This window comes from Anas acuta, chromosome 1 (genome assembly GCF_963932015.1).
Source record: "Anas acuta chromosome 1, bAnaAcu1.1, whole genome shotgun sequence".
NCBI classification, from domain to species: Eukaryota; Metazoa; Chordata; class Aves; order Anseriformes; family Anatidae; genus Anas; species Anas acuta.
Genome location: NC_088979.1, coordinates 98,398,069 through 98,542,247, shown reverse-complemented (window position 1 = coordinate 98,542,247; position 144,179 = coordinate 98,398,069). Strand labels below are relative to the sequence as shown.

Here is a 144,179-nt window from a genome sequence, read left to right as displayed (position 1 = left end):
AATAGTAGTGCCACAGCTAACTGTGTCAGAACCAAGAACTACTCAACAGAGCTAGCTTCCAACAAATGCAGAAAAATATTAAAAAAAAAAAAAAAAAAAAAAAAAAAAACACTACAAAAACTACATCCTAAAGACCTTATTTCCTGAAATCAAAACAGTTAAAAGAAAAATACATGAAAGTATATTTTAATCTTGGTGGATTTTTCATTAAAAAAAAAAAAAGACTATTCATATTAACTAGTGTAAAACCAATCACATGACAAAATAATATATTCTGTGCAAATATAATTTAAAGCACTACTTTATCTAGTACCACTGTATTAGAAAGTTGGATTCAAAAAATCAAAAGCTAGAACAGCAAAAGTACTCATCTTGGAAAGAGAAATCCTTGGCATAGTTCAACTACTTTAAAGTGACAGTCCTGAAAATCCTCACTTGATTACTACCTTTCACAGAAGCAGCTTAACCCAGTGCACATTAATGCTTCCCTATGGACCAGAAAGTGCAGTTTCCATGTGTGTGTACTTATCCCTGACTGCAATCCAAAAGCCAAGCACTCCATACCTTATGATTCCTAAAAACGCATCATGCACAGCAACACAATCAGGTACACTAGAAGATGCAGTTGCTACTTACCAATTTATTTTGTAATGTCAAATATCATCCAAGTGCTTAATGGTCAAAGCATTTGTGCAGAAAAAAAAGCATGTTCAGTTGGTCTTTAAAGACTTCCATCAGCCAGGAGAGTACTTTCGTCAGTGGGTAACAGACTGATGTTGCACAGGAATACATCCCACCCATCAGATCTGAATCTCTGCAGAGATCTCACCAAAAGTACAGCATTCTAGTTAAGGTTGCCCTAGGAGGAAGAACACTGCAGAAATTATACTTGCTCTTCTCCTCTCCTTGTGGTTCAAGAAATCTTTATTTCCCATACTAGGGCACAACACCAATAAAAGGAATAAAGGTTATTGCTCTAACTGCATTTCTAGGGAGACATCTGAATTTTAATTCCCCCTAGGCAAGGAGAGGAACTGAGCTGTAGTTTTTTACATTCTGCATTTATGCTCTATTCATCAGGCAATTATCCTACATGGGTTACAGCACCATCAGGCATACTTTGAAAGAGAAAAAGTGAACAAAACTGCTCACTGACTTCAAAGAAAGAAAAAGAGAATAGTTCTCAGAAATTCGAGAGAGTTTGATACACAAGCTTCATCTTAACACTGTAATCTTAAGAGACATGTAGGGTGGGATTTAAGAGCCATCCAATTTGCTTATGTGTCTGTGGCAGATGAGCAGCTGGATTTTTGTTGTCTGTTTGCTGAGGGTACTATTTAGGGTTTTGTGATGAAGTACTTTGCTCTTCCCCATGTACTTCAAAGACTGTCCAGGAATCTCAATGTTTTTAAGTACTTTAAGAGATCAGCCACCTAGGTGCCTAATTCACTTGTTGGTAATGGGTGTAGAGAAGTATCATGGACCTAGCACAAGTAACTCTAGGACACTTCAGTGTTTGAAGGACTATTACAATGATCACATTTCTTAAACCCTTGTCACATGGGAATTAGATATTTCTAGGAGTCTGAGAAGAACTGCCTTATCCTATTAAAAAAAAAAAAAAAAAGTGCTATGCTCATTTCTCCAGACTAAGTGGACTCCTCAGTGCTTATAGAACTTGCTGAATATTCTATATAGATATTCCAGACATGCCTTTGGTATTTTACTTTCTAAGGAGACATTACTCATTTTAATTTCAGAGAAACCATATAATGAAAATAAAAAGAACAGGAGGAAGCTTGTTTCCCAAGAGAAACAGAACAGGTGAAAACTTACTTTTCAGTGTGATTGAATAAATAAAATTGTTATATAATTGTCCAACTTAAAGCCTAGATGATTTTGTTATGTTTTCTAGTATTTGCACTAAAGTCCAATAAAATGAAAGTGTTACAAGCAGAGGCATAAAAATTATTCACAAATCAAAAACTATGCAAAAGAAGAAAAGAAATTATGCTGTTGGTGAAATATTTTGCTAAGACTATTTCTTTTATTTTTAAAAATACAGAACTAACATCATTCCTTAACAAGTGCCTTGAAACCAATACATTTCCAAGACAACTGAAAAAAAAGTCCTTTTAAGAAGCTGCTATTTTAGCTCTCTCTCTCTGATTTTGCTATATATTATTGCATGGTTCAGTGAAAGGTCTTCAGAAAACATAAAACCTCTGATCCAATATCCTTTTTTAAAACCTCCCTGTTGTATAAAATCAATATCTAAACCACAAAAGGTTCCAGAAATAAGCAAATAAACTAATGATAGCACTTCAGCTTTAATTAGCACTAAGTATTTTCCAAGCACTACTACTATTTATCATTGTTGACCTACAAGTACCCCCTTAAGTTCAGGAGTTTGCCTTGAATAGATTATGCAGAATCAGAGCCAAGAACAAAGGGTTTCATTCATTCTGCTGGACATCTCCAGCTATAACATACCATTTTTTTTAGGTCACACTAGTAAATTTTAATGTTTACTACACTAGGCCCTTGTCTTAAGCTGCAGATGATACATAAATTAGATGTCTTGTAATTGTAACTACTGTCAAGGGACAAAGTTGGTAAGCATTTTCAGGAACCTGGGAGGACAAACATATCAGTACAAGGTAAAATGGTTTATAAGGAAAATAGTCAGCCAGAAAAGCTAGGAGAGATGTGTTTCTCCCATATTATGACTTGGGTCTACTATGTATATGAGAACAAGCAGCAGTGGGTGAAAGAGAGTCAAAGAGTAGTTTGGTTTTCCACTCTTTTGCACCTTGATGTGAACAGATGGACCTGTTGGGTGCACAGGCAGTATTGTTGGTTCCACAGAGCTTTCAGGGCAGGGAGGCAAAAGCACAAGTCTGTGAAGCTGAAGGTATATGTGAACAGGCTTTAGGGAACAGCTGTATATGGGCACCTTATGTAATTCCTCAGATCATAACACTGTGACAGTATTATCAAACTGTTTTTTTTTTTAAAAAAAAAAAAAAAAAAAAAAAAAAAGCTGCCTTTATTTATCTGAGCTCTTGTGCTGAGCCAATGAATGTTTACAGCAAGGATGGGCCTGTCTGGAGATGCCATGTATGTACTGATGTACTGCTGTTTGTAGACCAGGTCTCAGGAACACTCACATGACTAATGGTTGCTATTTTAGGCCTTGACAAAAGATTTTCTTATGCCTAATATTTAGATCTGCCATGAGAGGTACTGACCAAATAATTAAAATTAAAAAAAAAAAAAAAAATTTAAATGCTGGTTAATAGTGGTTTGGAAACAATTAGTTTCCACAAACTTTTATTGAAAATATGGCAGGATTTTGACATGTCTCTGCCGTCTCTCCTGCTAGCCTACTTGTGAATCCAACCTTCTTATATCAACAGCTAAGGATACCAGACCCCAAGCATACCAGCCCAGGAGTTTTCAGCTCTGCTCTGTCATAAAGTCCTACCAGCACTGGGGACTCCAGTCTGAGCCAGGGTCTCAGATTTCCAGCTACTTCCCCTACAGCTGGAAGCCAGGCCATTTTTAAAGCCATAGGAAGATTTCTTACTTCTGCTGAGAACGCTTCCAGAAGTCAGAAACCTAACCATTCATCCTAGAAAAATCCAAAGATGCAGATTTTCAATGCTAAGATTTTCTTCAGCTCTATTCTTGCAAAGCAGATTCCAAACGCCATGGTGTCCTGAAGCACAACGTAAGCATTTTCAGCATATCACAATTTTCCCAGCACAAAAATGCTGAATTATTACTTGCTCTACTGGAAACTCACTTTCAGATCAGATCCATTTTGCAGTTGAAATGAGCACACATTTCCATAAATATACATCTTTCTTGTTCAGTTGGGGTAATGGGAGACCACTTACGGGTGGATATTCTGTGTCAAAAACAATAACATACTTTTTCTGAATACTTTTTCAAAAGAATTAACCCAAAGCTTTTCTATTAACATTAATGAACACTATCCACTTAAACACCCTGTAAAGAGAAGAGAGAATGGACACTATCAGTGCAAGAATAGTCAGCAAGCCTTGCAAATTGCAGAAACCCTGAGGGAAATTCGTGTTCTAAATGAGCCAGTGTGCTATTGAAAGTGACACATCAGGGAAACATATTCCTTTCCATTTAAATTATTGTCTTTCTTTAGGCTCTTATGTTGTTTATGATAGATTATATTTTGTTTGCCAGAGATTCTGTGTTCTCATTGTTAGCAAGTGTACATCTGCTGCTTCAGCACTCCAAGGTACTAGTTTCAATTAGCGTAATATTCTCATTAAATTAAGACGTTTATAATGTCTACCATGCAAATGCAACAGGGGAAGAACATAACATAGGTCAGTTTGAGTATCTCAGTTAAATCAGAGGTATGGTCTTATAAAACACAAACAAGTGCTTTTATTAGCAATAATTTTAGACATATCAAAGTCCTTTGTGCCTTTGGTTATAGCAGGGGCTAAGTACCCAGGGTACTATTGAATGTATCTATTCTGCCAAATATCGTACCAGTCTGCCATTAAGAAGGAGCTAACATTTTGAAATAAAGGCAGATCTTATCTTCCCAGTTTTGGAGATACTGGCATTTTTTGCAATTTTAATCTTGAACAGTGCTCTTGAGAAATCAAGAACAGTTATACCTTGCCCCATGTTTGGGTTTGTATTTATGGAATGTCTTTTTCTCCTATTTTATATCAGGCCTTTGTGAGTTGTTGAAATAATAGGCAGCCCCCAAATTGCCCACTAAAATCAGGTTTTAGTCTCCCAGCTGAGCTTAAAACCATTCATACTTGGCTTCTCCCACATTCCATTTCTCCCTTTTCTTTCTCCCTCATACCAACCACACAGCCTCAGACCCAAAGGATACCCTCACTAAACAACCAGGGCAATAAGGAACAACCACCTACTTGTAGCCCTGAACCTTTCCTCCAGATTCAATGACATTCAGCAAATAAGAAACACTGCTTATAAGTGAGCTATAGGTGAGCTCATTCTGTACAGATTGTTCTTGCAAGTTTGCATGCTAAAACTTGAAACACTGAATGGCTGCATTATAGAGGTGTCAAAACTCTTCATCCAATCTGGTCCCCCGATGTAGATGTTCCAAGTATCTCACTTACCTCTGCAAAGTGACATTGAATACACACACATGCACACATTTCAGAACAATGTCTTAAGCTGGGGTATAGTCACTTATCACAGTCTTTCCCTGTGGAAAACTTATTAAAATCTTTGGAGGAAAAAATCCTGAACTGATATATGCGCTAGTATCAATATCGGTAGTAATACTAGTACAGTCACTACAATTGTCAGTACACAGGGTGCATGTATCTTTACAGTTCACTAGGCTGTATAAGCAAAGAAACCTTACAGAGAAACTGCAAGCAAAGCTAAATTTAGGAAGAAAGCATTACCTGAAGTTTACATTTTATGCATTTTAAGCTGATATGGGTATGTTCAGAAAAAACATATCCAGTTTTCTGACTGACAGGACCACAGTAGTGGGGTCATATGCTTATTGCCTTCATGATGTTTATTTGCTTGTTTGCTTGTTTGTTTAATCTTTTTAAGCCAAAAGCATAAACAAATACATTTATTAATCATGTTGCATAACTGCTTTATATCATATAACCATCCCATGACCAGCTAAGAAATAGCTGACTTCAAGGTTGTTATTGTACTTGTTCGAGTATTCATGAGTGTTTTATCAATATGAGATGTTGATACTATTTTCATTTTTAGAACTCTAATATCATAACCTGAAAGACTCAGAGCAAAATTAATCTCCAGCATAGTGTTACTGAACTGATTGGAGTCACAGTAGGAAATAATTTTGTCCCTAATAATTTCTAAAGGCCGTTCATTATCTGATCTAATTTTTTAAACATCACTTAAAATGGTTTAAAAGAATAATTACTTTGAGTGGAAAATATCAATCATTTTAATTTACTACTTTATTCAAACTGACAATTTCAAATATTTGTTAAATGAAAAATTAACAAATCAGTTCCATTAAAGTCAAAATGAAAATAAACTTCTATTTATGGATTGCAAGCAACTCAGCAAATAATGCTGGACCTCAGCTTGAACATGGTTCATATAAAACTGGTTTCCCATGTAGTTAAACAAATTTGATGAGAACTTTAAACACTCAACAAAATCATGAGAATTGCCATTTACTGCATGTAATGATCAGTCCTTTTCTAGACTTCATAGTGGGTTATTCCAAAAATACCTTTTACCTCATAGGTACCACAAACCTTAATGTCCTTTTAAAACTATGGACTAAACCAAGAAAAAATACTTATGTTACATGAGAATTCAGTCTGAGCAACTAGTTCTCCACAGCCAAGTGTCTAAAAATGTTTTCATCTTTAGCTGGATTTTGTTAGAAAGAGTTTGACTTCCTTGCAGTCACCATGAAGTTGTTCTTATTGTCTCTCCTCATCTCTAAATAATACTAACTGCCTCTAAGTACCCTATTTGAAAGAAATAAATCTTTGTCACATAATGATCCTGTGATCAAAGATCTCTAAAAATCAGGGATCAGATCAAGAAGGAGGAATCTCTACAGATTTCTTTCTTGAGATTTAACCATGATGGATATTGAGCACCTTACACGCTCATCAGTGCCTAATATACTCAAGAGAATGTCTAGCCTGAGCCTATTATATCAGAGAAAATCAGGCCATTTACAGAGAAGACCCAAACCCTGCTGAGAATATACTGATTTTCTCTTCTTCTCCACCACTACTTCAGGAAAATTGTGATGAAGTTGCTGATCTGAACAATTTTCCTAAGACTGATAAGGACAGGAAGGATGAAGAGTGCCAGCATCACTACTGAAGAGATGTTAGATATTCTCATCCACAAATTACCTAAATTAAAGACCTTCTTCCAAAACACATTATCTGCAGAATTACAGAGAAGCAGCCTACACAATGGCTTCTAACACACCCTGGAGCTCCAGAACTGAAATGATTAAAGCTCATAAGCCAGTCCTGTAATGCATGTGAGAAGATATGAATCTTCTGTGGAACATGCACAACAGTACATTTTTATCAGTGGGTTACATGAAGCTCTTTAAGGACCATGCAAGGCCTGCAAGCTTTGTACAATATGGTTTCCTAGACTAAGCCTACTAACCAGTCTCACCTTAGCTGAGCTGGAGAAGGTTTCTTCAAAAATCAGGGAAAAGAAAACAGTACAAAATCTTTAAAGTACTTACTAGATGAAAGTAAATGTTCAGTCTGTAGCAATCAGCAATCAGACTCCTAAACCTGCAGCTTTGGTGAAACATGTCTAAAAGAGGATATATTTATTTCAGTAATTGTGTAATGGTAGACAGACAATGGCAAAAGAGTTGATTTTTTCAGGGAAGGTGATAAATTGTCTTCCAGAACCGGAAAATTTACAGGAAATTGCCACAGTTGCTTGAGATACTTGTCTGTACAGCTCAAAGTCTCATAAATGCATTCAGAACTTCAGTTTTGTGTTTAAACAGACTTTAAAACACTTCGTGTAGGGATATTAATGATGTTTGATATTTTTTAACTTAGATTAGTAATAGATACTCTCGAGCTCAAATTGATTGCAATGTAAAGGGACATCAGGTGGTTCTGTTTTGCTTTTTCACACTACATGGTCATAAATTCTCTTTATGGTCATAAGGTCTTATTTTTGATAATTTCTTCAGAGATTATCATAACAAACCATTTTGCTGACAAGTCATAACATATGTTACTTTCTTTTGAAATACATATGCAACGTAGATTCACACTGCATCCTCATTTTGAAGGAATGTATATTACCGTAAGAAAATGGCTAGTGTTCTCTTTTACAATCTACAATCTTTGATATCATTAATCTACAAATTTTACATTCCAACTGAATTCTGAAAATATTTCCATCTAGGATGAGAGAACGTCTAGTTACAAAATCCACTACCAACCATGCATGCTGTGTGTTTCAAAGAAATGGTAATATCATGTGCTATGTATGTGTTGCTTACTTTGAAGATTAACATCTCAGTGGTCCCTCTATCTTGAAGATTCTTTTACCATTAACAGAATCAAAGCAGCTTGGAAATTTCCATTGCTTTTTCAGAACTGTCAGCCAGAATCCCCTGATCTTAAAGGCCATTAGATGAGAATAGATTACTGAGCAAGAGACAGTCAGGATAATGTTCCCTGGCCTTTAAAGAGTCCAACATAAAAATCAGTGACAGATGCACTTTACAACTTTTTAGAGAATGAATCAGCCTACCTATTGCCTCAGGCCCATAGAGTAACAATGACTTACTGGTTTTCTTCATCACTCTTATGCCTTGTTATGGAGTCATGTAATTTACCACAACTTTCCAATCCTGAGTCTTGTTTTACAACCCACATAAACTCATTCCAAAGAGTCAGTCCAAGGCATAGATAAAATGGTTGAGTTTGCCTGTGACCTTGGAAGATCTAGGCAGATTTTGATGTTTGTTCTTTTCTTTTTACTGTTGTTGACTACAAAAAAAAAATTGAAAATGAATACTTTTAACATTATACATTGGAGTAAGTTATGTTTTGCACATCTTCAGTTTTTATTTCTCATTATTGGAGGAGCCTACGTACTTTTAAGGTGATGTGCATGGCAGTCCTGTTAAAAAAAAAAATAAAAAAATAAAAAAATAAAAATAAATTAATTAAAAAAAAAAATAAAAGGAAGAATGCCTCAATTTCAGGCAAGTAGACAACTGATATTTCTAAGCAACTAATTCAGTCAAACTCCACAGGAGTCTGAAAATGAGCATCTAAAATAACAATAGCATATGAGGCTCTTGAGGTAACATTTTCTTTATAATGTCATTGCCTTGTTCCCCTGTGAGCAGAAATAAAAAGAAAACAGTGCCACATTTTGAAAGATTTTATTATATTGCATTAGCGACTTTAATTTACTTTTTTTACTTAAATTGTTAATATTGATTTATATATATATACAATCCAGTACAAAAGTCACTTGTGGAAGGCTTTGTCCATAATTGGAATGACTTCCATATTGTACTAGAGAAGATGAATATTGATATCACTGCATTGCAAATGTACAAAGTAACAAAACATGTTGCTGTACAGCACAGAACTCTCATTGTTCACCAGTCTAACTCAGTTGGAACAGTGCCCGTTAGAACAGTCAGGTGATTTTCTTACTAGTAAATGGTATTTTTGCTGGGGCAACATCAGTCTACAAGGTCATGCTTTTCTTATATGTCACATCTGGACTGTGACATGAACAATTGTCTGCATGATTAATGTTAGCTTTACAGTATGTTATAGACAACACAACATAGTACACACAGAGTTATACGGAAACAGCCATTAAGCAACATTCTGGGATGCTCTTCACACTTTCTGAGGTGGTAATCATTGTCTACTTTAATTATAATATTTAAGTTTGATAGAGACGAATATCTGTATAGAAGCAAATGTTAAGGGAAGAGCATTACTGTCTATATAACTGTAAGTTAGCAAAAGGTAAATAAAACATCCCAAATTATTAGGTCTTTCTAGCATTACATACAATAGTAGCAAATTAGGTCATTATTAATGATTCCTACTGAACTTCAGGTACGCTTTTGCTATCTCCCAATTTATTATTGTTGAATTCAAGGGCTGTATCAGCTTTATTGTGCTACAGACACACTAAGTGTCACTGTCTCGTGTCTGACTGCCCTTCCCATCTGCTTTCTGCTGTGCTGCATGAATTTCCATGGGACACTCCAGCCACACCATGAGGGAAGACACCTTATAGCTAGCTCCCTCAAGAGTGTCCACACAGATACTGTCTGAATGATGACTCTGAACTAATGCTTAAAATGTAAAAAATGGTCACATCAGAACATTATATTTCAAATGAATCTAAGATTCAATGATACTAAGAAGGGTTTCAGGTTATGGAAGCTTTCAGCTTTTTGGACTATGGATTTTCATTTTAATTTGATGTACAGGGTTTTGTGGGACTGACAGTGGTAATGACAAAATCTTCACTGGTCAAGAAATTCATTCATTGGCCCAGCTGTACCCTTGACTAATAAATACAGTGACACCATTTCACTGTTGAAAAATGACTTTATACAGTGCCAAACATTTCCATACCAAACTGAAAAAAAATTATTTTATTCATTTAAATATGCTTTATGGATCTTGTAAACCATACACGATACAATGCAGGCTTCTTAATATTAGTTGTAAGATTTTGTTCCTCAGTAATCTGCTCTACCTGAAGAAGTATGTCAATACATGTAATGATTAATATCAAAAGTCTTTTTATTAGATAATTACTTTTCATCATATATCATACTTTTTATCATCATTGAGTTCAACTAATCACTCAAACCTATTTTCTGTTTTTTCAATGAAAGTTAAAAGGGCAAACTGGTTTATTATCAGTTACCCTGGTATTTATTGCTAACAAGAGAGACTGGAAAATTATGCATATAAAGAGGTGTTTTGATGAATATGTAGCATAAGCATTTTTACTGAAAAGTCCTAGATTTGCTTAGTGGAAAGTGAGACATAAAGCAACCTCATTCTTCTCATGAACAGTTTGCATTTGTTTCATGAAAAATATTTTGCAAGTTAGGCAGCAAAGGTAAAATAAATGAGTTGGAATCTAATATTTTGTTCTAACTGCAAAGATCCTTTAAAAAGATCATATTTCATTTACCTAACAAACAGGCTGATTTTCTTAATAGCTTGTCATGGAATCTTTTTTTGTCTTCTTTTTTTTTAAAAAAAAAAGAAAGGTCTGGCACAAACAGAAATGTAGATTCTATTACTCATCAGTACTTTTTTATAATGTGAACAGATTCTTAACTGCAACTAACCAAATGTATTTTTTCTTTGGAAAAATAAAAAGGAGATGATTTTTTTAAAAAATAACAATGCAAACTATTAGCTGAATTAGTTTGTCTTTTCAGCACAAACATTGCTTATTCAATTATAACAGTAATGGCATTTTGGCTGTGTTATAGCTAAGCAGTTGTAAATCTGGATCTGCCAGCCTATTTTTCCAGGGTAATACACTGGGAATCCTCAGTCAAGAGGATGTGTGTAGGCTAGACTGGCAGAGTGCAGCTCTGCCAGATTTCATTTGGAAAGAATATTAAGGATAAAGGGGGTGCCATGGGAACACAGTCACTAGTTGTGATAGGTTAAAGGCAGATCTACTTTCTCCTTCAATTTTTCTCCATTAGTAAGACACCACCATTGGCATTGCCTTAAGTTCCATAAAGTGATTGAATTTGGTTTCACTGGATATCTTAGTATTTTCACAAATATTTTCATCTGATTTATTAAGCAAAAGTGACAGGGAAAAAAAAATCTTGTATTTAACACAGAGGTCCCATGAGTCTAGACATGATTCTGAAGAGAAAGCAAGAACTGAGGATGTGCTGAATGGAGGTGTTATTCTGTAGTTCAGTATTTACTTCTCTACTTTCTGTCAAACATCAGCAAAAGACTGTAATCTTTCAAAAAAATAAACTCAAATAAATTATTTTAAATTCTTCACACACAAAAATATATATTGCAGTTCTGAACTCTTATCAAAGCATGACATGATAAAGCATGCATAGGGGAGGACCTTACAGAATAATGCCTGGTACATTATCCCATTCAATGATGGAAATAATTCCATTCTACAGTTAACGCTATGTAGTTTTTGTATGCATTTTGGGATTATGACTACACTGCAGGCAATAAAACTATATGCTATCTCTTTCTTCCTCCAAATGCTTAGTAAAACAACAAATGTTCACAAATATTTTTGTTTCTAATTGGATACCATCTAGGCCACCTACACAGAAAAACACAATTGCTGATGCCTGCAGCAACCACACTACATAAATAGCCCTGGGAGTTCAATCAAGAGTCAAATGGTACAGCAGGTTTAATAAATTCATAAAGATGAAATGGTCAATCCCCCAATTTCCAAACTGTTTATGCCTTTGAAACACTAGGATAGGATTAGGAATTGAGAGGGGAACAGAAAGGAGAAGGTCAATTTTTGCAGTTTCTTTTGCAGTTATCTTTGTAATGGCTTTAAAATATGTTAAATAAATGTAGTAATACAAATTATAGATGATTACACATGATACTCACAGTAAGTAATATGTAATTATTATAGAAAGTGAGTATAAAATAGATTTGAATGACACACAAAATATATTGCTGCAGTAAGAAAGTCCAGTACCATATAGTGAAATCAAAAGTCCTTTGATAGCATGATGTTGTTTGAACAGCTAAAATGGATTATGATTCCACTGGGTATGTGTGTACTTTAGCATCCCACATTGTATTAAAGAAAATAAAAAATCAGGAAGCAACTGCCATCAAGAAAAAATCTTCAAACAGTTTTTCTCTGCCGGTAAAATTGCTGCCTACATTTTCCACTTTACAGAGAAATATAAAGCTGTGCATTTGTATTAGATAGATTTTTTTCATGCTAAGAGATAACTAGATTGCTAGATAAATAGATATTAGTAGAAAAATGCACAAATATTCTATGCATACACATATGTCTGAGATACAATAAAGCTTCACAAAGACTACAGCATGAGGCATCCTAAGGTTTATAAATGTGAAAATTAAGACTTTCTGTTAAATTGGCATCCTTCACTGTTTGTCATGGCAAGTTTTGCTATCTGGAGGTATCTGCTGATTATCGTAGCACTTTAAAATCTCTCAGATCCCTTCTTGTTATAACTTCCTTATATGCTTCAAGTTAAAGCAATCACCTAATTTGCAATCTGAAAGGACTAGACTGAGCTAGTTCATACCATCTCAGAAATACAAACAAACTAGATTTTGCTAACCTTCCCAAAGGAGCAACAAAGAGGAGAGCAATAAAGGGGCAGGCAAATTGGCTAGGGAAAAGACAAAGACAAATATTTTACATTCATGATATACAGATCCTTCCTTATCTTTCCTTGAGGAATGCTTATAGAAAGGAGCCACCTCCTACCCAGCCAGCAGCAGAAACTACCACCTATGTAATCACTAAGTGGAAGTAGCTGTAGCTACTAGTAAGCTGTAGGTGTAGTAAGCCTTGCTTACTGGGTCTTCCCATATGTATGTGGACCAGCATGTTCACTTTGAGACTTTTTTCAGTTATACAAAATTTCATCAACTGTGGGCTTATTAAAAATAAAACAAAACAAACAAAAAAAATAATAATTAATGGCCAGATTTAAAAACAAATCATACAAGAGTTTTGCTACGAAGCATGGAAGTGTTGATTTTTCTCAGTGAAACATTTAAGATCCTTTTAAAAAAGGCAAATGGCAAATGTAATTTCCCCCTATTTATATTCTGGGAAATGACATAACCACGTAGCTATATTTCTTACAGAAATAAAATTGACGCCCAGCATGGGCATTTTCACCCAGAACATTTTAAGCCATGAAATCTTCTCAGAAACTGAAAACAGGATCTTAAAACAAAAAGGCCTTAAGTGCTGACCCTGCCTACACATACCACTTGCCAAAGAAAAAAAAAAAGAAAAAGAAAAAAAAAAAGAAAAAGATCGTTCTTCCTCTCACATTCGTATCTTGTGCTAAGGTACCATATTTGTGCATATAAAATGAGTTTTACCCACTGAGAATAAAAACCTCCTGTGAAATATGTCCTGGCAACTGCAGTTGAGACTGGTGCCCTTCGCATCCAAAGAAGTATCCATTAGGCATAAGCAGTGAGGCCCCACCAACTCCTTGGATACTACTTGCAATAGCACTTCCTTCCTTGCCTCTGTCACTCACCCTTGCAAAAGTCTCAAGTATTTTTTCCTCTGTTTTTTTCAGCAGTGTAATACATTCTCTTAAGCATGCCACCCTACAGTTTACCTTCTTGCTAATCCTCCTAACAGAAAAAACATCATCATATTTCCTCCTCTTCCACACGACCATGGTTTCCCTCCACCTCAGTTTTCATTCTTCTCTTCACCCTCAGCAATCTTTTTGTGCAGTCTTTAGCATACTGGACATACACTGTCCCTCCTGAAGGACCTCAGTCTCACAGTGAACAGGGGAGGAAAAAAGGAAGCATCCACAACTACAGAAAAAAGTCTGTTCAGCACATGGATCCCAGGATGGCTTGAGCTCAATCTACTCTGTGGGATATTGTATGTACACATGTATATACAAAAAACCTCTAAAGTAATTAGAGCAGGCTCAAGCAAGATGACTCACAAAACAAACTGCCAAACTATTAAACGTTGTTCTAAGTGCTTGGAAATTGATAATCCTCTAGGCTTATCATATGGTCAAATTAGAGCCCATTTCCTAGTGGCATTAAAAACTGGTGATCCCAAGAGATCCTCTTCCAAATTTCAACCCTTCTTCAAAGTGCAGAAGTACTGTATCTGTACTACATCTAGGTGAGACCCTGGTAGTGCTGCACCTGGCATACATTCCTTCAGTAGCACAGAAATTATACTACTCTCTCATTAACTTGGTTAAGGAACTGTTTGCATTTTTATTTTTTTCAGAATTTTAATGTGAAGAATAGATTGGGAGAATTTTGCCAGACCATTAGTAGATTTTAACATTATGAACTTGATCAAAGAAGAAAAAAATGATTTCCTAAACAGCTGAAAATATGATGGAAATACAATTTATTTTCTAAATAAGGAAACGATTATGGAGTTGAATGTTAAAAGTGGTTCATTCTTCCACTAATACAACACTTTAAATTTAATGTTGCTACTGCATTTACTCTGGATTCTAGCATGCATAATAAGAGACCTAAAACCTTTAAAGTGACTCGTTGTTGAACTGAATTGGCTTTTAAAACCATCAAAACCATGTAAATTGCAAAGCAGTACAAGAAAAGTAGGAAAAATAGAACCAAAATGCTGTGAAAAGAAAGCGGTGCGTGGTGCTCCTGCCATCTTGTGGCTTTTCTGCATACAGTCCTATGAGCATTAACTCATTCATTTCTATATTTAAACTCTTTATCAATTCTCCCACTGCCTACTCGTGGCACAAGTCCTGCCAATAACAATCATACAAACATGAACCATTCAGACAAGGCCTAACCACATGTTGAAATAAAACTATTGTGCTATGTACCACAAAAAAAAAATAAAAAATATCTAGAAAGAGAAAGATTTTGTTTGTTTGTTTGTAGACATATTTTACCCTCCTGTGAGCTCTGGCCATTTTTATACCCAGAGGAAAAAATAAATAAATAAATAAAATTATTAGATAGATAGATAGATACATGTATAATAAATATATGAACTTATTGGTATATAAGAGTATATTTAATATGTATTTCTCCCGCAAATGCATATATATACATATACATATATGCACACATAAAAAAAAGACACCATTTTAAATGTATGCATTTAAATATCCATCATTCTAAACTGGATCTGAAGATCTGAACAGACAAAGTACACAATCAGCTTTACTTATTTCACTTTCACCTCTTCCTAAGAGACTCAAGACACAGGATTTCTTCCCCCACAATTGCATCTTCCAGGAGCTACTGTATCAACTCAATCTGACCTGAACTTATACCATTCAGCTCAATTCAACAAACTGTCATGTTTCTGTTCAGATAGATTCAATTTGAAATGAAATATTAAGCTTCAGTTTTCCCAACTGTAAAGCAAAACATTGCAGCAGAATTGAAATTTAAGCACTGAAGGAATATAAGATTTCAGTTTTGAAGACTCCATTTTGTTCCATGCATTGTGATTTGCCATAGAAAGTCTTAACAGGTCTATTCAAAAGCAACTAGCCAATCAATGCGTAAGAACAGAAACTGTTGACTTTCTTCACTTCACCTTTGGATCCCAACCACAGAAACTCAATGCTTCTCTGTCTTGAGAACTTCAAGCCTGACAACAGATGATCAAGGCTTACAAAGTTCACTGACACCAGTGCCATAGTGCTTACACCCTCTCCCCAAAATTAGAAAAAGAAATTAGAAAGAGAGCAATGGGTGGTCAGGTTTTTGGGGCCCCAAGACAACCTCTTGAACAGAGTTTATGACATAGGATTTTAACACATTGTACTCTGCAAGGAAAGTTCATGCAATTTCTGCTGTAGAGGAGGAGTAAAGGACTTACCATTCCATTCTGGTCATATCTTATGACAACATATTAAATATGCTTAATTTTTATGTGGAGGGGCAAACACATAGAGCACTGCCTACACCACTCAGCTGTACCCCTGTCTCTTTCTGGTGTGTTAGGAAAACTAAATGTTGCAAACTATATTTGGAGAGAAAAGATTGAATCAACATCTTCAGGACAGTATAACTATTAATACCATCCAAGAAATGATAACATAGTAAAAAAATTTCAGATGTTTACTGGGGGAAAGGTGCTGCTGATTCACTGAGAATTGTTGGATGTCAAGTGTCCCAAGTAGTCAATTTCTTGTTCATAGCTAGTCTGAATGCTTAAGATGGAAACTGAGGAATCAGTTTAACTTGACTCTGCTTTGGAGTGCCCTACCATCAGTCAAACCAGCACTGGGACTGTACTGGCTTACCTGACAAAAAACACAGATCAGCAAATCCCACTGCACTGGCAGTGAAACAGAATGGCTGCCTGGGGCTGCAATTTTTTATAATTTTATAAAAAGCACTGTAAAGCAAATGGTGAATTGAAGGTGTGCTAACACAGAAAAAAAAAAAAAAAAAAAGTGTAGTATCTGTAGACTGCTTTGCACAACATGTGTTCACTGTGTCAATACCTAAACACACTGTGTGAATCACCTAGAGCTTTGTCGTGGACAGACAAGTACGTTCTGCAGATTTGTAATTCTCTGTACCCATAGATCACTGGATGTCAGTAAAAACAATACCGGTGAGTCTTAATTTAAAGGTTTGTATTTCTCAGGAAAATATTTTTTTTCGTTTTTATTTTCTTTCAGAATTATAGAGTTACATAGCGTAAGAGACCTCTGGAGGTCATCTAGTCTATTCCCCTGCTTAAAGCAGGGTGAACTTAGAGAAGGTTGCTTTCCTAATTTATTAACACCTCCAAGGATGAATATTTCACAGCCTCTTTAGCCCACTTACTCCAGTATTTTAATACCCTTATTGTTGCATGATGATCATCATCATCATCATCATCATCTAATTGGGATTTCCTGTGTTGCTGTTTGTGTCCTTTAGGTCTCATCCCTTCGCAGCGTGTGTTTACAGCCCACTCATTATCTCAACTACCTTCCACTGAGCTTTCTCCAGTATGTCCATGACTTCCTTGTACTGGAGAAGCTCAAGACAGGACACAGTAGTCCAGCACAAATGTTGAACAGAGGGAAATAATGATGATTATTTCCCTTAACCTGCTGACTACACTTTTGCTAACACAGCCTAGGATATGGCTGGCCATTTTCCTGCAGGTGCACACTGCTCATTCTTGTTCAACATGTTCATTCTTGTTCATTCTTGTTCAACCTGCACTCCTTTCATAACACTTCGGCCCCAGCCTGCTCCCCTGCATGGTGTTAGGGTGACCCAGTCTCGACATTTGCCTTTGCTATAACTCATGAGGACTTCCCGTCCATTTGCCCATCCTGACAAGGTCCCTCCTGGATAGCAGCTAGTTTTCTGTCTACCCTATAGTTTACTTATCCTTCACCAGTTTTGCTACAAGGATACTATTGCCTATCATTGTAGACACCATGTTTGGCATCCTGAATTTGTGAAATCAGAGTGTAAACAGCTTTTGTGCAGCCTTTCTGCCTCTGGAATATCAGTTCAGATAGGAATTGTATCTTGAATCTTGATTCTTAAAACAACTCTTGATACTTAAAACAATTCTTTGGATATGCAAAAGAAAAAGCAACAGATGAATTTCAGATGAAGGGTGCAGTTTTAATGGTAGTCACTGTTCAAAACTATGCATATGGGTAATATCAGATATGTTCAGATATTTAAAGAATAACTCACTTAAAACATTTGATATAAAATTGCAAGGTCAAGTGAAGGTGAGAGTTTTCAGGTGCTCTGAGAAAGACTGATAATGATTTTCCCACTATCAAGTCTGTTTCCAGTCACTCATTCACTCATCTTTCTGAAGATTTTTTCTAAATGTCTCCTCTTGGCCAGTTCAGAAATTTTTGCAGAAAATCTGAACAATTTCAAGTGTGAACTTGTTAAAAACAAATTAACTTCTTCTGTTATAAGAAAATAATAACCTTTTACCCTTATTTGAGTCAGTTTAGCATCCAACATGCTGGAGAAAAAAAAAAAAAAAAAAAAAAAAGGTTAAACATGGAATAAATGCATCCTACAGATAAGCTGGAATTGGATGAACTATGATAACTGAAAATTAAATAATTGAATAATACATTAGATCCAAGGCTCCAACACATTTTATTAGTATAAGACCAAACCTAATTATCAGAATGAAGTGTGGGTATATGTGCTTTCCGTACTGCAACAGCAAGTACCAGAATTACACCCATGCACCAGGATGTACCAAAACCAGAATCCCATGGAGCTGAGAATCATCCATACAAGACAAAGTCTGCCTCTGCCTCAGAGAACTAGCACCTAGGAACGAGGCAAAAGAAAGCAGAAAGAAATGTTAAACAATTTCTAACACTGATAATTGGGAAAAAAAATCCAAAATAAATAACATATTAAAACAGACTAGGTTCCCTATCAGAGAAACACATTTCCATGACCAGGTTTCTCTGACATTAGAGAATACATGTGAAACCCTACAGCAAAATAGAAGTTTTAATTCCACTTCAGTGCCAGTCCACACAGAGAATAAGTTCCTAAGAGTTCATTATCAGTTCCTTTTATCTCGAATGCCGGAACTATGAGTTATTGATTTAAAGATAGTAATCCTGCTGATAATTATGTATTGCTGTAGGGCCTAATTTCCTTTTTTCCTCTCTTTTTGTTTGGTGTTCTAAGACCTTGAAGATTATGCATAAATGTATATTTTTAAATGACTACGGTAAAATTAATCACACTAAAATTAAGTAATGTGAGGATTAAAGTAGTATCAGCCACCTAAATTCCACAATCCTTCTTGAGCATTGTAATAGTCTTAATTATATCACCACATGCTATAAGAACTTCTACTATTCTCAGTTCATAGTATGAATTGTCCCTGGGATAAATTCAGTGATTTGTACTGAAAGAAACACTTGTTCATAACACCTTTGTTTCATTTATCACTGACACTGGGAGGTGTAAACTGAAACAGGAGACAAGATGGTCTTCTGAGTAAGACAGGTGAAATCTATCCCACTAAATTACACTTTGTCCCTGCCCCTGTTACAGAGACTCTCATCAGCTAAGCAGAAAAGCTTTTAAAATATTTTCTCAGGTGACTACTGATTATGAGTTTCTCATTAAATGGTTGGTTTGAGATTCTGCTCTAGGGGTGAAAGATAAGAATTTGCAGGGGAAACTGAAGTTAGTAAATGCTATAACTTTATAACTAGTCTAAAAGTTGCTAATAGTAAGTGTTCTGATAAAAATTGAGCTCTAAATAACTTGAAGTGGGTATTGAAGACTGATAGGTATTTTATATCTAAGTAATTCTGTGCCTTAGTTTTCCCTCTGTAAAAAGAAACCAATATTTCTTGTATCTCTAAATTTGCAGTATTAAGCAAATAAATTGATTACTGTGGAATAATCAATGTTATATGAGTTAGTGTTCTGTCTTCAAGGACAGACAATTAGAGTAAACATTGTATTGATCCGTATGATTATATTAATATAATAAATAGCTTCTCATTGAGTAAGTATCAGTTGGGAACAATTGAAAATAAGCCAAATGAAAGTAAGCTCAATGACAATGAGCTTATTCTAAGGTAAGGTTGAACATCACAAAAAAATAATAATAATAACAATTTTGGCAATTCTTAAGCTTTAAAGACTTGATTTTGCAGGATAAATGTTTAGTATTTTTAGTATTTAAATTTTAACTGATCCTATTTGATCTAGTAAATCAAAAAAATACAGGAAAAAAAAAACTACTGCTTTTCAACAGTGAATACATTTATACTGCTGCGTAGCAATCAAACTGGAATTTGTTTTTTAGTTCAGCTCTTGAATAGGACAAAGTGATAATTATAGCTTATCAGTAACATTTGTTAACCATGAGAGTTCCAAATACATCACTTCATTTGATTTAGTTGGGTTTTTTGTTTTGTTTTGTCTTTTTTGTCATGAAAGGTTGTTTATTGCCTGATTGATGTCTGTAGTCTAACCCACTGATAAGAGTTATTAAAAGTATCAGAGTGTATGGCTTCATTTTCATGCTGTTATTGTGCATTTAAACAGACAAAAATAATCACTGTGAGATCCACGGATAATTGCACTAGATAAGTTACAAGTACAAACTTTTATTTACATGTCCGTGCCTATCTTAAGTAACAAGAAAACCTATAGCTTTGTGGTAAAGGGAACTGCTGTGCATCAATAACATTAGAAGTTGATTTTTTAGAAACTGAATTTCCATCAGCTTATTAAAAACTCAAAAGACTGCCAAGTTCAAAAATAGTCTTTCATATATCAGAACTATTTGTGGTATGCTTGTCTATGGCAAATTGACTTCAATCCAGCTAACCAAGCTTCCTTTTAGTGATACTTTACTTATGATTAAGCCCTTACTCACTTATTGTACAGACTGTTTAACATTTAAAATGAAATTTTATTAAAAAGGTTTCTTCTGTGGTTCAGCCACCTTTTTTCTTTTTTCAAATTACTAATTACTACAGGGGAAATCCTTCCTGCACTGATAACCGAACGTTAAAAAGAACAGTTGCAGACTAACCAGAAATATTCATCTCACTCCAAAGTTAATCTAGACCCATAATCCAAATAAAAACTTTCAGACCAAAGTATCAGGGGTTAAACTGCTAAATCTTGTGCTCGAATAAAATCGGTGTGTCTTCATGGCCACTTATTAGCAAACAGTAATTTTTAAAAGACTTCTGTAGGTAACTTGCCTGAAATTTTGGTTCCACTGATTGTAGACTGGCAAAATTATAAGAAACTGAATCAAAGATTTATGATTAAAAATGTGAGGCTTTTTTTCATAATAGGTAATCACTTATGTTGAACAAAACTGTCAACATAAAAGGTACTTTTGGATGGAGGTCCATCATTAAATTATGAAAAAGTATTTTTTTTTTTTTTTTTGCTTGAGGGATTGCTTAGTTAGAAAATTCATCAAAAATGGATCCATTTAAAACATATGAGGAAAGAACATAACATTGACTTTCAAAGGAAAGTTTCCTGAGTGAATTCTACATTGACAGCCAGTTGGTAAAGAGGAAGGGTAGGCCTGGAAAGAAAAGATACTGTGCAAGTCCCTGACATGAGGAGGAAGAAGATAAATCACAACATATGAAAAGAAGCATCCTAAGAGGGAGTGGCAAGTGATCCTTCACATCCAAGAAAGAAGGAGGTTCTGGTTTTTGGAAATTATGTTCTGCGCACAATCCTTTTACTGACCCATGGTTGATACTTCAGAACAAGACTTCCTTCTCTTTCAAAAACTTTAGTTGGAGCCCCACAGAACCATTCTTCTCTGGTGTATGTAGCACAGTGGTGAATACATGCATAGTGGTGAACAATGTAAAAGACCTTTCTGCTCAAGAAGTTTTAAAAGAAATTTAGCTAAATGTATTTCACAATTTCACAATTGCCAGTAATGCATATAAAGGGAAAACACTGGGGGTTTCAGGACAGGGGAAAAAAAAAAGGAAATCAGCAAAGGCTGATGAGTTTTCTAGAAAATCAAGGAAGGAAGACACTGAAGATGCACTATACTGAATGAAAGGGAAATAACTTGATATAGACTTTGCAGAGATCACTAGAAGAGATTTGATTACAGTGACATTGGTATAAAATGTGTTGACAGAAGCCAGAATATTTCACTGCCAATTGTAAATTTTTCTGACATTCAGTAGTGATAGCCTTATATGTTAATCCAAAGCTAACAACTAGTTGAATGTGTAGCTATCAGATCTGGTTGCTATTGTCCACGCTGTGTCCTATGTGATGCAATATACTTGTAAACCCCCAGTGGAAGCTTAGAGAGTTAATTTTGCAGATGCAAGAGAACTTGCTGTACCTCATTCAGCAAAGTATATTGATGAAGCATGGCTATAATTTGTGTGATATCCTTATCCACTGTTGCAAGAGAGAATACTCCAGCATTGCGGAAATCTAGAGCCAAGAAAGCCTATATTCCTACACTAAACTTAGTCATCTAGATAACTTCTACAGCCAGTATATAAAGCCATAGCCAGAAAGAACTAATTATTTCCATCTTAAAAAAGGTCAGTAAGAAAGTAAAGTTGAATCATCAACTAACTAATCTTTCTCTATTATTTACAGAAAAAGCCCATGTCAACAAAATATGTAAAATAATTCTTATGCAGAGCAACCAGTCATTTCTGTTAGGTAACCACACTTGGTAAAAAGTAAAAATAAAAAAATATGTGTTTCCTCATTGCAAGAAGTTTTTCATTCATCTGTTGTTTGCTGTTCCTCAGTGATCAGTATAATCTCCTTGAACATCGCTTCTACTGATGTATTGCATGGTTACATGGCATTTTATAATTTTATTCTTTCTCCAGTATCAAAAAATATCTGCCACTAATTATTTTAAGTGGATTGTAAATGAACAATTTGATACCAGATGTCAGATTTCTCTGGAGGCAGGGCTCTGGCAAGTGGCAGATGTGTTTTAATTCTGCACTTTTAAGTATTCCAAGATGATCAAAAACTCAATATACAAACATGAATGAGCAGTTTGGCACTAAAATGTTCCTAAAAATGTAAATATTCCCAATTTGTTTCTTTGATAAAGATTGATATAACTCTCTATGGAAATCCCTTGAAGATGTGATTTTTCCCTACCTTTTCTGTTATTTCCTCATTCTCTGAAGCAGAAAGATTAACCCTGCTTTTTATTTTATTTTTCTTCAGTTTATGTGAGTATTCAGTTTCTTTTCCAGTCAGGAGACTGAAAATGCAAACAAAAACTATAAAGAAGAAGAAAACAACTCGAGTAATAGTTTCCAGGACTGGAGGGGGAAGGGAACAACTAGGTATAACTAGGGTTGTTTTGTTGTGTTTTTTTTTTTTTTTAGAATTTCTGTTCTCACTTTCTCCGAGACTTTTTCAAAAAAGAAATATTGTATAAACATATTTTTTAATAGATGTTAGTGTTCATTACTTTACTTTCTGCACAAACAATATTTAAGGATTAAAACCACTATGCATATACTTCCAAGTTAAAGAAAGAAATGACTACACTGAAATTACAATATAACTCCATTGCTGAATTTGTGTTTTGCAGTTTTTGTTTTCCTCAGTAATTTAATGCATACCACTTTAAATTATAATTTAAGACTCTTCATCATATGTAACTTTTTTTTTTTTTTATCATAGCTCAAATAGTTTTTCACTTTTTTTGTACTACCAGGGGTATGCATAACAGAAGTGAAAAGTCTGATTAATACTACTATCGGGAGTGTGTGCTGATCTCTTATATCCAGAGAAGTTGTAGGTTATTTCCAAGCTGATGTCATTTGTAGAGAAAAAAAAAAAAAAAAAAAAAAAAAAAAAAATTAAATGCCTAACATGATAGGGAAATTTATAATCAAAATACATCTTCCCTGATAATGTTTTTATGCAGATTATCCTATCTGACCCTTTTTGCCCCTTTCATTCTGCAAAATACTTCAAGATTGCATTATGAAAGACATATAAAAATAGTACTTAAAGAGGTCTGTACTTTAATAGGTAAATCCGAATTATATTTGTGTACTGCCTATCTGAACAGAAATTATTATTTTCCTGACAGCCATCCACAATACTTATTTGAGCTATGAAATAATCACAGCCTTCACAGCTTGTTAAAGATCACAGAACAACTTTTTAATCATTTTTCACCATTTCTAGATGGGTGTCAACAAACAGGCAGAGTGGAGATGCTGACCTAAGGCCAAGGGCTCTCTGGAACAGCCAGGTCTCATCTCACCACCTCAGCCAGGAGCAGGGCAACCAGGGACACTCAGGCATCTTCTGCTCTGGACGCCAGGCATTTCCCCAGGGAAGTGGAGAACTGGAGCCTGGCCCTGCTGCGACCTTGCTGGGGCTGGGGCTCGTGGCCCCAGGGCTGGTGTGAGTTTCTGGGCCCTCAAGCAACTGGAGGAGCCCAAGTTGTGGGCAGGCCTGTCTGTGCCCACAGGGCTAAGCAGGAGTCTCCCCTCCCAGCAAAGTCTGTCCTCACATCTTGCAGAGGTCTGGGTTCAGCAGGGATCTGCTGTAGAGTGATTTAAGTGCTGTGGGAAGACAGGGAGGAATTTCAGCAGACATATACCAAGCCCAAGGATAGTAACTGGGAAAGGCACATGACATGAGAGATGTGGGGTGGGCAGGTGCAGCCACAGATGGGCAGTGAGCACAGGGTGGGTGTGATGGGGAAAGCAGACCCGTGCCACTGCGGATGAGTAGAGGAGACTGCGGAGAGATCAGTGTGCACACATGGCGCAGTGCCTCAGGAGGGTCTGTGGAGACGAGGCCCTGCACAGCCAGACACCAGACTCCCTGGGAGCAGCAGGAGCAGGGTGCCCATCTAAGGGACAGGAGTCGGGAGCTGGGGGGGAGATCCCCAGGCAAGGTCCAGGCACCTGAGTGAGGGAGCAAGACAGACTCACAAGCGGTAGCCAGGTCCAACTAAGAAGCCAGACCATATGGCAGCATTATGGCAATGAGGCAGGTCTGGAATCAACCCAGTGAGTTAATTTGCAGGTCACGGCCAACATCAGGTCCTGCAATTGCTGGGCAAGTCCCTGGTGGTGAGGCTGTGCCTGAGTGAAGCCAGGGCACCAGTCCACAGATTGAAGGCTCGATCAAAGGGATGTTAGAGAGAGGCAGGGCCAAGGTAGTACTCCGCCATGGCTCAGGAAGGCATGAAGGGCTGGGGCTGACCTTAGATGTCCTTGACACATGGATGTAGATGGAGACTGCAGGTGAGACTGGTCAGGGCCTTTACGGTTTATTAGTGCACTCAGCACCATCCCTGAATATGTGAATTGTGACTCAGAATGGATAGAGCTATGCCAGACTATGGTTTTGTATAGGTACAAAACTAAGTATTGGCATGACTGTCCCTACCTAGAGCACAATAGAAACATGGTTGTTCCTACCTGAAGAGGCATTCTCAGGAAGCACAAAAGACAGTTCTTAAATTAAAACATTATACTTCTCTAAGCAGTACATTCTGGTTTCTCTATAAAATACTGTATCACAGAAACCAGGAGAGAAATGGACTCTCTTTGAGTCCATTTACCTGCCTCAAAAGGCTGTAGCATTATACTTATACCATTTCTAACAGCTGTTTTTAAAAATCTTTGGTGATGTCCTTCCATAAGGCTTCTGCTTCGAAGCTATAAGGTTCATGCCTTCCTGGAAGATATCTGTTTTGTGCATGTGTTTGTGGTTGTTTTGTTGTTGTTTTTAACTCTTAATAGTTTACCCCAGTCTCTCTGACTTCAAAGTCTACTACTTCTTGTCTTGTGTGTCAAGGACATAGAGAACAGATTATTTCTTTCTTCTTTCTGTTAGTTTCATATATTTTTCAAGACTGTTACCAACTGATACCTCTGTCTTCTCTTCTGTTGACTAAATAACCCCAGGTCATTCAAGTATTCATCATAAATGACACGCTTTAATATGTGGACCACTTGCTGCTCATTTCTGGATTTTCTCCAATTGTTCTGTGTTCTTCGTGGCACGTGATGCCCAACATTGAAAGTATTACTCTGGTTAATAAATACATACACACTAAATGCTAAGTATATACTGAAAACACCAGAAAGTTTAGTTTCAGGACATAACTTTGCATTTGTCTTTTCTGTGTTTCACCCTTCTTTTCCAGATTGTTTCTCAAGTTTATCAGGAACACTTTGAATGAAGTACACTTTTAGTGTACATGGTGTCATCTGCAAGTTTAAGAGTCATATTCTCTATTCCTTCCTCATAGACACTAATAAAAATAGCAGGCTACTAAAACCCTTCTCAGTAGAGCCTTCTCTTCTGGTGATGAATGACTAATTAATAATCTGTGAGAACAGTTTTCCATCCACCTTTGTACCCACTCTATAACAGTTTAATCTAGACCATTTTTCTCCAATTTGCTTGTGACAATGTCATGTGAGAAAGTGTCAAAAGCATTACTTACGCCAGGATGTAATATCAAACCTTTCCGAGCACAAAGCCACATTCATCTTTGAGTGAAGGTACATGACACAATTTGTTCTTAATGAATCTATACAGGCCGTAGATTATCTCCTGTTTTCTTCTAGGTGTTTATAAATTATTTCAGTACTTGTTTCAGTATTTTGTGATAAGAAGAATCCCAGAGTCTTTTTCCCTCTCTTTGTGAAGTACTCACTGTCCTGCAGATTTTCAAATATTAACTGCTTTCTAAAAGTTTACAAAGGTAACTGTGAATGAGTTTGAGGTCATGTCAAGCTTGTTCTGTAAGTGTTTAGTGAGAAACTCCACTGAGCCAAGATGATTTGAAAGGTTAATGTTTTTTTAGTAACTCTCAGCCCCCATTCCCTCAAATGTATCTTATTTGTTTCTGGTATTAATTCTGCTGGCCTATTGAAAAACATCCCTCATTAGTCACTAAGGTCACCCATACCAAAGATAAGTCCTTGATCTAATCTCCACATTTGCCCAACCTCAAAGGATAGTTTAGTTGTGCATCTGAAACTCCCTGACCATAGACTCCACCAAACCTTGCTGGCACTGACCCAGGAGAAGGCACAAACCCTGCATCCACTGGTTCCATAAGCTTGGTCCCATAATCTACTTCTCTTTCCTGTAGCTAAATAGGTTAAACCTGTCTGTCATGCTTTTAGATATTTGTTGTCTAGCCAAAGTGTTTATTGGGAAGGGGGGTGAGGAATGAGGGAGGAGGGAGGGAATGAAAGAGAGAAAGAAAGAATGAAAGAAAAGAATAGTGTCTTTAACATCAGTAACTTAGGCAAAATATTTTATCCTAAATAAAAATCTCTTGAAAGTTAAGGACACAGTAAATATAATAGTTCTTCCATTCCCAGCAGAGGCAACCCATGCCTACCCATACTCTAGAGGAATTAAAGACTTCTCAAGACAAACTGAGGAACCTGATGCTTTCCTTCAGAACTGCTATAAGCTGAAACATCATTAATAAATTTTTGTCTCCAGTCTGAATACCTGACTTGAAACAAAGGCTGAGTCGAAATGAGCGCCTGGAATACCTTCCTGGGACAAACATCCCATTCACCAGTTTATTAGCTGTGTCTATCCTGACAGCTTCCACATGAAAAGCTACTCTATAGGCATTTCAGCTTCACTTCAGGATGAGACAGAAGGGTTTTTGAAGGAAAAGGAGACACCCAGAGAAAGCAGGAAACACAGTGTACTCTGGCATGCTGCAGTGCACTCCTGATCATCAGATTCTTCAGTCTGGTTTATCAATAGACTAGAATTGTAGCACATAACTGAGTGTTCATCTGCTTCTCAGATTCAGCCTTGCAATGCAATTTACTTTAGTCTGCTTCTAAGACATTTTCTTTATCTATACCTTTTAGAACTGATGTCCTAGCTCACTTAGACTTCTTGAACCAAAACTAAGCTTCATCAGTAGTTACAAAGGCTGTTTTAAACAACATTATTTTGATTTATTTCTGTTTCTCTCCTCCGTGTATCTTTTGTAGCATCCACACATGACTGTTGAATCTTAAAAATTCTTTAGAAACCAATTCTTCTGATGCCAAATCTCCAGAGCCAGCTTTGACAGTCTTACACAGTCACTAAAATGTTGATGGGAAAAGGTAGGAAATAATTCAAGGACCCTAGGGGGTAAGATCATATAGGATTTCATCATTTTTGTTTCTGATAAAAAGAGAGAGGTTGGGAATAAAAAGAAGAAAAAAAAATCAAGGGTGGAGATAAGGAAAACAATATTAAAGTAAGAAATAAGATTGCATCAAAGTGGTATCTCTGGACATGAAATCCAATAGGGAAGAATTATTCCTTGGCCTGAAAGATGAAAAAGCTGATGGAGGATGGAACAAATTGTACTGAAGGAAGAACTGGATTTCTTTCAAAACTGCACAGCAGCAAAAGAACAAAGACAAAGGAGTGGGCACTAAGAATTGAGCCAAGGCTCAGGATTAATGGAATGGTATCCTACACTGAGAGGAAAGCATGGAAATAAGAGAGAAAGGAGAAGGTGAAAGGATTGAAAAATTGCTCTGCAAAAAGAGATGATGTAAATGTTAACATGAGGATACTAAGAATGACAGAGTAGTTCTCCACATCCCAAGCTGAAGATTCTGAAAAGTTTGAAAGAAAAACAATATATAACATAAAAGAACACAAAGCTTTGACATGTTGGACAGATGTACAGACATAGGGATTATCCGGAATAAGAGTAGGAGCTGGAGGAGAGATTTAAGTTTTCAAAATGTTTCTCAACATTAAATAAAACCTGCATATTTTGAAATAAGAATGTTAGTGACACAATAAGATCAACTCCCCCCATCACCAAAAATAAGGCAAGGTCTGTGAAATAAGAGTCCATGTCAAGAGAACTGCAGAACAGTTGAAAGTGGATTTTTTTAATTTTCTTACTTTATGTGTGAGTGTATGTGGCAGTTGAGAGATAAATGTCATAGAAGATGGGCATTGTCACTCAAGAAAGAGAAGGAAACAAGTTGTGGATATATGTAAAGCAATGATTACAAAAAAGATTGGAGAAGTATATAGAAGCTGGGGAGCTAGATGAATGTCTAGGAAAATGAATGGTGATGATGGAGATAACTAAAAGGGGGGAATGAGCTGAGAGTGATATGCTCCAATCCATGAGGTAGAAGTAAAAGTGAGAGTGAGTATAATATGAAGGAGTAATTCCTGGAATAAAGGAATGGAGAAAAGGAAGGTCAGAAGAAACAAAATGATGTTAGGATAAGATGATGCTGGGAAAAGAGCAGAGATTTGTGTAATGAGAGAGTCAGAAGTAATTGCTTCTAGAATTTAGTCTTTGTCTTTGTACTGCACTAATAGGAATACATCACTCCCGTACACTGTGCACAGTGCAGAATCCCCACAGATTGGGGGCAGAGTGAGTATATCGGCAGACACACATTTAGGATGGTAAAGTCCTGATGGACTTTATAAATGGGCTGAGGTCAGAAATATTCTGAAATGCAGAAATTCACTCACAAGCACTCTTTTAGAATTACCCTTGTTCACTGGGAATCCCCATTCAATGTACAAAATCATCTGAGAATTGCCAGGATGAATCACAGCAATGGTCCAACCTGCCCTAGCCAATACCAGACATGTTAGGTTCCAGACATCTGGGGTGTAAGATCACTAAAAAATATGTTGCTCTTTAAGTCATAGACCTCATTTGCACTTATTTCTGTATGTGCTCAAGCTGAAAGTCCCCTCTGTGTAAGCCATTTTCCTTCATTCTAACTCTAAGACTGCAGTAAAAGCAAATATGTATCAAAGAAATAATGCATCTGTAATTGTTGCCTCTAGTCTGGTGGCAATCTTGTTTTAGTTTTTCTTTTTCATTTTAGTGGAAAAAGCATAAAGGTCACAAAAATTAACGTAAGCAAATGTCAAGAGATGAAATGGCAAAAAAATTACAAGGAACTAGTATGACCACTGAACTGTATTCTTATGCATCAAACAGTAAGACATCTCCACCCTGGGACACAAGAAACAGGTGGAATTATCAGGAAACTTAGTGGCATGTAAGTATCCAGAGAAAATAACAATTGCCTTATAAGTATCATCTTTTCTATCCACCTGTGATTTATTGGTTTTGAAATACCAAAAAGCAATTTGTTATGAATGTAGACCCAAAGAAGGAAATATTACCAAACCAAAACTGAGTCGCAAATGTCCTTTAGGCAATGGCATTTGTTGTGTATGCATTTCAAAGGATCTAAAAAATTGTTTCACTGCCTTCACAAGTGCACCACAGTGATCTTCTGAATCCTACAGAAATTCAGGCTCTGCTTCTGTAAGCAGGGATAGCTCACTGTACACCACATTAATTTCCTGAGTAATCCTGTTAGCTTTGTTGGAATTACTCTTTCGTTTGAAGTCAAGCAGTGTTATCAGCATTTCTATGATTAGCAAAAACAGTCTCCAAAACCCATAGAAGTACTTGTCAAAGAAAGAGGTCATTTAACAGGATTCTGCTAGGGAATGAAAGTGAGATGTAAGACTTAGACAACCTAACATCACATTGAGGAGTGCTCCACAAACATAGAATATTGGCGACATACCTGATATTCTACCTGGACACGTTCCTGGAATAAGATAATTTGAAGTATACTTGAGGAGTTAAAAATGAACTAATCAAAAATAGATAAATAAATAAAATTGTGAGAACCCACACAAGCAAATATTATTCTCACCATGCACAATGCTCCATAAAAAGTGATTAGATATACTCTTCTCTGACACATTAAACAGACTGGTTCCCACTTCCTCTGTGCATGGAACCATTCACACTTCTGTTCTGCCAAGAAATACTGAAGGTTTAGGTCTTTCATCATGTCTTACAATTTGACTGCATACAAAACTGCCCAGTGGGTAGTAAGACATATACTTTAAACAATGCTTTAGTTAAACCACTGTCAACACCCATGTGAATGCAACAGGGGGTAGATAGGGAGTTACACATGAAACCTGAAGACTGTAAAATACAAGTGTGACCTGACCATTTTATTATCCAAAAGACAATTTCTTAAATTAGACATTGCTCACGCCACAACACTGCAGTATGTATTTAGATCAGTATTGATTTGGAGGGTGTAAGTCAACATAATGAAATATGGTGGGCCTATGATCCCAGCTAAAACAAAGGGAAGGCATCACTTTGGGAGAGTGGAAGACGTGTTTAGGAGCTTGCTTCTCCCTTGTGGTTGGTAAGAACCCTGAGTAATTTCATTTGATTAAACGAAGTTTCAGGATGAAAGGTGTAAAAGTGAGAGAAGTTTTAGATTTTCCTTGTAATGTTCCCAAGAGATATATCAGACTCCACACCAATTACTTTAATAAGACTTTTGGCTTAAAATGACTGCAGGTCGCTGCAAAAATCAGATTCATTTCTTGAGAATAAACATGGAGAGGGGACATTTGTGTAAAACTCCACATGCCCGCAACTCAAAATAGCTCACCATTCTGAGACCTGTTTTTAAATTTTGAATAAAAAATATTACCTGAGTGTCAATTTTTTTTTGTGCGTTTTTTTTTTTTTTTTTTTTTTTTTTTTTTTTAAAGACAAATGAAATTGTCTACCTCAAACAGAGAAATCTGTTTCCAAATCACTCATCTATTTGTTGAGTCATTGGATAATAGTGAATAAGTTGCCAGCAAGAAAATAGGTTACTCCAGACTTTCAATTAAATTTAACAGTATATTTTCACAGTGCATCTGAGTAAGTGCATACAAATTGCATAGGTTCATATATGATATATATATCACTTTCTTATTAGAAGTAGTTGGGATTTTCTGTCTTCATACATTGGATCCAGCTTCCAGTGAAGTAAATTCACACTAAAACAAGTGGGTGTCTCCCATAGATACAACATTATCTACAACATATGTTAGACCAGCATTAACGAATTCAATAATTCTCTCCAGTGAAACCTTATTAATATTACATAATATTCAAATAAAATAAATAGTTCTTATTTCTATGATATATGCTGTATGGATGGACTTTAGTATTTAAAAAAAAAAAAAAAAAAGACATTAGTTAAGAATCATAGAATCATTAAGAGTCATCTTGGAAAAGACCTCTCATATCACTTGGTCTGATCATCTCCCTACCACCAATAATACGTACTAAACCACATCCCTAAGTACCACAAGATACCACAAGATATATTTGAATAAACTACATTTAAGAATCCATTTAACTAGCAAGTTAACAATTATTTGTTGTTAATACCATATTACATCCTGCAAGAACCTGTCTTCATACTCCAGCAGTGTAACATGTAGTTACATATTCCAGATGATACTACAGAATTTGCTTTTATTTATTTATACATTTTTATTTTTTTCTCAGCAACTCTGTTCCACCTGAAAACTCTGGAACACATATCCTGTTTTTAAAAATAATCAGTGGAAGCATGCTCATCACTCAGAAAGCTTTATCTCTGTATTTTTTAATTAAATATTACACTTGTGTTTGGCATTCAGCTGAGAAATTAATTTACCTAGTACTCCCAGGAAGAACTGACCTTAACAAATTTCCAGTAAAGTCATGATATAATTGACTGGAATGAAACATCTTTCATTTTCAATGAGCTCAGATACCAAATCCTCTCACTGTACCTAGCCCTGATTTGTCACCCCACTTCCCAGGGGTGAAATCCAAGTAAGGTAATTTTCTTTTTAATTAGTATTCTTCTTTTCCCTGTGCATGTCTCAGAAGATAGTCAGGATATAGTAGTCTTGCTTCATATTGCAAATGTCATAGTAACAACACTGTCCTGTTTCGAAAAATCTGACAAATCTAAGTGGCATTTCCTGTTTGAAAGAGAGGAGCAACAGAATTTTTTAGGAGCATGCAATGCTTGTGACATTCAAGTGAGGCAAATCCTTTCATGGCACAGCACATAGTGCCTACATATTGGGTAACTCTAGTCTACACTTCAGAACATTAAAAAAAATATTCCCTTTAAAATAAAACAAATGTGTTCATGGGGACATTCAAATAAAATATCATTTGATTCATGAATTAATTCAGTTCTCCTACAAGATCCTCACTGTTGCCATAACAGAAACATCTGGACAACCAAATTTTTCTTTTTCTGGTCAGGAAACTTGGGGTGTTGCCGAAGCTGATGGCTCTGGAGCATTCTTCAGGTGCCATCTTCCTTTGTTCGAATCCTAAACTGAAAAGTTTTGTCTTACCTATTTACCAGGAGGTAGGAATGCAATATTAGAGTAGGTTCTTAGATGCACATCTAAAAAAAAAAAAAAATATATATATATATATATATATTACATTTCTGCAATATTAATTTATTATTAAATATTTGTAGATATAGATATAGATATAGATATAGATATAGATATAGATATAGATATAGATATAGATATAGATATACATATACATATACATATACATATACATATACATATACATATACATATACATATACATAAATTGCGTATTTCTGAACTTGATTCCTTCCCTATCATCCCCTTTACTCTGTGGCTTTACTAGACTGGGGAGAGTGGACTAGCGAGGAGTAAATCCAGACTAACTTTAAACAGAGCTGATCATATGAATATGACATGCCTTTAAGAAGTCAAATACAGTCATCAAAGTTTGGACTGCTCCGTATAAATATTCACAGAAAGTTTTGATGTTTAGATCAAGATAAATTTCCTTGCATTGCACTCCATAAATAAGAAACTCACTGGTTAGCTATAGTTACTGCCTGCCAAGAGTTCTCTCTTGGCACCAGAAGATCCCCAGACCCATATTTACAGTCTTTGGCAAATACAGATCATTACAGGTACATTTAGTTTCAACCAATCATAAATAAAAGCACAAATTAATAAATGCTGTTTAATAGGTTTAATGAATGGATTTCAGATGTTTTCTCCTGAGACTTTTTTTTAATTGTGAAATCTTACAGTTATATTCAGATCATGTCACGGTAAATTGGCATACCTGTCTGCAACATCATATGTTAAAAATAAAGCCAAATAAAAAATGAAATTGCAATTTTATAAAATAAAATAAATACACAACCTAAATCTTTTTAGGATAACTCCACAAAACTTTCTAGATGTGTTTATGTTATTAATATTGCTAATCAGTACTGGGTCTCAATCAATACAGCTGTAGCACCTCCTGCTTGAGGCAGATACCAGGTTTAGTGCACTTCATTGTCCTTTTCCATTTAATCTTTGTCTTGTCCTGGGCCTATGAGTAGGATTCACCCAAAAAAAAAAAAAAAAAAAAAAAAAAAAAAAGTGTCTAGACTAAGTAGGCTTCAGATAAAAATATAGATAAGTGAGTAGACCTCAGCATCTGAGATAAAAGTATAGATTTTCTGTACAGTCGTGGAGATAGATATGTCTTCTAGGGTACCCATCATCTTCATCTAAAGTAGAAATCTAAAATAGGCCAGATTAGTTGTCTGAGTTGTCTCCAAAAATGTCTGTTACTTTCCACTGACCTTACAGAGAATCCAAGGTAATGAACACAGACACAGATGTGAAAGTCCATTTTACACAAGACGAGTCCTCTGCCAAAGGTCCAAATCTGCTTGCATTCAAGCCCAAAGGGACTTCAGTATTATCCTCCTCCCCATAGAAAAACCCAAGCCCATTAAAGCAAATGCCCCAGCAACAAATGGGTACTAGCAAATGTGTTCACTTGTATGTGCAGCAAGTCTCAAGCAAGGACTGACCTTTCGCATTTATCCAAACTTCCTCAATTTTAGTTTTCATATGTCATGTCCATACCTAGCACCTATTACCAGGATTTTCAAAAAAAACAGTAGCCTACGCTGCATATTCATTATTAGAAGTAGTTTTCTGGAAATCTTGTAGATAACCACCCACAGCTGCCAGGCAAAAAGTTACTATAAAAATGACTATCAATCACATAAAGCATAATACATGAAGTAAAATTACTTCACCAGTACACATAAGATAAAACCATCTACCTGTAGTATGAAATACAGAAGATAAAGGTTTGTGTATTTTGACATTGTGTTTTAGAACTCTTTTTTGAAAGTCTGTTTTTATCTAAGGTAAAGCATCGAAGTGCCCAGCTGACAAATGTTATGCATAAAATGTGATGCAATGTGATAAATGGTCTTCCTCTGAGAAAACGAGCATGCATCCTGATCCAGGAATTCAAATCTAAAACAAGAATGAGTGTGTAAGTTTATGAATAAGTGAAAGTACACAAAGCAAGGCATATGTAAACTTATCTTGTGTTATATGAATCATTCTTGACATACAACTATAACGGCAGCCTTCATTAGAAAGGGGAACAGCAAAAGCTTCTAAGAAATGAAGTAGGAATGCTTCCTAACGTTCAGTGGTTTGGCATTCTTTGCTAACACGATGAAGAAAGCATAAACAGAGCCCCCATTCATTTCGTGAGTCACTTTAAAAATTCAAAGTTTTGCATATGAAGCCATGGCACTTAGAGAAGAGACAAACATGTCTGGTGGGCATGAAAATAGCACATTTCTTGTTTTTAGTTGTGGGCTCTGCTATATAAGTGCTCGTCTTTCACAGGATGAAATTTCAGAGAAGTAGGTAATATTTGTACATGAAGGTTTTCATTTTCTGTCATGGTGTAGATATTTCCTATAGAAAGGAAGTCCTCATTGGAGTTGTAGGGACTCTGGAAGTGCATATGTTTGTGTGTGTGTACATAACCATACATATCTTCTTGAATCGGAAAGTAATTTACAAATCTACTGGTCCTCCATCTGACATTGTCTTTCCTGAAAATCATTAGTATATATGTTTAGTATTGTGGGAATTGCCTATACAGCACATAGTTGTCTGATGGCCTACTGCAAACACTGCATTGGGCAGGGAGGGAAAGGAGGAATGTATCTCTACACATGTACACACTCGTAACAATCTCCTTCAAAACCTCCAACAGCAAACTAAATTACATCTTGATAGTGAAAAATCCTAGAGGAAATGGGCTCCTATTTTCAACCAGCTTCCTCTTCCCAAGCTTCCTTCAGGTTGATGTGTTTTACCAGTACCAGTTTGTCTCATCTCCTGCAACTGTATCCCTTTTCATCTCATCAGTACTGCTTTGGAAGCAAAATTTTTAGAAAGATGGGTGTTTTGGTGTATGCTGACAAAAAAAGTGGAAAAATATGAATTGGTCTTTCAGCCTCCCAGATAAATTTAGTAGCTCAAGAATGCCTAAGACATTAAAGTGTCATTCCAAAATGGCTGCTTCCATTGAGGAACTTTGCTATTATTATTTTCAGTTGTGGAACATTGACTGATTATTCATAGCCATTTGTCTCTTTGTGAGCATCTAATACACAGCAACATAGTCATTTGGTGTTTTAAAGTAGTAGAATGGACTATTTCCCTCTTAAGTCTCACTTTGTGCTGAGCAGTCAACTACTACTGGCACTAAAGTGACAGGGCACTAAAGTGACAGGGAAATATTTTGGCTTGTACTAAATCTCTCTTGCTCTACATTGACATCTCTTCTTTTCACAGGACTGGAGAATACAGGGAAAGGAAGGACAAAAACAAGTTCAATTAAGTTGTGCTGTAGCCGCATTTCGCTGGGCAGATCATAGCACTGGTGTGTTGGGAAGTTAGGTGTTTTTCTTAACAAACTCAGACTCAGCAATCCTGCAATAGCATCAGACTTTCAGCTTTCACTTAGGGTAGCTTGCAAGCCCTCAGCACGGCACCCAAGCACACAAAAAACACGATCCTAAAATGCAGAACACATGAAGGAACAGGAAAACCTGCTTTGCCACTTCTAAATCAGTATTCTGATATTTTGCTTCTGACTCCAGCTCTTTGCACATGAAGACATTACCTCGAGCTGGTAAAGAATTCTGCACCATAGCGAAATTTTATGATGACCATAAACCTTACGGAAACATTTCTGTTTCACAAGACTTTCACCAAATAGCAAGCATCATTCTCCCTGATTTCCTGCCACCTCATTTCTCTTCTGGGAGCTGCATGCACTGAGGCCTGTGTCATCAGAGCACATCTCTCCCACTAGGACCACCTGAGAACTAAACTGCCCCAGATTAAAATAAGGCTTTAAAGATGCCTGAGCACAAACTCTGGCAGCTCTGGAGAGCAGAAGAACCTTGGTCACTGAGTTTTCATGTTCCCTGCTACTCAGAGACATAAAGGGCCTTTCTGGCTCCTGGGCTTTGAACTTGATCACAGGGAAGTGCCCTGAGGGACTTTCCAGCAACCCCTGTTTACCAGAGACACTCTGGAAACCCAACTCTCTGCCCAGAGCCTGCTGGCTGCTGGGAGAAGGGACCATCCCCAGCTACCAACTGGAGGATTAGACCAGACTGCCAACTGCATTGCACAGGCTGCTCTGTGAATCTCATCTTCAGCTTTGCTCTGCAGAGGGACGATTATGTGTTAGACACACTTAGACCCCTGATGAGTTAGCTTGAAAGCTCAATGGATCATTCACAGAATTGAGATCTGCATGGATACAGATGTACTCTGCTGCACTGTCACACTACTAGCCTGCTTATTAGGTATAATGCTATTTCCCTGTTCATGTGTTTGCTGTTGAGGCACGTTCTGGTTTGGGGTATTTTTCTTTGTCTTTCTCCAGTTCCAGAAATGTACTGGGAAAGAGATGGTCCAGATCCTACAGCTGACAGACACAAACATAATCTTATTATGTTATAACTACAGGGCTGGTTAAATGTGATGGTGTACTCCTTACCCGAGCAAAACCACAGGGTATCTGGTCTTCTGTGCTACTGTGTCCTTCTTTAAAAATAGTGCATTTTGTTTCAAATGCAGCTATAACTTTTTTCTTGGTGCAGGATCATACTGCTTACTGTTGAAAAAGACAGAAATTCCTTCTTCATTCCTCCTCCAACTGAGAAGAAATCAGTTGGGTCTGTGACTCAGAGTAAAACTGTTGGCCTCATTTAAGACCACAGCCTCTCCTTTGAAGGCTATGTTGGATGTGACTTGATAATGTGATTTTTAGGCACATAATTACTAGTTGGTTTCTCAAGGCAACCTGATGCTGGTAACATATGCTGTCACACCCTCAAGTCTTGCTTACTCTGACTCTCCTGTTGCCCTCTCCTGTCGCCACTTACAGAAAGTTGAGGGTAGGAACTAGGAGCCCTACATCTTCTCATGGCACTGAAACATCCTTCCTTGGCTGCCTTCCTTGCAGCCATGAGGTCAGAAACCTGAAAAATGGTAGAATCCTTTTTTTTTTTTTTTTTCCTCTAAAAAGTGAAATGGGAGTATACTTGTAGTTACAAGGGTATTGGTTAGTGAGATCTCAACCTGATGAGTTTCTGCTCCCAGCAACACCTGTGAGAGTGACGTTCTTCAGCCTCAAGTCCTTTCTCAGCGATCTATGACATCACTGAAACCATCCCTCTCCACTTCAGTTGTCTTATTTATGTGTTGCTTTTGTTTTACATAACTATTCATACTTTTATTGAGTGGAGAGTACTTTTAGTTAATAATAATTTTTATTTACTGTTGTTCAGTATATGCATTATGCATTAAATTATTAGTTACTGCTACTATTGTTATTCCTGCTGTTGTTATTAATAAACCTTATTGACATTTAAAGAGAAAAATTGTATAGCCATGTTTACAATATGTTTAACAGGTTTATATTTATAAAATTATTTGTCTTCCATTGGAACTGACCCAAATAAAAGAGTATAGAAGACATCTAAATATATACTTTTTTATTCAATCTCTCTCTCTCTCTCTGTGACGTAGAGACTTGTTATCATACAGCCCAGCAATCTTTCTTTTTCTTTTTCTTTTTCTTTATCTTTTTCTTTATCTTTTTCTTTTTCTTTTTCTTTTTCTTTTTCTTTTTCTTTTTCTTTTTCTTTTTCTTTTCTTTTAATCCCATGCTTCTGTAGTAACAACCAACGCTGTCATTAAGTGGATTCTGGGAAGGAAATATTCATCACTGAAAAAAGCACAAAATCCCATGTACTTTACAGAAACAAAGATCATTGATTGGACACTAACTTCTTCAGAAATTTCTGAACTTGTGCGCAGCTTGTAAAAATTCCCCACCCACATTACTCTCTTTGAAGTACAGTCTCACAGATCTGCTCCTTCCATTTCTTGCCATAAAACTGTCAGCTGAGTGTTTCATGTTGTGATACAGCTCTCTATGTTACAGGAAATCGACCTAACTAGTTTTCCTGTGAGTACAAGTGAAGCAGATAAAATCCATTAACCCTTTCAATACATGACATATTGCAGCCTTAGAACAAAGAACAACAGTCTCAATGGGAAACAGCAATGGTTGGGGGAAGGGTTTTTTCTTTAGGAACCTCATTTATACTCATTAGGTATTTGGTTTTGTTTTTGTTTCTTATTTATCCACAGAAAATACTTGTGGATGTTTTCATGAGTTGTCCTGCTTTACCATATTGCTGTTTGTAACATCTGCAAAATAAAAATTTTCATACTAAACATTAACATACTTTCTTAGCCTAGGGAATAAACATCTGTTTTTCTTCTTGATTTGACAGCCCAGTGTGTTTCTGAAACAGAGCTGTGCCATAAGCTCAGATTCAGCTATAAATTTTCAACAGTTGGAAGATATTTCTGATTTAGTTCTTGCTGAAACCTCTTGCTAGATTGTTAGAGTGATATACAGACTGCAGCAAGTTAGGAGCTTTGAATAAGGCTAGATAAATTCATAATTCTTGTCTAAATTTCCCTAGACATTCAGACAAAGAGAAAGCATGGAACTGTAATAAAGATGTCTTGCACTGCTGAATTCTTAATAATTCTTTCTGTCCTGCAGATGATGGTTTATCAAAACACCTACTCACTTCAAAGATCCTAATATTTTACATGAAGAAAGTGTACTTTGCAGTCCAAAACTGAGAAAACAGCATGGAGGTCCACTGCTGAAACCAAAAGAGGTAAGCAGGAATCTGAGACTTGAGATCCCAAGCCTAAATGCATACAATTAACTCCATTTATCAGAAAATTTTGTCTACTATCTATGACTTTTGTGTTCTTCACTAATAGATCTTGTAACTGTGCAATATTGTACAATGAGCAGAACTCCAAAGTCAGAACCACTGAATGATAACATGTAGGAAGGAATCCTGTGCTCTGTGCCTTATCTCACCGTGTCTGACTACACTGCAAAATGACTGAACAAAATCATTTAACAGGTACACAAAAGCAAATCAGAGAGAAACAGCATGAGAACCGCCTTCAAAAGAAAAATAGGTCATATGTTGGGGAAAGGATTTTTACTTTCAAGTGGCACTCACAAATAGCTTCAGATAGAATCTAATTTAGATAAAACATCGCCAACTCTTCTGTTGTGAGAAAACATTGGGTTAGGTTAGCCTTTCTTTTGCTTGGTACTCAGTCTTCTATTTTCCTAAATTCTGAATTGCAGCTACTCTGCTACTTCCCCCATTCTTGCTGAGGATGTGCCCCCATATATCTCTGGTATATTTTAATTTTTCAAGAAGTTCACATAGATAGTGGTTGTTGCCAAAGTCAACTGTCCCTTAGCCCAGTTTCACAGCTAAAACTATTTATCCTGGTAAAAGCAAGAATAAATAAATACATAAATAATAATACTAATAATAATAACAACACTCTCAGAAATACGATAATACTCCTGAAAAAAATAAATTCCACAAACTGCCAATTTTCTTGTTGATCAATAAACAATGCAAATATTCTTCTGATTCCTAAAAACACAATTCTGATTTTTTAGGAGGAAATAAGGATTGAAGAATTTGATATCTGATCTTTGCTTGTGAGCACTTATATGTGCATTTTTCTGTGTAACTCATAAAAATCATACTTGCCCTAGTAGTTCAGGGTGCTTATTATAAGGAATCTAAAGTTCTCAAATGCTGTGTAAGCCAAGCCTACCTTTCTACATATACAGACAGAGCATATAACCTGCAGATAGAAGGAGGTTCCACAACATTGAAAGTAGTTGCAGAGTTTTCTTCACTACTCTGATTTCTTTTCCCTTTCTCTTCACTGCTCTGATTTCTTTTCCCTTGCTCTGCGAAAGTGCAAGTACAACAGTCAGGTTAGGATGGGAGAAAATGTTCTCTTCTAGTTTTAGATCTAGACTCTGACCAGCTTATCTCTGGCTCCCAACTAAGACACCTGCAGAATGTTTTGCTTCAAATTTGTGAAGATCACTTCTCAAGACAGAGACACATGAGTCCCTTCAGCCCATGCCTACCAAGACTGAAGGGGAAAGAATTAAAAAAGAAAAAAAAAAAAAAAAGTATAAATATAAAACTTTCCCTGCGTTAGGTTACACACATCTTTCTGTAGTCCTAGTTTCAACACGGGCTAAGCACACTTCTGTGTTGATTAACCTCCTCAGTCATATTTTTAATGGCTATCCTTTGCTAATGTAATTAGGGACGTAGCTGAAGATGAAAGATCTTAGAAAGCAAAGAACTTCTGTAGTTAAACAGCACTCACCTGATAAGGAATAAACAAAATATGGATTTACCAAACTTCTGTCATAAACAAAAAGGATAGAGAAAGGGGTAAAGGGTCAGCTTTTATTTAAATGAAGTGGTTTGAGAGCTTTAGTCTTTTCTACAAGTGTTAAAAATTGAGGGTGCAGGAAGATAAAGGAAATTACACACAGTCAGTAACTGACCACATACAACATCAAGGAGAGTTAGGGGTGGTATGATTCAGTAACAGGATCCAATGGCTTACTAAAAATAACACTTTAGCTACTAAATATTTACACATATTCATTTAACCTACTTCAATTTCATTTTAGTTTAATTTTTAAAAAACTTTTAATTAAAATCTAAATAATAAACTTTAAAGATTTTATTAATGTTTAATTTTATCTAAACAAAATATTTTTGTAAATATTTATTTACAAACGTCTTATTTTGGTGCTGCAAATTAAAAATAAGAATTTGTGGTGTAGGAATCCGTATCAAAAATCAGCTAAAATCATTTGATAAGGCCAAATTCAATTTTTGTGAGCCTAAAAAAAATGTTTTTCCTAAAACATATTTTTAAGTTCTTTAGAAGCCATAAGGAAATACATGCCAATTCAATTTCTCTGAACTCTGATATGAAATCATCCTTTAGTAGTTCATTATTTAGCACATTCTCCACTCTCCCAATTACATTTCTTTCCTACCAAACCCAGCAGAGATTCCTCTTCTCCCTGTCATATGTTGCCCCTCAGCTGGTGCCTCCTGAGAACAGAGTGGTTTATTGGTGCCATGCTGGAAGGGAGCACTACCTGCCACCAGCCCATGCCCCAGTGTCTCACTAGCTGTCCCCCAGTGCACAAACCCAGGGAGCTGCCTCTGGTCCATGCTCATGCCCCTAACATGGTGCTGAGAGGACCACAGCGGCCACACAACAACACTGCTGGGTGGCACAGCAGGATGCCCTCATGTCACCTCGGCCACCCCACTCAGGAGGGCAGGGTGGCAGAATTGGACATTGGTGACTGAAATACCCTCTAAGAGCCTTCTCTTCTCCACACTGAACAGCCCCAACCCTCTCAGCATTTCCTCTGATAGTCAGTCGAGGAGCTAACCAGCTGCTCTCCTCTTTTGCAGCATTTTTTCCTGGCATCATTACATCTTTACTCCTTCTTTTCCTTGTAAGATTCAGGCAGTGGATCCCTGTGCCATGTTCAGGGCTGTTCCCCATCAAGTCATGGCTCTGAGTGCCTGGCATACAGCCTGGCACTGCCTGTGGTACAGGGAGCTAGTCTTCTGGATGAAAGAGAAGATTCCCATAGAACCCACAGAACAGGGGACAGAACCCACCTGAGCAAATGAACAGCAGAAATCCAGCCAGCTCCAGAAATCCAGCACACACAGAAATCACAATATAAATTTTATTGGAATAAAATGTTGCATTCCCCCACAATGAGATTTGAGGATTACAGAAGTGTGCTGGATAGAGGAATATGAGTATCTAACTGCCTTGTCCTCTGGCTCTATGGTTTGTTGCAATATCCATATTCCCTCTCTTTTTCCTTATTTGAAAGGAAAACAACATATTTTTTTACGACCAATGAAATAATGGAAAGGAACTTCCAGTATGTAAAAATGACTTTCCAGTTTATACATATTTTATTGACTTTCTTTGTAGCATCAAAATGGACAAAGCATGGATGCTAAGGATAGTAAAAAATAAAGAACTGCTAGAAATTAAAGTTACTTAAAGTCTGGGAATATAAAGATGTCAATTCTCTCCCAAGAACAAAAGGCTATAATAAGGAAAATATCCATAAACTATGGGAGCTGTAACTGTAAGCTGAGAACAATGTTAGGAGAAATGCCATTAGGATACAAATCCAAACTATTTTTTGATGTGTGGATATAACTCAGAGCCCTTAGAAATTACACTCAGTAATTTGGTATTATTTATATATTTTTAATTATACGTGAGTTTAAAAATTCAGTCACACCTGGACTTATCCAGGATGCATTAAAATGTGTATTTTAGAAACATAGTCCATTCCAACACTTAATGTCAAAGGCAGTTCACAATAACATTCATTCTCTTTTTGATCTGGAGTCCTCCTTACTGTTTCCAGTTCTCATTGCTTTCCAGGAACAAGTCTTTTAATTTCCTGAAAGACAGAAGGAACCTGTTTTACCTAGGATGTAGCTTTTTAAGCAGCCTTCTCGATCACTGTTGTCTTCTTCTGGAGCCTCAAGCAAAGGTGTTCATGTTTGAAGCCAGACCTCCAGCTTTTTCACTGGTGCTTCCTCCAAGCTACACTCCAAGGTCTATGCAGCCTACTGCTCTGGTACGTCCTCCTGAATTTCTCACTGTCAGTTTTCACACAAGTGGGAGAGGACCATAAGCAGCTCAGCTATTTTTCCTGAGCCCCTCCAGCTCTGGAGGTACTGTCTGTATCTCTAGCTCCTCAGATATGGCCACAAGTCCCTCTGGAAAGTAAGTCACCCAGAACACCTTGCTTGTGTGCAACACAACAGAATCACCATTGCAGGGACAAGAGACATTGTAAAAAAAGGGAGGGCACTGCTTAGCAGTGTTTGAAGCTCTTTCTAGGACTTTATGACCTTTGAGTCAGAAAAGGCAGACCTGAGCAATCGTGTTCTGGTTCCTCTGTAGCTCACCAATACAATTTCAGTATCACAACTGACAGGCATAATGACAGACACTTGAAGATCAATTTGAGCAAGATTTTGGTGCTCACAACAAAAAACTGTTCTCATGTAAATGCAAATTAATTGCTATTACGACCCAGAACTGCATATGTTGCCGTTGTGAAGGGTTGGAGGAGAACAGAAACAGAGAGTTTGAAAAAGCTTCAAACATCCATCTTAGATGATGTTTTAGGCATTTCTATGTTAGTGTGACAAGAACTGATAAAGCCATAGAATAAATTTTGGTAATAGAAATGTTACATTTTAAAGAATTTTTGTTCAAAACTGTCTTGACAAATCAACGTCACAATTTTCATAAAAGTATTAAAAGTGTGTTCACAAATCAAGTTTACAGCTGGCTTTTATTGAAAAGCCTAATTTAACCAATTTTGGAATTTTCAGCTCAGAAAAGTCATTCGATAAAATAAACAGTTTATTTCAAAGAGTAAAAGAAAATGAGCCTGGAAAATCTGAAGAAAACTGCAATTAATTAAAATTTGACGCCTCTAGATTGTTATTTCCTTTTCCAGTAATCCAAATGTTAAATATCTGTAGTTATTCATGAACAGGCTCTCTTTGAAGATAACATTTCTGTCATTAAACAGTCATAACTAAATCTGATGTTTCTACCTTTCTCATTGTCTGTTAATTTTCTAATAGAGACCAAATTGTCATCCGCCGCTGTCTCTGACAGATGTCATTAAGAGTTTTAGTGATTTTCTCAGGTGAAATTAGGAGAGCTATGGGTCTGATTGGTGTCACACTAAGCTCAAACTCTCCTTGATTTCCGTAAATTTTGGACCACAGCCTATTGCTTGTATGGACATATTGCCCTCTGTTGGTCAGGCATATCTCATAGAGCACCACAGTAGTCAGGAATCCTGACCATCTTTACCAGCATTGCTTATGTTCCTGAGTACTCTGGACAACAAGTACTCCAGGTACTTAAAAATATGTGGTATATTGTAAAGACTGAATGTTTCTAATGACTTTGAAGGTCCTTTTTGATGTTCTTGCAAGGTGTCTCATGGTGTGCCTACCAAGAGGCGATTGTCTCTCCCAGGAAACCATGCAATGCTTCTGCGCTGTACTTGAGCGCAGAACCATGGCAACAATTGCTGAAAGAAACAAAAAAGAGTTTATGGAATGAAGCTTATAGGAGCAGGAAGAGAGTGAGGGAGAGCCTTGGTGGGTCCTGGACCATGGCAATGACACCAGACTGCCTCACAGCACTTGTCAGTCTGGGCATTTGAAGCTGATTATTTGCCTGCCTTCAAACACAGATGTGCATACACGGCCCTAATTACACTACCCATGATTATGAATCAATGCCTAATTGACAGCTTTCCTGATAAATTACGCATGCATATTGTTCTTAGTGGCTGTAGAATTGTATTTGCTCTTCAACCCACAATCATCTAATGACTGGTATTTTCAGGCACTTAATGCAATCCCTTACAAATCAGGTCATCTTGTGATTGGTAAAATAAACAAAATCTGGTTGCCTATGGATTTGTAATTGAGTTCCCATTTGGTCTCTGTAATATTTAATGACAAATGAAATCCAACTACCATCCTTTCCACAAATTAGAATTTGAATAAGGCCTTTCCTAATCTGCTCACTTATTTTCACAAAAGTTGTAGGAACTTCATATCCCTGAGATATCCCTCCATCAGAGTGGATTCAAATTGTTCCATGATTTCAGGTCATCAGAGAGGAGAGCAACACACACAGACATTCACATGCCCAGTGTGATTGCATATGCCTCATCTCCATAGGAATATAAGTTTCCAATTTATATGGAAATCAAGTAAAAATGCATGTTAAAGAGAATGAGGTGAAAATTAAGATTTTTGTACTGTAGTATAATCAAGCTGGAGATAATCCCAGGGTCTAATCTTACTGATGTGTAGCCTCTCTCCTCTTCCTCATGAAAGTTGGCCCCAAAATCTGGCCTTACAGCAACAAGTAACAAGTAAGAGGAGACACAGAGGGGAGAGGACCACGAGTAGCTCAGTACTTTTTCTCTTTCCTGGGTAAGGACCCAAGAGAAGTTCAGTCTCCTTCTAACCAATAGGCATAGAAACGAAACAGCAAAGGTGACTGCTGTACTCTCCCCACCCACAGCCCTCTTCTCCAGCAGCATGCATGGCTTATCTGGGGTAATGGCAACATCCCCAGGGCAAGAGACCTTGGAAATAAAAATAACTGAGGGTCCCAGAGAGGTTTGTGTTTCTCAGAGCTTCTTCCGTTGGGGTGTGTCAGAGAAACATCCCCGTTGCAACTACATACAGAATCTATCTTCTATCTACAACCACAGGAGCCAAAATCCATCGGGCTGTTAATGAGGCGTGAGTGCCTGATGCAACCATGTGAGTACAGGATTTGCGGACAAGCACCGAAAACTTCTATGGGCTCAGCAGGGAAAATGAAGACATTTCTAATTATACACCTAAAACAAAGAGAAGACCAGTGTGTGTAAGATAGGATTTGTCTTTTTTTTTTTTTTTTTTTCCATATGTTTCAATAGTTGGCACACAGAACTATTGTCTTTCAGCTGTCTTAATGAGTTCTGAAAAGAAAATATTTCTGGAAAAAAATCACTGAACTTTCAAAAGGAAATGCAAGAGGAATTCTGTTATTTATAGTGAAAATGTAGCATTTTGAGTGCACACAACCCTCCATTACTGAGGAAAATCAGGAGGTAACAGCCACACCTTTCCTTGCAGGAAATTCACATAAACTGGATTTTTCTGGAAGTATGTTCAGAACCTAAAAATTGTATATATTTGTATCTTCTGTACATTTAGACCAACAAATCTTTCAAATCATCTGCAGGAGACTGTAAAGAATGTTAAAAATCACATATAATTTTAATAGCACTGTTTCACAATCCACTATTTTACAGTCTTCCATATGAACCCTAATTTGGTTAGAACTTGTCCCTATTTTTATAGGTTTGCAACTGTTCAGCTACAACTGTCAGGTGTCTTGGCACATTTGTTGAGGACAAGGAGAATTTAATCTGCCTCTGATTTTTTTATTCCTGTCTGGATCTGCCAGGGTTAATTATGATCTGAAGAGTCCATGCAGAATAGCTGTGGATGAAAAAGAAGCACGAGTAAGAAACAGCTCTCCACAGTGAGTTCCCTCTCCAGCTTAGGTCTCTGACAATACTGGCAGGAACTTTCGCTCGCACAACATACCCTTAACATGCTTAAGTGTACCGTCCGTCACTACTAAACAACCATTTGCATTTATTATTATTACTCAGTTCAAAGCTTGATGCCAAGCTGTCTCAGGGAAGGAAAGTACGTGGTGTTTTTTTTAAAAAGTCCTCAGTTTGATTGGAGTTTTCTGTTTTCCTTGGGTTTTCTCTGTCTCTCTCTCTCTCTCTCTCTTTTTTTTTTTTTTTTACTCTGTTCTAAGAAAAGGAAGGCAGGGGATTTACTAAAGGCAAGGCAAGTCGGTTAGTTATGAGTCACCTTCATGACTTATAAAGGGTCTCAAGTTGTTTGGAGCGGGCTTTCTTCACCTAACATGCTGCAGGGATATCAGGCAACAAGCCAGACCAGCAGACCTCTGGGGCAACTGTTGCTGCCTCAATTGCTTTTTTTTTTTTTTCAATTCTTTTTGCCTTATTTCTCTCTCTCTCTCTCTCTCTCTCTCTCTCTCTCTCTCTCTCTTCCCTCCCCCCCTTCTTTCCTTCTCGCTCTCTCTAGAAGAAAAAAAAAAAAAAAAAAAAAGAAAGAAAAAAAAAAACAGCCCAAGCTCAGTGATCATGGTTAACATGTGAGATGGAACAAAGGAAGTCTGTGGCCTCCTTGCTGCATTGGTTTTGCTTGCATCTCTGTGTAAAGAAACTGCCTCATAGCAGGTAGGTTTTTCAGTTTGGTTCTTTGGCTTTTTTTTTGTTTGTTTTTGTGTGTGCTCTTTTTTTAAGTGAGAAGGTCATATGTTAGAGGAGATGGGAGTAGGCCAAGGGAAGGGGCCCAAGGACAGGGTTGAGAAGCCTGAAGAGACAGACAGGCTAAACTTCAAACATTTAAACACAGAAATACAGAAATACTCACACAGGCATCCTGACAGAAATATGCCTTCAGCCATCCTGAATCACACATGGACCACCGGTCTAAAGCGAATACAAACCTAGTCCCCTTGGTGTCCTTGCGTGCACTTCTGCGGGCGGTTACACCTCATGCAGCTCAGAGCACAGTGAGCATGAGAAAGGTGTCTGCAGACAGCTAGGAGGACATGGGGTGTGGATGCGTGCTGCTTTTTAACTCCTGCACTCCTCCTTTATTCAGTCTGAGATGGATAGTTTAGAAGATCACACTATATGGAATATAATTTCTACAATGTTTTGGTTATCTGTTTGAAAGAGGTTTATGACTAAACTGCAGTTTTCCTCTTGCCTACAGCTTGCCATAGAGATTTTGGAGTGGGGAAAAGTAACTGTGCAGACTAGTTTGACTTGCTTAAATTTGGCCATGCAACTAATTTTGGACATGGGACCAGTTCTTGTCCTTATTTCATAAGCAACAGAGAAATGCCTTCTTAAAAGGCATTAGACCCATTAGACTCGCGTCATTAAGATATGGTTTGTTTTCATTCTTTTTTAAGTGAAAATGTTTTAAAAAAAACATATAGGAACTTATTTTTTTGAAATGCATATCCATACTGACAAAACAGTGGCTCCCTGCTCAGCATAAATACCTGCCTGGTAAAAACTTTGAGGTTTAATTTTGTCATAAAAATTTGCTCTGAACTCAAATTTGGCAGCAAGTATCTAACATTAATCATTTATTTTATTACTTTTCAATATAGCAATCTTTAATTTATAGAACCAAGAAAATACCTGAAATGTATTCCAGAATTTTCCAGCTTCTTGGTCCACAATGTGAAATAGAGCTAATGAGGATGTTTTAATTTAGAAGTAAATTTTCAGCAGAGAAAAGCCTCTTGTACCCACATAGACATCCTTGTAGCTTTTCTAGTATCTTAAGTAAGAGACTTGAATTCTGTATTTTTCTGTTTAAAAAAAAAATGTTTTACTTTCTGATAAATTAGATGCAAATAGTTGACTTAAAGTACTTCTGAAAATGCATGCAGGATACCTGTGGTGTATTGTTTATGTGAAATGCACATTTGTAGGTAATCAAAAGAATTACAGAATGTGCTAATTGCATTAATTGTCAACCCTGATTCTTTTTTAGTCAAATTAGACTTCTGCTGTTCAAGGGTAAAAACATGTCTGGAACTGGAACATTTCTTTTTGGTTGTATTCTATACAAAATGTTTTTTTCATGACTGCAAAGGAAGACATTCAAGAGCCACTCCACCAAATACTACACCAAATTTTAGTTTTGCAAAATTAAAGGAAATGCGCACCTCCAGAAGGCAATTTGTCACACTCTAAGAAAGAGAGAAAACAGGTGAAGCACGCTAACTTCTGGCCAGTGCTCACTTCTCTCTCCATCTCTCTCTTTGCTGAGTGTTAAGGACAATACATAGATAGCACAGGCCAAAGACCTTATTTTATATAGTTCCAGTTGGGTGCTGTGAGTCTTCCCCATGTGTCCTACAAAGTTATTCACATAGTCTGCTCACTGGCACATCTCTTTCAAGACCTCGAAGCTCATTCAAGTTTCTTCTCCCAGAATCAGGCCTTTAGTTAATTTTAAGCAGGTAATCTGGCATTGTGCTTCTCTGCTATGTCTGGTTTTTACACAAGTGAATGCAGCTAACAAACCAGGGCTCACCAGGTCTGCTTTAAAGCCTATTGTGGTCAGTGTGGGTCTCTATTCTTTAACTTCAAAGATTTAGGCTCTAGGGTCTATCACAGTCTGGTTCCACCAACATAACTGTGAACAGATATCATTGCAGATAATGGCTTTGGTGAATTGTCTTTTCCCTCTAACACTTAAAATGTGCTTCAGAATGGAAGTGATTGCACAACTGCAATGATGAGGCTCCCCAAAAGGAAGACCTAAATTCCTTCGGCTGTTCAGAGATACCTTTTATTCTTTCTGAACTGGCTACCAAATACTGAAGAGTTTGAATTAGTTTCCTAACCTGCATGTGTTTTTTATTGATAGTTCATATTGGAAAGTATTATCAAAGCTGGCATGTCCTCTTCCTACCAATCTTCCTACCAGAGACAAAAGGTTGAGTTTTACTACATCTTCATGACAAAGGATCTCGTCTAGCTAACCAATGGATAATCACATAACTAGACTAACAAGCTGGATGCTTGTAGTCCACCAGTGTTCCAGTGTAAGAGTCCACTTAGACCCCTGAGGGTAAGAGTGATGTTCAAATGGACAGGTGTGGAAATGAGCACATGCAGAACTTAAATTAAGTAGTTTGAACTGTACTGGCATTACTCCTGAAAGGAATCTGAATATAGGCTGAATATGTGGACGAACTGGTTATCCATGTCTACTTTACTGACCAAAGAAATACCTACATTACCGAACAATGATCTACCTGCACTTGAGTGGACTAAGTGCCTCAAAGATTTTTTTGAAAAATACATGAAATAAAAAGAAAGCTATGTATGTGATATCCATTCTCACATATTCTGGAAGATGTTGAGAAAGGCTATTTTATGCATTATTGCCTGTAAAAATTGTTCGTTTTCCCGGTAATGCCACAAATCTCTGTAAAGTCTTAATCAGATGCATTAATATTGCAACGGAACTAGAGATAAACATTGTCACATACTAATGATACTGCAAAAATAGACAGGAAAATACATAAATGTATGTGTATACAAGAGAAGATAAATATTGTAAATTTTTACTATTTTAACGCTTGTTTTTCACTGTTGATAGTTCAAAATAAGTCATCCAACCATTGAGTTTATCCCAACTGCCCCACCAGCTTTTCAGAAAGCACTAGGAGATTTCCTGAAGCTGTCCTAGGAGAAGCTGACCTTTAGGAGGTGTTTGAAAGAGCAAAAAGGAACTGTGGAGAAACAGTGTTGTCTGAAGTAGGGTGGCCTAGAAAAAAAGGGTGAGGAGAAGTAAATGAAAGATAGTAAGGAACATCTCTGGTGGAATAGATCACTTCTGTATGTTATCAGCAGAAGAGGTGGTGGTAAGAATTGAATGTCAATGGAGAACAACCGAAGCAGAGATGACTCTGGAGGAAAAATTAAGTGTTGCAGTTTATATGTCTTTAGTCAAATGTTGCTACTAATAAATCCTGAGGAACATCTCAGAGAAACAGGCAAAGTCAAAGGCTCTGGAATACAGAGACAGCTCTGTGGCCACCAACAGAGGCGGAAGGAGAACCAAGAAAGGACAAGCACAAAAAGGCAAGGTGGAACATTTTCACATGTAGGTCAGGCAAGGGGTAGAATGTCTAGCCTAAGAGATCAATTTTGCTATGTGCAGCTTCTGTGGAGTCAATAGCAATGAAAACAAATTTGAAGTTTGAAAATGAAATTAAAACACATTAATCTTTCTGAGGTCACTAGAGCAGATGAAGGAACAGAAGAGTAAATGAGTAGACAGGATCTGATGACCAAAGAGATCAGCTGATATGACAGGGAGAATAAACATGTTATGTCGATGCCAGTAACTGAAGGAAGAGTGAGTGCTGGAAAGAGGAAGAGAGAAATCACACCAGACTTTATGAGCTTTTTCTTTATTAATGTTGTGAGGATAGCAATGGGGGATTTTATTACATTGTGTTGAAGCATGAGTAGATGATCATCATTTCCATTGATATCAAGGCGACATTTTTAGAGCTGATTGAGAAGACAGGCAGCAATGCATGTATTTGTTCATGTAATGGAAATCTGACAGCTGTACAAAAGGCTGTTACAAAGGTTCAGCAAGAGGAAACACATGCCATTTCTCACCACTTCCGGATAAAGCACGATTTTTTTTTCTTTTAGCACATAGAAACAGAACGGTTTGCAACTTTAGAGATGCAATGCAGCTCTTAAACCCAAAATGAAAATGCTAGGGTGCCAGTTTAGGCAAAACTATTCCATTATTTAAATCCAAGACCATGGGATTAGAAAAGCACCAAAGACAAAGGCTTGTCGGTGGCTGTTACAAACTGCTTACCCACTTCTGCCTAGAAGAGCTGATGCTCAGAAGTAAAGCTGCAGAAAGCTATTGCTCCCTGAAGCCTTTCGCTTCCCTTACTGCTCAACAGTAATGTTGGAAGTAGACAAGTACAAATAAATCAGTCCTTCAGCTTCTTTAAAGAAACAATTATCAGATCCATTGAAGCCATCCGTTTCAAAAATATTAATTCTCCAAAACTGAATGCAGTAAAAAGCAGAAAGAAGAGGAAAGTGGTATCAACCACAAATAGCTGCTGCAAACCACAGATAGAATATCCTTTTTTTTAGCAAAACTTATAGGAGTTTCTAGGAAACACTAAAAAAAAAATAAATTAGTTTTTAGGAAACGTGGTGTAAAAATTAGTAATGTGTAATAGATTTAAGATCTGCAAATTTACGAATGCAGTAGTCTTGGGGCAACAGACTGAAGTCATGGAAACTTCTTGTAGTGAAGCTCTTGTCCAACTCAGTGAAGACAATATAGGGCTCCCACTAGAGGAACAGGTGTTTTGTGTCAAGCCTTTCCTAAAGATATATACCCACTGAGTGACAGTAAGTGAATAAGGAGTCAGGGACTTAGAGACATTAAAAGTGTAATAACTGAATCACAGAATAACTTAGGTTAGAAAGGATCTCTGAAGGTCATCACATTCCAATCCCTGCTTACAGCAGATTCAATCCATAATATCCACTCAGATAATACAATGACTTTTATTGACAGAATTAATCTGGTTGCTTGCTTTGAAAGGGGAGAGAGAGAGAGAAACTGAGAAAGAGAGAATGAGAGAGAAAGACCCACAATGGATACCCTATCTTGCATCCCCCATCCTCCTCCCTGACCTGCACCCCTGACCCCCACACACACCATTTAGGAGTATTGATGTGCAGGTTTAGAAACTGTTCACTTCGTTGCCCACAAATGCAAATGTAATCCCACGGGTCTCAGTGTCTGACTTCAGTAGGAGTTTAGCCTGAACACTCAACAGAGCTCTGAATCATCGCTTTAAATTTGAGGTTTGGAAATTTCTAAACCACTTTTTTATGCCTACCAAAATTTTATATTCATTTTGGAATTTCTGCTTGCCACTTACTTATCACAACCATATACTTGGTCAGTTTCATTTAGAGTAGCACAAAGTGAAAGGTAATTTCCCTAAAATCTCTAAATTAGATCACAGTCTTACTATGACATTTTAACTTCCTCTTAAAACATGTGTTAGTAAGAGTAGGGAAGTTATAAATGTACATAAGTTTCTTCAAATTTACATACAAAAAAAAAGATCTCCAAAATTGTGTCATACATAATGTCTCATTTCCCATACAGTTTTTCATGTTAGTTGTTTCTTAAATAACTGTAAATATTTATTTTGAAAAAGTTGTTACTGGGAGAACAAGCAGAAAGCAAACAAGATTCAACAAAGCCTGAACTCTGCCCAGGAGCTGATACTTTATTTTAGAAGGATGGAAAAAGGAAAATATATTTCAATCAAGACACATTTAGCAGAGAAGTAACTGGTCATTACTTAGGCCTTTTTACACGTGTTTGGAATGACTGTCTCAACTGTTCCATCCTTAACACTGATGTAAGTAAAAATCGTAAAGAAAAAAAAAATAATATAGTCAGGATTCTCTAATATTTCTTCTGTTGAGTGCGTTTCTACTTCATTATTTGATTTCTTTGAAGATTTTTGAAATATTTTATAGTATTATTGATTCACAAAACTATGTTTTCCTTTCTTGTTTTTAGGCTGAAAGAAGAAAAAAAAAAGATAAATTCTGGTCAAAGAAATCATTGCTCATTAATTTTATGGTTAAAGCATCAGAAATTGTTTAATATTAAAGGAGAGATTAGCAAACAATACATTTACTCAACAGAAACAATTATTAATCTCATTCTAGTCTACTGTAACAAGGATGTAGGAGGCTTGTCTATGGATCCTAGATCAGTAACTAAATCTATCCAGCAGGTTTTCTCTCCACAGACTACTCACTTTTTCAGGAACCAAAGGAACTTTGGTTGCTTAATCACAGGCACGGCATATTGATGAAACTATGATTAATTCTTAGCTCTCTGTCTTTTATCAAGTTAAGCAGTCAGCTCTTCTGATAGGCTCTTTGTCTATTTATGTAAAAATAAAATTTCTGTTTGATCACGTTTATTTTGGGTTCTTAATATTTTGAGAAGCTTGGGTGGTATTGGAAGTCTTTATTAACTGCTACCTAAAGGGGCACAAAATTGGGAAAGACAATAGTCTATATTCCTTCTGTTCAATGCAAATAAAGCAGCACAAATATGTAGTTAACAGAAGGATGGAAATAAAAGTCCCTCAGAGAAGAATAGTGAATATATTCTACTTCTCTCTTAAAAGTAACTTCAAAACAATTGCAGAGTTGACTTTTTCTAGATATATAGCAGATGAATTTTTTATATTTAAAATTTTTGTATTTATTTTGTCTTTTTATCTTTTTACTCTGATGTCTGTTCTCTTTCTGACGTAATTTCTAGATGCATTTCTCTCTCTCTCTTTTCTTTTTTTTTTTTTAGGTATATCAAAGGGGAAAAACGGTGGTTTCAATTCTTTAAGTCTCATACTCCAGTCTCTGGAGCTCTTCTGTAGGCTGTATGTTGTTAATGCTAATTGTGATAGGGGTTTTTACCTCTGACTGACTCCTACATGTTAGCATTAACACTGTATCATGCCTCTTACCAGAATTCACATGGAACAAAATGCTGCTGTGGGAGGAGAACAGAAATCATGAATCAGTCACCACTTCGCCAAGAAAACCTCCATTCTACTTGTAAAAAGACAAGTTGTTCTGCATACAGACATGCTTGCTAGACAGTTTGCTAGTTTTAAAGGCACAGGAAAAAGTAGGAAAAAAAGCAGCTTTGTGTATCAATAAATCCTTAGCAGGATGTAGAATGTGTAATATTCTGAGCTCAGCAACCTGATTTTTATTTTGTTTTACTGTTTTTCAGGTTTTCTGTTTTTAATTCCAACACAAATATTTCATTATTTCATTTTATTTAGGAAAGAAATTTGATGAATTAAACTTTTGGCATGTATAAATTTTACTAATTTCTATGGAATTTTATTCTATGCTAGAGAAAGACTAACTAAAAATGCTTTTGTGAGATTTGTCAGTTATTAATGGGTCATTAGGAGAAAATGAAAATATATTTATTTCCTCTGCAATTGCCAGTGCATTCCAGCCTTTAGAAAAATCTCCAGAAATTCCTAAGTGATAGGAAACTATCTTTGTATCTGTTTTGTGGAAGGTCAAAATAGATAGATACTGGCTACTCACAAGCACACAAAAACTGCCAGAGCCAGTCTTTAAAATTTTCTATCTTATTTTCAGCAATTAAATCTGCTTAATGAGTAGTCGTGGGGGACTGTAAGTGGGGAAAGAAAATCCCAAAGCACTCACTGTTAAGTAAGAAAAGAAATAAGGTTAATGTTTGTGCTGTATCAATATGTATACACTTTTCTGTTCCCAGTGTTTTAACTGTGAACACCCAGCATGCAGTGTAATTACAGAGCAAATTGAGACCACAAACACTTATGAATCAATGGCCTCACATATAAAACGGTCTCACATATGAACAATCTCACTGAACACAGTTTTTCCACTCAGACAGGGCTGCTGCAGGGTGTAACTCTTTTCCAAATCAGGCTGTAAGGTCACTGGCTCCCTGGGGATGTATGTAACTAGGGCCTGTGCCCACCCAATGCAGAAGCCAGCTCATCCCTTCCGAAGTCAGAGCCATAGCTCTGAGGGGGGATTCTCAGTGCTGTGAAGCACAGTTCAGTCTGGGTTTTTCATTTTTGATTCTTTGGTTTGTATTTAAAAAAAAAAAAAAAAGAAAAAAAAAGAAAAAAGGCACATTCCAATTCCTTTTGCTGCAGTATTAGTTCTGAAAGTGGGGAGGAAATGGTGGAGGAAGAGACGAGTTGATATAAATTATCATTTTTTGAGTCCAGGGTGAAACAATGCAGCACATCTTGATTTCACCATCCATTTGAGGCAAGTATTGGTTCTCCTCATGAAGTCAAGGTGGTCCCCAAGCTCCTAGGTGCAGGCAGTCCACAGGTCACCACTGCTTTCCTTCTTGGTGGTACAGTTACCACAGAACTGGTGGCAAAGCCGAAGCTGCCCTGGCATGGCCGCAGAGCCTGTGGAGAACCGTGCCATGGCAAAGAGGAAAACCTATTCTAATGCAAAGACTGCTGAAAATGGTATTGAGCTTATCTCCAGAAGTTAAATTCCCATCAGATGTACAGATTAAAGCGAACTATTAATTAAGCCATTACATTATTTTATGTGCTTGCATAAGGAAAATACTACTACTTGGATCTTTGTTGTATTAAAAGAAGCCTCATTTACTGCACAGCACCCCAAACCTGCAGCCAGTAGGAGATTTTTTTCTCTTCTTCAGAGCCTTTAGTAAACATCAGAGCTGTGTACCTGGAGTACAGTGCCAACTTCAGTGCTCATGAGTGGCATGGTACTCAAACAATGACCAGATTTGACTTACTCATTTCACCCTACCTCTCCACTACCCAGCGTGGAACCCCCATTTCTGCCCTATATAGGGCAGAAAGCCTATATATATATATATATATATATATGGGCTATACCCAAGCCCATGGAAAGCATATTTTTGAGGAGGAAAACACATACTAGAAAAATCATATGCGTGTTCTGCTATGTTTTTTTCTCTTCAAAAAGTAAATTAAGAGTGATCTGTGAACTTAAGAAATAAATAGCAAATTTAAAGATGGTCAATATACCATTTATATATTTTTTTCCTGCTTAGTTGATTCCCCAGATAAACAGACACATTAAGTTGTAGATATTATATTAGCAGGTATTAAAAAAAAAAAAAAAAAAAAAAGGCATTACTTTTACTGTGAAAAAAATGTTAACGCTGTACATGACTGAGGTTATATCTTATGAAAGACCACGGCATGACAGCATTACCATTTTCAGACGTTTGGTGTTCTTTAAGAAATATACACTACCAATTCTTCCCATCAACTGCCTCTATGATACTGAGTTCCTGTGTTTGGACTCCCTTAGGGAAAAAAATATAATAATATAGCTGCGCTAGCAAGTTCACTAACTTCAAGTATAAAAAAGTATTGTGATAAACTGAGTAAATTAGCTAAATTACCAAACAGCAGTTAAGAGATTACTGCTTCCCAGAGGTTATAATAGAAAAGAAAACTCATTCCACTTGCTCATAAAGGACTCAATGTCTACTGATGATCGAGCATTTTTATCACTCAGAAGTGTACAATCTCCCAGGGAAGAATTCCCCTTACTTAGTATGAAAAAAAAAAAAAAAAAAAAAAAAAACCTCTTGACATTTAATTCCTTCTGTTATGAAGGAAGCCAGACTAATTGTCTTTTCTGTTTCCAAAATCCACAAAAACATGGATTACAGAGTATTTATTTGAAAAAAAAAAAAAAAAAAAAATTCATTTGTTTAGACAATGTGTACACTTTGGTTGAACTTACTCAGCCTTCCAACCACCACCTCATACAATCAATACACTATTTAGTGTTAACTATGTTCCAAGGTTCGGTTTTGGTTAAAACCATTAAATGAAAGGGAAGGCTCAAGAGTCCTAGGCTCAGAGCAAATTTTCTGCAATTTGGAAAAGTTTAGGGTTGTCTTCTTTCTTTCTTTCAAACACAATGTAGAGGTGGCACAAGTTGAATGTGGAAACCAATGGAGCTACTATGGAGATATACAACAATGAAGAAGGCTAGAGATCCCCTCCCCATCTTTCCCATGTAATTAGAACGTGTCTAGTATCATCTTTTGCTCATGTATGTTGGCCTAAAATCTCCCTGTCCTCCCCTTTCTCCGTCATTTGTATTTTGCAATACGTTGTCTTCCTAGAACTCTCCTTACCTCTAGCTGGATCTGCATTTCTTTTGCTGAATGAACACAATAAAACTTTGCTCTTTAAACCTGAAAACTAATCTAATAAGAGGGAGAAACAGCTAAGGAGATGATTTTTTTCACTCTTGTAGTCTCTTTTGTCTATCTACCCCCCCTAATCCCTGTAGTCTCTAGATGATAGCATTCAACATAGAAAAACAACAGTATCTACTTTCTTGTCTCTTTTTGAACAGACCTACTATAGCTTCTTTGGGTTATTTCCAATGTAGAAGATGGGCCCAGGCCCCATGGCAAACAGATCTAGAATCTGGACCAAGACAGAGCTCTGTCATACCCAAGTTCATTGTGGTACTTTTATACTACTCCACAGCTTTAAATTTGGTACATAGGTCATTTAATACTTCCAGGTGTGTGTCTGAGCAAAGATAAACAGCCAACCAAGTGGGTGCCACCCTGCAGTTCAACAAAAAATCAGAAATCTTTAGAGCAAAAAGGCAGATAAGGTATTATCATAGCCTAGCCATTTAACATTCCTCTTGGGTAGACAATTTTGGCATTTTATGTGCCTAAAAGTAATGACAAAATACAGGAGGCTCTGAGCTCAAGAGCCATATGTCCCCATCGCTCTATGGATGCTCTCATCACTGAGCAGCGTCTACATTTGTTCTCATGCTTAGTCTAATTCTGGACTTTTTCATAATCGCTTTGTACAGACTGGGTAGGGAGTACTCAGAGTAACTTATGGCCTATCCCAAAACAACCCCACAGATGTTTCCTCTTGTAACTATGGCTCTGAACCTCTCTCTGGCTAGATGTGAAATTTAATCTACATCTACGTTGAAAAATGCTGTCAATCACTATGCTGGTGGTAAGAGAGAAGCAGACACTACCTTCTGTTACCTGGTTCCCTTTTAACTACTATTGTCTTCTACTGCTTTCCAAACACACCTTCCAGCTCAACCTCTCCCAGACGAGCACCTGCCTTCCGGATTCCACTACCTAAGCCAAGATGCAAGTTAGCACCAAGTTCTGGAGCAGCTCACCTTCCCACCTTCTTACAAACAGAACTCTTAAGAATGGGAGAAAAATAAAGGTAGCCCTCAACAGTCTTAACAGTTCCCAGTAACATAGCTCCACGCTTGCAAAGTCCCCTTTCCAAAACTTCACCCACAGGGAGGCAGCACCTCACATCCCAGAGCTCTGAGGCCTGCCCAGTGCCAGCGGCCTGCAGGCACCGCAGCAGTGCTGCCAACCAAGCAGCCATCAAACAGAAAAAGCTAGAAGAGAGAAATTCACTCCCTACACCTTTTAGCCTAGCAATTTACCTTCTGCTTTTTGTTGGTTTTTTTTTTTTTTATACTACATAAATTGGGTTGTCACTGTCCCCCTCCCCCCCCCATTTTAAGATGGGTATATAACCGGTTTAAAATTCAGAATAGGAGGCCTAGATCAGTTCCCACTTCACTGTGGGTTCATCAGAGACAACAGGTACCTCAAAAAAAAATAAAATTCTCACCAGTCTGCTTTTTCAGTAGCATCAGATCAACAGATCCAAAGCCAAAGTATACTCCAGGTTACATTCAAAAGAAACACGAGTATTCGGAACAGAGATCACTTCTAGTCTTAAGAAAATAAATAGAATGTGGGAGTGTATTCATAACCTAAACCTTGTATCCAGAATCTTTTTTTTTTTTTAAATAAGTCCAACACTATTAAAGAATCATCTGCAATACTAATTGAGAGGAAAAAGAGTTCTTCAAATGATCTGTGAGGGTGTGGGTTATATTTCAAGGATGTGTTGCACTTAACATGAAACTATAGTAGAAGGCATAGCCTGTTACTATACTGACAGGCTTCATTGTAAGACAGCAAATTTGAATAGCTAGATCATGCCACACACAGAGATACCTAAGAGCAAACATATTTTAACACATAAGTAGACTTTGTGCAATTTCACCAGCTTTTATCATTTGTATTTCTTCTTCTGTGCTCTGACACATTTAGCATTTATTTCCTTATTAGTTACTGTAGATTCATTAAGCTAGGTAAGATTTCCTTACTTAAAAGTTTTACTGCTCTTGCAAAACGGTAGTATCAATCGATTAGAAAGCAAGTGATGCAATTAATGGCAAAAGCAGTAAGTGGTATAAAATTCAGAGAAAATATTTGCACTTCACATAGTAATAGAATAGTTTCTGGAATGAGAGAAGCTCTAATGAGCTAGTAATGAAAATACAAAATGTCAGAAAGCATTATCCAGCAAAAACCCCTTGTGAAATTTAACTGAAGCCACTGTAGTTCAATATCAAGGAATGAAAATGCATAATAAATCTTACTACGGTGGGGATGTGCATAAGACTACATTCCTGGTATTTTTCTGGAAAATGATCTTTAAAAGTGATACTCTTTAACTGCTCTTGTACAGCAGACAATTAATAACCTCAAAGAACTTTTCAGTTTCTACATTCAGCTATTTTTGTACTCATAGAGCAATGGTAATTATGCACTAAGCTATTGAATGGAGTCTTTTGAATAGCAAATACAAAAGAATCTAATTTAAGTTCTGACAAAATTAAAATTGGGAAGTAACCGTTTTGTAACCCTTTATGGGCTTCTGGAAGTTTTTGTTTAATGCCTTACAATGCATTATCTAATACAGTAGGCAAAGAAGTCACTGGAATTTCATTGGGAAACTCCAGCAAGAAAAACAGCATGTAAAGAGCTAGCCTAAAAATGTGGTCTTGAAATTGTATCAACTTTAAAAATGATACCTAAAGCACACTAATCAGAAAGGACAATATCTGGACACATACTGTTCTTGAGAACTCATTTACAAAATGAGTTAACACAAATGAGATTTTTAGAAAAAAAATCCGTGCCTTTCTAACAGGGACAGAAAATTGAAATTAAAGTAGACTGAAATGTATGATACCAGCTTTGTAACGATTCATGATTCAGGTCCACAGAACTGAACTGAATTAATGAAGACAGTTTCACACGTAGCACAATTAAGCCATGTAAAAAAAAAAACATTTTATTATGTACATTTAGAGGTTAATTTAGATTGATAAAGTTTTTTCTTCTTCCATTCCACCTTTTTCCTCATGACTTTCTGCTGCTGCTTCCACAATTTTCTCTTCAGTGACCTGCAGAAAAATAACAAAATTGTTATTTTTATTAAACATGACTTAATTCTAGATCCTGGAAATCCTCCCATCACACTGTCAGTGTAGCAAAAAAGACAACTGTTGTCTTCAGCAGTAAACAAGGACAAGAAGCATCTGCAAACTAATTTCATTTAAAAAAAAATCATGGACTAGACTCTGAGAACATCCTTGGCTAACAAATTTCAGTAGGCATACTGTATTTTTTCTCTCTTTTGCTCCAAATGCAAATAAAATATTTGTTCTGAACACTCAAAACCATCTGCTATTTAATTCTCATAACAATTTCCTAGGTTTAATCATGCCTTGAAAGTCGGTCTCTGGTTATATGCAGCTTATCATATTTTATTGTTCCATTTATTGAAAAAATTTGCCTTTTTGCTTTTATTCGGTCAGTGAAAAACTTCTCTTGGATAAGCCCATTTCAACTTGGGAACACTGTTTGGCAGAAGAGTATTTGCAAGAAACTTTTATTTCCCATTCAGGTTTTTAATGGAGAAAAATAAACCAGTGCATTTATGCAGTTTACTGAGATAGTATTTCATTTCATCTCCAGTAGTTTCCACCTAGGTTCACCCAATGGTAGATTTTATCCCTGCATTTAGTTATTAAAATTATGTTTGCTTGTGTTCTCTCAAGCCTGTAACAGAAAACTTACTATTACCTAAAATCTAGGTTAAGTATAAATACATTACTCCAATTTTAGTTTTCTTATTTCATGTTCATGATTAAAACAGGAAAAAGAATATTTTAAGTTCTACACACGTGGTATCAACATAAATTCTAGAGATTAATTTGAAAAATACTGATGTAGTTTAAAATGATAATTTAAAACAGATTAGGGATTATTAAAAAGCAGACAGCTTCAGTCATAGATGATAAGCCTGACAGAATTTGCTCCCGTTATTTAGAATATTACAAAGTATCAGTTGAACACTGCATGTTTTTTCTGAATGGTACAATACACTTCAGCAGTCAGACATCAAAAAAAATACCAGATAATCTTCTACTACAAAGCAGTTAAATTTCATGTGCATCCAATTTTCTTCACCTGTTTCTTCACCTGTTCAATTCTTAAAGATACGTTACTGAGGATATTACCCATCTCTAATCATTCAAATGCTACTCTATCAGAGCACTTTTTTTTTTATATATATATTTAAGTCATATTTCACCACTGAGACTTACCAGCCACTTTGATCTTTCCAGCAGTTTGTGCCACACAGTGTGGTGAGCCTGTAATGAATGTCATTAAACGATATTACTTGAGGAAAAAAAATAAAATATCTTACTACAGATTAGATTCTGACAGGTTTATAGAAATGATATAACAAATACGTAACGATCTCTATCCATACATTACAGCTTATTACCTCAGTTTCCAGTTTGCCCAGTTTGGGAGGATTGAAGAGGGCTTGAATGTATGTTTACTTATGACATTCATCCACTGTGTAAAATCATTGAGGCGGTAACGGGCAAAAATAGTCATTAAAATCTTATGACTGGGAAAGATAAGGAAGGGTATACAGAGGAGGGCAAGGAAGACAATGCCCAACTTGTAAGTTGGGGAAGTTCTTGTAAACTTCCCCATTGGAGACAGTAACACACGTTCTAGACCATAGGCCAAGAAAATACAAGTCAACAGAAATGGGAAGAAAGACTCTTGCCTTCAGTTATAAATTTTGTAGAGCCTTTCCTTAAGATAGATTAGTGATGAGATTTGCTGTTGTTACAAAGTTTTATTTTGGTATCATGGAAGGCTCCTGCATCATCATTGTCAGTTCAACGTTCTATTATTTCCTGAATGAATTAACATTGCCAGCAACCTCAATTTCAGATGATCAGCATGCACTACAATAAACAATTCACTAAGGCAAGGGGAATGAAATAGCCATGCGGCAATTGTGCAACCAAAATCATTCTTTCGGTATTGAAAAAAAATAACGTTGGGGTGCTCTGACACAAGCTTTCAAGCTCTGATTCCATAGCCATTAGAGTTCCAAGTCAATTGAACCCCAAATACCCAATGAGGTCATCATCATGGGCCATCACTTTCTGCTACTCATCCTCCTCTCATCTCTGTATTATTACAATCAAAGCATAGTATAATGATCAGAAAATATGCCAAATGCCCTAACTTTAAAAGAAAAGAAAAATTACAGAAAATGCATTAGTTACCCTCAAATGGACTGGCAGGGACACACCCTGAAACCTCCTTATCAATTCAGATTGGTTCGTCTGAAGATTGTGAGCTGCTGTTATCTCGTACTGGAAACAGAAACTTGTCCTTGGAATGTGAGGGCCTTCACTAACATCCACAAAGTCACCAAACCTGATGGAAGTCAAAAAAAAAAAAAAAAAAAAAGGAAAAAAGAAAAAAAGAAAAAAAAGTTATGACAAATATAATCAAAGAGAATTACAATCCTATTTATTTTTGGTTAGCAAAATCCTATCTACAGAACACTTCAAACAGGATGAAAGAAAATCCACAAAAAATCCATAAAAGAAAATCCCAAAACAACCCTGAACACAACCCCAGTTCAGCACCTCTGGATTTCCTGAAGTAAACATACAGGTCACATAATGTCCTAATATGAATTTATGAAATTTAAATCCCAAATCCAGAAAGGTAATCCCTAGTTTCTCAAACTTCTGAAGCCACATTGACTTTAATAGTGGGTTAACTTTGTAATTCACTAGAAAAAGGTTTGTCCCCAAGATCACACATTCTGAAGAACAGTTTGCTTACTACCTGCACAGGTTTTTCCCTTTCACATCCTGGAAAGTTGCAAATCGATTAAGAAAAGTGAGAGACAAGAGGAAGATGTACAGCAAATGAATACTCAGAACAAACGTCTCCCAGCAATCAACAGGCAAGCCCATCTACCCTCTTCTGAACAAGCTGGAGAGTAGGAGGAAGGAGAACAGACACAATGCGGTTCTAAAATTTCAAGAACCATCGTGGCAAAGGCATCTCTCCTTTACAAAGGTTTGGACTCCAAAATCAAACGTCGTTTAGGCATCTAGAAAACTGAGTATCACCAGCTTAAGCAAGTCACAATGTGTAAGATTGAGCTATAATAAAAGCTTCCTTCCTCCAGCCTAAGAACTTTACATCTTACACTGCATTCCAAAAATCAGCTCCATTCCTATCTCCAACACTTTGAACACAAATGATTTTATTTTTAAGTTAAAAGCCATCATAAATAACTTATTCTTTTTACTTGCAGATACTACTTGTAATACGACCAAACTTTTCAGCAAAATATTACAGAATGAGTTCAGTTTTTCTCACCTATGTAATGTTACAATTCCTTCCATGTTCTGAGAAGCTTTCTGTTCTATCGTCTCCATTTTGTATCTGATCAAGACAAAAAAAAAATAAAAAAAGATTGAAATTTCTAACCTTTAACACGAAGTTCTTATAAGAATTCTTAACAAATTGATTTAGGGAACATTTCTTAAAGTTGTGTTGGTATTTATGAGAGCTTTGAAAGAAATGAAACTCTTAATTTTATATGCCAGTGAGTATTGATATGTTTCATAAAGCATGTATGTTTTCAGAGGTTCAATCTCTCAACAGAGTTTTTTTCAGAAAGATAAAATGAACCTACTGCTACACAGAAAAATGGTTTCTTCTGGACTTGTATATAATTTAGAAAAAAAAATCTCATCACCTAAACTGGTCTTATGCAATGCGTGGTTCTCAACAACTGATCACCTGCAAGATGTCAAAAAGCAGTCTCTGCTCTTTCTACAAACTACATGTAAATCAGCTCAGCTCCTACCTGCTGTAAATGCTTGCCAACCAACACAGTAAAGAGATGCTAGTTGGTATGTCACAAATATTATTAAGCTAAAAACAGTACTTATTTTGGTCGTAACTTTAGCTTCAAGCAAAATTTTATTTTGGTTCACAAAATGTCAAATAATTTACCATTTTCCCCCACTTCTCTCCAACCACCAAAAAGCTGTGGACCAGGTAATTTTTCTAAAACATTGCTTAAGTGGTCTGTCAGCTAAAAAAAAGTGTTTTGAACATGCCTTTCTATAATGAAAGGCAGTGTATTTTACCCATTTTCCCTACGTAGAGCTCAAAAACTGCATTTCATCAAATCTGCATTTCAAGATACCAAGATATGAAAAAACTTGAATATGAAAGCCTTTCAGCAAAAGCTTAAGGTAACTAGCATGCAAGAAGTCTAATCACCAGAGCTCCAGTTTAAAAGTAATGAAATCTTGAAGCTCAATATTAAACTTAGAAGTCTACAATCTTTCCATTTCTCACAAAACTACCTCCAGTAAAGGTGTTGGCCTCTGGAGACAACATTAAAAATGTAATCAGCTAGTGGAACAAAGACAATGGAGATGTGTTTGAGTGCAATCAGAGCAGTGGGAGATGTACCTTCTTACTTCACCTATCACATCTTATGCAGAGATTTAAATGAAATTTATAACTGCCTTTCTAAAAGGAAGGCACATTCATACACTTACTTGTTATGCTGAAACATTTCACGTACTACTTTTGCTTCAACTTGTAGTGTTTCAAACGGCAGGTCTTTATAAATTAGCTTACTAGCATCCTTTGTAAGAGAAATGAAGTTGTCCTAAAAAGTGATTGAAACATATAAAACCGTCACCACTGTCTCACAGCTGTACTGAATAGACACAGGAAACACTAAAGATTAGTCAAAATGGTAAGGACCATCTGGTATAAATCCTAAATATAAGAATACTGCTGTAGGATTGTAATTCTTACTATTTATCAGTAACATATTGCTAAGGAATAAATCAGTAGGCATTCTCCTATCAGAAACAATATACATGAATCGGAGTTAAACATCCTCTGTCTTCCTAGCATAACATATGCACATGCAGTCTTGACACTGGTCAATATTCAGTTGTGTATCCTGTTTCCCATAGTCATGATCCCAGTTATAAACAATCTCCACTCTGGTGGAATCAAAAGAAAAAACTACTGAATAACTACGAAATTCACTGCCTCAGTCCAGAATCCAAAGCTTTGTACATGCAGATTTGTTGATAAATAATAACCTGTTATTAGGAAAAATTGCATTTACTGTGTCACTTATAAAGTAACTTAGTCTGAAATATTTTAACTACAAGATCATATTGAAGAAAAAAACACCTATATTGGACTAACACTGCTTTGTTAGCCACACACACCTCTGCTGATACTTCATCATGAGAACAAGAATAACAATAGGCACCATACAAGTGAAACATCTGTGATCACACCAGTTACCAAACTGTTAGGAGTTTGTACATGATTATATAGATTCTATAGAAGTTTGCAGATGATTAGATTTACCAGAGAGCACGAAATATAAGCAAGCTATTGAGAAGAGTTTCAGCTGAATGTGTTCACAGTTCTTTTACAACAATAAATCGATTATGCTGTAAACTAACAGGTGAAAATACGTCCTTATTGTCAGAGGGTTTTACTCATACAATCTATAAGCCTATGATCACATCTACACTACCAGGCAAGAGTAGTTAAGTAGGAGTGGGTCTGTACAGTAACATGGATGGCACTTAGGTCCCAACAGCCATACCAACTATTTTTGGAATTATATTTCAGATCAGAGCTACCGTAGCCCTATAGACCTAAAACCTGTAAGTACCTGGAAGACAGCTCTGGATTTTATTGCATCTGAAAAAACGTAGTTTGTGTGCTGAGAGCACTCTTCAGCGTGAGCCAGTATATGATAAATGAAGAGATTTAGTTTCTGAAATGTATTCCTGATGTTAAAAAAAAAAAAAAAAAAAAAAACGGAAACCCCGCTACCCCACTAACTTCTCCCCTGCCAAAAAAAAAAAAAAAAAAAAAGGCAATGGATGAAAATGTAAGCTACAGAGCTTTTTGAGCATTAAGTTATTGTGCTTACTTTTGTTGGCTGCCAGTCATTCAGTCTATTGTCCAAAATTACATCGTAACAGAAAGCTCCAGAGATCACTGAAATTCCAAAAAGAAAAACACTCTTATTTCTAATGAAGTACATATTTCACTGCCATATTATAGTTTTACAGATGTATGAAAATTAGTAAGAAAAACACAATCTTAAGAAATCGATAAAGAATAAATTTTCAGCTGTGATTATACAGTCAAACAGCAGACTAAATCTGTATCATTTTAATTTCACTGAATGAGAAATATTCATTTTAAATGTGCTTTAATTTAATGTTGATATAATATATACCCATTAAAGGAAACAAACAAAAAAAACTATACTGCTTCCCAAAAACACTGAAAAAGACAATAGACTTTGAAAATATTTCACAGTATTTTCACATCATATACTAAATTTGCACCATTCAACTATAAAGAGAAATTTATTGCACAGATAAATCATGCAATATTAGAGCTAAACTACGATGTTTATCCATGACACGCACTTAACACAAATTTCTGTGGTAGTCGTTAGAGTGCTTTTTGTGTATATTTATCAAGCTATTGACATATCAAAAATCAAGCTTATGAACCTAGTAAGCTCATGCTATTTCTACACATACACTCTAATGATGCAAATTAGCATATGCAAGATTATTCCAAATCCTGGCATAATTGAAATATCCACTCTAAACCTACCAATCAAGACAAGTGCTGAAATGACTAAAAAGGGAATCAATCACAGGAAGGCTCCAAACAATAAACCACATTCTTATATATCAAATATATAATTGTGTGGTAGGCTCTCTTATTAAAAGAAAAAATATCTCAAGTTGGAAGGGTCCCACAAAAATCCGTGTAACCTCCTTCCTAGTGCGTTTGCTAATTTTAGTGAATCTTGGGTCACAGGTGAACAAAAGTCATTAGCAACCAACTTCAATAATCTTGCAACTTGAGTTATTAAAAGTCACCATTTATACATCAAGTGCTCATAGGGTTACATAGTTATTTGGTCAAATCTCACAGAAACACATAAGGTCTTCTAAATATATTACTCATGTAACTTCGTAATCAAAAGGCTATGCTCTTAAGTTACTAACTTAATCTATGTAGTCCAAAGCGGTCTGAAATTCAGTTATCATATAGACCAATCTTGCACACATTAATGAAGAAATTGTTTTCAGCCTGATGAATGTAAGTTAAAGAAATGCTGGTACATCACACTCTTCTTCTTATAATTACTCTTCCAATGGAGCACCCAAGAGCATAGATTCCCTTGCACCTTCTTCCTTCTCCCCACCAATAATGCCAGGCCAAATAAGATTCTGGATGTTTTAAAAGTGTAATACAAAGCTAAAACTTTAGAAATTTGGAAATATTGCAAAGATTTAAGATTTAATCCTCAGTTTATCAACTGATATTAAAAAAAAGCAGTTTAGGAAGATAGGCTTCTGTCTTTTCTCCAGTCCATTCAATCACCTTCAAAGCAGTCACACAGCTTAGCAGCTATGTAGAGACCACTGAGTTGTCACAGTTCAAAGCCTATCATAATGTTCAAAGCCCTAGCATAACCAAAACAAATTCTGGATTACTTCAACGCACCCATCACATCAAACACAAATAAATGCTGCAACAACAGCATTTAATATGTATAAAAACATTAAGTACCTTCAAAAACTGGAAAAAGAGACTCTGATTTTTTTTTTTTTTGTAACATAATTACACACTCACTTAAGAAGCAGTGAAAGACAAGATGATCAACAGTAAAACGTTTATATCACCTGGCACTTCCGGAGCTTTAACCAGATTCACAGAGTACTCATCCTTGAATGCCCGCTTTAACACACATGCCATGATCATGGCACAGGAACGCCAGTAGGCCTATAAAGAGAATTACAAAACACAGAATTATTACTTAGAACCTAACAACCTATACCAGATGAACATCAGTTATCCAAAAAGAAAAAAACAACACCAACATTTCATTGAATTAGGCACAAACCTAGATGTCTACCCTACCATTACTTTCTTTAGGATGTAGACTTCTACCTGGACATGATTAAAACATCCATTGAGATAATCAAAATTGCACCCGAAAGGCAAGCCAGATGTTTCCCTTGGGATATTTAAATCTCTGATCCTTGAATCATGCAAGAATATAGGTTGAAAAGAATGTCCACATATCACATAGCCCACACTGTGGTCCAGTTAACAGCAACTGTGAGGTGCCAACCAACTGTTAAAAATATTGAAACTTTCACAACAAAGTTCAAGGAGGCAGATGGACATGACACTAAAAGGGGCATACAGAATCAAGAAGCTGCAATCAAGGTCACCTGCAATGAGGTATGATGGAGGCTTACCTTGTTTACTTCCTCTGGATCTTCATCTTTGAATGTAAGGAACTGAATTTCACATGATTTGGTCAAGGGTCTATACATGTCCCAGACTTCACCATCCACAAGAGCCAGCACAGATTTCTTGCAATGCCATTCACTTAAGTCTGAAGAAAGTGAAAAACACGTTACATGGTTCTTAGTTTTGCTCTTCAGAGTCAACAAATTATTCCCCTGCATTTGCAACACCAATCTGCAAGTGTTTTACCACTGTAAATGACTTAGAAGGATAAGCTGCAGATAGAGCCTAGAAAAATTAACCAGTTTATGCTGATGTATTTTGAATCAGTAAAATGTATTTTAGGTCATGAAGTTCACAGTACAAATATACTATAAACTTAAATACAAATACTCTGAATGGACATCCCTTACCTTGGTCATTACAAGGTCTACAACACTAACATTTCAAATTTGGAAGGCAAATACTTCAACAGGCAGCCTTATCTGCACCCTCAGTGGCACATTTGCTTAAGAGCCCATTCACTTACGCATGGCACAGTTGTATGGAGTAGACAAGGCTTTGTTCATTATAAGCAAACTGCCAGGGTGAGATTTTCCAGTGTACTTTACTTCTATTTTCTCAATCCGTGGATAAAGAGATAGCTGTCTCTCCTTCTCTTTGGTAAAGAGCTCATTGCGCATCTGAATAATTTCCTCCGATGTCAGCCGAGAAGCTGCTGGTGTGGATACAAACCCTGGTAGAAGAAATTACGTAAAGTGAGCAATAAACAGTTTTTGAAACCTCTTTACAAGCCCGTTTCTGCAGAAAGGCGAGCATTCAGCAAAGCCACCAAACAAACAAAGGGATGCAACCCTCTCAAGCAGCAAAAACTTAATTTAGCGGTATAAGTGTAAAGGGGTCACCCGGCCGGGCACGGTCCCTGGAAGCGACGGCCGCGGGACAAGCCCGCAGCCGACACGACACGACACGACACGACACGACACGACACGACACGACACGACACGACGCGACACGACGCGACACGACGCGACACGACACGACACTCACGGCGTGCCTCCCGCCCGGCCCGCAGGCAGCGCGCGGCCCAGCGCGCCGCCATTTTGCGGCCGAGCCCCGCCGCCCCGGTGCCGCTTCCCCCCGGCTCCGCTGGAAACGGCGGCGGCAGCGGCTCGGTTCCGGCCGCCGCTCCGTCCTCGGCCGCCAGGCGGCACCGCGGGGCCGGGAGCGAGGACCAGGCAAAGTTAAAATCTGTGAAATAAGTCACGGTTTGTTCCCGTGTCTTACAGTTCTGATGGTGATGGTTGTCAGCCAGATCCCCCAGTGGCAAAGACAGAACGGCCACCAGGAATGCTAGCGTCAAAACAGCTACACTGACACGGTGCCATTAAAAAAATAAATAAATAAAAAGCTGTAATTAAACTCAGCATCCAAAAAATTAAATGTGCTAATACCGGCCACGGACAGTAATGGGCAGGGAATTTTCCACTGTGACCGCAATGGGCTGCGGCCAGGTGAGCCCCAGGGCTGCCGGCTCCCGCTGCTGCGGCACCTGGCGCTGGCAGCCCTGCTCGCCAAGGCCGTCATCCAGAAAACCAGGTGTGAGGGTACGGTGGCTGTTCCTGCCCTTCATCACGTTATTTGATAGAGACAGATTTTTGGCAAGTCAAACATCATGCTTCCTCACTTTTTGAAACAAGTTAAATACAAGTTATTTTTTAGCGCAGCGGGCACATTGTAGTGTATATACACACAATGCACTGTTGTGTGTATATAACAGTTTACAAGTGAAAGGTCCTTAGAAAACACAAAGATGCTGTTAGTACTTACACCATTATCGCTCAATTCTGCCAGTTCAATTATCTTTTTATTCTGTGGCTTGAGGATTCATAAGCAGTCACTGATTACATCACATAATCTTTTTTTTTTTAATTGAAAAATGTTTTGAAGATACACTATAATAAGAATACAAAAAGAATATTTTAGTTTCTGAGGATGTCAATTCAAAATGTCTGGAGAATGAAAGAGAAATACGCTCTATTCTGTCACTCCTGAATGTGTTGTTCACTTGACTCGAACGACTAGAGTCAAATTCCATTTGATACTGCACATTACTTTGACAGTCTCTCTAATTTAAATTCCAATCTCTAAATCTTTTGTATGAATATATGCAACTCTTACTATGGTTCAGGAAAATTGTGGTAACATATCTGTTCCCTGCTTCCACTTGCTTGGTGAAGCTTTGGAAGTACAAAGAGGATGAAAAGCCTCCTGGACCTTGTAGCACGCTGCAGGCTTTGGGAGGAGCATGGCCACGGCCCTGTGTGTTCTGGTAATCCCTGGCCGCAGAGTGACAGTGCAAAGCTTTACCCCCCAGTGGAAATCAAAAGATATCTGAAGCTGCTGGAAATTTCACTTGGGGCTCACCTGCCAAATCTACAGCCCCCGGACAAAAGCAGAAAAGAGGAACAACATTGGCATCAATCTGGGGTTAACTACAAAGTTCAGTCTTCGAGCTCATTTTTGATACATGATGCTACAGCTGGCTCACAACTGTAACATCATTTACTTCTGTGTGTTTACTTGAGGCTTCTGTGATAGAGAAAAAAAATAAATCACAAACCCACCACAATGCTGGGGCCTGAGCCGAGGCCTGGTTGGGGATTATGCTCAGCTGCCCAGCATGGCCCTGCCGGCAGCCGGCGGGGGGCTTACGGGCCTGCTTTAATCCCTGAGCTATTGATCTGTCTGTCAGTGCCCCAAAACTAAGGCCTTCTGACTGAAAAGTACGCTGGGAGGGGTTTGGCTGAAGGCCAGAGGCTTTTAGCACATCACAACACTAAGCATGTCTGTGGTACGGAGGAGGGACAGGTAATAGAAGCAGAGAAAAAGTGGACCAAAATAATTGCAAGGCATGAGTCTTCATAAAGCTGTTTGACTTTCACGGAAACCAGAAATAGTATTTTATAATGTGCAGAAAATGGGAGATTGCCCTATGAGGCAACAGGAACCCCGTCTGTGCTTTTACACCACCGTGTATGACCCATTGGCAATTTGTACCTGACAAACCATGGCTGCTGGTGACCCTGTGGCTCCCAGCCCGGTCCTGGGCTTGCTGACAGACCACTGCAGGAGCACATGGCCCTAACAAAGCCTGCCCCTCCGTGTGCCCATCTCCCTCATTTCTTACCACTCACCCTCTGGGCACACCACTGCAGCAAAGTCCTACAATGTGCTGAACACAAGATCACTCAACAGATACATGTTACAGAATTAGTATTTCTCAGGGATTTTTTTTTTTTTTTTTTTGTGTTATTTCAGTGACTTAGCTTAAAGTACAGCTTCATATACACATGCCTGTGCACAACGGAGGTGGTAGCAGTAATTCATGGCTGGAGGCAGCAATTTCTTTGTAAGACAGTGTGATGTATAACTACATGTTCTTGAAAAATGTTTTAAATACAATTCCGAATCTACCATCAGCAGCATCCTTGCTATCATGTTCTCCACTGTTGCTTAAACTGAATCACAAAACATCTGACAATGCTACCTACTTTGGTAGATATTTTTTAGAAATGTACCTTTGATTGCTACTGAACTGCTTGCTCAGTGACAGTAATCTTTCAAGTTCAGTTGAAAAAACAGAATGAATACTGTATTCTGCAAGTCAAAGATAAAATTATACAACAGATTGGGGGGATATTCAGAAAAAAAAAAAAAAAAAAAAAAAAAAAAAAAAAAAGTATTGAGAACAAGTAAAATGTGTTACTGTTTTCTTCTTTTAGCCTTACATTTTCTCTTTCCTGATTCTAGCTTGGCTGCCACATTAGATATGCAACATTTTGACAGTCTCATAGAGATATTATGTTGTATCACAACGCTCACTTTGATCTCATTCATTATGAGATCATTATTAGGCAAGTAATTTACAGCATAGTCTGTCTCTAAACAGCCATCAGCGACAGCTTCGTTGGAAAAAAAAAGTATTTGTGTTTTTTTGTTTGTTTTCTTTTTTTCTTCTTTTCTCAAAACTATACTGGCAGTTTTCGGTTTCAAAGTGGAAAACAAGAAGATAATCTGCCAGCTAAATCAGCTTTTTTTTTTTTTTTTTCCAGACAGCAGTTAAAGCAATTAACATGAAGCAGCAAAACAAATTAACAAAATGCCACAGAAGTAGAAAGGAGACAAGGCCTACTGTATCTGGAGGATGGACATCTGTTAGAGCAATACTCAGAATATTATAATAAACTAGGTGTGCTGACACTGAAAATTGCACAAGAAAAAACTTCCTCCTTAAAGTGTAGCATATCACATACACGGTTGCTAATAATTCTTCATACTAAGAGCAAAGCTTTCAAGCTGATGGATTCAGTGTAGTTCAGGCTGTTAGTCTGGGCACAAACTAAAATACATAGCACATTGATCAATGAGTTTCAGAAATAAAATTTGTTACATGGAGTGTGAAATAAGTGTCTTGGTGATTAAGTTCATTAATTAAGTGGAATCTGCTTTAGCAGTTTTACAAAATAGAATTCCATCAACTTGTCTCATTGTTGTGCCCCCAATCACACCAGAACAATCTCTCTACAGCTGTTTGCTCCAGTTTTCAGCACTTTGATGTTGATTGACAACAATTTGATGTACACATAGATTCAACCCATATATATGCTATAGCATCTCTGACCACCTCAAACATAACGTTTCTAACTATGGAATTATATTCAAATGGTTCTTCTTGATCAAAACTTAAGTAATGTAAATTGCAATAACAATCATCCCTGCTACTGTCCATATACAGATATGGATATGCTTTTGCATAGGAGCACTTTTTTTTTGCATGTCTTTCCCTCTCGTCCTCAGTGGCTCCATCTCCTAAGTCTTTCCCCTTAGTCCTTCCAGTTAACGGCAGTCTCAGTGGCCTACCATAGCTCAGCTTAGAGACACAAAGAAGTTTAAAGAAAATGGGCTTAGGAAAGCACAGGAAGAAAAGGGAAAGGCAGTGCAGACCTATAATCCTCTGTGCTTTCCCTGATGTTTCACTCCGCAAACAAGAGATGACCTACGCACAGATACAGCAATACTACCATCACCAGATTAAAAATACGTAGTTGCTTGCATGAAACTATGCTTACAGTAGCTGGTGTACTTAAAGTCAAGAAGTAAACTTGAAATATGTCAGGTTTATGCCTGAATGGGATATAGTGGGGAAGCATGGATTTCCATTAAACTTTTGTTTTACTTTTGATGGCAGTACAAGGATGAATATTCATTAGTTCTTCCATGACTGTCTTCTAGTTTGGTATTTGTAAATGAGTGATTACACAGGAATTAAATCTTACTCTTCTGTTAATTAAACAGCCAGTTCTCATAGCACAGTACTTTTCCCCCATTACAAGTTGTTAGGTTTTTTTTTTTAAGATGAGGAATCATAATCATCTTCCTCTCTTACGTATCTGTAATGTGATTATTTGCATTGCAATGCCTTTAAGCCAAATTCAGCATTTCTAAGTTGTTGTATTCATTTTTTCATTATAACTCAAAGTTATTCTAGAAATTAGCACAGCAAAATAAATATAGGGTGGTTTTGTTCCTACTGGAAAAAAAAAAAAAAAAAAAAAAAAAAAGACATTCTGAATGGAGAAATCACCAAAAGGAGTCATTTTTAATATAGATTAATTTCTCTGTATTTGATTTTATCATCATGCAACTATAAAATGTTAAACACTCTTAAGATGATGAGTTTTGACTTATGCTATTTCAGAGAGTTTTTGCAAATTAATTTTTGAAACCTTTTTTTTTTTTTTCCCCCACAAGGCTCTTTAACACAGTGGTGATACCCTAACAGAAGAGGTAAACTTGTAATGTTAGAGCAGGTTATTGTCAGCAGTCAGTTGCACTATAGTTTCATTAAATGGTGAAGGAATTCCATTGTAAGGTAAGAATGTGGATTACTCTAACAAGTCATCTAATGAAGTAGGTGTAAAGTTTTGGTTTATGAATTACTAAAATCATTAAGAAGCAGCTAAGTTTGAAATCATATTACACTTCCACACAATTCTTAAAGGCTTTTGTATGCAAAGAACTTGACTAGAATAGTTATTACAAAATACGATAGCTATCTTTGACCTGCATTCTCTGTGCAGATGCTAATTATAGACTATTTTTATTATTCTAAAAAGGAGTCTGCATGGAAAGCTCTCCCAGAATAACTGTTAAATGGAATATTTTGAACAAATTGTTTCATGTTGGGCTCTTTGTGTTGTTTTAATGAAACTATTTTTACTGTTTTACTGCTTTTAACTTTAAAAGATTAAGCATACTGATAGCAGTCTTCACAATAACAAAGTATTTACAGATTTTTTAAGAATATCGTTTTCAGCAAATACAGAAAAAGTATATACATTAAGTGAATTATATGCATTGCAAGTGTGTTTTTTCCAGAACATTCTGTAAATGCATTCAAAATATTCATATTTAATTGTTTGTATTTCCAGCAATTGTATAAAGCAAGCAGAGAAGCCATGATCCAGTTATTGCTGAAATAAAAGAGGGGAATGCAAAGAAACTGTGAAAACAATATGAAACTGTACTAGAATGCCGGAGAAATGTCTTGTACATTAGACAATCTTGTACACGAGGTATTTCTTTTTCTTCCAAGAGAAACAAAATAGTGAAGAGAAAAAAAAAGGGAAAAAAAAAAAAAAAGGAATTTTACTCTGACCTCATGCTTATATAAACCCAAAGCATTTAAGTGGATTTACTGTGGTATGAGTCATGCTAATGAAATCCAAATTAAATGCTATATATGAGTCCATGTATTTGGGCTATTACAATTATAACTGAATATTTACTGGGGTGGAAACACTACCGTAGCTAAACAGGATACCTTACCTTTTCATTCTCGTTATCAATTCATGGCCGTTATATTGGCTTCAGTAGCTATCCTATAAGCTACCCCTTAACTTAAATCCATACTGCTCTTTCTTAATATTCCCCACCTCTGTAACTTTTCCCCCATGCTCCTCCCATACAGCGGTGATACATACTTTATATATATATATATATATATATATATATATCGTCTTTTATTTTTCAGAAATATTACTTGTATTCTATATACATTTTTGCAAGTGATAAATTAGCCAAGAAGATTTAAAGAGTATCATGGCATCCTACTTGTTTGGTCTCCATTAAAATAGCTGCTAGATGTTTTATTTATAAATAATTTTTCCTCATTTTGCCAGTCTAAAAATACAGCCAGTGTTGCTGCTCTGATTATCAAATACTTATGATACCTTTCCTGCTGGAGAGCCATATTTTACATCCACAGTAATATATTTGGAGATGTCATCAGAAACGACTCAGATGCACCACTGACTGTCACAACGAGGCATTTTCCCCGATTCATACATTTAAAGGGCCACTGCAGCTCGTGTGTATTTGGTGAATGATTTCCTAAGCTCATACCAACTCTCAATAAAGAAGGCTTTGCAGGTGACCGCGTGGTCCATCTTTTTAGGGATGCACCCTACAGCAGGTGGCATTTTGTCCCCTCACTGTGAGCCTGGCAGGCGCTACCTCGCCACCACAGTGCCAGCAGCATCCGCGCTGCAGTTTTGTTTCACAATTTCTCCCTGTTGGGGCTGCTTCCATCCAGCTCCTCTCCACACTGGGCGGGTTTCACCTGGGGAAGGTACTGCAGGCAGAGGCTGGGAACCTCTCCTGCGAGAAGTATAAGCTTTTAGGAAGTTTGGCTTCGACCGCGGAAAGCTTATCGTTTATTCTGTGGCAAGAAACGTCCTTCAGCTTACGAAGAGCTCACAGCTCTGTGTGTGTTTGTACGTGCGTGTGCTGGAGCCACCCGCTCCCACCTGCTGCCCCGCCCGCCCCAGCGGACCCCCAGCCCCAGGCCGCCTCCGTTTCGGGACCGGGACGGACCGGCCCGGAGCCGCCCCCCCCCAGCGGGCTGCGCCCGGAGCCTGGCACCGCCTCGCCGGGGCGAGGGCCGAGCCCCCGCTGCGCTCTCCGCCGCCGGGCGCCGGCTGAGGGGAGGCGAGGCGAAGCGAGGCGAGGCCGGTCCGCTCCGTGCCGTGCCGCCCCCTCCGCCCCACGCCCCGCCGCAGCCGGCGTCGCCCCGCGGGCGGCGATCGTCCGCTGCCGCCCGGGGGTGCGGGGGGGAGCGGCCGCTGCCGGGAAGATGGCGAGCCGCAGCCTCCGCCTGCTGCTCCTCGGCTCCTTGGGGGTCCTCTGCTGTAAGTCGCCGCCCCCCCTCTCCTCCGGGGGCACGTACGCGCTCTGTCCTGTCTGTCTGTCTGTCCGTCCGTCTGTCCCCCCCCCCCCCTCCCCGGGGCACGGAGCGGGGCAGCGGACCCGGCCCCAGCCCCAGCCCGGTCCCGGTGCCGGCGGGCAGCAGGGGGCGCCCCGGGCAGGGCGAGGGGGGCGCCGGGTCCGTCGGGGCGGCCGGGGGGAGCTGCCAGGAGCCCCCCGCGTCTGCCAGGGCTGGGGCTGCGTCCCCCTCCCGGCCCCTGAGGGACGGGGGGAGCGGTGTCTGCTGCCGGCACGGGCTGGTGCAGCTCCAAAACGGGCTTGCGTTTGCAGCGCGGTGGCGGTCCTGTTGCGTGACTCGTTAAAAACAGCGAGAGGAAGCGATAAAGTTGGGGAAAGCTGCCCCGCTCAGAAAGCACGTGGGAGCGAGTGAAAAATCGCTGCCCCGAGGCGGGGAGTCGCTCATGCAGCGTTACCCGCGGCAGCCCTGCCTGCCCCCAGACGTGCTTGCAGGTCACAGTGCGCCCTGCTCCTCCTGTGTGCTGCTGCCCCGCTGCCGCAGCAGGGAAAGAGGCTGTGGGTGGAAATAATGCCCTGAAAAGCACCGCGTGCCACGGGCTTGGTGAGAGCTGGGACCCGCACGGGATGGGCGCCCAGTCTGCTGTGGGTGTGGGACCGTGCTGATGCTGGGCGCTTTGGTGTTTAACTCCGCACCTAGCAGAAACCTCTGTGTGTGTGTGGAAAATCCTTCGTTGCAGAGGAGGAACGAGCCTGTCCTAAGAGGACAGACTTTTAAATGACACATGCATTGCTAGTGCTTGGGTTTGGTGGCAGTTTTCTTTTCCTTTGTCTTCACAAGACCTTATGGAAAATTTGGTTTATTTTGATGGGCATCTAGTGTAGGCTTTCTCTTTCATATAATAAATTTATTTAAAAAATGAAAGTTTTTTGATCTTTTCTTCATTTCATGGTCTATGTATGACTGGATAAGGCTGCCATGGTTTTTTTGGTGACTGGTTTCAGCGTGTTCAGGCTGCTCAGCTGTTGGATTTATTGTGTCCATTGATGGTGCTGGCTTTGACCACTGTGGAAATGTTACAGGGTGATTTGGAAGCAGTACAGTGGATCTGGCGCCTAAATTGTTGGCAGGCTCACTTTTTTTTTTTTTTTTTCATGCTTCTTTTCGCTATTCCCAAGAAAATGCCAGATGGGGAGAACTGAGTTTACCAGCAAGGTGCTGATAAGATGTTGCTACGTGAAGAAAGCAACTGTAGGTGGGTGTGCAAACGCTGATCGTTTGTGTGAGTTGGAGGAAATCCAGGCAGAAAAGGCAGCCGGGAGTCTGCTGCTCCTCCTTCGGCTGCAGTGTGTTCACATGAACAATAAGACTGAGTAATACCGGCATCCCAGTCAGATGTTGAGTAGTTTCTCATGCAGGGCTGGGGTTTTGCCCATTCCCCATTAAGGAGGAAAAGAAAGAAGCGGGTTGATACCTGAAGTGTGTGAGCATTGTATTGTGGAGCAGGTGTAGAGAGCTTGCTTGGTAACTTAGCTGTAAAAATTTAAGAGCTGTGTAAGTTGATCATAGAAAATCAGCGTAGCCAAGAACAGTGCTGAGGTAGATCGGGTCTTTTTGGTGAGAACCTTCTAGGAAATACCATTGACCTGTAGAAGTAGTGATTTCTCTTGAGCTAAAGCTTATCTTTGACCTTTAATTTAGGGGAAAGTTAGGGAGTTTGAGATCATCAGTCAGTCTTAGTCTGCGTGAGATCAATAAACTCATCTGTGAAAGTTTTCAAAGGTGCAGCAGGGTAAGACTTGTGAGTTCTGTTGATGAGAGAGTTAGAAAACCTACAGAAATGATTGCTGTTAATAGCCGTGGCTACCATTGTGGAGATGGTGTATACTGATAAACTGCCCTTTTGTGAAGCTTCTAGGCCTGCCTTTTTCCTGCATTACTGTAAGTGAGAAATTAAATTGAAGCTGGTGATGCTGAAAACAAATTCAGTACAATGCGTCTGTGCGAGGACAATGCAGAGGCAATAAACAGTCTTACATAAACATTTGATGGAGCTCACAGGGGTAGTTTGATTCCGCAATAAATAATAAAAAAAAATAAAACCTCACCTTATTTTGGCTTTAAAGCAAACATTCCTTAGCGCTCAGGAATCTTTCAGCCAAGTACAGAGGTTCTAGGTCAAAAAAGTCACATCTCCACCCAAGAACTTAAAAAGCATGAGTGTATTAGCTGTAGGAAATGACAGTAGGGCTGGAAGTCTTTAAAGTGTGCTTTCCATATTATACATGATAATATTGTCTCAATGTTGAGAACATTATCAGCCCCCTGTCTTCTATCGTACCTTCTGTGTTTGCTGGATTAACTTTTTTAGGGAGTTATGATTTCTGAATTAGAGTCCATACTTGGGTGAGATGGGATTTCTTAAACTTGCTAGGCTGCATACTTCTCTAAGATCTCTACAAAATAAGGCTATGAACCATGTTGCTTACTTTTTTATTATTATTATTTGGAGAGGGAACAGGGGCAGCCCCAAAAGAGACATTCAAGGATGGTTCCTTCTCTTATTCTTTTAGTTAAGAAGTGACATTTCTTTGCTATAGATGGCGGTTGGTCTACAAACCTGCACAGGCTCTCAGGCACCATAATATAGGGTGTCAGATGGCTTTAAATACCAAGAAGCAAATGAAAATTAACTATAGAAAGTGGCATTTGTTTCAAATGTTCAGCCTAACTTTTTTTTTCCCACTTTGAACTGTGGTGACACTGCACAAGATACTAGAATGCTTCCAAAAAGGATAAAAAAATGACGACTTGGTTGGAAAACCTTTCTGCCTTTGGAAAGGAGACAGGCTCCTCCCTCTGTTAGTGTCTTCGCAATTCCAGCCTCTTGGTTAGATCTTCAGGGCTCAGAGGGAAGTTTGGCTGTGACCTTATTGGAAAGTCTTTCAGAAATCATGGCTTTCATTGCATTTGTACAAGCCAGACAATCTCCCTTAAAATCTAGGCACTCTACTTGGGAAGGGATCTCTGTTTCAGAGAGGACTCAGCCAGAAGCAGTGCTGTTCTGTGCTAAGGGTTTATCTCTCTCTTCTCGGCCAGCAGACAGAGCTGGGTCCTGGCTCACTCTGCCATATCCTTAGTTCAGGTTACTGGCCCCAAAGCCTGCTATTGGACGTGCATAAGAAAAAATGAAGATGAATGCCTTCATTCATTACATATGGGAAGCAGGAAATGCACCTGTACTATCATGTCAAGACAGTCACAATTCCCCTTATCTTCTTCTGCTTAAGGTGACTGTATGCAGGTGGTGGACTTGCTTTTGCTGTTGCTTGGCCTCCAAGGTCCTGTTCTCTCGGCTTTAATGCTGCAACAATTCTTTTTTCATGTCACAGGACATGTATTTCTGGTAATTGTGATTACCACAGGGCATCTGGCATCTATAATGAGACTTAAAATTACCAGTATTATTAGCAAATCTAATTGAGCCTGGATGAGGTCTTCTTGTTGGCTATTTAACTGAATTACACCAAGTATTATTATTATTATTATTTTTAATATTTCCTCTATGATATCTGAATTCCCTACTATAGAGTATTTTGGCAGCAGCATGCTGGCTGCCAGGTTCTGCTGCAGGAATTGGCTGATGACATAGCAAAAGAGGAAGAACTCACAAGTACTTGAACTTTGACTTCATCTTTTCTCTTTAGTTAACTGACTTAAAACTTGTGGGCTCATCTTTCATGATTTAGAACTACCAAGCTTGTCTGAGGCCACTGCCTAACCCCAAATGTTATAGGGCATACATGTGTGCAGACCTGTTTTTAGAGAAATACACTGAAATTGTTAGAGCTTTTTTACATACGGCTTCCTCAAAGGGTACCCCAAGTTCTCTTGTTTCTTTTCAGATGCCGGTGGTTGTGAAAGAGGCAACTATTTTTATATACGGGAGAATCTTCTTGTACAACTAATACAAAAGAAAATTCAGCTCTCATACCATTTCATAGGAGTGTAAAATAGTGATGCTTATTCACTGAAGACAGACATTGACATGTATGTAAATCTTCTGCAGTAACAGTAAGCAAGCTTCCCTTGTTAGATGGGGAGGTGTAGGTTTAGGCTGTCAGAGCATTTGGAGGGGCAGAAACAATTATTAGTTTAGTTGTGGAATCAGGATCTAAAAGTTTGTTACAATCTACTTAGATTCCACCAACACTAAAATGTCATCTTTCCCTCAGAGCCTTTCTGAAGACAGTCTGTTTGTAATCAGGTCCTTACAAGAGGCAATCCCATTTACTTCTCTCAGAGTAAGTAAAGTGTGGTATCATACTTTCTCATAACAATGCTAGAGGTCAGTCCAGTGTGAAAACTTAGGTAAAGGAAGGTTATTAAGATATATCCACACAGCAGTATAAATATTTCATTCATCAAAACAATTAAAGTGTGAGGTAGACATTCATATTTGTCATTGCAGGCTATTTGTGAGGACCATATGGAATGGCTAAATTAAGGTTCCCTTGAAGTTATGGAACAACATAAAACAAGGACACTTGCTTAAAATAGATAGTCTATCACATATATCCACAGGGACCCAATATTATTGCTGCTTTTTTTGTTTGGTTGGTTGAGATTTCTTCCTCCACCATGGTAACATTAAAGCACCATTGCATATTTGGGAAGATAGATGGGCTAAGTTCTTACTTTACCATTTAGTGGCTAATATCCAATGGTGTGAATGCTGTAATGGAAACTGAGGGAAACATTATGTGGAAACTGAAAGACAATTATTTTACTGGTAATTCTCTCTTACTGTTAGGTCACCTCTTCCTCTCAAGGAAAACTGATTTTGTAAGACCGTTTTTCTTAGTTTTACTTTCTGGCATGTCCTTTTCCATCCTGATTACTTCTCTAAGAACTATCCGTTTCAACAAAACACTTCAGCAGAAAAGCCCGCCACATCTTTCTTGAAGCGTTGGACGTTACTGTGCTGTAATTCTACCACAGGAAGCTTAAAGCAAATATTATGGTGTCTTGTAATCAAGACAAATGACACGTTTCCTTCATCTAAATAGTAGTCTTTTGGAAATCCCAAAAATGAAAGTGGAGCAGCATTTGGATGATTGGCAGCACTTGTGCTCACCTGTATTTCCAAAGTCACTTTTTCTGGAAAGCTCCAGTGACTTATGTCACCTTTACGCTCACAGCAGCATACAGTAGAGCACTTTAGTGCTTAGATATGATTTTTTAAAAGAGGCAGAAGGTAAGCTTGGCAGCTGAACATCTGGTCCCGTTCACTTGTCACTTTCTAACATACACTAGGAGGTGAAGGAGCTTTTGGAGAGGCAAGAAAGGAAAAATATCCACTTCTGAACAACAGCAAGCAATACAACAGCAGTAGTTGTTGAACCGCTGATGAGTGTAGCCCCCCCTTGGTTAACAGGAATTTAAGGAGGCATCCAGTTTCTCTCAAAGGTTATTCGCAGGGGAAAACACACTGGGGAAATCTGGTTATAAGCTATTTTTGAATTATTACTTTCCACGAGTTCTGAACTCAGCAATTTTCAGTAAGAATCTCCAACTTACATTGTAACAGCAACAACTTGATCCTGACTGTTTAAAAAAGTGAGAAATGGTTAGACTTGAGTTGGAAAGAACAGTTCCTACAGGTATGAAGTTTCAAAAGATAGATATTTACTTAGCTTTTATTAGGATTAACTTTGTAAGGGTTTAACATATGCTCAAGTCAGTCCAAACCACTGGATGAGGCTCAAGGCAAAACAAAACGTGGTCTGGATGGGAAGCGATGGATTATAGGGTTGTTTTGGCACCAGACAATGTTAACAACAGCAGCTACATTTGCTGTTTGCAAACTGCTAACGTAGTACTGGAGGTAGTGATGAAACATGCATTTTTGAGTCGTGGGTCTTGCTCAAATTAATATATAATTCAGAAACCAAAATGTTTATATGAGGCATACATGAGTGCCCAGTATGAATTGGGAGAAATTCTTGTGGACAGTATGGTAAGGGCTACTGTATACTGACTGGAGTTGGGTTGGAGTTGGAGAGATGTTTGTGCTTGGCATACTGTAAACATAGGAGGGAATGATGCACAGAAGACCAGAGCTTGGATAATACTACGTGAGTTAGATAGCAACTTACCACTTGAGTGTATGGGCAGTACCTGTCACTGGTTCAGAACTGAAGCTTTCTAGTAGCTGTAGTGACAAAAATAAGCCAAAACGCATCATCTGGAAAGATATCTATAGTGTGCGTAGCTGTGTTCAGGCTCATGTTATAGCTAGTTTTTGTGCTCAAGTACCTATTCTGTTTCTATACAATGATGTAAAGAAGCAAACACCTGGGTTTTGCCATTTGAGTATTGGGCCATCTAGACTGATTTTTCTGACCCTTCTCCCAGTCTTGAAGCTGGTAAACCACAAAGATAAGAGCTTTTTCTTAAATTTATGACTTCTTGTTTTTGGCTTGTTTCACATTCCCTTACTCCAGACTGACTGGGGTTTTGGGTAGCGTGACAAGGCACTGACACAACTTTGGTACTGTTCAAACTGTTGGCGGTGAACACTTCTGAAAATGTGACTTAAGCGGGCTGTCCTGTGTGTTTAATAACCGTGGGTTGTATGTCTGTATTTGGGAAGGCTGCTTGCCCAGGTAGTAATGGAGGAGCCTTTCTGAGAGCACTCAGTGCCTGGGGATGAGGTGCACAGGCCCCACAATGCCAAGGCCTGTGTGTGGCTGGGGTGCCCAGGGCCTCACGTGTGGCACTGCAGGGCTTTGCCAAGCCTGATAGCTGGTCTCACCAGGTTAAGCCCAGTGTCCACATGAAGTCCAATTAAAATTTTATTAATAGCAGTGCTTAGACATTGGAAAAGTTTGTGCAGAAAAGGTCTGCATTCTATGAGTAGATTTAATAACTTTCCATTTAAACACCTTTCTTTAAATATTTGTGTGTGAATGAATGAAATGTAAAAATTTTATTTTCAGTCAGTATTTGAGTTTTCTTTGCATCTTGCAGTGAATGCTCCTGCTGCCTTCTGATAACCAACATTATGGTCCTCCCAGGTGTAATATGATTTACTGATGCACAAGAGTGTTGTAATAATTTGAGAGGGTCCTGAAAGGAAATCAGTATTGAAGGAAACCAATAATTCCATATTGAATACAGCAGTTGAAAATGTAAAAGTGGTGAGGGAGGTGTAGGTTGGGACAGCTAGGTAATAGTAAGAGCTCTTAAGGTTTTTAAGAAACTGCTTTTGTAGCATTGGAGTGACTAGTAAAGCATACAAATTCAGGGACTCCAGATTTACTCGTAATATCAAAGTTGGTGCCCAGGAGAGGAGGTAGAGAGCAGTATGCAGATGTGTACCGTAGTGAAAGTGTGCTTAGACATCACAAAACAATGTGTGTAAGGTAAGGTTTTGCTTCTTGCAATACAGTCTGAGACCTTCACGTAATTCTATTTTAAGTCGATTTCTTTTTCTTTCCCTTTTCTATATAAGACCTACATCCTGGACATCACTTGATTCCTTGATTCAGCCAGTACTAATTAAAACATTTCAGGAGACTTCTGTATCAAGTATGAGAAGTAAATGTAATTCTCTCTGTGTTGGGTTTAAGTGTTGTTGAAATGACGGGTACTTCCAGAAGATAACGCACTTATACCACTTGTCTTTGGAGCCTTTCAGTAAATAATGTTCCAGGACATAAGAGGCATCTGGGAAAGCTGATTATCAACAGGGAATCAGCAGCATATATTGAGACAGGACTAAAAATTGTTTTCAGCTCTGCATTTCCCTTGTTGCTGAATACTTCTTGTTTCAGTTGTGTTCCAGTTGTATCTCTAGCCAAGTCCTCTACTATCATCAGCCCACACAGTTGCTGTTTGCTTTCCAGCTGTGTTCAGATTTTTAGTCTCCTTTTTTGAGGAGGAGGAGGAAGGGAAGAGAAAGCACTGCTACAAAGGTTTTGTCCAGGTTTTGCAATATGCATTAGTTTTCTAACATAAATAGCTGCTGGGAGAACACACTGACTTTTGTGAGAGAATAATTAAGTGATGTCTGTTTATAAGCTTTTCAACAAAGTTTGTGCAAAGTTTTTAAAACTATGTAAATAGAGAAAGAGGAGTTGGTATGGCCAATTCTTACATATACAGCTGAGAGACTTGCAGGTGCAGAATATTTTTGAGTTAAAGCAAACTTAATGTCTGCTAGGGAACAACAAAGCAGTTCAGAAGGATTTTTTTTTAACCTTTTTAAGCTAGTCTTCAGACCCACAAAAAAAAATCCCAGAAAGCTTGTATTCTCTTAGGAAAATATCACAAAAATTTAAGGCAGATACATTTTTTTTTTTTTTTTTTTTTTTTTTTACTGGAAAAACAGTTGAATCTAATAGCTATGTAACAATCTACTAAAACCAAAAGATTGTTTTACACTGTGTTGGAAAACTGGGAATGAGGTAGTATTTATGATTAGCCTAGTATTTGACAAACTCAGAACAAAACAGTTTTTAATTTCATCTAGTTATTGGGGGGGGGAGGAGGCAGGCAATATTGAATTTGGGTCCTATTGGCACCTTTAACAATTGATTCTATGTTAATGTATGATTTATTTTATTGTATTCTGCTCACAAAGCAAAAGGTCAACTTGGAAGCAGAGAGGGGTTCTGAAGCAATGCTGTATCTGTGGTTTCCAGCAGAGATTAGTTGTTGCAAGCATTTAAGGAAATACTGGGAGGGGGTAGGGAGGAATTTGCCCTTCTTTTGAAGCTGAATTATCTTCATGTTTCATGGAATACAAAGACAGTGAGATAACACCAATATAATATCAACAATATCAGTAGAACTAACTGTAGTTTGTGGCCAATATGTACATACAGAAGTTGACTAAGTGTTAGTAACCCTGCTTATAGGCATGTTATTGAAAATATAGACAGGTTAGGAACTAAAACCCTTTCAGTTTTGGGATGGGGTAAAAAATCTGAAAATCAGAAGAAAATACAGCATGATTTTGCTGTTAAGGTTCCAATCCTGCGGCTAGATGCTGTATCTGAATCCCTTTAAATGTATGGAGTGCTGTCCATATGGCTGAAGACTTACAAGCATCAATGTAATATGAAATCTGATTATTTTTAATTGCTAATTGCAGTGACTGAAAAGTAGATAATCCATGACCTTTAGCTGCCTCTGCTTTGGGATGGGAAACATGCAGGGTGGACAGAGGGTTTCCAAAAATCTCATACAGCTGAATATGTCAAGGGGCTTGGCTATGTAATCAGACTGTTTAAGTGGAAGGTATTTGTAGACTTGGCTACAAGGACTCACATAGGTGTAAGCTCTAAAGTGGGTACTCTTTTTTCTATGAAAGAATAATTCATTTTGTCTTGTAAGAAACCTGGTCCTTAGCTGCTTTAAAACATAATGTGGCATTCACAGCATAGCAACACAAAGCATAAAAACTTACAGGCTTATTTTAACAGAGGTGCTTTGAGCAGAATGGTGGTGAGCAGGTGGTGATGAGTTCCCTTTCTAGGAGAGAAATAGAAGTAACTATCTATTATTCAACAAACCATCTTGTTCCCTTTCTTGGCTTCCTGACCATTCAGAGCTCTCTCTGCTGATGCTAGTTCCGTACTTTGTGGGCTCGATGCAAGATGAGCAGCCTTCAACAACAGTGGAAATACATAGGTAAAAGGGACAGATCCTCATCTTACTAAAATATTGTTCTGTGACTTTAGACCTGAAATCTGAAGACCTCATTTTGTGTTTGGATTCAATGTGATTGCAGTGCTCATGCTGATATGTGCTTGCCTGGATAATGCCAGCATATATCTTTATGCCAGCATAGTCCTTGGACTGTTCCTCAGATACCTTTCTCAAAAAGAGAGGTCCTTGAACTGAAATCAGTTAACTGGAGTTGAGTACTCTGGAGTCTTTATTTAGTTTTATATTTTAGTCTATATTTAGTCTTATTTCTACTGGAAAGTTAAGTTTAGGAAAAATAGTGTCACATGAGTTTATAAAGTATCAATATCTCAGGAGGAGTTGATTATAAAGATAATACAGGGCAGAAGTAGGCAAAGCAAATGGCAAAACAATTTAGAGTTGCTTATGTGCCTATCTAGAAGTCATGATTTCATGAAACGTGTTGATCTATTGCCTCTAGCAGGCATTTTAGAAATGTAATACGGGGTTTTGATAGTATATACATAAAGTGAACTATGGAGCATTCCAGATACAGCTGTTGTAACCATCAGATTTTTAAGCACTTGTTGCACTTGAGAAGATGGGCCAGGGGTCCGAATCATTAATTAGGTATTTTTTATTTTAAAAATATCTAATGGCATAAATAATACAGAATTCCTATCTCTATGTGTTCCTGGTATTATCTTCGTCTTTGAATTATGACAAGATTGTCTGTTTGATTCTGGCAAGATTATTTGTCTTCTATACAATTATTCTGTGCCCTGGGATTATTTATTTATTTATTTTTATTTTATATTACGTAATTCCTGACATCTTTTTTTTCATTTCACTTCTGTGACAGTGAAAGAGCTGGTACTTTCTCAGTTTAAGTGTTGGCTGACAAGATAATCAAAACATATTACGTGAAGCTTCAAACTAGTGAATTGTGCACGATAGCTTGCTTCCTAAGCTTGCGCTTCTTCTGACGCAAAGCTGCAGAATTGTTTGTTAGCTAACTTTACCCAAATACTCTCAAGGATGTGCCTCCTGACACATCTCTTCTGTTGAAAAGCTGGGATGATTACTGAGTTAACGTTTATGCTTGGTTTAAAAATAAATAAAGCACAGAGTTACTGTGTTTATTCCTGTTTCCTGTGTAACTTTCCAGTGTTCTTCTAGTGTTTTCTAATCTGAATATCCATGTGTTGTTTTGATTGAATAGCTTTTAATGTGATGAAGACTTTAAGGTGTTTTTTTGTTTGTTTCTTTTTTACCCTCTTCATCCCCTTTAAGGAAAATTTGGCACCTATTATACTGTGACCTATTGTTCCTAGCTCTGGCTTCCGGAGGATTTCTTCTAATCACCCTTCTCCTTTCAGTGTGCAAAACATCTTCTGTTTGTTCTAGCTCCTCTTGATACGTAACAGCCTTAATTGAGTCAAAAGAGTGGGTTCAGTCCTGTTCAAATAAATACGCCAGAAGGTGCTCCTGTAAAATCAGATATTGAAGAACTAATCTGCCTATTAAAGGCCTGCAGAATTAAGGCTAAAGATGTGTATTTGTACTGTAAACCACAATGTTGGTTGAAAGTAATAGCCATCAAACATGACTGTTAGCTGCTTCTGGCAGGAAGAGACAATTGAGCGAACTTGGCAGCGTAAGGGATCATGTGTGAATGAAAATGGGATGAGCTAATTTGGCAAACTGTATGCAGATAATTAGGAAGGGTTCACCAGATTCTTTTGGCCAAGAGAGAAGAGGTCGTTGTGCTTGCAGCTCATATTAGCAGAGTCTGGTTTGTAGTCTGAAGGGGAAAAAAGAAGAAAAAAAAAAAAGAAAAAAGAATACATAGCTCACTGCTGCTGATCAAGGCAAGATGCAGTCCTAAAACTCATGGTTCAAATGAAATTCAGTCAAGTGGCACCCCACCCCCACCTACTGGAAATGTCTCAATCCCAAATTCACAAAGCATTACACAGCTTCTCACAGAGTATTTTCATTTTTCCATTTAAAGAGTATTCCACTGTTTTTGGTGAGACTTATTTATTTATTTATTTATTTATTTATTTATTTTTAATGGGCACACTAGCTAGAATGAAGTCATCCCAGTCAGCAAAAATTGAACGGAAGGAAGCCTGTGCAAAGCCCTCTTTAAAAACTTACCCCAATGAGCTGTTCTTGCATCCATTCCCTGTTAGCGTAGAAGTATATTCTGGGTGAATGCTTGCTTCAGAGACAAACTTTTTTAAGCCACCAGATTTCAGATGGATCACCTTTTTCAGTGGGGGACATGTGACAATGCTGACTTGGTTTTGATTATTACACTTTCCTGAAAATGAGACGTTTGGGTGTAGTTGTTCTAATGAGCTATCCCACCTGCTACGTGGGATCTCTGCAGTGTGCAGTTCTGGCTCATTACGTGTTCCTTTAGCGTTAAAAGCCAGAACTTAATCTGTACACATCCTCTGCAGTGCAGTTTGTAGAAATGCTTAGGTTAATCACAAAAGGGGTTGAGAAGACCTACTGGGAAAAAACTGTTATAAACTTGAGAAGGGACTGAGGTTGCACAGGAAATTTGGTTCCAGCGTATATGGATGAGACTACGTATTGAAAGAGACATTCCCTCACTGAAACAATGTGAAATCTACTTCCATGTGTGGAAATCCCAGAGGCCTGATGGCTTTCCTTGAATCTGGAAACAGGATCTTACCTTCAGGGAGTTAGATGACTCCTCTGGCTCTCAGCAAGCAGGAACTCCAGTTTTACATGGTGTATACCGGAATCATAACTAATGCTGGCTGCCACAGTTGGAAAGCAAATTAAATTTGTTTTCAGGCTCTTTTAGGTTTGTGTGTATTTGCAGGTATATAAATGCCCAACTTGAAAGTGTTTATCCTTTTGAAATTGCCCAGCAGTTCCAGCAAAAGTCACTTGAGCCTGGTGCAGACCTCTGAAATCTAGCATGAAACTTACGAAACTTGTCGTGAAATGTGACCTGAATGGTTGTGGGTTATTTGTGTTGGTTTTCTGTTTGTTTGTTTGTTTGTTTTTAATTGTTGTGTGTTGGGTTTTTTTTTTTTGGAGGGGATTGCTTGTTTTTTCCACTTCCCCAGCTCTTCTGTATTTCAGGGCTGATTTTACGGTAGATGTAAATCAGCCTGCTACTATTGACTTCAGAGGACCATGCCAGTTTGCACCAGGGACCCAGCCTTGTTTTGTAAACTCGGTCATTGTGCTATGACTGTTTCTTGAGGTATTTGCACAGGCCAGTGTTCGGCTGAAGCATTTCTTCAACTCCACTGCTGCATGTTACATGAGGCATGTGCGACAGCAGTGGCAAAGAGACATCTCCTTGCATAGCCCCTTCTAATAGTTTTTTTTTAACCCAATGGCACCAAACACAAGTTTTGAGCATCCAGATCCACCTCAAAGCAAGCATTGGGGCCCTGCCTGCGGCCTGCCTGTGTGCCCTGCCCGGTTGCTGTGGAAACCGCTGTGGAGCAGCACCAGTGAGCGGGAAAGCGGCCCTGTTGTGGGGCCTGGCCGGGACAAAACCCCATACCCTGGTGTCACGGGCTCCATGGAGACAGGGGGAGCACTGGGTTTGAGTCTTGTGAAAGTCAGAGCTATGAATGCTCTGTTAATAACATAAGCTTTCTGGATTGTCTGTCTGCTGGGATGCAGTCTGCACTGGGTTGAACCTGTGCAAGCTGTGGAGGAGAAAAGGAGGCCAAAGGAAAAAAAAAAAAAAAAAAAAAAACTTTGAAGGGAATGGAATTTTACATTTTGATTATAATTTTTTTTTTTTTTTTTTAATTTCCCACACCATGTCACACAGTAATTTGTGTTGGGTCTGCTGAAAGCACTTAGGAGGCTGTTTAGTTTCTCTGGAATTCATTTACTTTGGTGTTCAGTTTCCTTGGAAAGGCTGACCTAAATAATCTCCCCCTGTTTTGTCCCATGCCGCTTGTTTGTTATTCCCTGCTTTTTCCTCTACAAGCACTTCCAGTTCAGTCTTGCCAGGCCTGACCGTCCTTGGGGCTGTGCTCAGAAACAATCACTAACATGATCTTAAATCTCAGGACCACTGCTGGTAAATTCAGATAATTCATTCTGAAAATCACAGTTTCTCTTTATTCTTGACCTTCTAGTTAAGTAAAAATATCTTGAAAGTAAAGGCATCATCAGCTGGTGAGCCAATTTCATATTGTACCGAGCAGTTCACATGAAGCTGAGCATTAAATCATCCCTAGGCTGGCGTCATGAATGAAAACTTCTTTGCTAGTCTGCTCCATAATTGAGGCATTACAACAAAAGAGCTCTTTCCCCTCCTGTGGGACTGAGAGCTTCTCAGATCATCCAATACCAGCTTTCAATACAGGTAGAAATCCCACTCCAATGCACTTTTGTCTTTCTGACAACGCTGTTACTGCCCTGTGTAACTCACAGCTGGATGAACCTGAGGTTTTCTGTTCTGTTTCTCATGTTATTTCCATCACAAAGGCAGAGTTTCACTGACACCGATGTTAAAAAATACTTTCTCTAACAGATGAGTGTGAAGAATTGTTTTCATTTTTATTTTTATGCTATATTAAATAAAACAGCAAATTTCTGTATTAAGTTCTAGACCTCTGGATGTACAATAAGTAAAGAAAAACTACTTGATCAGCTTGGCCATTTAAACTCTTTGTCACTTTAACCTAAATTTTCTTTTGAAATAACCTAATATTCTGAAATGTTTTGAGAAACCAGCCTAAAGTACACTTTGTTTTGTTATGATATAGGTTTTGCAGGCAAGGTACCTTAAAACTTTACTATTTTGTCTCGGGTATCTGTAGACAATTTTTTCTTCTGAATCTGACTGCCTTTGCTGTTAATTTGAGAGCTTTTAATGAAAAAGAGTGAAGAGAGTGTCTGATGACTTACCCAGCAAGACACGTAATGTGTTTGCATGTTAGATTGCTAACTACCCTACCATCTGGATGCTGGCCTTGTTATCAGCTTCAAATGTATGGCTTAGCTCATGGGAGCAGACAGAGGGGAGAATTACTCCATTACTCAGTGCATGGCTCTGAGCCTGGGCTGGAAGGGGGAAAATTGTCACAGGGTTTGGGGAAATTTTTTGTTGTTGTTTTGGAGGGATTGGGGGAAAGGTCAATTTTTGTGTCATATACTACTCAGCTATAGAGTTGGAATTTTAATTTTCTAATAGCTGCTCTTCCAGAAGAGAAGCCAAACCAAATAACTGGATTTAGCAGTTTTTTTGGTTTTAGTTCCAAACTCTCTTCCCATGGTCTGAAAAACTAGTCCATTTTTCCATGAAGAAGAAATTCATCAGGAATTAGAAGAGGGCTTGTAGAAAAGGGGGAGGTGTGGGAAGGAGGAAAGGCTGTCAGGTATTTATATGCACAAATCAAAGTACCTTACAAGGCTTTTCATAAGATTATTGATCTAGTTATAGAAAAGCCACTTCCTGTGGCATAAAAGTTAGGCTGTTACTCTGCCTATAAATTTCTTTCCCTATCCCCTTATTCTCTGTCCCTTCTGAATATCTAAAAGCTTACTGCCTCTGTACCTCTGTCATCCCAGGAGTAAAGGCCAACATACAGCATTTCTAGTACTGTTTAAGGAGTGAAAATAACTAGTCATATGTTCTTCCTTCAGCTTGAAGCACTAGCAGAGCACAGATCCAACTAGAACAACTTCTTTGTAGTGCCAGGAAACCAGCACTGTATCATACTGAGGAGCAGTTTTCCTTATAATTGTAAGGTCTGAGAAACTTAACTAAATTAAAAGCAGTTTCTTCAAGCTAGTAGAAAAACTTCTCGTTTGTCACTGATGCGTGGATAACACACGTACATGAAGTAGGATCTCTAGTTTGTATTTTTTTTTGTGATTAAAAACATCAACAAGGGCTGTGTCCTAATCAGCCAATAAGAGTGTTTAAAATCATGCCACATATTTCATAGTGTGTTAGATGCTCTCAGGAGCTGTATGTATTACCACCAGCTCCAGTGCCTGAATGACTAAAACTTGCCCTGATTAAGTCCAGCAGTTTCTAAAACACTACAATAGTGTTGCTGACAGCCACGACACAAGCACAGGGGGTGGCTGAGAAACCGCTTAAGTTCCTTTTATGTTTTAGACTCAACCCAAAAATGTACCTTCTTCCCTGGATTACTATGCTTTACGCACTCAAAACACACCTAGTAAAATATAAACTTGCAATCCCCATCTGCATTTTAGTGGACTCTTTATTACCACTCTACAGCCACTGCATAAATTGAGACTAATACCTTATTTGTTTACTGTGGCTAAAGGTGTGTAGGATGTTGCGTTTTGTTTTTTTTTTTTTTTTGTGAAACATAAACTCTGCACAAAGTAAATCCTGTTCTATCATTATTAAGATTCGAGAATATTTGTAACTCAGGATAAATGAAGGATGGAAGTGGAGCTTTTTTCCATTTTTTCCCATCATGTTTGGTAATTTCTTTTAGCCCTCGTGTGAAGTTTGAGCACTTAATGCCCTATTTATATTTCCTAATGAGGCTACTTCACTCAGTTCAGGCTACATTTTGGTGCATAAATCACTGATTTCAGAGATTAGTTAAGGACTCTGGTACACACTCCGGAGACTCTTGCAGTGATGAAGGCTGTTAATACTCCAGATCTCCCTCCAGCATGATTGCTGGAGGCTAGCATTCTCCAAGAAGAATGGATGGAAGACAAAAGCAGCTTAAACATTCAACTGGCAACAGCAACATGGCTGGGTCAGACCTGTGGTGTGAGCCCTGGTTTCCACCCACCTCCAGGTAACACTGTTCTAACCTGCCAGTGCTACCCTGAGCTGGGTGGCAGCCTTTCGGTTGCAGTGACCATATTTTGGACTCCTAAGAAGAATGGGAGTTAATCTCCTCTGAGGTGATACACAAATTCTGTCCAAAGTTAGGTAGCTTCTCCTCTCCTGTTCCTCATTTATGGACTATGCCATCTATGGGTACTTCTCATAGGGAAAAATTTGGAAACAGAAGAGCCAAACCCCTTGGGGGTGTTTAAATGACAAGATCATGGCAAGACTCAAGGTATCATTTGATTATGTAATGGTCAGCTTCCTGTTCTCTGGTGGGGAGTACGGTAAGAGAGCTGTCTGCATTATCGCTTTATTCTTGGGACATCGGACTTCCTATACTTGCAGTATCCTCTGAAATCCTTTGTTCAGCTTTGCCCTCGGCCACCTGCTACTTAGAACTTGGCAAAACAAACACCGAGGGACTGCGTTTTCTCTTGTACTTATAACTCTGTTTTGATTCTCTTCTCATGTAATTTCCTCCAGGCACCACTGTTTCCTTTGATTTGGTTTGACTAATGTGCTTTTCTTTGATTCCTCCAGCGTCAGTTTACGGCTGTGTGAGGGATTATCAAATGGAAAGCGTGCGTTTTGTGGGCCTATTTCTAAACAAATGAAGCTGTTCCCATGTAAGGGGGGGGGGGGAATAAGTCTGTGTATAAAAGCATTTGATGAACAAAAAGTTTGGTGGTACAGTAATCGGTCATCTTTTCTCTGTTGCTCTTTATATCGTGAATTAAAATGCAATGCTTAAGTCTTGGATTCTGAATAATTGGCAGACACTTCTGAAAGGGCATTTTAAGGAAGAGGTACTCTAGCTTTGAAGACCTCTTCTGTTTTTCTGCTTGATCGAGCTTTAATTATCACCCCTCTCTGCACCAGCTTAATTTACAGTTCAGACTCTAGCACTGCTTGAAGAGGAGCATGTTTATGTGTGGTTTGTGTGTGATGAGGAGGGCTGTGTGCATACTGAGTATGATTTTAATTTTTTTCTGGCATATTTTGTACATATTGCATTGCATACTAGGGTCCCTGTACATTCGTAATTCCCTTGATGCAAGAGGAATTATACAGACTTGATGCAACTGCAAGCTCACGATACAAACTGCGCAAAGTAATTTAATAATTTCCATGCAAAAAAGTGCCATGATCCTGCCCCAGAAGTTATAAAATATTATTTCTTATTTTGCATTCTAACTCATGAATACTTAAAGAACATTGGTGAGCTTCATGACCTCTGTATTACGGAGGAAGAGAGAAAATTGTCAGGTTTATGAAACAGTGGATGCAATAAAGTGTTGAACTGCATGTGTTCAGGCTGTTTTGTGTCCAGAAAGAGATGGCTGATGTGCCAGTAATTTATAAATGGCTTTAATTCTTCCCCCAACATGTCCTAGACATCCTAAGTGTTAATCTGTTATCAGGGCCTCAGAACAAAATTGTCCCCCCCATCACGAGGACATGAAGGAAGATGTTTCAGTAGATAACGTGATCTGTTATCTATTGGTGTATAGGACGTTTTTTTAAATTGTTCTAGAAACAGTATAGTTTGGGTAAAAATAAAAAGATTATTTTCTTCCCATAAACCTAAATAAGGCTTAACAAACATAAAGGAAAATTATTTCAGCCCTTATTCTAGACCAAGCTTGCACAAAATCAGAGATGTGCTCTGTGCGTATGTGCAGGAGCAGCTGTTACTTTGGGAGGTGCTGGAGGAGAGGAGGGCTTCCCTCCTCTGGTGTCAGCGGGGTTCCTTCTGTGGTTTGTGTTCTTTTTTTTAGAAGTCCAACAAGAAAGTTTCCTTTCTGGATCGAGTGGAAAAAATTTGCACGCACTATTTATAGTGGAAATATTTTTTGCTATTTCAGTATTATAAGGGAACATAAATGGCATTGCTTGAACTGTCGTCTTCACTTTATATTTACTTTCATGTTATACTTTCATATTACAGACTTCTGCTGTAACTATTTTGGGGTGACACAAAGAGGACAATACAATTAAAGAGTATTGAGGACAGCACAGTTAACACACAAATTTGGATCCTTTGGTAATCTGCACATGTGAAAATTCACTTTTTGTTGCCAAGTGTGAAGCTATATTCTTGTAGAAATGAGAAATGTTAGGGTTTCATTTGGAGGGAGGTGGTGAGATGTGTAGGAAGCAGCAACTCTGAGTGGAAGTGCAGGTGTACTGGGTGTGGGTGCCAAGGTGCTGGCAGTGGGGTGCTGTGGGGATGCTGCATGAGGCGATGCATGTCTTCAGATCAACACTGGATGTCCTTGGTATGCATAATGGAGGGGCGAGAAACCGATTCTTGAATAAAGGAGGTCTGTACACACAAGGGAGGCAAATAGTGAGATGGGATTAGATTAAACGGAGTAAGGCTAAACTAGTTTCTGTCAGTCAGAGCACATTACACCCTTATTTTGAACAAGCCGTATTTCTAAATGTTGTTGATGGCGAGAGGGACTCAGTTGCTCATACCCTCTGTAGCAATTGTTCGGTTGCCTGGTGCAGACATAGGAAACGGGATGTAAGATGAGTATCCATGCTGTCTTCAAAACCAGTCTGAACCACTGGAATTTGAGATGCTTTTGAAAATAATGTAAACTTGTGTAAGGAACTGTATTTATCTTTTAGTAAGCAGTTTTAACCACTTGGTAGGCTTGTTGCCTGCCATGGAGTAATCAGAAAAACTGATGGACTGTTCTGTCCTGTAGGAACACTTCTGAATCATGAGGGAATGCACACTGGTGTCCTTTCTTGAGGAGAGCAGCTCTCAAGAGAAGATGTATAATGAGATGCAGTGAGGGAGAGGGTAGCTTGGTGGGGAGCAATGCAGGGCTAATGGTGATTTCATGCATTTTGTCTGGGTCTCTCTTGTATTGAGTATACTGAAATTCCAAGAATGTATGCTTTTCTTTTTGTTTGTTTGTTTGTTTGTTTGTTTCTTTTTTTTTTCTTTTCCTTTTTTTTTTTTTATCTGTTTCATATAAAACTATAGAAATGTTGACTCATTTTCTTCTCAGTTCAACAAGCATTTGAGGTAACTGCTAGTTACTGCTTGCATGTGTTATCCTGGAGAAGTAGTGCGTGGTATTCTTTATTAAACAAGTCTGCCTTGTAATAGAAGTACCATGGAAAATACACTCACAGATTAATAAAGTCCCCAGAATTAAAAACAGACTGAGATGTTGCCACAGTATAAAACAACACTTATTGTTTATGTAGTATTTCTCACATGTAAATATTATCATGCCATTGTAAAAGAGAAATATTACTATTTTCTTTTACAGGTGCCAGGACATAGAGAGAAAGATATGAATTGTTAAGGCCACCCACGTGGCCAGCCCTGTTCTAACTCTTAGTCCCCATGCCCTCTAGCAGAGAATATCTAATCTGTTCTGTGTAAGGAAATCTCAAAAACATTGATTGTAACTACTGAAGCACCTATGAAAGTACAAGTTTATTGCTGAATTGTCTTTTTTTTTTTTCTGTCCCCTTGCAGGTCGTAAGGTGACTGGAATTTCTATTGAAACAGATAACAAAAATGTAAAAGCAGAGGAATTTAAAGGTACAGTATGCACATTGCTCTGATTAAAAATATATGGGATAAATACATGCAAACTATGTAGACAGCTGGGCAGTTAAGATTGTGTTCCTTTTACCTGTGGGGTATTGCTCCTACTCTCTCTGTTGACTCTTATTGTAACATTAGTTTTGCCCCATTTTAGGTTACTTGTGAACTAGATGCTCTCCAGAGGTCCTTCTCCACCTATTCTGTGACTTGTTTCTCAGTCCTGATATCCCACTCTGTAGCATCTGTCTGGTTTCCTTCCATGTAAAGTGCTGAGAAATGATAGAAAAGAGAGACATTAATTATCTTTTTAAAGAGAGACGTGAGGAGATAGAGGGAGAACAATTGTAAATCAGCTATTCTTGGTATCTGTAATTTAATGACTATTTTTAATTGCCAGTGACTATAATCTCTGTTTTAAAATATATGGATATAACTTATTATCTGTAAACGCAATCACTTTAAATAATCAGATACCGAAGTTAAGGAGGCAAGGAAGAAAACCTGACGTTTGGATAGGTGAGAAAGAGATTCTAGTAGTGTGTAGGTATATAAGGTTTGTAGGCTATGGGTTTCTTTGTTTTTATTGCATTTGTTTAGAATGCAGAGAGAGCGAATTTGGGAATTAAAAGAACTGTTTGCTGAGGTTTAGGCTTTATTCATCTGTCTGAGATAATGATGAAATAGTGATCTCTGAAACTGTCAGATGTGTTAAGTATTTTTGTCACCTTTGAGGAAGAAAAATTTAGAGCTCAGTACAGGACAGAGGAGAGAGGAGCTCTTGAGGTAATGTTAAAGCTTGATGGGCTTCATGTTCTCTTCTTTGTCTTCTCTTTTTTTTTTTAAATGTGTGGCTTGTACTTTGTTCTTATTTCTATAACAGAGTGAGATCAGTTTAACATAACTAAAAGCTTTGCTCTTTTCTTTATGTGTAGCAGCACCAAGGGAACAGTAGCAGCTGATAGACTTAGCTATTCATCCAAATGCAGCTGATTTGAAATGAGTTTTTTTTTTCTCTTCCAACTCCTGGTACAGTTGAGGAGGGCTAATCAAATGATCGCCCTGGACCAGACATACATCCAAAAGTAAACATTGTCCAGACCTCTCCAAGATCCAAGATGGTTCTTCCCTGACTGGTAGACCGTGTGCTGATGCACAGCTTCCTGTGGGTCCACCATAATGAAAATCAAGTAGACCTGTTCTGGAAAATACTTCTCACTGAAGAAAAAAAAAAAAAAAGGCAGGAGAAGAAGGGAACTATAACTAAAGGGGGGATTTTATTATGATGTCTCCATTCCGTGTTTATTCCTCATCTTCCTTTCTATACCTTTTGTGTGGATAAGATCAGTGGAAGGGCATTGATACTAGCATTTTCTGAAAGGAAGATAATGTGGCATGCAAGGCAGGAGCAGCTCAGCTCCTTCAGGACAGAGGTGACTTGTTAAGCTGAGAACACTTCAGCTGAGTTGTCTCTGTGTCAGCTAACACAGACTTGCTCATGGGCCCTGCCAGCTGTCACAAGGTCAGTAGCAAAAGCAAGCTGAGCTTGAATGATGGCTTTTCTTTGTTAGAAGGATACAAAAACAAAATGGAAAGGAAACTTTAGCAAATCTTAAGATTCAGGAAGCCTCCACCCATCCACGCAACCTGAAGTCAGGAACCTCAGGCTTCCTGAGTGCACAGCATGTTTTTCGTAGCAGCCAGTGCATGTGTAACATGTTTCTGGCAAAGAATGCACTCCTGCCCCAATTCTTCTTTCAAGTCTGGACAGTTTTTCCCCATGAGGGATTCTCAAGGCTACCAGCCCAGCCCCTTTGAAACATTTTGTTTCTCCACAGAACAGACCTGGGAAATGAGACAAAGGGTGAAGGGGTAGATCTGCTGGTACCTCTTAATCGCACTGCAGCCCTTTTTGCTGAGGTTGGAAAGGAGGGTGACAGTTAATGCCGACGGACTGTGTGTTTGATCAGTGGATGTTTGCTTCCTGAAAACTAGAGAGGCACTGCCAACACTTTGAAGGCCTTTGATCCATGATGCTCTGCCCTGTATTGGATGGTGAGCAGTTGAGATCAATGCTGTATTTGTTTCTTTTGCAAAAACTCCTGGGAGATGCTAAATTTCACTTTATTAATAGATTCAGAGCCAGTCAGATGTGTGGCTGGAAACAGTATCAGAGGAAAGAATCCACACAATTCTTAATAATACTTTGACTTAAGGTTTTCGCTGGAGGAAAGAAAATATATACATTTTCCAGCATGCTGTTCCACTGACAGTGGAACTACTGAAATGCTGGGTTTTTCCTGATAATTTGCCCATACAGCTCACGTCTTCTCTCCCTCTTCAGTTCCCCTGTAACTCTAGCATTGACCATAGGCCACAGCTACTATGATGCGAACTCCATGTTAGAGATGGCATGTGCTTATGCCCTGCTGTGAGGGAGAAAGAACAATTAACCTGTTTGGTCTGGTTTCTACCCAGCTATGGCAACCATAGTAAAAATCAGCAACTCTTCAAATCTCAGCCTCTGTGTACAATGGTGTCTTACTGCCTGGCTGCTGGAGCCCAGCCCAGTGTGCCTGGAGTCCTGGGTGCTTTTGTCCCAAACTGACAGACACATTTGCTGCTTTTCCTTTTGCAGGTTCAGTCAGCAGCAAGGCTCAGTGTGTGTACCAGAGATGCATGTGCAGACTGCCACATACAAAGTGCTGCTTTCATCAGTACCCACATGGAACACTACCTGGGCTCATGTAAAATATTAAATGTAGAATACCAAGCATCGTTCCTCCACTTTGGTGTTTGGAGTTCATTGGTGGGAGTGCTCATACAACAAACACTCTCGGGGTGCAGAAGCACATGCATGTCCTTGGATCCCCTGAGTCCTGGCATGGATAGCTCTGCTACCCCTGCCTGGACCCTGGGCTTCCTACTTGCCAGTTCACCCAGCCTGAGGTTTGCTAGTGAGTTACGTACCCACAGGCACACCAGGTTTGGGGCAAGATGCAAACACGGCACATACACCACACACCTCCACTTCCAGCAGCCAGTGCCATAGGCTCAGGGGTGCCTACACCCCCAGTGTGACCCCAGTTGCTGGCCCCAAGGTCACTCAGTCCCCTCCCTTCCATCCCTTCAAGCCTGGCACTCCAGGCACACGTGCTTCAGGACTCACCAACGCACACTGCTGAGATCTGTGGTTTTCCTACTGCTGACACAGAGACTGCACTTGCTGGCACCACAGGCCCATCAGTTTAATTGGAGACTGATGGTCTTTGTCATTGTGCTCTGTCTGTCATACTTGTGTCTCTGGTTTTGTTTGTTGCTGCTCCCTTATTATTATCAATTTTGCATTAGAAAAGTCCTTGACTGGATAACCTTAATGAAGCAGACTCTCACCATCCACGTACCCTCAAAATAACCAAGGTGAAATTGTAACTAAATAATAGAATATTTAACCATCTTACTGGTGTGTTTTTCATATGCGTTAAGTTACATATTTAACCAGATAAACTACGGATAATGAACTCTGAATGGTAATTCATAATATGGATGATAACTGGGTCAGTGTCCTTTTTTTAAAAATGGTTTGCTCACTGACAAAAATATTGAAACATAATATGAGAGTAGTAGTACAGAATCTCTGCTCATCCAACATGTGAATTCCAATCCAAAGGCCACCTAATTAATGGGGAAATTAGTAGTTTCTGTTTCCCTTGTGTAGTTGCATAAATCTGGATAAGGTCTGATGACATCGCTGTGAGGAGTAGATCTGGGCCTTGCTGACTGCTCAAGATACATGAAGGGGGAATGTTAATTTTATGGAACCTGATTGTGTACTAATACAATGCTGAAAGCTCTAACTTTCTCTTTTGCTTTTTGTTCCTTTGGTGTTTGTTCGTTTGTTTGTTTCCTCCTTAGAGGCTATTCTTAGTTGCAAGCACAAATTTTCAAAAGGGGTGAGCCTAAGAATAGAATGGAAGAAAATCCAGTCTCAAGGAGTTTCATTTGTCTACTACAACGGTGATTTTACAGGTAAGACAATACAAGCTTAGACTGATGATTTAACATGCCCTTCTCTAGCATACATATCAACTGTTTCTTGGGGAATAATAATAGGAAAAGGACTGAAAGAAGATGCTCGTGACTCTTGTGCTGAACTGAACATCAGTCCTTCTGAGGAAAAGAATATTTCCTCAGGGGAAAACAAAGCTTTTCTTAATAAAATCTTCAGTGGTTAGCTACATTTTGAATGAAGTTAAATAAAATAAAACTGGAGACAAGAAAAATGACCCTGCATGTTTATTGATTTTTTTCAAATGAAATTACATTCATTCATAAACTCCTTTAAAACTGTTGAAAGCTCTGCACTCCTATCTTACAAAGAGGTTTCTGAAACCTCCTGTAGATCAGGGGGCTTAGATATGACTAATGCAACATTTTTTATATACATTCAAAAATAAACTCAGCAGTACGTTTTAAATTATTCGTATCTACTTTTTGGAAGTAGAATTTCTGCTTACATGTTCTTTAAAAGACATAACACAGCTTTATGTATTGAAGAAAATACGGGTCCCTGATACACGACAAATAAAGAGAAGTAAATAAAGAGATGTTTATATTACTTGAGAAGTAAAATAAAGCAATTAAAGCAATAAAACTCTCACAGCAATGTTGTTGGTTTGTAGAGCTTGCAAGATGTGTAGATCTTGTTGATGAACTTGTTTTTTTCTGCATATATTTCATTTTAAAAGATGCTGGAACTCATGATTCTGTTTGTGCAAGTAAGTTTAATTTCATAACAAGATGTAAAATGAAGAAAATCTCATTATAGGAAGTCCGATGGCAATATCCTTTGCTAATTCCTTCAGTTTTTTTCTTGCCAGGTTAAAATGTCAAATACTTTGCTGTGGTCAGAATCATTTCTGTAAGAGAAATAAGTGATTGCCATCCCTCCAAGTGGAAAATTATTTTTTTTTTGTCACATGACTAAATCTATACATGCTTTCTTGAAATGTCCACAGATTACCAAAAACAAACAAACAAAAAAAGCGCATTTCATCTTCCAAATAAAAAATGTCATACAGGTTTTTGAACTGAGTTTCTTTTTTTTGGACTAAATGGACAAGTTTATGGAAGGTTCTTAATGTCATGGGAGGGGGATTACATGCTGCTCCATGGTGATAGATAACTAACACTGAATAAATGAGCAATAGTGCACAAACTGTATGTGATTTCAGAGCAAGCCAGTGAGACAGATGTTTTCTATAAGCGATGATCAGAAACCACTGTTTGTTCTCTTTTAAAGGTGACCTTAAAGACCGAGCAGAGATGCTGAATACAGGAATCCGTATTAGGAATGTGACTAGAAAGGATTCTGGGACTTACCGCTGTGAAATCAGCGCAAAGAGTGAAGAGGGGCAACGCCTGGGAGAGGCTACCATTACTCTCACAGTATTGGGTAGAAAGAAACTTTTTCTACTTGGGCTTTTGTAAAGAAATTGAGTGATGGCAAGAGGTGTTGCGTGCAGGGTTGTCCATATAGTGTGTGCCTGTTAGATTTTTTAGTCTTCCTTAGGTTGGGTTATAAACATATGTTCATGCATGGATTCATATTCTGTAACGTAGTTCAAAGAACATAATTAGTTTCTTTATTGATATAAATGTGTATCTTTGTTGTCAGAAGTTAGCAAGTATGCTGATTTATGTGATGGTGAAATGTCTGTTTCTACAAAAACTGAAGTCACTCAGTGGCTGAGAATCTAGATAAGCTGATCATGATGTTTGGCACTGGAAAGTCAGCATCTGTCAACACTTATCAAATATTCCAAAGCAGCAGTTCATTCCAATGCTCCAGTCTCCTCCTGTTTTTGGAAGGAGAAACTACTGCAGTGTCTGCGTTATGCCAGCTAGCAGTCTGTGGACTTCATTTACAGGACAGAAGTTACTATTTTTTTTATTATTATTTTTGTGTTTTTTTTTCTTGCTTGTTTTTCCCCCCTTTGAGAAAAGGAGGGAAAACTGAATACCGAGCACATTCTTCTTACATCATCCCTCCTATTTTTTCCCAGTTAATTAATGCTTGGTGGGTAGTTTTCTTTCTTTATTTATTTATTTTTGCCTTATAGGAGGAGGGAAAGTATTTGTTTTTGAGGTTTCTGTATTTTTTATTAGAAAAATAATTGATATTTAAAAATACTCTCAAATTTCTTCATAAAATATAATAAATTAATGAACTTTTGCTTAACTCCAATAATGAGGTAACCACACTTTTTCTTCCCTTCTTCCACTCTCCCAACAGATTTCCTTTTTTAAATGTAGCTTCTTAATTTAAAGTTGAGATCTTGGAGCCTGAAGAGAGTGGTGGGTTCCTGTGTGTCTTGTGCACAAACCTTTTTGAAAGTTTATGGGTGTTTGGTGTGTCTTGTTTTGATTTTAGAGTTTTTGCTTTCTATTTTAAAGTCAACCAAGAAATTGTGAATACTTGTTAAAGTGCTTTTAATGTAACATGCATTCCTCGTCACCGTTAGTTTTCTTCTGGATAGTTTCAAGGTACCAAAAGAAAATCAAGTTCCTTTTCTGTTGACATAATAAAAATTGGAAAAAAGACCTTCATATTAATGACAGAGCTGAGTTGTCCTGCATCTGCGATGCAGAACCTGACAGAAATCTCTCTGAATACTCCAGCAAAACCTACGGGAAGTATTTGAACTCTTTCCACACTGATGTTCACTGCTCAGAGAATTATGGAAGAAAATGCTAAACAAGTACTTGTCCAGGGAGGGGTGGGCATAATACTAGTTTTTTGTTTGTTTGTTTGTTTGTTTTAGTAGTAGACAATTGCTTTTCATCTTCTATTTGAGATTCACACCATGGCTCTGATGATGACCAGTCTTGTTAATTCTTCCTGACAAGTGCTTTTCAAAACACAGTAGACTTTTTTTTTTTTTTTTAATACAGAAATCTTTTTACTCTTATCCACTTCTGTTTTTAAATATTAATGAGGGGGAAAAAAAATAATTGCTGGACTCCAGATTCACTGAGACATCCCTTCTCTGTCTGGGAGCAAGAGGTCCCACAGAGGCCTCTGCAGAGGAGTGGAACAAGCTACCGAGGGTTTGGATGAATATGTATAGATTGGAGACAGGATGACACAGCATGTGGTGGGGGAGGCTGAGAGCAAACCTCTGCCTTCCACTGCTTTTAGAAACTCAGGAATTTTACAGTGCTCTTCAGCAGCAGGACTCTGCCTTCCACCCTGTCTCCAGAGCCTCTCTGTTCATTGCGGTGGTAGTTGTTAAGCATGTGCACAAGTGGTCTCCTCCTCTGCAACTCAAACTGTTGTGAGATAGGCAGTACTGGTAAGATTGTTTAACAAGTGCAATTTCATTTTCCAGTTCCTCCAACTACTCCGGTATGTGAGGTACCCAGCTCCGCAATGACAGGAACAGTGGTGGAACTGAGCTGTAAGGAGACAGAGGGGTCCCCTCCATCTGAGTACCAGTGGTACAAGAACGGGGTTCCCTTACTGGAAAAGACAGGAACAGGCAGTGCAAGAGCAGCAAACGTAACCTACACCATGAATAAAAAGTCCGGCACTCTGGTAAGTGTCACAACAGCTCTGTAATAACCAGCTATGAAGACCAAATTTACAGTGTTGTACAGTGATGCTCCTTGGCTTAATCCAAGGCACAAGGTCTCTGTCAGAGATCAATGTCATGCTGAAATGTGCTAACGTGTACAAGGTACAGTTTCTGCCTCAGACCAATGACAAGACAGAGAGATTGAGTGTAATAGGCAAGCTGGGTGAATTATAAGGTTGTAGTAGTGATAAATGAGCAGAATCTAGCCCATAAATGACAAATTTCACCTTGTCAGTTAGTCAGCCAGCGTGAGGTGAGAATGATCTCTTAGTTTGTCAACAGAGTTATATTTAATAGCACCTTAAAATCTAAAATAGCAACTTCATGCACTTCAGTGGGAAGTGCAAAAGCACCAAGGGCAGTCCAGAGTCTCAGCAATCCAGTGGCATTTAAAGGTTCCAGTCTTGTACTTGTGTTGTCAAGGGGAATGAGTAGTGGCTTTAAGTAAGCTTACTGTGTTTTCTGTTATGTTCCTCCCGAGAGCTAACCATCTTTTTCTCATTCCATTCTACCCCTGCGCTGCATTATAGCTGATCCTTCTAAAAATAAAAATTATATACCACTTACAGTGCAATGTAAGCTGATATTTTTCTTTGGAAGGGTCATTCTGTGGACATCCTGCTCTTGTGCATGATCAAATTCAGAAACTGCAGTGTAACTAATCATTCCGAGGTGCTGTGGATCTTTCAGTACACTGTGGAAATTCAGTGGGCTACTCAAAATCACTAATCGCTTCTGAAAAATCTTAGTTTTAATGTATGGAATATATTAAAGGGAGAAGATATAACAGGGCTAATTATAAAAATAAATACAGAGAAGCACAGGAACTGACATGAAGTCAGCATCCATTATTTGCTTTCTCACTTGAGTTTTTACATCAATAGTATTTCATAAGCAGTTCAGCATTTCTCCATTGAAATAAGAGAAAGTGGCATTTCTAGGGAAAAAAAGCTTGGAAAATATATTTTGTACTATGTTAAGTATTTATTAATATTTATTAATACTTACCATGTTAAGTATTTATTAGGTATTTATTTATTTTGTAAAACGAAAACAATGTTTTGATTTCAGGGATTCTGAAATGGGAGCATGTCTAAGAAAATACACATTACTGGAAAGTGCTGATCACTGAAAAAGAATCTCCTTTTACATATTCTCTATCTAGTTAAAATATCCATTTAAAATACCCACTTGGACCAGTAACTGAAGTTAAGTATTAGGGAATGTGTCTAGAGAGCAGGATCAAAATGGACATGAAACTGAAATTCTCACTTTCTTTCATATTTTTTTTTTAAATATGAACTGTTGATATGTCAAATTCTTTATGCTGTAGGAAATCCATTTTTTATGTGTTTTTCCCCGTTCTCATAATGGTTTTGGACTCTGTCTTAACAGCTATTTAACACCGTTACAAAGAATGACACTGGAGAGTATTTCTGCGAAGCCTCCAATGGGATTGGATTACCTCAGAAATGCTCAGTGAGGCGAATGCAAGTCGGTATGTGTCAGAGCAATTGCAATTGCAATTGGAATGATTTCATTGCATGATGGAGCTGAGATGCTAAAACCAGACTGAATTACAGACTACTGTTTAATAATGGCATTTTAGGGGAGGAATAATATTCATACATTAGAGCACCTTATACATAGTTACGGTAGCTACCCAAAGCATTCTTTTTTAGCAGCACAAACATGTCTCACTGAATTTCATTTAAAAAAAAAGCACCTAATTGAGTACTTTACAATTATTGCAGTATCCAGCAGGTTGTGAAACACTGAATGTCACAGAGCAGCAGTATTCATATGAGGTCCTTAACAATTCAGAATGGTTTTGTGGATGTTGTACAGCATAATGTACCAGTCCACTCACTGTCTTTTTGTTGGTTTGTTTTTGGGATGTTTTGTTTTGTGTGTGTTTTGTAGGGCTTTTGTTGTTACATGGTGTTTGTTTTAAATGAATAGCCTCCCTTTTGAGATGCATTTACGTGAGATTGTCCTGTAACGGATCAGAGCTTTAGCTGAAAAAAAGCTCATTTATACCTGCCAGAGGAACATGGAATGTACCCTGACTTAAGAAAAACAGTCCTGCTGCCTGTTTCTTTTCTACTTGCACAGTGTAGGTGAATTGTAATATTGGTTAACTAATACAGTTATTAAGCAAAGGTTAGAAGGCCAGAATCTATAATAATCCAAAATGTGTGAATGCTTTTGCAAAATATAAAATTAGCTCTTACAAATTTGCTATGAAAAAAAAAAAAAGATGTTTAAAGTTTCTAAAAGGTCCTAACAAATACCGCGCAGCAGCTCTACTATTTCCTGTTAGTACTCCATAAAGAAGTTGTCTGGTGCTTTCTTGAACTTAGTTAAAAAAACAGTATATAAAAGCTTTTAATGAATTTGTGGTTGATTATAAAAAAGTATACCAAGCTACCAAGACAGAATTCCTCTACTGTGGAAATACTCACCCAAGTCCTGAATTGCTGTCAGCCAGTGCACAAAAATTGATAGGTTTGGTGGAAAAATTTCCAACTATGTATTAATGTATGCTTAAAGTCAGGATCCATATAAGTAATTAATCATATAACAAAAACAGATAAAAGAACAACAAACAATTAAAATAATTCTGCTTGTTGTGTTTTTTTGTTTGTTTGTTTGTTTGTTTGCTAAAATGGATGATTGCCTGAAGCATTTAGGGATTATATTGGGAAATTGGCATAGGCTGTCATCTTCAAAATAGAAATGGCTGCACTTTTGAGTAGCCCAGTGTAAAATTTAACTTTAAGTATATGTGATTTTTTTTTCCTTCAGTGTGTTTAATTTAAAAGCCTCGCTGTTTAAAAATAATTTTAAAAAACATTAAATTTTAAATAATTCACCTGAAGAGTTCTTCAAGACTGATGCAACACTCACCAGCTGTTTCAGTTATTTTAGGCAAACTGTGTATGAAAACACTTGTTTAAATAGACGAAGGCAAAATATCGTGAAGTCTCTGAGACATATGACTTGAATACTTACTGTTGGTAGATACAACAAGAAATTTGTATCTCTTGACCTCTGTTATTCTTCTCTTACTTTTGTGTCAGAGTAAGGATTTGAAGTGTATGAAGCGCTCCTCTTACTGTGGCTGTGATACAGCAATGCTTTTAGACAGTTTATCCACATCTGCATGTTGGTAACTAATTTATAAACCTTGGGCCGAAGTACACCCATAAATACAAAAGGAACCTGCAGTAATTAGGGAAGAAAACAAAAACAAAAACAAACAAACAAAAAAAACTTTTGAAAACTTACAGCATTGGATTTCTGTTTTGTAATTACAGATGACCTTAATGTAAGTGGCATCATCGCTGCTGTAGTATTCGTGGCACTGGTAATGGCATTATGTGGCCTTGGAGTATTTTATGCCCAAAAAAAGGGTTATTTTACAAGTAAGTACAGTAAAATCACTCCTCCTTTGTTTCAAAAAAATAGCGCTGTCATTCTACATGTCCTCCTTTTCATGAAGACTGTAGCTCCATGGTCCTAAGCTGAAGTACTCTTTAGCACAACAGCAACTTTACTGTGCAGTTTTATTCTGCCTACTTCTACCATAAAAAATATAGTAAGAATTAAGATGTTTGTACAGTTGCATAAGGCCACCAGACAGCAATCTAGGAAAAGCAATGAGCAGAACCCTGTTTTCTAGAGCCTCTTTGCTCTAGTTTCAAGAGGGCATGGAAAAGAAAGACACCATGAAAACAAGCTGTACAAGCTTGCTTGGAGTTCAAAAGCAGTTTTTCGAGCTCTGATTTACGGGCTCCCTCTTCTGGTTCATGGTGAAAGTGCACATGGAGACAGCTTGCTTTTGAGGATTACTAGCAAAAGCCTGACATCAAGCAACCTCTCCATAGCATTTGTGTTAGTGCCTATAGAGTTCAGCACAGCAAAAAGGGATCCCAAATGTCAGTGAGAAAGGCCACTGCCTGAAAGTAACAGGGTAACAGAGCTGATGTTAGAATCCACGCTCACTTAAAACATCTACCTTTGAAAGCAACCTAATCTTTTTCTGTTCAAGCTCAGTACATCACAATGAGAAATTTCATTTAGTAACTGAAGCTATGAGTTAATATTTCACACAAGTGTAAGGAAACTACTGTTGTGCTAATTTTTCTTTTTTTTCCCCTCCTGCAGAGGAAAGTTCTTCCCAGTAAGTATCTTAATGTTTTATACAAATCATATGCAAGTCACCATAAATTTCATTTACATTTCTGATGACTTAGTGACTGTGATGCTTAAGGTCTTTCTGTTCTGATTCTCATACAGTGTTTTTGTTTTTTCTGAACACTGAAATAAGCCTGATCTGGCACGCCAACAAGTTTCCTCATTAGAACCAATGAGCTGGTTAGAAAATCAATTATTATTACTGTGATAAATGTGCAGAGACAAGTCTTTTTTGTAGTTATGGTGTACACCCCTAACTCAGCTAGAGGCATAGTTTTTTTTTCTCATCTAAACCTGATAAAAGGTGCTCAGGGCCAAACTGAACCATATCCATAACTACAGATTACTTCAGGAGTTGTTTTGTAAAAATATGACTGGAAGGGACGTTGTAAGGTCTATTCCTTTGATACGGATTTATTTAATGCACTTGAATTGCCACTCGGTAATTCTTATTAGCAGGTCAGAATTCCTCAATCTATTTTAGGGCTCCCACACGAGACTAAAATCATGTTTTCTTGAAGGTTGGATGGCCCCCACATTTTTTATTTATTGATTTTAAAGTTTATCTTACTACTTTTAGGTAATGGCAGGTTATAGCAATATAGTAAGGAAAAATACTATTTTAAAATACTGTGATGTTTATAGTGGTCATGAATTAGACGAAGCATAACTGGAAGTCTTGAAGGGTCAGCCTAGGGAGAAGGTAATTTGCCAGTGGTTCATGAGATAATGACAGCTGTCTAAAAGCGTTTAGTGGATTTGTTACAGATTTTGTAATTTTATTTTCCTAAGAGAAGAAAAATAAACACTACTGGAAAACAGGACAAATGCATTCATACATAAAGTTGTTGAAGAGCTAAATCAAACACCAAAAAAGTCACTGTTTAATCTAATTTCCTTTCCTGTTCTATTAACAGAAAGAAGTCCAACTCTCAAGCTATGAGTGAAAAGGCAAGTATTTTGCATTTGGTAGTGTGTTTACATTTTCAGGTTCCATCAAAATTCCTTAGATCTGTGACGTTTTTGCATGCACTCAAAACCCTACATGCCACTAACACCTGGGGAAAGTGGAGTAAAAATAGTTATTGTCCATTAACCATGCCATTTGTTGTGAGGAAGAGTTCCACTTTGATGTGCTTGTGCATATTAGTTAACCAAAGAAACTGCAAGTCAAACAAGCACCAAGGCAGCAGTGACAGAAATTTGGGCCTTAGTTCCTCTTAAGATTAATGTGGGTTAAAAAGGCTTGATTAAATATGGAAGCTAGAAGTGAAGGTTTTTTTTTTTTTTTCCTATTTCCATAGTGAGAGGTCTCGAAGGATTTAATTGCATATACATTGCTCCAGCTTTCCAAACTGGTGCAAAAAGAATGGAGCTCCAACTAGAAAATTTCACTATCTACAGTTTAAGGCTACACTAGTAGGCTTGAAAGCTCTCTGAAATCTACCCCAATCCTTTAATCAAAACAGAGCATGCTGAAGAACGATGCATACTTTCACCTTTTAATAGGGTATTATTTCTGTTCTGTGTAACTACATTCTGTAGGCTTTCCTTTATAGAAAGAGCATATACTAGTAACTGACAGCATTTCAGGTGTGCTTCTTTTCAGCCTGCATGCCTGAGTTTCTTCTGAAATGCACATTAAATGTTAATATGATTAAAATACTTGAACTATTACTTACGTATGACCTTCCTTCATTTAGGATTTCAAGCATACCAAGTCCTTTGTTATCTAGAAGATTTCAGCCTCTGTGAGGGACATCAAATGACTACTTGTTATACAAAAATATCAAAGGGATTTTTGACCTCTGCTCTGTAAATATTGCTTCCACGTACTACATACAGAAAGTAGGAATTACTACTGTTTAGATCTAGTTGACCTAATTGTTTTTTTAATAAAAAATAAAAACAAACAAAAACAGACCGTTTAAGTTAAAGATATAGCTAAGTTGAATATACAAGTCAATTTGTGTGATGACTTCTCACTTTGTTGATGTACACATGCAGCAATAAAGGATTCACGCTTGGAGCTTGGAATAGTCTATCCAAACAATTTTGACAGATGACCTTGTTACCAGTGCTTCTACTACTCAAATCTCCAGATTGTCAAGGGCTTGAACTGTCCCCCACTTCTGATTCTGTTCTTACACATACTTTGACAATGTACCAGGTTTGCCAGAGCCATCTAGAAGTAGTTACTCAAACTTTAACTCACTAGCCTGGGAGACCAAAGCTGCTTTGTAATTGAGGCCCAAACATCATTTTATTGTCGAACATAAAATGCCTACAGCATCTCTTCTTCAAGGAAGCATCTCTTTCTGTGGACTGCATATGTAATTTGCATTATGAGAAGAATCATGCCAGTACAACTAAAGCTGTAGTATCTGGACCCTAATTATTGAAGTGTTACAAATAAATAGTTCTTCAGAACCTGAAACATTTGTGTCAGCAGCTTAGTTACTGAAGTTTAAATACCACCACCGCCTTTACACCACCTCATTTACAGGTTTCACTCCCCTGTGTAAGGGTAACCCTTCCTCACTTGCATTCATTGATGCAGTGTAAAATGAGCACCTATCTTTTTGGCTGTGCAGGTCCTTCACCTCCCTTGGACTTTGCTACCAATTTAGGGTTCTCTCATATTTTTTTTTTCCTTGCAGAAGCTTGACATATCACAAACTCAAGAGAAAAAAATAGTTTATTCCAGGTGCATTACCATTGGTATTATAATCTTCTCAGCACTAAACCATTATTTGCCAAAGGAGTTTAGCAGTAAGAAATGCTACTTACTGCCTCAATAACTGTAGGAGTTGATAATCAAAGCTATGCACATAAGAACTTCACACTTCTGAAATCAAACTTAAAGATCACATTTATTAAATTACAACCGATGCCATGTTCAGCAACTCCTTGGATGCAGACTGCTGTCTGGAGTACCACCTGCAGGGATCACTTCGGAGTCTCCTCAAAGTTGGGCTCTGAAGGAGAAAGAAGAAGGGCAAATAAAGAGAAAAGCCATGTTAATTTCTTTTTATTCCAGCCTAAAATACCACCATTCATTTGCTATTCAAAGAAAAGTAAACTTTCAGCTGGCAGGCCAAGACAAGCTCTTATGCATTGCAGTCTACACCTCCACTTGCTTGGAGAGGGATCTCCCTGTCCTCATCTCAACCCACAGGCTTTCTTTCTCACCTGTCCTTCCGAGGAGAGGGAAGTTAGAGAAGAGTGTTGTGGCACTTACTTAGCTGCCCATCAGCTGTTAAACCACCAGCACAAAAGAACAAAAACTACACTAGAGGCAGGGCTTACCACCTCACAGCAGCGTATAGTGTGGTTTAAGACACACATGCCCCCTAATAACACTCTGCTGCAACACCTTTTAGCAACAACACATGAGGAGGGGGAAAAAGGCAGACGGGGAACTGAAGAAATCAACCAGAATGTTACGGGACAACCTGACTCCACTACTTCCAACATTGCTCTGATACAAGAGGCAGCAACCAAGCTCTTCTGTCCTCTTGGTTCTTGTCTCATAGAGAATTAAGTGAACGGAGTGCACAATGTCAACTCCACTCAGCAAAAGGTAATTTCCACAATATACAAAAACGAGGAGGAACAAATTCTTGATGCTGAAGGTACAAACTCAAAGAGCTAAGGGTATTGACATAGGTGCTATTAATACCTGTTCTCTTTGCTACCAGGAGTCTGAAAGGTGAGGCTCAGTTTATAGCAATCTTAGCTAAAGCAAAAAATAAAGCATCTAGCCACAGTCTTGAGAACTCCTTGAACCTAGATAAAAGGACAGAACAGCAATAAAGGAATGGGTGTCGTGGTGTCCCCCCATTTATTTGATCTGTTCCTACTACCACATGAATTGTTTCATTACAAAAGAAAAAAAATCCTGAACTTTAATATGTATTGTTTCATATATTACATAGAAATAAAGCTGAACATAAATAAACCACATCCCTAAAACTGGGAATGGAAAAAAAGAAACACCATAGATCCTACTTGACAGATGCTCTGTTTTATTTGCACCGGTAAGAATTTGACACCAAATTCTTCCTCAATCCAACTGAAATACCACCAAAAAAAAAAAAAAAAATTAAGGTGAGTTCCTGGTCTAAACCACAATTTCTGGTTAGTCTGATCAGAATTACAGGTCACTGACTGTGGTGGGCTAGCCATGGCTGGCTGTGCCAGGTGCCTCCCAAGCTGCTCACTCTCTTCCTCCTTAACAGGGAGGAGAAAATCAGATGAAAGAATTCATTGGTAAGTGAACTCAAGATCAAAAGAAGATTGTTTATCAGTTGCCCTCATATGCAAAACAGACTCAACTTGTGCAAGACTAATAGAGCAGGACAGTGAGTAATAAAAAAAATAAAAGCACCTTTCCTACAGACCCACTGTCTTCCAGGCTCAACTTTACTCCTTTGTTTCTGACTTGTCTGCATCCCCCTCCTTCACTGACCTTGGTGTCTGCAGGAATTTTTTTTTTTTTATCTCCCATATTTTCCTCACTCCTTTCACAGCTGCTGTGCAGCTATTTTTTTTTAACCCTTCCTTAAACCACAGAGGTGCCACTGATGAACTGAGCCTTGCCCTGCTGTGAGCCTGCTGCAACCTGCTGTGCCTGATGTGGGGACAGCCCCTGGTCCCCTCTCACAGAGGCCACCCCAGCAGTACCTGCTACCAAAACCTTGCCATGTAAACCCAACGCACTGCCCCCCACAAAATATGGGGGAATCCCAGCTGCCGGCTGTGTACATGAAAGATGTCTTATCCCCCTTCCCAACCTGACTGTAAGTAAGGCTGCTTGAGAGCAATGGAGATTTTGAGGTGTTCTTAAAGTAAGAGAAACAAAGAGTCTGTCATTAAAAAATAATAAAATAAAACGTTTGCCCTTACATCCTAAGGTTACAAAGTTTATGAACCACAGTTTGGATGATACAGACTGGTTTTCAAATTACAGTCTGCTGACCTCTTTGGGGAGAAATACAAATGCCAGCAACAGGCCATCTGGGGCTATTTCTTTAGGGCCTGTGAAAGGTAATTAAGATAGCTCACTCTGCCTGCAAGTCTGGTCAAGCATCAGTTTAAGTTCACATCCTAACTGGAAAAATCAGGATATTCACTGAGGGTATCTTATGTGAGATTAATGGTCCAGATAAAAATTAAAAGGGAATTAACTATGTGAAGACCAGTTAGTGAGCGTTACTTTACTTGCAATCAGAAGTTCAGTAAGATTATTAACTCACCTTCAAATTTAAATTCTGGGAACTTGGTTAGATCTCCCTCACCGTACATCCTCTGAAGTCTAGCAAGTGATTCGTTCATGTCTTTCTGGAACTCAGGGCCTACATCAACAGGCCCTCCAGCTTGCCTAAAAAAAAGAATGAGAAGTTCTGATTAGCAGTTCAGTTCTGAAATTTTATGTGGAAGTTCTACATTTTCATGGTGATTTATGAATTACCACTTTGACAATCAACTAAAGCAAATAATTTAAAGCATTTCCAAAAATTGAGATATGACACACCTTAGGGCCTACCTATCTTACAGATAAAGAACATTCTCAGGGTAAAATGCAGGCTTTTTGCTACTATTAGTGAAAATCCAAGCTACAGAGGCAGCCTTTCAAGACACAAAACTACAATGAATATACAGATTTGCAGGGCTCTGGCATTTCACTTGTTCCAGATGTGACTTCTTGACAAAACTGTGATTTGTACCTCTACTATTTCTGAATTGTGATCTTTAGTAAAGCTTAACTTCAGTTTTGCAAAAAGAACGTGATTTGAGCATTAAACAAGCAAAAAGAACAAGAGACAGGGCACCATGAATTCATACAGATTCAGAGAAGAATTTCTTGGGATACACATATAAAGTAGTTGAAATAGTAACTCTACAGATTACTCATGCTCCACAGTGCGCAAAAAAATACTGAGTGCCGTAATGCCCTAAGAAGTAACATCAGTTGTTTTTTAAGGGTGAGGAAGAAGCGTACATTTCCTGTTAGCTTTCCAACTGCCAGCCTTCTCTCACTCATGACAATATCAGTAAGTGTTGCAGGAAAGCAAGAATTGTCATTCGGAACGGTATCAGAACAGAGTTAAACACACTCAATTTCTTTTTGTGAGCAAGCCAAAAACCTGTTTTAGTATGGTCAGTGTAGTAATACAGCAACTTTCTCCTAAACTAGAGGAAAGGACTTGAAACTTCTATTTTCAACACTGTCAGCACCACCTTCCAAATGTATTCTTATAGGAGGATATACCACGAACAGAGAAATAATATCACCAAGTATCAGAATACATTTGTACATACGCAGTTCTGATACACATGTCAGTGGTTTCAGGTGTTCTTTCAAAATGTAAAAGCAAAACTCGAACCCTTGCTCTAAACCTAGCTTTAAACCTGGGAATACATCCTGCTGAAGCTGTCATTCTGTACCAAAAAAGTCTGCCGGCAAAAACTGCACCAGAGTATTATGTTCTACAAAAAAAAAAAAAAAAAAAATCATCATGCCAGCCTTCCAATTTTAAAGCTAAGAACATTATGTGAAATGCTTTCATCCAGATTTATGTGGGGTCTCATAGGTTGTTTAAAGAGAAACTCAACAAGAGACTGCTCTTTACAGTTTCCCTGCATCATGCCTATCATGGTCTGTCATGCCATCAAAGGCCTGTTAATCAGTGGTTGGTTGCATAAGGAAGAGTGCAAGAGGTAGGAGTAGGTGAGAGGGGAGCAGCACAGCTGGAGTCGGGCTGGCTGATTCTTGTGGATCCCTCCCAGCTTGGGGTGTCCTGATTCCATTACCAGAGGGAGGCAAATCCTGAGTGTGAATTAAAGCGGATGCCTTTTGAATGAACTCAGTCTGCTCCCCGGTGACCTCAGCACCTACCAAGGCGTTGCCTGCTGGCAGAGGAGCACACCTGCAATGCACAGGGCCCAACTACAACATTAACACACGCCATAATTTGTCAAAATCACCTTTTTCCCCCACTTTTGCCCCCTGCCTTCAGCCCCCCACCCCCCACTCACTTGCTCTTGGTGTTGTACTCCCGGATCTTGTCCAGGAACATCTTCTGCACCGGGTCGAGCTCCTTCGCCCTGTTGAAGGCGACGGCCGAGAGCCCCACGTTCCTCCGCAGCTGCACCGCGACGGCGGCGCGCAGCAGGGCCGGGACGCGCAGCAGCTGGCGCAGGACCATGGCGGCGCCGCCGGTCGGGCTGAAAGCGAGAAAAAACGCGGTTACCTACACCCGCCGCCGGTACAGACGCGTAAACAGGGCGTTGAGCGCGTACACGGGGTAATGAGCGCGGCAACTAGCCGTTAATCAGCCGTTATTTAGCCGTTAATCAACGCCTCCCCCCCCCTCAGCGCGGTCACCTTGCCCGGGCCACCCTCACCACTACCAGCGCGGGGGCTGCTGGGAAGGCGCGGTCCGGCCGGGCGGCGCGCGGGGGCCGCCGGGAGTTGTAGTCCCTCGCCGGGCCTCGGGGGGTGGCGGCGGCGGCAGCGGCGGTGCCTCGGAGCGCGCGCGCCCTCCCCGCGCTGCCCAATCGCGAGCGCGCGCCGCGGCCTCCGCAGGGCGGCGGGACCCGGCGGGGGGGGGGAGCCCGCGGCAGGAGCAGGAGGAGGAGGAGGCGGCGGCGGCAGCGCGCGGCCGGGCCGGGCCGGGCCCGGGGAGCGGCGGCGGCGGCGGGTAAGGGCGGCCTGCCCCGAGCCGAGCCGCGGGGCCGCCCCGTGTTTTGTTTCCGTTTCTCCGCGGTGCCGCCGGCCTCATTTCCGTTTCGGGTTCAAACGGCGCCGGGGTGGAGGGGGGAGCACGGGGGGGGCGCGATGGGGCTCGGGGGCGGCCGGGTGCGCGGCCAGGGAACCGGGACGGGACGGGACGGGCGGGACCGCGGAGCTGCGCCCCTGGCCGCGGAGGCCGGGTAGGGGCAGCCGGCAGAAGCCAGAGGGCTGCGGGTGCCGCCCGCATCGCGTGTGCGCCCGGCCTGCGAGCTGCTCCCGGCCAGCCCGGCTGCTGGAGCGGCCCCGGGCTGAGCTGAAGAGCGCAGAGAGGGCCCGGGGAGCTGGGCAGGGGCAGCGGGTGTCAGTGCTCTCACAGAAAGCAGTGCAGGCGGTGGCTCGTGCGTGTCTTGCTGGTTTTTTGTTTTTTAATCATGCAGGCAGTTGCTGTACTAGATGTCTCTCTGGGCATCCCTCTTATGGAGGGTCGCTGGGCATGCCAGTCTTCTCCTTGTAGCAATTTCTGGCGAGCTGGCCTGCGTGTATTTGTGTAGTCCCATCTGCGTGTGTCTGCTTCCAGCCTCTGTGCAGTCCTGTAGCAGCAAGTTTCACTGGGCTTCTTGTGAGATGGCTGTGTTGTTCTAAACATGCTGCTTGGCAATGTTATCAGCAGTCGATTATTCACTCTTTAAGAGAATGAATAATTTTCCCCACTGGTCTTCTCTACTTAACATATTTTGGTAACGTTATTCTTCCTCTTTCCACCCTGCCATCTCCCTTTCTTGCGTTTGTGCTCAATGGAGCCGTCTTTTTTCCTCTTTCTCTACCTGCTGTCTGTGCCTGTGCTCACCTTTTCTACCTCCCTAGGGTAACCAGAAGTTAGGCTGTTGCATAGCCTGCGAGGTGCAACTGCGTAACGTAGAAAGGCAAACTGTCTTTGAAGCGTGAGTGAGCTGCCGCTAGTCCAGCTGCCAATTGAGAGTCCGGTCCACAGGGACTCCAAAAACGTATTACCTAATTCTATATGTTTCCAGTTACAGCGTTCCTATAATATTTACTCAATGCACATGACTTTGCATTTACCAATATTGAATATTTTCTTTCATCAGTCGTTCAAGACCTTGAGTTCTTTCAAGAGTTCTTCAGATTCCTAATAAATAAGTCATGAACATGTCAAATAGCAGAAATTATAGCCCAACCCTTTTCGCAGCCTAGCTAGTAAACTCCCTTCCTCACAAAAAATAACTTATTTCTGTTGTTTTGGACTTTTACTTCTTTTTTTTTTCTAATTTGATTAATACATGAGTTTTTTTTGTTCCAGCTACAAGTACAGAGTACGGCACTGTATGGGCTGCTGCTGGGAAAGTTAACATTCCAGCCAGACCCAATACATTTGTTTGTTTGTTTTATGTAGTACCAGTTAGCTTCCCTGGGAGATTTCAGTAAGGCACTTTGCTCAAACGTTAGTTTCCAAAAATCTTAACAGTTGACCAGCTCACCTGTAGCATCAGTTCCTTCAGAGAGATTTGGTTAAGCTTGTCTACATTCTTCAGAAATGGTGTTTCATTCTTTCCCATTTAGTATGAGGATGATCTACAAAGTTAGGTGATATGGAAAGTTCAGTGAACCCATCCCTTACTGCTCAGGGGTTTTCAGAGCTAGATGTGAGAGTGGAACAGATTCTGGTTTTGGCGGTGAGATGTTAATGAGGTGCTGTTTACTTCCTGCCTAGCTCTCATAGCTTCTTACAGATTGACATCAGATACAACACTTGATTTCTTCTGGTAACAAAACTAATTTTACATAATAGTTTTTGAAGGGCTTTATAAGACTTGCAGTTTGAATTCCTTTAAACCATCTCTGTAAAACTGCATGACTTGTTTACTGTTCATTTTGAGAAGAATTTAAAAATCTTGTATTAACGGGTTTGGGATAAATGAGTCCATCAGAAAGAATGATTCCAGGATTGAAACCTTGCTAGCCTCTTCTGTTATGAAGACAAAGATAGTACGTAGCATAAAAATATGCATTAACTTTCAAAGAACTTTAAAAAGTTATTTGGCTTATTCCAGAAGCATTCAGTAAGTAGGGATGCTTCCAAGGAAACAAAGCTTTGCACTCAGTGTTTATGTCTGTTCAGAGTCCTGAATTCGTCCCATGGAACGTCCGTAGGAGAAACAGGTATTGTCATCTACTTTGTGAAATCTGTATTAGGTTTTGTTTTTCTTTTTTTTTTTTCAGTGAATTCTTAGCTTTAAAAAGCTGCCTAGGTATTTGGTTCAAAAATTTTGGATAGTATACAAAACATTGTCTAGTTTTGTTGGTCTGTGACTTACGAAAAAAAATTATTTTCTGTTCATAGCTCTGTTTTCAAGACGTTTTAGCCATGACTAAGAGAGATGCAGAAGAGTTGATAGAAATAGAAATTGATGGAACTGAGAAACAGGAATGCACTGAAGAAAGGTAGGTACTGTCTTCACTTTGGGGGGATCATTAGGCTATGATTTATTTATTTGGTGTGTTCTACTGATTTCAGGTTTGTGGTTGCACATGCTAAGTTCAGTTACTCAGATTTATTATTAGGTATCGTGTAATGCTTCAGAGATGGCCATGATTATGAAATAAGTGCAAGTGTTTCTAGCTCAGCTAAAGTAACTTGAAACTGGCTGAAGTAACTGGATCACTGTTGTCTCCACATTCCTGCACTTGATCACTTCCATAGATTTTCAGCTTTCTTGCTGGATACAAAGCTTGTCATTTTGCTTGTACTCTCTTCAGTTTTTCTAATGCAATTAAGTGGTGGTTTCTTGAAGTGGAACTGTAGCCCACTATTGGAAACCAGTATAGTGCTGCCATAGAATCGTACAGTGTTCTGAGTTGGAAGAGACTCACAAAGAATCATGGACTCCAACTCCTGTCTGATTTTTGGGTGGTCTTGTGTGGAGACCATGTGTCTGAGAGCCTTGTGCAAGTGCTTCTTGAACTCCTGCAGGCTCGGTGCTGTGACCACTGCCCTAGGGAGCCTGTCCCAGTGCCTGACCACCTCTGGGTGCAGACCCTTACCCCCAGCCTGACCCTCCCCTGTCCCAGCTCCATGCCGTTCCCTCAGGTCCTGTCGCTGTCCCCAGAGAGCAGAGCTCAGCGCCTGCTCCTCTGCTCCTCTCGTGAGGAAGCTGCAGGCTGCCATGAGGCCTCCCCTCAGCCTGCTCTGCTCGGGGCTGAACAAGCCAAGGGACCTCAGCCGCTCCTCACACATCTTGCCTTCTAGACCCTTCACCATCTCCATAGCCCTCCTTTGGACACTCTCTGGTGGTTTTATGTCCTTTCTGTACTGTGGGTCCCAAAACTGCACAGAGCAGAGCAGAACAATTCCTTCCCTCAACTGGCTAGCCATGCGATGCCGTGCTTGATGCACCCAAGAGTATGGTTGACCCTCCTGGCTGCTAGGGCACGCTGCTGACTGCTATTCAATGTGCCAGCAACCAGAACCCCCGGATCCCTTTCTGCAGGGCTGCCTTCCAGCCTCTCATCCCACACTCTATCATAATCTTAGTTGCCTAAATCCCAAACCATTTTATTTATCTCTTCCTAGGTTCTTAGTAGTTCTCTTTCTTTCCACTACTTTAATGTCTGTAGGAGTGTGTTTACATGTACTAAAAAATTGTCAGTTTCTCCAGTCCATTGCTTTATTGTTATTCAGTGTCCCTTTTTTAAAGAAGCAGAAATTATATTCTGTATATTGTGACTGTATTGTTAACGGGGCCCTGTAAACTGTAGATACCAAAGTCACTTTTGCTGTAGTTACCTCAGCCTAGTTTTTTCTTCCAAGAGCTTCCCTCTTAATTTTCACAAGTGTTTTTGAAAATACAGAGATGCAGTTAATGCATTTGGAAGAAATAACTGAGGCTGGTAGATGACCTGCTCTGTAAGAACCTTTTTTGGAGAACTGTTTCAAAACCATTCATTATTTTTTCCTTATTCTGAGCTCCTTGTGTATTTTTATTACACATGACCTGACTGTGTCCACATACTTTCTGATTTCCTCACTGTAAATTGATATTTTGGAATGCCTATGCCAATAGTGTCATCAATTTAATGCAAGATAGCCATGATACCTAGATAATGTTTCCTTCAAGGTTATATGTTGCTGTAGTTCTTTCTGGCATCTCTTGTAGGTGTTAAGCTTATCCTTATGCTGACTAGTTCAAAGATGTGGATGGTTATTCTTTATGAGAAGGAATGCTTTCTTCCTTCTTTGTTCCCTGCCTGTTAAGTTTATGTATTACATGGATCTTTTAAATACAGTCTACACAAGGTACTAGAATTATTTTAACTGCATGCAGGTTATATATATAATATATATATAACAATATATATTAATCATAACTTCATGTCTTGGAAACACCATTCTGAAAATAATTTAGCCTAGCTTTGGAACTGTGACATGATTTTTTTTTTATTAAAAAAAAAGGGGAGAAGAGTTACAGTTGTCAAATTTGGTCACGTTGATTTTACAATTTATGCTCTACCTATACTCTCTGTATTGTGCAAGCTTTATTAACATACAGATAATGATTTATTGTTTTCTTTTGGTACTTAAGCATCGTTGAGCAAACCTACACCACAGCAGAATTTGTGAGTCAAGCTATTGATATCAATGAACCAATTGGAAATCTTAAGAAGTTGCTGGAACCCAGGTTGCAATGTTCCTTGGATGCACATGAAATTTGCCTGCAAGATATCCAGGTAAATTGAAAGGTTATGGCAGATTTAAACTCTTGCAAGAGAAGCTTTTTACTTTGTCCCTGTCTTTCATTGTTCATCGAATTCACACTTGAACTCCATATTGCAAGTACAAAATTAATTTTATGTCGGCTTCCTTATCATCAAACCATTTAAGATGTATGTGCAAATTCAGTATGAATAACATTAAAAAGCTTAGGGGGATCATGTTTTATAAGGGGGGGATGACACCCCCTTACCTAAAAGGGAAAAAAACACAAGTGAAAGATGAGTGAGGGCAATGACAATGACTGTATAAGCAAAGACTTGAGGTATCCCACATCGTTTGTTGCTGTCTGAACATCCAAGAGTCTAATCTAGCTTTGAATCTGAATGAAGTAGGAAGATTGTTATGGTAGTCAGGTGCATAGATAGCACAATATTTGAAAAAAATCCCTGCCCACATATTTCTACAAGCATCACCATATATTAGACAGTATAACTGCCCAAGGTATAACTGAATAAGAGTTTGTTACAACATTAAGACTAATACGTCTGTTTGCTTTTTTTTCAAGCTGGACCCAGATCGAAGCCTTTTTGATCAAGGAGTAAAAACAGATGGAACGGTACAGCTCAGTGTGCAAGTGATATCTAGGCAAGGTAAGCAGTTACATTTGTCTGTTTTACGGACCAATTAATACTGCAGGAGTGCTTGTGAGCAAACCCAATCCTCTTTCTAGTTGTAAATTGATGGTAATATAGCTTCAGAATGTCTTTCTCATTGTGTGCTGTGGTTATGTGTAGAAGTAATTAAAATAGATGTAATGAACTGATGCCATGCAAAATGTCTTAGGGAAATTTGTATCAATTTCAATGCAAAATTTGTGGATCAAAAAGCCATAGTTACCTAGAATATAAGTCTTTCATTAAAAGTGACTAGTTAGTCGTATCAGACAAAGTATCTAAGCAAGCAAAGGATTTTCATCTAGGTAGGCAATGGTGTCATCTCTGTGAAGAGTACGAGCTTGTGTGTTTTGTGAATTATTAGATCATGAGAGTTTATGTAGTTAACTGAAAATGAGTATGAAAGGCTAGGATCACTATCAACTGTCTTCTTTGGATGGGCACTTGGGGTAAACCATTAAGACAGAGGGGCATTTACCATGTTGGTAGGTATAAGTTGATGCATGTCTCTAGCTGTTTGTAGCAGCATTTGCACCAAGATTTCCCATTGTTGAATCCCTAGCAATTAGTAGCTTTACAGTTCTTCGTGTACTGTTCTTCTCCTTTGTCCCCTCGATGTGCCTGGATCAAAGTACTGCCACCTGCTGAGAACAGTGTCCATACGGGGCTCTAGGAAACAGCTATGGATGTTGCTGTATTTTCAAATCATCAGTGGCAACAAGTTCCTATTGCAGTAGGGTATCTTTGATTATCTGTTCTTGAATTAATGCCACCAAAGTACGTTAGCAAAATTTGAGGTTCACGTTTGTTTTATTGTTGCTTCAGTACAGATGAGACAGAAGAAAGCCTGTCTGTTTTAACTGTATTTAAACAGTATTCAGCAGGACTGAGGATTTGCATTTAATGCTGCGTCAGGTGTCAAGTGCTAGATTGCATCCTCAGTTCCCCGTAGGTAATAGTGATTGAAGTATCTTTCTTGTTTCTTTGTTTTAGAAATAAATAGAAATATTCTTGGGTTATTGTATTAGAATAACTGCTCTTGATTCAAGTCCAGTAGCTTGTAGTATTCAGTGCTCAGCCTTCCAATTTCAGAAGGATGCAGGTGATACATATCTTCACTACTAGCTTCTATTTTCTTCCTGTGCTTTGTTTTTATTAACATAAACTTGACATGCATGACCATATAGCTAAAGGAGCTTTTTTTCCCCCCCCCCCCCCCCCCCTCATTAAAAGCAACATCTTAGTATTAAGTACTTTTGTCTAACATCAGAACACAGAACATTCCTCAATGTTGTTTTTCAGGTCATGATACCTGTTATGTGAGCAACTTTTAAGAAAACTGCCTGTTGAATGTGGTTAAGTATAGCAGAAAATGACAAAACAAATGGCATGGATACAAGTAATGTAGAAGAGATGAACTTGTTACTCTGACTGCAGTGTCCCTTTGAGCCAGAGGGGGGAAAAACTAATTCTTGTGCAATTCCTCTATTTGTCTTCTATTCCACAAATGAGGTCTCACTGAAAGAGTTTTTTGGCTATTTATTTATTTTCCCCCATCTTGTGTCATTTATAGAATTAAGCTAGCGATATTCACTGATGTTAATCCTTGCTCTGGAGTGGACTCCAGAAGAGACAAGCTGTTAGTCAGTTCACATGTTCTATCAGATTTTGGTTAGACATCTGTAAATTCAAAGAAATAAACACCAACTGGAATCTAGTCTGTTGTAGCTCTTTTGCAGTATTTCATACAAAGATACCTTATAATAAGTTATGGCAGGTGAAACATTAGCAAAAATGCAAAAAGGCTGCAGTGCACTTAATGGATTGGCATTGCCACTACTGCATAATGCGTAAGGTGTTTTTTGTGTGTGTGTGTTTTTGTTTGTTTGTTTGTTTTACTTCTCCTGTTATATCCTTTTACTAAAAAGGCCATTCTTTCATTCCACCTTGTTTTAACTACCTTCTCCTAGCTTAAAGAATGGAGATGTATGTGGTTTTCCTACAATTGTGGAAACAGCTATTTTTGAGCACAGCCCTGTTCCGTACTTCTGTCAAGTAAGCCTCTTGCAAGTCTATGGAGAGACAAGTAACTGCATTGCATCATATGTCAAAGAATATGAAAGAATCTTTAATTTTGAAGACCTCCATAGAGACCATTTTTGCCTTTTTTATGTAGACACAAATAATACCAGATCAAGGATTTCTCCTGCTTGTCAGAGTGCAGATAATATCAGATTAACATTTTACCAACCTTAAACTGTAAAGGTTGATTGGTGTTTTCTCTTGAGATATGCTAAAATTGATTCTGACCTTTTATTTTGCTTATCCCTGCTCCCGTCCCCCCCCCTTTTTTTTTTTTTGAGAGGAAAGAAGGAGAAAAGGAAAAAAAGGTGGTGAATTCCAGTGTTTGGTATGGTGTAGGATGAAATCTTTCTTGCCTGTTTTACCTCCTTAATCACCACAGTAGAGGCAGCAAGGTAGAATGGGAGTAACTCTTCACACTGGTTGCCCAGAGATGATCTGTGTGGGACATATCCTAACATTGAAGGAGTTACTATGGCAGCAGGGAACTGTCTGTCAGACATTGTATTAAGCAATTGGAGAAGAGAGACCTGTATTTTGTATCTGGGTGATGTTTTTTGCTTTGTTTCTTGTTTGTGAGGTATACAAACAGGTAGTTCAGTTAACCTGGCATTAAAATTGATCGCATACCACATACAAACACGAACAGGTCAAGGGAGTGTTTGTGAATGAAGGTATCTGTAGCAGTTCTTTTTGTTAAGCCCAATTCTTTTATGTATGTCGAAAGCACACCTGCAAGATTAACATTTTTCTGAACAGATGCTGCTCCGCAGACTTTCTGAATACTTGACTTAAAAAGTTAGTGTCCAGCTGCTCTGGGAATTTCCCAGAGCAAAGGAATTTCCACATAGCTGTGCAGTGTTTACAGAGATTTGGGACTAAGCAGTGATAAGGATGGGAGGTCCTTTGTATTTAAGTACCTGAAGACCGAGTCCTGTTCTAAGTGTGTAACTCCTCATTTGACCACGTTTTCTAAACTGTTTTAGCAATAACTAGGCTTTTATTGTTTTTAGTATGAAAAGGAAGGATTTGTAAGTGTAGTGTGAACTGTACTGATCTAGATTAAAGGTGCAGTCTGGTTCATGTCCTCTCTCTGGCTGTAGTTAATACCAGGCATTTAGAGAACAAAATCAGGTTGCCTGCAGATCAGTCCTATCCTAGTTTGCAGTGACAGGACTTGTGGTGTAGGCAACATTTAAACATGTTTTGATAGCTAAACTCCTTGAATTCTTGTATTTTTTGGACCAGTGTATACTTCTGGGATGTGATATTCTATACCATTATGTCCCACAATTTGCATGCTGTCCATGGAAGACAAGACATAAAGACTGGACATTCATTTGGGTTTCATGTTGCATTAGGTTATATGGCATTCTGCTACTTCACAGCACTTCTAAGCTGATTGATTCCTCTACAGAGATATATCACTATCTCCATGTATGATTTGTGGATAAAGCAGTAGATTCACAGTTCTTTCGACATGTAGTTTGACAGACAGGGAGTTATTTTGTGGAGCAATAGTGAACTGTTCCTCTCTAGAAGCTTTTTTTCTTCTCTTTTGAAGATCAAAAATAGAACCGTAGCCCTTAGTGTTTCCCTTATCTGTTTCTGTCTGACTTTCAAACAAGCCTGTGCTGAACGTTAAGCTTGGATGGCCTACTTTAAACACTTACTGTGCCAGGTGAGGTTCTTGTCTGCTTTATGTTCATGTTTGTTTCTTCATCTAATCCATCACTTACTAGTTGTATACATCTACTTTCACTTCCTTAATTTCATATTGCTGTATGTTGTACCTGTTAATTTATTGCTTCACTGGGCCTTAGAACTTTTTGGTATGAATCTGTTGCATAAACTTGAAAACAGTAGCTCTGATATTTGCAGTCTGGTAATCAAAAGCAGAAGTAGGCCTGCAAAAAATGATTTGAAATAATAAGTTATTTCTATATAGCTAAAAGTATATAAGTAGTAAATATAATGTGGATCTTCAAGTTTCTTGAGCGTCACTTCAGGGTAAACTGCTCAGTGTGTGGGTTCATGTTTTAAATACGCTTAAAATTAATTTCTTTAAAGGAGAAACAGTACTTTTCAGCAGAGATTATTACACTGTTTTAATTAGGTTTATAGAGGAACAATACCAGAAGTTTATCATACTTAAGGAGACTTTTCTTAAGCTATTTTAGTGCTTCAAAAAGATGCTGAATTGGCAGCACTATGAACAAAATCTATCTTGGCAAATAACAGGTAAAGGACAGCAAGGTTGTCAGCAGCACAGTTGTTTTTTTTCAGAATGTGACAATGATCAAATCACCAAGAGGAGGAGTACCTCATTCTTGTACTACAAAGGGTAGTATTTGTCTTGCATCCACAGTAAACTTCTGATAAAGTTTTCTCCTTTTCTTAAACCTTTTCTTGAATCAGAGTACCAAAAATTACCACATTTTCTAATTGTCATTTTCTCAGTTGATTTTTAATCTAAAATCATGCACTGGGAGAGGAAGTACACTTAATGTTCATGAGTAGAATGAAATGCTTCATTTTAACAGCAAAACTATGGTTTTACCCCAAGTGGAGTAGGGTGTAAGAAAAAAAAAGGGGGGGGGAGGAATATAACTGACATTGCATGTCTTCACAAGTTTGCATTAAAGCTTGCAGGTGAATAAGATGTACATATGGTCTTTGTAGTTTTCCCTTTCTAACATTTGTGTCAAGTTAAATTGCTGTTAAAGTCTATACTTATCAAAAATATTTAGTTTGTTCTCACTTACCCATAGTGTAAGTATTCTATTTATTCTTCTTTACAAACTGAGTGGGTTGTGGTTTTAGATCTTAAGGCTGTGTCACATACAGAATCCATGTGTCACATTAAGCTTTAGCATCAGTTAGGAGATACACAAAGCAGTACCTCATGGCACAAAAACGCTGAGGTTATCCTAACAGTGTGATGTTCTGTGAATCCTCCTTGTCGACTGCCTAACTCTATAGTCAATGTCTTTAAGGTCAAAATAAACAATAAAATAGAATTTTACAGATCAATTCACCCCTAAAAGTGGTGAAGGAATGTGCAGTCATGTTTGATATAAATCTGCTAAAGAAGTGCATTTGTTTTTTGTCATTATAATGGAAGTGATGCATCAGAAAAATGAAAATAAGTTAGTTTAGTATATTACGATGGGCAGGATCTTCTATTTGGTCTGTTCTCACACGTGCTTGGTGACAGGACAAGGGAAAGTGGGCTAAAGTTGTGCCAGGGGAGGTTTAGGTTGGATATTAGGAAGAACTTCTTTACTGAAAGGGTTGGACATTGGAATGTGCTGTTCAGGGAAGTGGTGGAGTCACCATCCCTGGAGGTCTTTAAAAGATGTTTAGATGTTGAACTTAGAGATATGGTTTAGTGGAGGACTTGTTAGTGTTAGGTCAGAGGTTGGACTAGGTGATCTTGGAGGTCTCTTTCAACCTAAATGATTCTGTAATTCTGTGAAATTTGGTAAGGTACGAATTGGACAAAATGCATTCTCAGGAGACCACAGAGGGGATGACAATACAAAGCATTAGTGGCATTTCTGAGTGAATTCTTTGTTGTGGAGTGCAGGCATATCTCCAAACTCCACAGTCAAACTTCTTAAGTGACAGAAATAAAAGTAAAGAAAATGAATAACTGATAAAACTAAAAATCAAAATATTTTTTTTATTATTATTTTCTTTTAACTTGCTGTTGAATGCACTGCTTCCTGCAGGGCACTTTGAGAGAAAATGTTAACACTTATGTAGATGGTGGGGAAGTACTGTAAAGGTTGAAAGTAATACCTGTTGGTGGGGGGAGGGAGGCAGATGCTTGGGGGTTTTTGTTTGTTTGGGGGTTTTGGTTGATTGTTTTTGGCCCCATACGTTTCTTAAAGAACACAAACTTTTATGTATATGCCCACGTGCTCATCCATACGGAATAATGAAAAAAAAAGATGAAACTGTAACACCAGGGGAGAAAAGAGGGACAGCTTTATATTCACTTTATATTCTGTATAATGGACTACATAGTTCTCATTTAGGAGACTTGCAGAAATACGGTGATCATTCTTTTCAATCATGCATCTTTCCTAAGTATTCTAACACTTACTGATTTTGCAAAGCTTTTAAACATTTTTTTTGTTATATTTGCGTTCTTATCGTTTTGTTTGTTCTATCTACACCTAGGGATAGAGCCCAAGTTAAATATCCTTGAAATTGTGAAGCCTGTGGAAACTGTGGAGGTAGTGATTGATCCAGATGCTCATCATGCAGAAGCTGAAGCTCACCTTGTTGAGGAAGCTCAAGTGATAACCTTAGATGGAACCAAACACATCACAACCATTTCAGATGAGACCTCTGAACAGGTGACACGATGGGCTGCAGCTCTGGAAGGCTACAGAAAAGAGCAGGAGCGCCTTGGAATACCCTATGGTAATAATACCTGTTTGTGAAGTGGGCAAATGTTGGCTGGTTCTTCGGGTTGTTGGTGGTTTTGTATTTGGGGAATTTTCTATTTGGTGTGGAGGGGTTGCACATATTTTTCATACATGATAATTAACTTTGGTTATGTAATTAAAGAGTTCTGGTACCTCCGAGGAGACTTGTAATTGTATGGGTAAATGCAATACAAATATCTCTGCATAGGAGAAAGCTAAAGAGAACCATCATCAAAGCTTCAAGTACTTTGATTAAAATCATGCTTTTTGCTCCAGAACCTTCTTGTTGTTACAGATTTCAGAAAGCAGTTTTCTTCCTTCTCCTTAAAAATGTGTATGTTAGTGATAAAGCTCTTCACGCATCTGAAGTTGAATTGTACTCTGCGATCAGACTTGCAGAACTAGAGTGTGTTTGGAAAGGAAGGTACTTGAAAGTGCTTAAAAATTCCAGTGAAGTCACGGGACTTTGCAGGCAGGACATGTAGCTCTCCCAATGTCTCAAACATATTTTTCATAACTAAAGCAGTGGCTTTTTGATGCCTTTTTATTGTTCTCATAAACAAGTAGCTCCAAAATAGCTTTTATCATGCTCTGTCTGTTGATAGTCAAGGATTGGATGCAGAATGTTTGTGAGGACGAAAGCCATTATCAGAGCAGTCTTGAACATTCTTTAGCGTGCTCTCCTGTATAATATGGGAAGAAAGTTACTTAAAACCATGTTGAATAAAGTTGTTAGTAAGCTTTATTAAGTTATGTTGCTTTAAGAAAAACTCTAAAATCCACAACTGTCTTCCATGCAAAATTTTCCAGGGAAATCCTACTAGTTTATTATGGTAGAGATCTCTGTATTAAGAATAGGAATGTTTGCTATCACAGGAATGAGCTAAACTGTCATCATAGAATGAGTAAAATGTTAAGTACTGTTTGAGTTCATGTTGCAGGGACTTGGGTTGAAATAAGGCACCGTAAAATTTTCTATTATGTTATAGTCAGAGATTTCTGAGAATATTAAGGTTCTTATGGAGTCCCAAAAAAAGCCTTTTCTCAACACTTAAAATAAGTATCTAAATTTAATCTTAATCTTAATTTGTAAATAAGTATCTTAAAAAATGGAAAGAGAGGACAGATGGAAAGAGTTGTGAGGCTTGGTTCTGTGCAGTGTTCTGAAATTACTCATCTGAAATTCTCAAATCTTTGCAAAAGATTGGTATGTTGGTAGTAAAATTCAAGTCCAAGCAGTAAATAATAATCATCACGAGGAAAGGTTCAGTATCTTCATCCTTACAAGTTTATTTTTTTATTTTTTCCCACAAATGGAAAACTAGCTTTTAGCAGGTCTTTAAACTTTTGTGGCTTTCCTGTTGTGTTATGTTTTGGTGGGCTTTACCAGAGATTACAGATTCACAGCTCTTAAAGTTATTTCTGCTAATGGAATCCAAAAGCTTGGTACCATAGCAGAGGTTCCTAGCAAGAATTAGAGTATTAATTTGTATGAGAAATAAAGCCAGAAAATGGAGCAGCAGAAAGATGATAACCATGTCTCTCCTTAATGTTACATATTTATCTTTATGGAAGTAATTGAAAACATACCATCGCAGGACTTTGAATATAAGCACTGACTGGTGTAGAAGCGTACTCTTTTTTTTTTTTTTTTAAAAAAAAAAAAAAAGGGGGGGGGGGAGATAACAAGAAACACCAACATAAGGGTTGAAAAAGGTCTGCAGAGATGGTCACATGGAAAAAACAAGCTCTAGGTTACTTGTCTGAACCCTGTGGATCAATAGCCATGTGTGTTTAATTCTTGTAAATTACAGTAAGGCCTGTTTCTGTACCCTCCCTGCTGAGGAACTGTGTGGTATGCAGTGAGATGTATTTCAGTTTCATTTCCCTCTCTTTCTCTCTCTCTTTTTTTTTTTCTCCCCCCACCCCAGACCCTGTGCAGTGGTCAACAGACCAGGTGCTCCACTGGGTGGTGTGGGTGATGAAGGAGTTCAGCATGTCAGACATTGACCTTAATGCACTCAGCATTCCTGGGCGTGAGCTCTGCAGCCTCACTCAAGAAGACTTCTTCCAGCGAGTCCCACGTGGAGAAATTCTCTGGAGTCATTTGGAACTTCTTCGGAAGTGTATGGGATGTCTTTCTGTAACCAACTTTACTTAATTCCTTTCCCATCTTCTCTTTTATTTTTGCTTAAAATTAAATCAGCTGTGAGCAGCTTTTTTTTCTCCACTTCATAATAGCAGTATAAATAAGGGCAACAACACAAGATAACAGGAGGTATTACTGAGAATGTCGGCTGTTACAAAGCATGTCTGCATACTAAACAGTTTCCCCATTTTTCATCAAACTTCATAACTAGGAGGGAGGAAGTAGTGACTGATGAGTCCTTTTTTTTTGTAAGTCCTCTTTTGTCTTAGTTTATGCTTCTCCTGAATTGGACAGCTTTATAATTAAATATTGATTGTGAGTTATTTAATGTACATCTCTGTCTCACATAGAATTGAAGAGTATTAAGCATAGGCAATGAAGTCCTTAGACTGTGCACAGCCTGACTGATAAGTGATGTATTTGTATGTGCATTAATATGCTTTTAGATTTACCATGCTTGAATATAACGTGGCAGAATAAACTATTTCAATCTCAATTTACATTAAATAGATAATGGCTTTAGGGGATGAAGAATGAAAAAGATATTTTGAAATTCATCATAAGCACAGTTATTTCTAAAAATTGAATGACAGACATTAAATGTTTATACATACCTATAAGACCATGAGCTGTGCACGTCTCTTGCAAACTAATACAAAGTGTTGACTTTTCTTCCATCTGTGAAATATGAAAGTGTTTGATATGCAAGTGAAGGTGAAGGTAAACTTGAAGTTTGTGGGTTGAATAAGAACTTAATTGTTCTTCTTTCTGATCTGCAGATGTGTTGGCTAGTCAAGAACACTCTGGAGAAATAGCAACTGTTACTATTGATCAGCGTAAGTATTTCTGCCAGCAGTTAATTTATACAATTAACCATTTGCAAGTTTGGCACTATGCTTCGGTTCCACGCCATAATGGTACAACAGTCAGAAAAGCACTAGAGAGAATAGTTCTCTTTAAAATACACCCCCAATTCTCCGCTCTTCAAACTTCAAAGCAAAATTTTTGGTTTCTCAGTATTTTGTTACTGTCTGAAAAATGTTGTATGACCCGAACTATGGAACTTTCTAACCCGTTTTGGACAGTAGGTTTTCTGGTCTAGGGATACATACTTGAGGACTCCAGAGGTTTTGGTATTTGAGGATATATATTAAATTACTGAATGGATAAATTAAAATTTATCAATTTTGATTTCAAAATAAAATGTTTCCAAAAAGAATTGAAAGTGTATGAAAGAGAAGACTTGTTTGGAAAGCAATACAAGGAAAAAATGTTTGAAATTTTCTTCTAGCTGTGTCATCAATTATTAAAATTGATCAGTTTCCAGAAGACTTAAGCAGCTTACGTGTTAAATAGATGGACTATGTATTCTGTCCTGGGTTTGAGTCTAGTTAAAATCCACCTAGGGTAGGGCATTTGAATCATCTTACACCATAGCAATAGCAGGTTATTTCATTGTTTGAATAGCAAATATGAAGGATTGCACAGTGACTGTAAAGAAGATTGTATTAAGGTAAAGGAACAGCATGAAATTGAAATTCAAGGCTTGAGATGTTTTTAACAGACATGTCTAGTACACATGATAGTAGACTAAAGCTAGTGTTATATCTACAACACAGCATCTTTACTACAACTCTAAAACCGGAGTTTTTACTGTAAGTGGTAAAAAAAAAATAAAATAATTAAATTCTTGGCATTGTGATTTATACAGCATGTATATTTTTAACAGTGGAAAAAAACCTACCTCCTAATATTATAATGTAGATAATAAATAATACATGCCTATGCATCTGACCTTTCTTCATCAGCAATTTATAATTTATATTCTGCAATGTTTTCTGCTTTACAGCTGTGCAGATTATTCCAGCATCTGTACAGCCTGCAACCCCGACCACCATTAAAGTAATAAACAGCAGTGCAAAGGCAGCTAAAGTACAGAGAGCTCCAAGGATCTCTGGGGAAGATAGAAGTTCCCCTGGGAACAGAACAGGTATTGTCTACATTATTTTTAAATGCAAATGAGCTAAACATTCATTAATTTGAGTTACAGTTTTGTAGAATGCATCTTTGTCACTCTGGTTATAATGTTTGTAGAAAAATCCATATAGATACAAAAAAGGGACTGTTACCTACAAAACATATCTCAAGCACATGCAAACCTGGCAGGTTCGTTAGCTCTAACAGGCGCTGTTAGCATGGTCCCACAGCTTTTGAATCTTCCTGACACAGAGCAGATAGAGCTAGCCGTAGTAAATAAAATGCGCACAATTTTTTCTCTTCCTGTAGCTTAACAGTCTGTCCTCTCAAACCATTGCATAGCACTTACTCCAGCATTTAACTTTTCCACCTTCCATTTGCAGAAGGGGGAGAAAATAAACTGTAGGTTGCAGAAACCTAGTCTAGCTACTGCTTGATCTGTTTGCCTACCCCTGTTCAGCCCCAACCTCCCTCCTTTGTGATGGCCTCAGAATTTAGCAAGCCTCAGATTTCTGTTCTGTTAAGTGAATACACCTTCTGGAAAATGGCAAGCTAAATCTGCAGTTTATTTTCAGAATTACTGGTATTCATATATACCATTTGATCATTAATAACTCATCTAATTCTTTGTTTCTTGCTATCATTTTTGCTTTGATTATCCCTACTGCTGCAGATCTGTTAAATCCTTTGTTCTGTTAAATCCCTTTCTTTCCTTAGCTTTTTTTTTTTTTTTGCTTGTTTGAGAAAGTCTATTTGGAATTCTATTTTGTTGTTCACGATTTTTAGGCCCAGAATTTATCTTATATCAGTGGGAAACACTCTGGGTTTCTTCTTTTAGGCATTAGGTCTGCTATCCATTCTCATTGAGAATTCAGAAAATTAACTGCATATACTTGAGTTAAAAAGAAATGTAATGATTGTACATGAAAGATGTTATATAGACTTAAGCTGTGGTTCGTGGGTATTTTTTGTTTTCCTATCGCTAATATTTCACGTAGAAAGTTAGAGAATAAACAATCATTTGAAAAAAAAATATATCTATTTGTATGTGTGCCTGAAGAGGAATAAACAGTCTGTGCTAAATCTGTTCTATTTCAGGGATGGATGTGTGCCTAAATGACTATTTGTCATTTTGTTTTCATATTTTTTTTTCCTAAGTTATAGAAACAAGTATATGAGAAATCTTGTTTTGCATAATACTCAGTTTCTTTTTGCATAGATTAATATTAGTATTGCAAGAAAGTATTGTGGTGTTTTTATTGTAGAGGAGAAGAAATTTTCCTTACATCATACATTTTGTGCTATTTGCTTTAATATGTTGGTTGAACATTTTTAGCCTTGATGGGAACATAAAAAGGACTACTTGAAATGGATCTTGTTGTTCCTCTATCAACAGGAAATAATGGCCAGATCCAGTTGTGGCAGTTTTTATTAGAACTTCTCACTGACAAGGATGCTCGGGACTGTATTTCTTGGGTTGGTGATGAAGGAGAGTTTAAATTGAACCAACCTGAACTGGTTGCACAAAAATGGGGTCAGCGCAAAAACAAACCCACAATGAACTATGAGAAGCTTAGTCGGGCTTTGAGGTAAGAAATTTAGAAACTGATCAGGTCTAAAATGTTTTGTTTCATCTTGGCTACTTTTTTTTTTCTCCAAGTATCATAATGCAAGTCTTGTGTGTGTGTTTTTCAGTAAGGGGATAAACAGATGCTTTGAAGATACTCCTTCCTATTAGGTCATACTTTTCTTTGTAGCAGCTAGTGCAATAAATTTTTGAACATTTGAAAACTTTATTTTTTCAAGATTATTGAACTCTGACATGACAGTCAATTTGTGAAGCTCACAAATATATTTTTTGGATGCATCTTCAGCATTTATGCTTTCACTAGCATGCCAAACTGCTCATTAATGGGGAAAGATGCATAAATATGTGAATACTCTGAATTACTGATTTATATTTTGCAGTTTACTTGTTCATGTTCCTCTTGCTTGTGTTTTATAAAGCAGATATTCCTCTGTAATGATTTGTTTCATGCTGTCTTCATTCCATTGTGATTTCTGTAGTTTGACATTGGTAAAAAAAAAAAAAATTTGTATTACTGAATCACTGTAGACAACGTAGCTGGGGAATAGGGAAGAATGCAAATAGATGAATTTTATACTTTTTCCCAGTTAATTTGGTCTCCTGAAGCATTAGAAAATTCATCCAAGTTCTCTTAAATCGTTGAGATTGAGTTTCTTATTTCTTATTCAGATATGATCAGCTTTCAAGAAAGGTATTTGCAGCATTAGGCAATAAATATTTAAGCAGTTTTAAGAACTCTATATGAGTAAAGTTATATGTCGGTTGAAGTCATATGCAAGATTTACTTTTAATCACTTCCACTTTTTGCTACGTTATCCTTCTAGAAGGAAGTAAACTCTTCTATGGTTGTTTAGAAAACATCAAATTCTCTTTAAATATACCTCTGTAAGAAATGATGCTAATACTGGGGGAGGTTGTAAACTACTGACTATGCCATTCATGGTTTTATAAAGAATGACTGCTCCCTATCTCATTTACATGAACAGGAGGCATGAAAAGAAATTGGCAGGCAGCAAATACATAGCCTAAACTTTTTTTTTTTTTGTCTTTTAACTCCTTTAGGCGCATTGTTGTGGACATCTAAATCATTGTATGAGTTTGAGGCAAGTGGACAAATTAATGAAAAAAATACTTTGAGGGGTATTAAATACAGAACGGTGGAACTCCTGGAAGTTCTTGAGCCCCAGGTCTTTGAAAGCGAGGAAGAGCATTATTATATATCTACTCTACTTCAATGCTTTTCCTTAGTCATCTGCTTTTGGTTCATTTGAGTAATTATTCTGTTCTAGATAGATCTCAAGTCTGAACTCATATGGCTGTCCTTGCAATCTTAATATTTATATTTTAAACTAGAGCATTACTTTTTTTCATAGGATCACAGAATCCCATGACTGGGAAGGGCCTCAGGAGGCCTGTGGTCCAACCTGGCACAAGGCTGCTCAGGGCCTATTTCTGGGCACATCTTGAATCTTCCACAAGCCTCCACAACCTCACTGGGCAATCTCTCCCACTACTTGCCTGTCTTCTGGGGGAAAAAGTCCTCATATCCAGTTTCAACTTCTACTGTTTCAGTTTATGCTGTTCTTTTTTTATTTTTTGTTTGTTTTTTTTTTTTTTTTCCTTGTCCTTCTGCTGTGTGCCATTATGAGGATTGTGGCTTTTTCTTCTCAGTGACCCCTCCGTAGGTGTTGGGACCTGTCTAACTGGTAGGTCCCTTTGAAGCCCTCTCTGAGCTAAATAGCCCTGTTCCTTCAACCTTCTCGCAGTGGAAGTGCTCCAGCCCCAACTATCACAAGGGCCCTTGACAGAACTTGCCTCAGTTTGTCTGTTTTTCTTGTACTGGGGAACTCAAAACTGAACATGGTATTCTAGATATGCTCTCGTGAGCGCCAACTAAAGAGTAGTGACTTCCCTTCACCTCTCAGCTGCACTTCTGTTTGTGCTGCCCAGGCCACTTTGGGCTGTCTCCACCCCCAGGACATGCTGCTGCTCTGTGCTCAGCTTGCAGTTAATGCAGGTGCTCAGGGCCTTTTCCCAGTAGGTAGAGCCTCTCCCCAGACAGACAGTCCCCAGCCTGCATCATTGCAATACCATTCCCATATTTCCTGCTTGCTTTTCTGAATCTATTCATTTATGCACTGAAGGTATATGTGAAAACTTTCTGGAACATCAAATCGTATAAACGATGCTAATGGTTTTGGGGTTTTGTCAACAAACTATGCAGAAGATCTCAAAGGCAGCTGAAGAACTCTGGGATAATGCTCTTATAGCTGGGATATTAAACAGATGTCTGCATACTAATTTGCATAAATCACTATTAGGGAAGTTTTGCATTGATATTTCAGTCAGAATTACAAAAATGACATTCCACAAAGTTTTGCCATTTTGGCAGCTGCGTCAATATTGACATGTTTTCTAACACTTGAATGTCTGAAGGGATATTTAATGCCTCTTACTACTACTGAGATAAACAGTGTTGTCAAGCCAAACTTTTATTAAAACAAAAGTGGTAATATGTTTTGTTTACTAATGTACTGAAATCATCATGTCAGTTTTGATTAGTACCAGAAATGATGTTGATATTATTAAATGTGCTAAATTTTCTGCCCAGCTGCAGGAAAATCAGGCAGTATCTTCCTGAAAAAAAGGAATAGCAGCTTTTTTTGTTACATACAAGTTGGTGAATGTTCTAAAATCAGCATCTGCCTAATTACCCAGTAGGGAAGTGAGACTTGAAGAGAAAGAATTCATCTCCTGTATTATTCTGAAACAAAGTGCTCGTGCAACTCAAAAGATTCCAACAACTAAGGATTTCTAAACTTGCATGGGTATTTTAGCTCTATATTTGTGGTTTTGAATAGGCAAGTGCTGTAACCAGAAATGTATTCAACATAATACTAATACATATATGTGTGTGTGTGTATATCATATAGCTTCAATTCTAATTGGATTGTTTCTATCATGAGATGTGGGAATCTTGCATGGTTTTGGTCCTTTTCATAAATGCTGAATTTGAAGTGTCAAAAAAAAAAAAATAGTTGCTTTCTTAGTAATTTACCTATTTTCCCCTAGACCTTGGAGACTAAAGTTAGTCTTTTACTTGACTTGATTCTACTGGTAAATGAGAAATATCTTTACTGTACCAGCATGTCACTCAGAGGATTGAGTCAAGGCAGTCAAGAAATCTCTGCTGTCCTGTACAACATCTGGGTGATGGTTTTGAGGAAACTAAATTGTGTGCCAGGATTTTTAATTTTTTTAAATTTATCACAGATTTGTTAAGCTCATCAAGTCCAAGTTATTTCCTAACTACTTAAGTTTTCTTAATGAGAAATATGATGTGCATTGAATTAATCCCTGCAGTCAGACAAGAACGGCAACAAAACTGTAAATGCTGGCTTCTTTATTTTAGTGATACTACCTAAATACTTATACTGTAATGTCTCTTGAATGCAGTGGGGTCATATAGGGTTTGTTATCTTTTCTGCATCTCTGCTCAGTGCGATAACTCTTCTGTGACATAAGGTAAAAAGTGTTCATAGTTTGAGAAATCATTTTAGTTGTAAATAAAGGCAGAGGACATTGTTTAGCAAGTAGTAACTATTAAAAAAGTGTGCTTCTATAGTTCTTTCTTTTAAAAGTCATTCTCTTCCTTGTTTTTAGTAGCGTAAAAACCACAATACTAATTTTCAAGCTGTTCCCAACATAAACAGTTTGTCTCGGAAAAGTGGAGGTGAATAAAGAAGGCGAAGGACAATAACGAGGGAGGAGATAACATTTTCTTATTAAGGCAAAGCACTATATAAACTTTATTCCCCTGTCCCCATAAGCTGTTTTGACTTTCTCCAGCTTAAAAATGGCCTTGGTGCTTTCTACAGTTCATAATATAATTATTGTGGTTTGTTTTCACTTAACATATCAAGGTGCAGAGAAAACTTTCAACCTTCTTCCCTTTTCTTATGGGGGGAAAAAAAAGAGACTAAATGTTATCTTGGTATATGAAATTACATGAGAACATTGATGTGCAAAGGATTCATGTTTTGGTGTCCAAGTGTTGCTAAGTAAATGACTGTGTACGGAAGTTAGAGATGCTGAAAACTTAATTTGATTTTTTTTTTTCTTTTTACAGGTATTACTATGATGGAGACATGATCTGCAAAGTGCAAGGCAAGAGGTTTGTCTACAAATTTGTCTGCGACTTGAAAACTCTGATTGGATACAGCGCGGCAGAGTTGAATCGGTTGGTTACAGAATGTGAGCAAAAGAAACTGGCCAAGATGCAGCTTCACGGCATTGCTCAGCCAGTTACAGCAGTAGCACTAGCTACAGCATCCCTGCAAACAGAGAAAGATAATTGAGCACTAGGACCTAAAAGTGGGAGCTTGAGGCCTTTCGTATATAACCAGAGCAGTTGCTCTTAGTTTTATCAGAATTTGAAGCTTCTTCTGTTTCTTCACAGTACATTACAGTGCATGATTTTCTACAAAGAACTGGGACTGCCATAAATTTGGATCTTTTAACAGCATATATTTCAGTGTAAGTTAAGGGATCACTGCAGCTTCTGCAACTTTGAGTCAGGGCCTCTATGGTATACAATCTGAAATTGGTGAGAAAAGTTGAACTGGTCAGTGTTCTGTGCCCACAGCTCTACGAAATATTTTTTGCAGTGCTTTTAACAAAAATGAAGTACGTACAGTAAGCAGGCTGATCAGTTTGTCTGGGTTCAGTTCTTTCCAGTCTTTTGTTCTCTGCTGACCTACCAAATGGAATTTGATGCTTTCAAAGTTAAAACATGTTCATTATTTTCATTTAATCAAGCAGAGTTGAAAGACATATTAAACATTACAAAGCATCAGGTTCTTAAAATGACTTCCGTGTTTATAAGCAAAGGAAACTTAAGACTAGACCGAACTGAAGATCTGTGCTGAAGAAGGAGATCCAGGTTTAGATCTGGCTTAGGTGAAAAGCCAATTATGAGTATTCATTGTAATATGTAGATAATATGCGTGTATGAGGGCAAGTACTTACCTGTTTTGAAAGACATTGTTGATGCTAGACATTTAACAAAAAACAAAAAAACAAAAACAAACAAAAAAAACCCTCCCTCCCTTGCTCCCCCATCAGGTGATTTGAAAACTTGAAAAAATATCCCTTGCCCAAAGAGTAGTTTGCTTTGGTGGGGTTTCTTTAATGCTCTGTTCTGCAAGGTTCTCGTACCTGCATGGTAGTCAACCTTAGTAACTGAAGACCTAAGTTAATCACAGTCAGTAGTCCCTTCCTGTTTAGAAACAAAATGCAAATTGGAAATAGTTTTAAAAAGAACTGAAGTTTGATTTCCAAATTATTGTACAGTCTGACGTATATAAAAATACAAAGATGTGTAACTTTTATTTAAAATTAATTTCTTTCTGAACTTCAGATGATGTTTTTGAAGCTTCATAAGCCAAATGCATGCTCCAGAACTGGGTGCAATTCGAAGTCTGGATGATGAATAGAAATAGTTGGAATGTATTCTGAATCCTGAGACACTAGTATAGAGAGTAGTTCATGCAGATGTGCAGTAAAAAGTAGGCTGCAATGTTTGAGTTTCTATATTGATGCCTATTGGACTTCTTCCTTTTGATGTCTGAAAATAGCGTTTTTTTGTTTTGGTTTTGCCCCTTCATGTTATTAAACAGTATAAATATTTATGGTACAAGGCATATTTTCCAACTTTTTCTAATTGACTCCCCCTCCCCCTTCCGAACACTTCACAGTTAATTAAAATGAAAATGGTTAAGGGAAAACTTTTAATTCAGTGGGAGTGAGCTACCCTTATACCTTAAATCAAAAGTGCTTGTACAGAGAGTTTCTAAACATAAAACTTCTTTATATTGAGTACTGGGCTGTTGCTCTTGATCTGAAAAGGAATGGTCATACTTGCAGTCAGAGGGCAGGAAATACAGAATACTCTTTTTTTATGTTTATTCTAAAAATGCATTGAGGACAAACTTGTTTTGTTTTATAGATGGATGTTCATCTGCAGATAGCTTTTGATACATTAGAAATCTTGCATGCATTTCTAGTCTGCTTTTTTCATTACCTCCACAGTTATAACATTTTCTTGACAGATTCTTTCAATAACTCTTAATATTGTTTTCTTTCTTGGGTGCTTAAAGCACTCCATCTGCTGAGCACGTTGACTTTTTTTTTTTTTAAACATTTTTTTTTTAAACCCTGAGCAAAGTATGTGTCTGTCACAAGAGGTCAATTGTCAATCCATTTCTTACTGTTAAAATAGTCTAATTCCACCAGTTGACAAGTGTTTGCGGTGACTAGCGCAAATAGATGTAGATTTGCTTACTACTAATAAGATGAAGCTGATAGTTCAGTGGCAGCAACAATGTATATAACACTGCTCCATTACTAAACAAAAATCCAAAACAAGTCACTAGTTACATTTAGCAGAGTTCACGAAAAGGCCTTTTAAAATACAGTACAAAAAGAAGAGCTTAAAATATTTTTACTAAATAGAGCTGGACTGCAGTAGGATAAACTAATAGCAAAGTTGAAATGTAATATCAATACTTTATCCCCCGAATGTTCTTATTACATGATAAGCCCTCTAGGGAGAAGTTCTGATATCACACTTTCTTTGTAAATATATCCGATTTATTATTTTGAAGCTTTTCAGTGGGTATGATACAGTCCTTTGGGTTTTTTATTGTGGGATCATCTGCTTTTCCACCTTCTTCGAATTAGTAAAGAAGAAATTTTTAAAGTTATAAAATCAGTCACATTTTCTGTAGTTGAGGGAGAAACCTGTGACTAACTTGATGTCTTCAATGAAATAAAAGATGTAGAATATATTGTCGAGAGTTGTTCTGTTGCTGCCAGAAGGAAAACACAGAAAGAATATTCCCATTTTTTTGTAAAACAGAAGGTTTTTTGCATACTTTTTACTCTTTAAATAAAGACACTTATACTCTGCTAAAATTATGTATTTCTTTTGTTTTGCATTTTTTTGGTAATTTTACATGAAACAATTATTTTCTATTTTTACTCTAAAATATTTGTGCAGAAAATGTCAATATAGTAAAATAAAAATGTTATATGGCTAATGCTTGTTTACTTCTTAATTTTTCAGAAAGCCATCTGTAATGTTCGTGCACAAACAGTTTAAGGATTAACACATGTACTTCATTCTCATTACTTTTAAGATCACTAGCTAGTTACAGGAAGAAGGAAAATGACCATAGTGTCCGAAGATGCTGTAACAGCTTTCTTTAACATCTTCATTGTAAACCTCAAACTGGTGCTTTTATAAAAATAATGGTGGAAACTTAACAGTAGGACAAAATGGAACCAAGTAGAGCACCAATGTTATGTTTTTAAGGGTATCTAAATTGGAAAGATTAATGTTGAGCTGTAAATTGAATATGTCCCAGCAAGGAGTTTGTTTCATTCTTGCAGATAGTCTCACTTAACTTCATGTGGCCTGCTAACTCAGTAGTGAGTAGCGTTCTTAAAAAGAAAATCAAATTCTGTTTGCACTCTTACTACATTATTTTTAAATTGTGTCTTGATAGAAATCTTCTCATACCTTTTAAGTCGTCTGTCTGGGCTGCCAAGTTCAGTATGGAAATATCTAGTCATCTTTAAACCTAACAGATTTCATGTTTCTGTTTCTCTCAGCAGCAATAGCATGTAAACAGGGGTAAGTAATGCTGGAAAGTAATTCTGAGAATGTTTCAGTAATTTGTTGGCCTTTTAAAGTACACTTGCGAGTGTTCAGCATCCTATGATATGAGGACCTTTCATTGGCGTTCGCAGTAATTAGTGTCTTAATGTCAGTCTGAGTTTGTTTTGGGATTTGCATTCTCTGAATAAAATTTGATTGGAACAGTATAGAGAATTACAAACTGATACCTTGCAGTTATCAATCCTAAGCAAAATAAACTCATACAGGACTGTATTGCCTGATAATGAAAGAAGCATGATATATATTGTCCATTGACATGGGTTTATGGGAACATTTTTTGAAGGAAGCATTGCAGAAGATCCATTTGCACCAGTGTATGGAAAATATACCAACTAGACTTTTTTTTTTTTTTTTTTTTTTCCCTCCAGAAATGTATTAGTGATTGTGTTGTGGTAGTGTGCAACTTTTCTTTTGGAAAAGTAGTTCTTCATATAGATGAAGCTAAACAATATTACTTGAGTAATTAAGGAGAAGAATGATTGACAAGTTTCTAGAGTTGTAATGTGGGACTTAATACAATAGATGTGTTATGACTCTGTTACATCTTGCATCTTTATTTTGGGATTAGAGCCCAAAGCACCTAACTAGGCACCAAACTGAAACCTGACCAGCTTGTAATTGTAGGATATTGATGTCTAGGCTATTAGTAATTTGAAACTAAGATTAAAAAATGCTGAGAAGGGAGAAAAACAAATGTTTAATGTCTGATTTTAATTAAAATAACTTGTGGAACTGATCTTCTGGAAACCTAAATTAAATGTTGCTAACGGGAGTGGTATTAGAAGAAAACCACTTAATGGGTTACAAATATATCATTCACCTCAAAGGACAGAGGGTTTGATTGTTGTGTTTGTGGTTCATGGCACACAAAACCCAAGCATTTTCTTTTTGGAGGTGGTGTCACCATAACTAGTTATGACAGGAAAGAAAGAATCCAAAGGTAATTAATTATTGATAATAATTGCAAGCAACTTATTTATGCTGTTACTGAATAAAAAGACAAGTAGTAAAAAAAAAAAAAAAAAGCAGATAACTATCAGAAACAGCTGAACTCCTTACATAAATAGTTGTCTAATGTAACCAGAAACAGCTGAAGTTACCTGAAATGCATTTAAAAAAAAAAAAAAAAAAAAAACAGTTTCTGAATTGTAGAACAACCATTGGGCAGTGGACGTTAATAATAATAAAAAAAAAAAATCAGTTTATTCTTCATAGTTGCTTTCAGGTTGCCAGTGTTGAAACTGCTGATTAGGAACACTGCAGGAAAACTGCTTGGCTAGCTCAGCATAGTTCTGATGAGTGTGAAAACTTGTGGAAACTTTGCTTGTTTGCTTAATTGTAGTTGCTACTAATGATCTGGATGTGCTGGCAGTCTTTAGTGTGTATATATA

At 38.0% G+C, this 144,179-nt stretch overlaps 4 protein-coding genes across 7 annotated transcripts; 2 read left to right on the top strand and 2 right to left on the bottom strand.

Moving 5' to 3' along the window:
* Nucleotides 1-61,008: 61,008 nt before the first annotated feature.
* MRPL39 (mitochondrial ribosomal protein L39) lies at nucleotides 61,009-70,619 on the bottom strand. The gene is made up of 10 exons (XM_068690008.1): nucleotides 70,481-70,619; nucleotides 69,960-70,166; nucleotides 69,439-69,578; nucleotides 68,857-68,956; nucleotides 67,074-67,141; nucleotides 65,659-65,771; nucleotides 64,460-64,525; nucleotides 63,343-63,496; nucleotides 62,353-62,400; nucleotides 61,009-61,146 (listed from the first exon to the last, which is right to left on the bottom strand). Exons 1-10 carry the CDS (start codon nucleotides 70,530-70,532, stop codon nucleotides 61,060-61,062), a joined length of 1,035 nt encoding a protein of 344 aa, XP_068546109.1. The 5' UTR covers nucleotides 70,533-70,619; the 3' UTR covers nucleotides 61,009-61,059.
* A 6,788-nt stretch (nucleotides 70,620-77,407) lies between these two features.
* On the top strand, nucleotides 77,408-112,108 carry JAM2 (junctional adhesion molecule 2). 2 transcript variants are annotated; one of them, XM_068689929.1, is made up of 10 exons: nucleotides 77,409-77,682; nucleotides 97,766-97,831; nucleotides 101,750-101,863; nucleotides 103,137-103,289; nucleotides 105,226-105,431; nucleotides 106,867-106,969; nucleotides 108,792-108,899; nucleotides 109,642-109,657; nucleotides 110,589-110,622; nucleotides 111,375-112,108. In XM_068689929.1, exons 1-10 carry the CDS (start codon nucleotides 77,628-77,630, stop codon nucleotides 111,405-111,407), a joined length of 888 nt encoding a protein of 295 aa, XP_068546030.1. In that variant the 5' UTR covers nucleotides 77,409-77,627; the 3' UTR covers nucleotides 111,408-112,108. The 2 variants fall into 2 exon arrangements, with proteins under 2 accessions (XP_068546039.1, XP_068546030.1); XM_068689938.1 differs by lacking the exon at nucleotides 109,642-109,657 and having other exon boundaries at nucleotides 77,408-77,682.
* A 417-nt stretch (nucleotides 112,109-112,525) lies between these two features.
* On the bottom strand, nucleotides 112,526-117,201 carry ATP5PF (ATP synthase peripheral stalk subunit F6). Its single transcript, XM_068689953.1, has 4 exons — nucleotides 117,062-117,201; nucleotides 116,713-116,901; nucleotides 114,930-115,054; nucleotides 112,526-112,649 (listed from the first exon to the last, which is right to left on the bottom strand). Exons 2-4 carry the CDS (start codon nucleotides 116,880-116,882, stop codon nucleotides 112,621-112,623), a joined length of 324 nt encoding a protein of 107 aa, XP_068546054.1. The 5' UTR covers nucleotides 116,883-116,901; nucleotides 117,062-117,201; the 3' UTR covers nucleotides 112,526-112,620.
* Nucleotides 117,188-142,147, top strand: GABPA (GA binding protein transcription factor subunit alpha). Of its 3 annotated transcripts, none has more exons than XM_068689919.1 (10): nucleotides 117,188-117,197; nucleotides 119,769-119,869; nucleotides 122,008-122,152; nucleotides 122,704-122,788; nucleotides 129,083-129,328; nucleotides 131,265-131,459; nucleotides 132,262-132,318; nucleotides 133,332-133,472; nucleotides 134,856-135,048; nucleotides 139,177-142,147. In XM_068689919.1, the coding sequence occupies exons 2-10, from the start codon at nucleotides 119,793-119,795 to the stop codon at nucleotides 139,403-139,405; spliced, it is 1,368 nt and encodes a 455-aa protein (XP_068546020.1). In that variant the 5' UTR covers nucleotides 117,188-117,197; nucleotides 119,769-119,792; the 3' UTR covers nucleotides 139,406-142,147. The 3 variants fall into 3 exon arrangements, with proteins under 3 accessions (XP_068546020.1, XP_068546001.1, XP_068546011.1); XM_068689900.1 differs by lacking the exon at nucleotides 117,188-117,197 and adding an exon at nucleotides 117,222-117,377; XM_068689910.1 differs by lacking the exon at nucleotides 117,188-117,197 and adding an exon at nucleotides 118,796-119,587.
* The last annotated feature ends 2,032 nt before the right edge of the window (nucleotides 142,148-144,179 follow it).

Bases quoted from the DNA above. Each gene is read 5' to 3' on its own strand.
- ATP5PF (XM_068689953.1), bottom strand. From the start codon at position 116,882: ATGGTCCTGCGCCAGCTGCTGCGCGTCCCGGCCCTGCTGCGCGCCGCC. The intron at 115,055-116,712 runs GTGAGTGGGGGG...TCTTTTTTTTAG, and splicing joins GAGTACAACACCAAGAGCAA to GCAAGCTGGAGGGCCTGTTG. The intron at 112,650-114,929 runs GTGAGTTAATAA...TTTCTCCTTCAG, and splicing joins CCCAGAATTTAAATTTGAAG to AGCCCAACTTTGAGGAGACT.
- MRPL39 (XM_068690008.1), bottom strand. From the start codon at position 70,532: ATGGCGGCGCGCTGGGCCGCGCGCTGCCTGCGGGCCGGGCGGGAGGCA. The intron at 68,957-69,438 runs GTAAGCCTCCAT...TTCTCTTTATAG, and splicing joins ATCCAGAGGAAGTAAACAAG to GCCTACTGGCGTTCCTGTGC. The intron at 67,142-68,856 runs GTGATATAAACG...TTGGAATTTCAG, and splicing joins TAAAGCTCCGGAAGTGCCAG to TGATCTCTGGAGCTTTCTGT.
- JAM2 (XM_068689929.1), top strand. From the start codon at position 77,628: ATGGCGAGCCGCAGCCTCCGCCTGCTGCTCCTCGGCTCCTTGGGGGTC. The intron at 77,683-97,765 runs GTAAGTCGCCGC...GTCCCCTTGCAG, and splicing joins CTCCTTGGGGGTCCTCTGCT to GTCGTAAGGTGACTGGAATT. The intron at 97,832-101,749 runs GTACAGTATGCA...TTTCCTCCTTAG, and splicing joins AAAAGCAGAGGAATTTAAAG to AGGCTATTCTTAGTTGCAAG.
- GABPA (XM_068689919.1), top strand. From the start codon at position 119,793: ATGACTAAGAGAGATGCAGAAGAGTTGATAGAAATAGAAATTGATGGA. The intron at 129,329-131,264 runs GTAATAATACCT...CCCCCACCCCAG, and splicing joins GCGCCTTGGAATACCCTATG to ACCCTGTGCAGTGGTCAACA. The intron at 131,460-132,261 runs GTATGGGATGTC...TCTGATCTGCAG, and splicing joins TTTGGAACTTCTTCGGAAGT to ATGTGTTGGCTAGTCAAGAA.